Source organism: Coturnix japonica, unplaced genomic scaffold, assembly GCF_054131305.1.
Source record: "Coturnix japonica strain WE unplaced genomic scaffold, WE-NBRP24 Scf045, whole genome shotgun sequence".
NCBI classification, from domain to species: Eukaryota; Metazoa; Chordata; class Aves; order Galliformes; family Phasianidae; genus Coturnix; species Coturnix japonica.
Window position 1 is genome coordinate 1460418 of NW_028188948.1, and position 144179 is coordinate 1604596.

Genomic DNA, 144179 nt, shown 5'->3' on the forward strand with positions numbered 1-144179 from the left:
ACTGAGGATTCTAAGCATTGAGGATTCTAAGCATTGAGGATTCTAATCTAGGCATTGAGGATTCTAAGCATTGAGGATTCTAAGCATTGAAGATTCTAAGCATTGAGGTTTCTAAGCTAAGCATGGAGGATTCTAAGCATTGAGGATGCTAAGCATTGAGGATTCTAAGCATTGAGGATTCTAAGCATTGAGGATTCTAAGTATTGAGGATTCTAAGCTAGGCATTGAGGATTCTAAGCATTGAGGATTCTAAGCATTGAGGTTTCTAAGCAAAGCACTGAGGATGCTAAGCATTTAGGATGCTAAGCATTGAGGATGGTAAGCATTGAGAATGGTAAGCATTGAGGATGCTAATCATTGAGGATGCTAAGCATTGAGGATGCTATGCATTGAGGATGCTAAGCATGGAGGATTCTAAGCATTGAGGATTCTAAGCATTGAGGATGCTAAGCATTGAGGATTCTAAGCATTGAGGATTCTAAGCTATGTAATGAGGATGCTAAGCATTGAGGATTCTAAGTATTGAGGTTTATAAGCTAAGCATTGAGGATGCGAAGCATTGAGTATTCTAACTATTGAGGATTCTAAGCTAGGCATTGAGGATTCTAAACATTGAGGATTCTACGCATTGAGGATGCTAAGCATTGAGGATTCTAGGCATTGAGGATGCTAAGCATTGAGGATGCTAAGCATTGAGGATTCTAAACCAAGCATTGAGTTTTCTAATCTTTGTTGTTTCTAGACATTAAGCCCTCTATGCACTGAGGTTTGTAAGCATTAGGGTTGCTAAGCATTGAGGTTTCAGAGCAGTAAAATTTCTAAGCAATGAGGATTCTGCGCATTGAGGTTTCTAAGCAATGCATGGAGGATGCTAAGCATTGAGGTTCCTAAGCAGTGAGGATTCTGAGCTTTGAGGATTCTAAGCTAAGCAATGAGGATGCTAAGCAATGAGGATACAAAGCATTGAGGATGCTAAGCATTGAGTATTCTAAGCATTCAGGTTTCTAAGCTAAGCATTGATGATGCGAAGCATTGAGGATTCTAAATATTGAGGATACTAAGCAATGCATGGAGGATGCTAAGCATTGAAGATTCTAAGCATTGAGGATTCTAAGCATTGAGGATTCTAAGCCAAGCATTGAGTTTTCTAATCTTTGAGGTTTCTAAGCATTAAGGCCTCTATGCATTGAGGTTTGTAAGCATTTGGGATGCTAAGCATTGAGGATTCTAAGCTAAGCAAAGAGCATACTAAGGATTGAGGATGCTAAGCATTGAGGTTTCTAAGCATTGGGGATTCTACGCGTTGAGGATGCTAAGCACTGAGGATTCTAAGTATTCAGGTTTCTAAGCATTATGGACTCTGTGCATTGAGGTTTCTAAGCATTGAGGATCCTGAGCATTGAGGATTCTAAGATATGCATTGAGGTTGCTAAGGATTGAGGATGCTAAGCATTGAGGATGCTAAGCATTGAGGTTTCTAAGCGTAGCATTGAGGATTCTAAGCATTCAGGTTTCTAAGCAGTGAGGATTCTAAGCTAAGCACTGAGGATGCTAAGTATTGAGGTTTCTAAGCATTAAGGACTCTGTGCATTGAGGTTTCTAAGCATTGGGGATCTGTAGCTTTGAGGATTCTAAGCATTGAGGATTCTAAGCATTGAGGATTCTAAGCATTGAGGATTCTAAGCATTGAGGATTCTAAGCAGTGAGGATTCTAAGCATTGAGGTTTCTAAGGTAAGCATTGAGGATTCTAAGCATTGAGGATTCTAAGCATTGTGGTTTCTAAGCTAAGCATTGAGGATGCAAAGCATTGAGAATTCTAACTATTGAGGATGCGAAGCATTGAGGATTCTAACTATTGAGGATTCTAAGCAATGCATGGAGGATGCTAAGCATTGAAGATTCTAAGCATTGAGGATTCTAAGCATTGAGGATTCTAAGCCAAGCATTGAGTTTTCTAATATTTGAGGTTTCTAAGCATTAAGGCCTCTATGCATTGAGGTTTGTAAGCATTTGGGATGCTAAGCAATGAGGTTTCAAACAATAAAATTTCTACGCATTGAGGTTTGTAAGCATTGAGGATTCTAAGCATTGAGGATTCTAAGCTAAGCATAGAGCATACTAAGGATTGAGGATGCTAAGCATTGAGGATTCTGAGTATTGAGGATTCTAAGCTATGCATTGAGGATTCTAAACATTGAGGATGTTAAGCATTGAGGATTCTAAGCATTGAGTTTTCTAAGCTAAGCATTGAGGATGCTAAGCATTGAGGATTCTAAGCATTGAGGATTCTAAGCTTTGAGGATTCTAAGCATTGAGGATTCTAAGCATTGAGGATTCTAATCCAGGCATTGAGGATTCTAAGCATTGAGGATTCTAAGCATTGAGGATTCTAAGCATTGAGGTTTCTAAGCTAAGCATGGAGGATTCTAAGCATTGAGGATGCTAAGTATTGAGGATGCTGAGCATTGAGGATGCTAAGCATTGAGGATGCTAAGCATTGAGGATTCTAAGCATTGAGGATTCTAAGCATTGAGGATTCTAAGCATTGAGGATTCTAAGCTAGGCATTGAGGATTCTAAGCATTGAGGATTCTAAGCATTGAGGTTTCTAAGCAAAGTATTGAGGTTTCTAAGCTAAGCATTGAGGATTCTAAGCATTGAGGATTCTAAGCATTCAGGTTTCTAAGCAGTGAGGATTCTATGCTAAGCACTTAGGATGCTAAGTATTGAGGTTAATAAGCATTAAGGATTCTGTGCATTGAGGTTTCTAAGCATTGAGCATTCTAAGCACTGAGTTTTCTAAGCTAAGCATTGAGGATGCTAAGCATTGAGGATTCTAAGAATTGAGGATTCTAAGCATTGAGGATTCTAAGTATTGAGGATTCTAAACATTGAGGATTCTAATCTAGGCACTGAGGATTCTAAGCATTGAGGATTCTAAGCATTGAGGATTCTAAGCAGTGAGGATTCTAAGCATTGAGGTTTCTAAGGTAAGCATTGAGGATGTGAAGCATTGAGGATTCTAACTATTGAGGATTCTAATCAATGCATGGAGGATTCTAAGCATTGAGGATTCTAAGCATTGAGGATTCTAAGCATTGAGGATTCTAAGCCAAGCATTGAGTTTTCTAATCTTTGAGGTTTCTAAGCATTAAGACCTCTATGCATTGAGGTTTGTAAGCATTTGGGATGCTCAGCAATGAGGTTTCAAACAATAAAATTTCTCAGCATTGAGGATTCTAAGCATTGAGGATTCTAAGCTAAGCATAGAGCATACTAAGGATTGAGGATGCTAAGCATTGAGGTTTCTAAGAATTGGGCATTCTACGCGTTGAGGATGCTAAGCACTGAGGATTCTAAGTATTGAGGTTTCTAAGCATTAAGGACTCTGTGCATTGAGGTTTCTAAGCATTGAGGATTCTAAGCATTGAGGATTCTATGCTAGGCATTGAGGATTCTAAGCATTGAGGATTCTAAGCATTGAGGTTTCTAAGCTAAGCATTGAGGATTCTAAGCATTGAGGATGCTAAGCATTGAGGATGCTAATCTTTGAGGATTCTAAGCATTGAGGATTCTAAGCATTGAGCATGCTAAGCATTGAGGATTCTATGCATTGAGGATTCTAAGCATTGAGGATGCTAAGCATTGAGGATGCTAAGCATTGAGGATTCTAAGCATTGAGGATTCTAAGCCAAGCATTGAGTTTTCTAATCTTTGTTGTTTCTAAACATTAAGGCCTCTATGCAATGAGGTTTGTAAGCATTAGGGTTGCTAAGCATTGAGGTTTCCGAGCAATAAAATTTCTAAGCAATGAGGATTCTGCGCATTGAGGTTTCTAAGCAATGCATGGAGGATACTAAGCATTGAGGTTCCTAAGCAGTGAGGATTCTGAGCTTTGAGGATTCTAAGCTAAGCAAAGAGGATGCTAAGCAATGAGGATGCTAAGCATTGAGGATTCTAAGCATTGAGGATTCTAAGCATTGAGGATTCTAAGCATTGAGGATTCTAAGCTATGCATGGAGGATTCTAAGCATTGAGGATTCTAAGCATTGAGGATTCTAAGCCAAGCATTGAGTTTTCTAATCTTTGAGGTTTCTAAGCATTAAGGCCTCTATGCATTGAGGTTTGTAAGCATTTGGGATGCTAAGCAATGAGGTTTCAAACAATAAAATTTCTCAGCATTGAGGTTTGTAAGCATTGAGGATTCTAAGCATTGAGGATTCTAAGCTAAGCATAGAGCATACTAAGGATTGAGGATGCTAAGCATTGAGGTTTCTAAGCATTGGGGATTCTACGCGTTGAGGATGCTAAGCACTGAGGATTCTAAGCATTGAGGTTTCTAAGCAGTGAGGATTCTAAGCTAAGCACTGAGGATGCTAAGTATTGAGGTTTCTAAGCATTAAGGACTCTGTGCATTGAGGTTTCTAAGCATTGAGGATTCTAAGCATTGAGTTTTCTAAGCTAAGCATTGAGGATTCTAAGCATTGAGGATTCTAAGCATTGAGGATTCTAAGCATTGAGGATTCTAATCTAGGCATTGAGGATTCTAAGCATTGAGGATTCTAAGCATTGAGGTTTCTAAGCATTGAGGTTTCTAAGCTAAGCATTGAGGATTCTAAGCATTGAGGATGCTAAGCATTGAGGATGCTAAGCATTGAGGATTCTAAGCATTGAGGATTCTAAGCATTGAGGATGCTAAGCATTGAGGATGCTAAGCATTGAGGATGCTAAGCTTTGAGGATGCTAAGCATTGAGGATTCTAAGCATTGAGGATGCTAAGCATTGAGCATGCTAAGCATTGATGATTCTAAGCTATGTAATGTGGATGCTAAGCATTGAGGATTCTAAGTATTGAGGTTTCTAAGCTAAGCATTGAGGACGCGAAGCATTGAGGATTCTAACTATTGAGGATTCTAAGCAATGCATGGAGGATTCTAAGCATTGAGGATTCTAAGCGTTGAGGATTCTAAGCATTGAGGTTTCTAAGCAAAGCCTTGAGGATTCTAAGCATTGAGGATTCTAAGCATTGAGGACGCTAAGCATTGAGGATTCTAAGCATTGAGGATGCTAAGCATTGAGGATTCTAAGCATTGAGGATGCTAAGCATTGAGGATTCTAAGCATTGAGGATTCTAAGCATTGAGGATTCTAAGACAAGCATTGAGTTTTCTAATCTTTGTTGTTTCTAAACATTAAGGCCTCTATGCAATGAGGTTTGTAAGCATTAGGGTTGCTAAGCATTGAGGTTTCAGAGCAATAAAATTTCTAAGCAATGAGGATTCTGCGCATTGAGGTTTCTAAGCAATGCATGGAGGATGCTAAGCATTGAGGTTCCTAAGCAGTGAGGATTCTGAGCTTTGAGGATTCTAAGCTAAGCAATGAGGATGCTAAGCAATGAGGATGCTAAGCATTGAGGATGCTAAGCATTGAGGATGCCAAGCATTGAGGATTCTAAGCATTGAGGTTTCTAAGCTAAGCATTGAGGATGCGAAGCATTGAAGATTCTAACTAGTGAGGATTCTAAGCAATGCATAGAGGATGCTAAGCATTGGGGATTCTAAGCATTGAGGATTCTAAGCCAAGCATTGATTTTTCTAATCTTTGAGGTTTCTAAGCATTAAGACATCTATGCATTTAGGTTTGTAAGCATTTGGGATGCTACGCAATGAGGTTTCAAATAATAAAATTTCTCAGCATTGAGGTTTGTATGCATTGAGGATTCTAAGCATTGAGGATTCTAAGCTAAGCATAGAGCATACAAAGGATTGAGGATGCTAAACATTGAGGTTTCTAAGCATTGGGCATTCTACGCGTTGAGGATGCTAAGCACTGAGGATTCTAAGCATTGAGGTTTCTAAGCAAAGGATTCTAAGCTAAGCAATAAGGATGCTAAGTATTGAGGTTTCTAAGCATTAAGGACTCTGTGCATTGAGGTTTCTAAGCATTGAGGATCCTGAGCTTTGAGGATTCTAAGCTATGCATTGAGGATGCTAAGCATTGAGTATTCTAAGCATTGAGGATTCTAAGCATAGAGGATTCTAAGCATTCAGGATTCTAAGCAGTGAGGATTCGACGCTAAGCACTGAGGATGCTAAGTATTGAGGTTTCTAAGCTAAGCATTGAGGATTGTAAGCATTGAGGATTCTAAGCATTCAAGTTTCTAAGCAGTGAGGATTCTAAGCAAAGCACTGAGTATGCTAAGTATTGAGGTTTCTAAGCATTGAGGATCCTGAGCTTTGAGGATTCTACGATATGCATTGAGGATGCTAAGGATTGAGGTTTCTGAGCTTAGCATTGATGATTCTAATCATTGAGGATTCTAAGCATTGAGGATTCTAAGCAGTGACGATTCTAAGCATTGAGGATGTTAAGCATTGAGGATTCTAAGCATTGAGGTTTCTAAGCTAAGCATTGAGGATTCTAGGCATTGAGGATGCTAAGCATTGAGGATTCTAAGCATTGAGGATTCTATGCTATGCACTGAGGATTCTAAACATTGAGGATGTTAAGCATTGAGAATTCTAAGCATTGAGGTTTCTATGCTAAGCATTGATGATTCTAAGCATTGAGGATTCTAAGCATTCAGGTTTCTAAGCAGTGAGGATTCTAAGCTAAGCATTTAGGATGCTAAGTATTGAGGTTTCTAAGCATTAAGGACTCTGTGCATTGAGGTTTCTAAGCATTGAGGATTCTAAGCATTGAGTTTTCTAAGCTAAGCATTGAGGATTCTAAGCATTGAGGATTCTAAGCATTGAGGATTCTAAGCATTGAGGATTCTAATCTAGGCATTGAGGATTCTAAGCATTGAGGATTCCAAGCATTGAGGTTTCTAAGCTAAGCATTGAGGATTCTAAGCATTGAGGATGCTAAGCATTGAGGATGCTAAGCATTGAGGATTCTAAGCATTGCGGATTCGAAGCATTGAGGTTTCTAAGCAAAGCATTGAGGTTTCTAAGCATTGAGGATGCTAAGCATTGAGGATGCTAAGCATTGAGGATGCTAAGCTTTGAGGATGCTAAGCATTGAGGATTCTAAGCATTGAGGATGCTAAGTATTGAGGATGCTAAGCATTGATGATTCTAAGCTATGTAATGTGGATGCTAAGCATTGAGGATTCTAAGTATTGAGGTTTCTAAGCTAAGCATTGAGGACGCGAAGCATTGAGGATTCTAACTATTGAGGATTCTAAGCAATGCATGGAGGATTCTAAGCATTGAGGATTCTAAGCGTTGAGGATTCTAAGCATTGAGGTTTCTAAGCAAAGCCTTGAGGATTCTAAGCATTGAGGATTCTAAGCATTGAGGATGCTAAGCATTGAGGATGCTAAGCATTGAGGATTCTAAGATTTGAGGACGCTAAGCATTGCGGATTCTAAGCATTGAGGATGCTAAGCATTGAGGATTCTAAGCATTGAGGATGCTAAGCATTGAGGATTCTAAGCATTGAGGATTCTAAGCATTGAGGATTCTAAGACAAGCATTGAGTTTTCTAATCTTTGTTGTTTCTAAACATTATGGCCTCTATGCAATGAGGTTTGTAAGCATTAGGGTTGCTAAGCATTGAGGTTTCAGAGCAATAAAATTTCTAAGCAATGAGGATTCTGCGCATTGAGGTTTCTAAGCAATGCATGGAGGATGCTAAGCATTGAGGTTCCTAAGCAGTGAGGATTCTGAGCTTTGAGGATTCTAAGCTAAGCAATGAGGATGCTAAGCAATGAGGATGCTAAGCATTGAGGATGCTAAGCATTGAGGATGCCAGGCATTGGGGATTCTAAGCATTGAGGTTTCTAAGCTAAGCATTGAGGATGCGAAGCATTGAAGATTCTAACTAGTGAGGATTCTAAGCAATGCATGGAGGATGCTAAGCATTGAGGATTCTAAGCATTGAGGATTCTAAACTATGCATGGAGGATTCTAAGCATTGAGGATTCTAAGCATTGAGGATTCTAAGCCAAGCGTTGAGTTTTCTAATCTTTGAGGTTTCTAAGCATTAAGGTCTCTATGCATTGAGGTTTGTAAGCATTTGGGATGCTAAACAATGAGGTTTCAAACAATAAAATTTCTCAGCAATGAGGTTTGTAAGCATTGAGGATTCTAAGCATTGAGGATTCTAAGCTAAGCAAAGAGCATACTAAGGATTGAGGATGCTAAGCATTGAGGATTCTAAGCATTGAGGAATCTAAGCTATGCATTGAGGATTCTAAACATTGAGGATGTTAAGCATTGAGGATTCTAAGCATTGAGTTTTCTAAGCTATGCATTGAAGATGCTATGCATTGTGGATGCTATGCATTGAGGATGCTAAGCATTGAGGATTCTAAGCATTGAGGATTCTAAGCACTGAGGATTCTAAGCATTGAGGATTCTAAGCATTGAGGATTCTAAGCACTGAGGATTCTAAGCATTGAGGATTCTAAGCATTGAGGATTCTAATCTAGGCATTGAGGATTCTAAGCATTGAGGATTCGAAGCATTGAGGATTCTAAGCATTGAGGTTTCTAAGCTAAGCATGGAGGATTCTAAGCATTGAGGATGCTAAGCATTGAGGATGCTAAGCATTGAGGATGCTAAGAATTGAGGATTCTAAGCATTGAGGATTCTAAGTATTGAGGATTCTAAGCTAGGCATTGAGGATTCTAAGCATTGAAGATTCTAAGCATTGAGGTTTCTAAGCAAAGCATTGAGGATGCTAAGCATTGAGGATGCTAAGCATTGAGGATGCTAAGCATTGAGGATGCTAAGCATTGAGGATGGTAAGCATTGAGGATGGGAAGCATTGAGGATGCTAAGCATTGAGCATTCTAAGCATTGAGGATTCTAAGCATTGAGGATGCTAAGCATTGAGGATTCTAAGCATTGAGGATTCTAAGCTATGTAATGAGGATGCTAAGCATTGAGGATTCTAAGTATTCAGGTTTATAAGCTAAGCATTGAGGATGCGAAGCATTGAGTATTCTAACTATTGAGGATTCTAAGCTAGGCATTGAGGATTCTAAACATTGAGGATTCTACGCATTGAGGATGCTAAGCATTGAGGATTCTAGGCATTGAGGACGCTAAGCATTGAGGATGCTAAGCCAAGCATTGAGTTTTCTAATCTTTGTTGTTTCTAGACATTAAGCCCTCTATGCACTGAGGTTTGTAAGCATTAGGGTTGCTAAGCATTGAGGTTTCAGAGCAGTAAAATTTCTAAGCAATGAGGATTCTGCGCATTGAGGTTTCTAAGCAATGCATGGAGGATGCTAAGCATTGATGTTCCTAAGCAGTGAGGATTCTGAGCTTTGAGGATTCTAAGCTAAGCAATGAGGATGCTAAGCAATGAGGATACAAAGCATTGAGGATGCTAAGCATTGAGGATTCTAAGCATTGAGGTTTCTAAGCTAAGCATTGAGGATGCGAAGCATTGAGGATTCTAACTATTGGGGATTCTAAGCAATGCATGGAGGATGCTAAGCATTGAAGATTCTAAGCATTGAGGATTCTAAGCATTGAGGATTCTAAACCAAGCATTGAGTTTTCTAATCTTTGAGGTTTCTAAGCATTAAGGACTCTATGCATTGAGGTTTTTAAGCATTTGGGATGCTAAGCAATGAGGTTTCAAACAATAAAATTTCTCAGCATTGAGGTTTGTAAGCATTGAGGATTCTAAGCATTGAGGATTCTAAGCTAAGCATAGAGCATACTAAGGATTGAGGATGCTAAGCATTGAGGTTTCTAAGCATTGGGGATTCTACGCGTTGAGGATGGTAAGCACTGAGGATACTAATTTTGAGGTTTCTCAGCATTATGGACTCTGTGCATTGAGGTTTCTTAGCATTGAGGATCCTGAGCTTTGAGGATTCTAAGATATGCATTGAGGTTGCTAAGGATTGAGGATGCTAAGCATTGAGGATGCTAAGCATTGAGGTTTCTAAGCGTAGCATTGAGGATTCTAAGCATTCAGGTTTCTAAGCAGTGAGGATTCTAAGCTAAGCACTGAGGATGCTAAGTATTGAGGTTTCTAAGCATTAAGGACTCTGTGCATTGAGGTTTCTAAGCATTGAGGATCCTGAGCTTTGAGGATTCTAAGATATGCATTGAGGATGCTAAGGATTGAGGATTCTAAGCATTGAGGATGCTAAGCATTGAGGATTCTAAGCATTGAGGATTCTAAGCATTGAAGATTCTAAGCATTGAGGATGCTAAGCATTGAGGATGCTAAGCATTGAGGATGCTAAGCATTGAGGATTCTAAGCATTGAGGATTCTAAGCATTGAAGATTCTAAGCATTGAGGATGCTAAGCATTGAGGATGCTAAGCATTGAGGATGCTAAGCATTGAGGATTCTAAGCATTGAGGATTCTAAGCCAAGCAATGAGTTTTCTAATCTTTGTTTTTTCTAAACATTAAGGCCTCTATGCAATGAGGTTTCTAAGCATTAGGGTTGCTAAGCATTGAGTTTTCAGAGCAATAAAATTTCTAAGCAATGAGGATTCTGCGCATTGAGGTTTCTAAGCAATGCATGGAGGATGCTAAGCATTGATGTTCCTAAGCAGTGAGGATTCTGAGCTTTGAGGATTCTAAGCTAAGCAATGAGGATGCTAAGCAATGAGGATGCTAAGCATTGAGGATTCTAAGCATTGAGGATGCTAAGCGTTGAGGATGCTAAGCGTTGAGGATTCTAAGTATTGAGGATTCTAAGCAGTGAGGATTCTAAGCATTGAGGTTTCTAAGCTAAGCATTTAGGATTCTAAGCATCGAGGAATCTAAGCATTGAGGATTCTAAGCATTGAGGATTATAAGCCAAGAATTGAGTTTTCTAATCTTTGAGGATTCTAAGCATTGAGGATTATAAGCCAAGAATTGAGTTTTCTAATCTTTGAGGATTCTAAGCATTGAGGATTCTAAGCATTGAGGTTTGTAAGCATTTGGGATGCTAAGCAATGATGTTTCAAACAATAAAATTTCTCAGCATTGTGGTTTGTTAGCATTGAGGTTTCTAAGCATTGAGGATTCTAAACTAAGCATAGAGCATACTAAGGATTGAGGATGCTAAGCATTGAGGTTTCTAAGTATTGGGGATTCTACGCGTTGAGGATGCTAAGCACTGAGGATTCTAAGCATTGAGGTTTCTAAGCAGTGAGGATTCTAAGCTAAGCACTGAGGATGCTAAGTATTGAGGTTTCTAAGCATTAAGGACTCTGTGCATTGAGGTTTCTAAGCATTGAGGATTCTAAGCATTGAGGATTCTAAGCATTGAGGATTCTAAGCATTGAGGATGCTAAGCATTGAGGATGCTAAGCATTGAGGATTCTAAGCATTGAGGATTCTAAGCATTGAGGATTCTGAGCCAAGCATTGAGTTTTCTTATCTTTGAGGTTTCTAAACATTAAGGCCTCTATGCACTGAGGTTTGTAAGCATTAGGGATGCTAAGCATTGAGGTTACAGAGCAATAAAATTTCTAAGCAATTAGGATTCTACGCATTGAGGTTTCTAAGCAATGCATTGAGGATGCTAAGCATTGAGGTTCCTAAGCAGTGAGGATTCTGAGCTTTGAGGATTCGAAGCAAAGCAATGAGGATGCTAAGCAATGAGGATGCTAAGCATTGAGGATTCTAAGCTATGTAATGGGGATGCTAAGCATTGAGGATGCTAAGCATTGAGGATTCTAAGCATTGAGGATTCTAAGCTAAGCATAGAGCATACTAAGGATTGAGGATGCTAAGCATTGAGGTTTCTAAGCATTGGGGATTCTACGCATTGAGGATGCTAAGCACAGGGGATTATAAGCATTGAGGTTTCTAAGCAGTGAGGATTCTAAGCATTGAAGTTTCTAAGCAGTGAGGATTCTAAGCTAAGCACTGAGGATGCTAAGTATTGAGGTTTCTAAGCATTAAGGACTCTGTGCATTGAGGTTCCTAAGCATTGAGGATTCTAAGCATTGAGGATGCTAAGCATTGAGGATGCTAAGCATTGAGGATTCTAAGCATTGAGGATTCTAAGCTATGTAATGAGGATGCTAAGCATTGAGGATTCTAAGTATTGAGGTTTCTAAGCTAAGCATTGAGGACACGAAGCATTGAGGATTCTAACTATTGAGGATTCTAAGCAATGCATGGAGGATTCTAAGCATTGAGGATTCTAAGCGTTGAGGATTCTAAGCATTGAGGTTTCTAAGCAAAGCATTGAGGATTCTAAGCATTGAGGATTCTAAGCATTGAGGATGCTAAGCATTGAGGATGCTAAGAATTGAGGATTCTAAGATTTGATGATGCTAAGCATTGAGGATTCTAAGCATTGAGGATGCTAACCATTGAGGATGCTAAGCATTGAGGATGCTAAGCATTGAGGATTCTAAGCATTGAGGATTCTAAGCATTGAGGATTGTAAGCATTGAGGATTCTAAGCATTGAGGTTTCTAAGCTTAGCATTGAGGATTCTAATCATTGAGGATTCTAAGCATTCAGGTTTCTAAGCAGTGAGGATTCTAAGCTAAGCACTGAGGATGCTATGTGTTGAGGTTTCTAAGCATTAAGGACTCCGTGCTTTGAGGATTCTAAGCACTGATGATTCTAAGCATTGAGGATTCTAAGCATTGAGGATTCTAAGCATTGAGGATTCTAAGCTATGCATTGAGGATTCTACACATTGAGGATGTTAAGCATTGAGTATTCTAAGCATTGAGGATTCTAAGCTAAGCATTGAGGATTCTAAGCATTGAGGATTCTAAGAATTCAGGTTTCCAAGCAGTGAGGATTCTAAGCTAAGCACTTAGGATGCTAAGTATCGAGGTTTCTAAGCATTAAGGATTCCGTGCATTGAGGTTTCTAAGCATTGAGGATTCTAAGCATTGAGTTTTCTAAGCTAAGCATTGAGGATGCTAAGCATTGAGGATTCTAAGCATTGAGGATTCTAAGCATTGAGGATTCTAAGCATTGAGGATTCTAAACATTGAGGATTCTAATCTAGGCATTGAGGATTCTAAGCATTGAGGATTCTAAGCATTGAGGATTCTAAGCATTGAGGTTTCTAAGCTAAGCATTGAGGATGCTAAGCTTTGAGGATGCTAAGCATTGAGGATGCTAAGCATTGAGGATTCTAAGCATTGAGGATGCTAAGCATTGAGGATGCTAAGCATTGAGGATGCTAAGCTTTGAAAATGCTAAGCATTGAGGATTCTAAGCATTGAGGATGCTAAGCATTGAGGATGCTAAGCATTGAGGATTCTAAGCATTGAGGATTCTAAGCTATGTAATGGGGATGCTACGCATTGAGGATTCTAAGTTTTGAGGTTTCTAAGCTAAGCATTGAGGATGCGAAGCATTGAGGATTCTAACTATTGAGGATTCTAAGCAATGCATAGAGGATTCTAAGCATTGAGGATTCTAAGCATTGAGGATTCTAAGCATTGAGGTTTCTAAGCTTAGCTTTGAGGATTCTAATCATTGAGGATTCTAAGCATTCAGGTTTCTAAGCAGTGAGGATTCTAAGCTAAGCACTGAGGATGCTAAGTATTGAGGTTTCTAAGCATTGAAAACTCTGTGCATTGAGGATTCTAAGCATTGAGGATTCTAAGCATTGAGGTTTCTAAGGTAAGCATTGACGATTCTAAGCATTGAGGATTCTAAGCAGTGAGGATTCTAAGCATTGAGGTTTCTAAGGTAAGCATTGAGGATTCTAAGCATTGAGGATTCTAAGCATTGAGGTTTCTAAGCAAGGCATTGAGGATGCGAAGCATTGAGGATTCTAACTATTGAGGATTCTAAGCGATGCATGGAGGATGCTAAGCATTGAAGATTCTAAGCATTGAGGATTCTAAGCATTGAGGATTCTAAGCCAAGCATTGAGTTTTCTAATCTTTGTGGTTTCTAAGCATTAAGGCCTCTATGCATTGAGGTTTGTAAGCATTCGGGATGCTAAGCAATGAGGTTTCAAACAATAAAATTTCTCAGCATTGAGGTTTGTAAGCATTGAGGATTCTAAGCATGGAAGATTCTAACCTAAGCATAGAGCATACTAAGGAATGAGGATGCTAAGCATTGAGGTTTCTAAGCATTGGGGATTCTACGCGTTGAGGATGCTAAGCACTGAGGATTCTAAGTATTGAGGTTTCTAAGCATTAAGGACTCTGTGCATTGAGGTTTCTAAGCATTGAGGATCCTGAGCTTTGAGGATTCTAAGATATGCATTGAGGATGGTAAGGATTGAGGATGCTAAGCACTGAGGATGCTAAGCATTGAGGTTTCTAAGCGTAGCATTGAGGATTCTATGCATACAGGTTTCTAAGCAGTGAGGATTCTAAGCTAAGCACTGAGGATGCTAAGTATTGAGGTTTCTAAGCATTAAGGACTCTGTGCATTGAGCTTTCTAAGCATTGAGGATTCTAAGCTAGGCATTGAGGATTCTAAGCATTGAGGATTCTAAAAATTGAGGATTCTAAGCATTGAGGTTTCTAAGCTAAGCATTGAGGATTCTAAGCATTGAGGATGCTAAGCATTGAGGATGCTAAGCATTCAGGATGCTAAGCATTGAGGATGCTAAGCTTTGAGGATTCTAAGCATTGAGGGTTCTAAGCATTGAGGATTCTAAGCATTGAGGATGCTAAGCATTGAGGATTCTAAGCATTGAGGATTCTAAGCATTGAGGATGCTAAGCATTGAGGATGCTAAGCATTGAGGATTCTAAGCACTGAGGATTCTAAGCATTGAGGTTTCTAAGCAATGCATGGAGGATGCTAAGCATTGAGGTTCCTAAGCAGTGAGGATTCTGAGCTTTGAGGATTGTAAGCTAAGCAATGAGGATGCTAAGCAATGAGGATGCTAAGCATTGAGGATGCTAAGCATTGAGGATGCTAAGCATTGAGGATTCTAAGCATTGAGGTTTCTAAGCTAAGCATTGAGGATTCTAAGCATTGAGGATTCTAAGCTATGCATGGAGGATTCTAAGCACTGAGGATTCTAAGCATTGAGAATTCTAAGCCAAGCATTGAGTTTTCTAATCTTTGAGGTTTCTAAGCATTAGGGCCTCTATGCATTGAGGTTTGTAAGCATTTGGGATGCTAAGCACTGAGGTTGCAAACAATAAAATTTCTCAGCATTGAGGTTTGTAAGCATTGAGGATTCTAAGCATTGAGGATTCTAAGCTAAGCATAGAGCATACTAAGGATTGAGGATGCTAAGCATTGAGGTTTCTAAGCATTGGGGATTCTACGCGTTGAGGATGCTAAGCACTGAGGATTCTAAGCATTGAGGTTTCTAAGCAGTGAGGATTCTAATCTAAGCACTGAGGATGCTAAGTATTGAGGTTTCTAAGCATTATGGACTCTGTGCATTGAGGTTTCTAAGCATTGAGGATTCTAAGCATTGAGGATGCTAAGCATTGAGTATTCTAAGCATTGAGGATTCTAAGCACTGAGGATTCTAAGCCAAGCATTGAGTTTTCTTATCTTTGAGGTTCCTAAACATTAAGGCCTCTATGCACTGAGGTTTGTAAGCATTAGGGATGCTAAGCATTGAGGTTACAGAGCAATAAAATTTCTAAGCAATGAGGATTCTACGCATTGAGGTTTCTAAGCAATGCATTGAGGATGCTAAGCATTGAGGTTCCTAAGCAGTGAGGATTCTGAGCTTTGAGGATTCGAAGCTAAGCAATGAGGATGCTAAGCAATGAGGATGCTAAGCATTGAGGATTCTAAGCTATGTAATGGGGATGCTAAACATTGAGGATGCTAAGCATTGAGGATTCTAAGCATTGAGGATTCTAAGCTAAGCATAGAGCATACTGAGGATTGAGGATGCTAAGCATTGAGGTTTCTAAGCATTGGGGATTCTACGCATTGAGGATGCTAAGCACTGAGGATTATAAGCATTGAGGTTTCTAAGCAGTGAGGATTCTAAGCATTGAAGTTTCTAAGCAGTGAGGATTCTAAGCTAAGCACTGAGGATGCTAAGTATTGAGGTTTCTAAGCATTAAGGACTCTGTGCATTGAGGTTTCTAAGCATCGAGGATTCTAAGCATTGAAAATTCTAAGCATTGAGGATTCTAAGCATTGAGGATTCTAAGTTAGGCATTGACGATTCTAAGCATTGAGGATGCTAAGCATTGAAGATGCTAAGCATTGAGGATGCTAAGCATTGAGGATGCTAAGCATTGAGGATTCTAAGCATTGAGGATGCTAAGCATTGAGGATTCTAAGCTTTGAGGATGCTAAGCATTGAAGATGCTAAGCACTGAGGTTTCTATGCACCGAGGATTCTGAGCTTTGAGGAGTCTAAGCTAAGCAATGAGGATGCTAAGCATTGAGGATGCTAAGCATTGAGAATACTAAGCATTGAGGATTCTAAGCTATGTAATGAGGATGCTAACCATTGAGGATTCGAAGTATTGAGGTTTCTAAGGTAAGCATTGAGGATGCGAAGCACTGAGTATTCTAAGCATTGAGGATTCTAAGCCAAGCATTCAGTTTTCTAATCTTTGAGGTTTCTAAGCATTAAGGCCTCTATGCTTTGAGGTTTGTAAGCATTGAGGATCCTGAGCTTTGAGGATTCAAAGCTAAGCATTGAGGATGTTAAGCATTGAGGATTCTAAGCATTGAGGATTCTAAGCATTGAGGATTCTAAGCTATTCATTGAGGATTCTAATCATTGAGGATGTTAAGCATTGAGGATTCTAAGCATTGAGGTTTCTAAGCTAAGCATGGAGGATTCTAAGCATTGAGGATTCTAAGCATTCAGGTTTCTATGCAGTGAGGATTCTAAGCTAAGCACTGAGGATGCTAAGTATTGAGGTTTCTAAGCATTAAGGACTCTGTGCATTGAGGTTTCTAAGCACTGAGGATTCTAAGCATTGAGGATTCTAAGCATTGAGGATTCTTAGCTAGGCATTGAGGATTCTAAGCATTGAGGATTCTAAGCCAAGCATTGACTTTTCTAATCTTTGAGGTTTCTAAACATTAAGGCCTCTATGCACTGAGGTTTGAAAGCATTAGGGATGCTAAGCATTGAGGTTTCAGAGCAATAAAATTTCTAAGCGATGGGGATTCTACGCATTGAGGTTTCTAAGCAATGCATGGAGGATGCTAAGCATTGAGGTTCCTAAGCAGTGAGGATTCTGAGCTTTGAGGATTCTAAGCTAAGCAATGAGGATACTAAGCAATGAGGATGCTAAGCATTGAGGATTCTAAGAGAGGCATGGAGGATGCTAAGCATTGAGGATTCTAAGCATTGAGGATTCTAAGCAAAGCATTCAGGATGCTAAGTATTGAGGATGCTAAGCATTGAGGATGCTAACCATTAAGGATTCTAAGCATTGAGGATGCTAAGCATTGAGGATGCTAGGCATTAAGGATGCTAAGCATTGAGGATGCTTAGCATTGAGGATTATAAGCATTGAGGATTATAAGCTTTGAGGATGCTAAGCACTGAGGATTCTAAGCATTGAGGATGCTAAGCATTGAGGATGCTAAGCATTGAGGATTCTAAGCATTGAGGATGCTAAGCATTGAGGATGCTAAGCATTGAGGTTTCTAAGCACCGAGGATTCTAAGCTAAGCAATGAGGATGCTAAGCATTGAGGATGCTAAGCATTGAGGATGCTAAGCATTGAGGATTCTAAGCATTGAGGATTCTAACTATTGAGGATTCTAAGCAATGCATGGAGGATTCTAAGCATTGAGGATTCTAAGCATTGAGGATGCTAAGCATTGATGATGCTAAGCATTGAGAATTCTAAGCATTGAAGATGCTAAGCATTGAGGATGCTAAGCATTGAGGTTTCTAAGCACCGAGGATTCTAAGCTAAGCATTGAGGATGCTAAGCATTGAGGATGCTAAGCATTGAGGATGCTAAGCATTGAGGATTCTAAGCATTGAGGATTCTAAGCTATGTAATGAGGATGCTAAGCATTGAGGATTCTAAGTATTGAGGTTTCTAAGCTAAGCACTGATAATGCGAAGCGTTGAGGATTCTAAGCTATGTAATGAGGATGCGAAGCATTGAGGATTCTAACTATTGAGGATTCTAAGCAATGCATGGAGGATTCTAAGCATTGAGGATTCTAAGCTATGAGGATTCTAAGCCAAGCATTGAATTTTCTAATCTTTGAGGTTTCTAAGCATTCAGGCCTCTATGCATTGAGGTTTGTATGCATTGAGGATTCTAAGCAATGAGGTTTCAAACAATAAAATTTCTCAGCATTGAGGTTTGTAAGCATTGAGGATTCTAAGCATTGAGGATTCTAAGCTAAGCATAGAGCATACTAAGGATTGAGGATGCTAAGCAGTGAGGTTTCTAAGCATTGGGGATTCTACGCGTTGAGGATGCTAAGCACTGAGGATTCTAAGCACTGAGGTTTCTAAGCAGTGAGGATTCTAAGCTAAGCACTGAGGATGCTAAGTATTGAGGTTTCTAAGCATTAAGGACTCTGTGCATTGAGGTTTCTAAGCATCGAGGATTCTAAGCATTGAAAATTCTAAGCATTGAGGATTCTAAGCATTGAGGATTCTAAGCTAGGCATTGACGATTCTAAGCATTGAGGATGCTAAGCATTGAAGATGCTAAGCATTGAGGATGCTAAGCATTGAGGATGCTAAGCATTGAGGATTCTAAGCATTGAGGATGCTAAGCATTGAGGATTCTAAGCTTTGAGGATGCTAAGCATTGAAGATGCTAAGCACTGAGGTTTCTATGCACCGAGGATTCTGAGCTTTGAGGAGTCTAAGCTAAGCAATGAGGATTCTAAGCATTGAGCATGCTAAGCATTGAGAATACTAAGCATTGAGGATTCTAAGCTATGTAATGAGGATGCTAACCATTGAGGATTCGAAGTATTGAGGTTTCTAAGGTAAGCATTGAGGATGCGAAGCATTGAGGATTCTAAGCATTGAGGATTCTAAGCCAAGCATTCAATTTTCTAATCTTTGAGGTTTCTAAGCATTAAGGCCTCTATGCATTGAGGTTTGTAAGCATTGAGGATCCTGAGCTTTGAGGATTCTAAGCTAAGCATTGAGGATGCTAAGCATTGAGGATTCTAAGCATTGAGGATTCTAAGCATTGAGGATTCTAAGCTATGCATTGAGGATTCTAAACATTGAGGATGTTAAGCATTGAGGATTCTAAGCATTGAGGATTCTATGCATTCAGGTTTCTATGCAGTGAGGATTCTAAGCTAAGCACTGAGGATGCTAAGTATTGAGGTTTCTAAGCATTGAGGATTCTAAGCATTGAGGATTCTAAGCATTGAGGATTCTTAGCTAGGCATTGAGGATTCTAAGCATTGAGGATTCTAAGCCAAGCATTGAGTTTTCTAATCTTTGAGGTTTCTAAATATTAAGGCCTCTATGCACTGAGGTTTGTAAGCATTGAGGATGCTAAGCATTGAGGATGCTAAGCATTCAGGATGCTAAGCATTGAGGATTCTAAGCATTGAGGATTCTAAGATATGTAATGAGGATGCTAAGCATTGAGGATTCTAAGCATTGAGGATGCTAAGCACCGAGGATTCTAATCTAAGCAATGAGGATGCTAAGCATTGAGGATGCTAAGCATTGAGGATTCTAAACATTGAGGACTCTAAGCTATGTAATGAGGATGCGAAGCATTGAGGATTCTAACTATTGAGGATTCTAATCTAGGCATTGAGGATTCTAAGCATTGAGGATTCTAAGCCAAGCATTGAATTTTCTAATCTTTGAGGTTAATAAGCATTAAGGACTCTATGCATTGAGGTTTGTAAGCATTGAGGATTCTAAGCAATGAGGTTTTAAACAATGAAATTTCTCAGCATTGAGGTTTGTAAGCATTGAGGATTCTAAGCATTGAGGATTCTTATCTAAGCATAGAGCATACTAAGGATTGAGTATGCTAAGCATTGAGGTTTATAAGCATTGGGGATTCTACGCGTTGAGGATGCTAAGCATTGAGGATTCTAAGCATTGAGGTTTTTAAGCAGTGAGGATTCTAAGCTAAGCACTGAGGATTCTAAGCATCGATGATGCTAAGCATTGAGGATGCCAAGCATTGAGGATTCTAAGCATTGAGGATTCTAAGCATTGAGGATTCTAAGCATTGAGGATTCTAAGCTATGCATTGAGGATTCTAAACATTGAGGATGTTAAGCATTGAGGATTCTAAGTATTGAGGTTTCTAAGCATTAAGGACTCTGTGCATTGAGGATTCTAAGCATTGAGGATTCTAAGCATTGAGGATTCTAAGCATTGAGGATTCTAAGCGTTGAGGATTCTAAGCATTGAGGATTCTAATCATTGAGGATGCTAAGCATTGAGGTTTCTATGCACCGAGGATTCTGAGCTTTGAGGATTCTAAGCTAAGCAATGAGGATTCTAAGCAATGAGGATGCTAAGCATTGAGGATGGTAAGCATTGAGGATACTAAGCATTGAGGATTCTAAGCAATGTAATGAGGATGCTAACCATTGAGGATGCTAAGTATTGAGGTTTCTAAGCATTAAGGACTCTGTGCATTGACGTTTCTAAGCATTGAGGATTCGAAGCATTGAGGATTCTAAGCTATGAGGATTCTAAGCATTGAGGATTCTAAGCTATGCATTGAGGATTCTAAACATTGAGGATGTTAAGCATTGAGGATTCTAAGCATTGAGGTTTCTAAGCATTCAGGTTTCTAAGCAGTGAGGATTCTAAGCAAAGCACTGAGGATACTAAGTATTGAGGTTTCTAAGCATTAAGGACTCTGTGCATTGAGGATTCTAAGCATTGAGGATTCTAAGCATTGAGGATTCTAATCATTGAGGATGCTAAGCATTGAGGTTTCTATGCACCGAGGATTCTGAGCTTTGAGGATTCTAAGCTAAGCAATGAGGATTCTAAGCAATGAGGATGCTAAGCATTGAGGATGGTAAGCATTGAGGATTCTAAGCATTGAGGATTCTAAGCAATGTAATGAGGATGCTAACTATTGAGGATGCTAAGTATTGAGGTTTCTAAGCATTAAGGACTCTGTGCATTGAGGTTTTTAAGCATTGAGGATTCTAAGCATTGAGGATTCTAAGCTAAGCATAGTGCATACTAAGGATTGAGGATTCTAAGCATTCAGGATTCTAAGCTATGCATTGAAGATTCTAAGCAATGAGGATTCTAAGTATTGACGATTTTAAGCTCTGCTGTGAGGATGCAACACGTTGAGGTTTCTAAGCATTAAGGGCTCTAATCATTGGGGATTCTAATCATTGAGGATTCTAACCATTGAGGATTCTAAGCAGTGAGGATTCTAAGCATCGAGGATTCTAAGCATCGAGGATTCTAAGCATTGAGGATTCTAAGCATTGAGGATTCTAAGCATTGAGGATGCTAAGCATTGAGGATTCTAAGCATTGAGGATTCTAAGCATTGAGGATTCTAAGCTAGGCATAGAGGATTCTAAGCATTGAGGATTCTAAGCATTGAGGATTCTACGCATTGAGGATTCTAAGCATTGAGGATGCCAAGCACTGAGGATGCCAAGCATTGAGGATGCTAAGCATTGAGGATGCTAAGCATTGAGGATTCTAAGCATTGAGGATGCTAAGCATTGAGGATTCTAAGCATTGAGGATTCTAAGCATTGAGGATTCTAAGCCAAGCATTGAGTTTTCTAATCTTTGAAGTTTCTAAACATTAAGGCCTCTATGCTTTGAGGTTTGTAAGCATTAGGGATGCTAAGCATTGAGCTTTCAGAGCAATAAAATTTCTAAGCAATGAGGATTCTGCCCATTGAGGTTTCTAAGCAATGCATGGAGGATGCTAAGCATTGAGGTTCCTAAGCTGTGAGGATTCTGAGCTTTGAGGATTCTGAGCTAATCAATGAGGATGCTAAGCAATGAGGATGCTAAGCATTGAGGATTCTAAGTATTGAGGTTTCTAAGCTAAGCATTGAGGATGCGAAGCATTGAGGATTCTAAATATTGAGGATTCTAAGCAATGCATGGAGGATTCTAAGCATTGAGGATTCTAAGCATTGAGGATGCCAAGCATTGAGGATGCTAAGCATTGAGGATGCTAAGCATTGAGGATTCTAAGCACTGAGGATTCTAAGCATTGAGGATTCTAAGCATTGAGGATGCTAAGCATTGAGGATGCTAAGCATTGAGGATTCTAAGCATTGAGGATTCTAAGCCTAGCATTGAGTTTTCTAATCTTTTTTTCTAAACATTAAGGCCTCTATGCATTGAGGTATGTAAGCATTAGGGTTGCTAAGCATTGAGGTTTCAGAGCAATAAAATTTTTAAGCAATGAGGATTCTGCGCATTGAGGTTTCTAAGCAATGCATGGAGGATGCTAAGCATTGAGGTTCCTAAGCAGTGAGGATTCTGAGCTTTGAGGATTCTAAGCTAAGTTATGAGGATGCTAAGCAATGAGGATGCTAAGCATTGAGGATGCTAAGCATTGAGGATTCTAAGCATTGAGGATTCTAAGCATTGAGGATTCTAAGCTAGGCATTGAGGATTCTAAGCATTGAGGATTCTAAGCATTGAGGATTCTAAGCATTGAGGATTCTAAGCAATGAGGATACTAAGCATTGAGGATGCTAAGCATTGAGGATGCTAAGCATTGAGGATGCTATTCATTGAGGATTATAAGCTTTGAGGATTCTAAGCTTTGAGGATGCTAAGCATTGAGGATTGTAAGCATTGAGGATTCTATGCATTGAGGTTGCTAAGCTTTGAGGATGCTAAGCATTGAGGTTTCTGAGCACCGAGGATTCTGAGCTTTGAGGATTCTAAACTAAGCAATGAGGATGCTAAGCATTGAGGATGCTAAGCATTGAGGATTCTAAGCATTGAGGATGCTAAGCATTGAGGATTCTAAGTACTGTGGTTTCTAAGCTATGCATTGAGGATGCGAAGTATTGAGGATTCTAACTATTGAGGATTCTAAGCAATGCATGGAGGATTCTAAGCATTGAGGATTCTAAGCATTGAGGATTCTAAGCCAAGCATTGAGTTTTCTAATCTTTGAGGTTTCTAAGCATTAAGGCCTCTATGCATTGAGGTTTGTAAGCATTGAGGATTCTAAGCAATGAGGTTTCAAACAATAAAATTTCTCAGCATTGAGGATTCTAAGCATTGAGGATTCTAAGCTAAGCATTGAGGATTCAAAGCATTGAGGATTCTAAGCATTGAGGATTCTAAGCATTGAGGATTCTAAGCAAGGCATTGAGGATTCTTAGCTAGGCATTGAGGATTCTAACCATTGATGATTTTAAGCATTGAGGATTCTAAGCATTGAGGTTTCTAAGGTAAGCATTGAGGATTCTTAGCATTGAGGATTCTAAGCATTGAGGATTCTAAGCATTGAGGAGTCTAAGCATTCAGGATTCTAAGCATTGAGGATTCTAATCATTGAGGATTCTAAGCTAGGCATTGAGGATTCTAAGCATTGAGGATGCTAAGCATTAAGGATTCTAAGCATTGAGGTTTCTGAGCTAAGCATTGAGGATTCTAAGCATTGAGGATTCTAAGCATTGAGGATTCTAAGCATTGAGGATGCTAATCTTTGAGGATGCTAAGCATTGAGGATGCTAAGCATTGAGGATGCTTTAGCATTGAGGATTCTCATCATTGAGGATTCTAAGCATTGAGGAGTCTAAGCATTGAGGATGCTAAGCATTGAGAATGCTAAGCATTGAGGATGCTAAGCATTGACGATTCTAAGCATTGAGGATTCTAAGCATTGAGGATGCTAAGAAATGAGGATGCTAAGCATTGAGGATTCTAAGCATTGAGGATTCTAAGCATTGAGGTTTCTAAGCTAAGCATTGAGGATGCGAAGCATTTAGGATTCTAACTATTGAGGATTCTAAGCAATGCATGGAGGATGCTAAGCATTGAGGATTCTAAGCACTGAGGATTCTAAGCTATGCTGGAGGATTCTAAGCATTGAGGATTCTAAGCTTTGAGGATTCTAAGCCAAGCATTGAGTTTTCTAATCTTTGAGGTTTCTAAGCATTAATGCCTCTATGCATTGAGGTTTTTTAGCATATGGGATGCTAATCAATGACGTTTCAAACAATAAAATTTCTCAGCATTGAGGTTTGTAAGCGTTGAGGATTCTAAGCATTGAGGATTCTAAGCTATGCATAGAGCATACTAAATATTGAGGATGCTAAGCATTGAGGTTTCTAAGCATTGGGGATTCTACGCGTTGAGGATGCTAAGCACTGAGGATTCTAAGCATTGAGGTTTCTAAGCAGTGAGGATTCTAACCATTGAGGATTCTAAGCATTGAGGATTCTAAGCATTGAGGATTCTAAGTATTGAGGATTCTAAGAATTGAGGATTCTAAGCATTGAGGTTTCTAAGCATTGAGGTTTCTAAGCATTGAGGATTCTAAGCATTGAGGATGCTAAGCATTGAGGATGCTAAGCATTGAGGATTCTAAGCATTGAGGATTCTAAGCATTGAGGATTCTAAGCCAAGCATAGAGTTTTTTAATCTTTGAGGTTTCTAAACATTAAGGCCTCTATGCATTGAGGTTTGTAAGCATTAGGGATGGTAAGCACTGAGGTTTTAGAGCAATAAAATTTCTAAGCAATGAGGATTCTACGCATTGAGGTTTCTATGCAATGCATGGAGTATGCTAAGCATTGCGGTTCCTATGCTGTGAGGATTCTGTGCTTTGAGGATTCTAAGCTAAGCAATGAGGATGCTAAGCATTGACGATTCTAAGCATTGAGGATTCTAAGCTATGTAATGAGAATGCTAAGCATTGAGGATGCTAAGCATTGAGGATTCTATGCATTGAGGTTTCTAAGCTAAGCATTGAGGATGCGAAGCATTGAGGATTCTAACTATTGAGGATTCTAAGCAATGCATGGAGGATTCTAAGCATTGAGGGTTCTATGCATTGAGGATTCTAAGCCAAGCATTGAGTTTTCTAATCTTTGAGGTTTCTAAGCATTAAGGCCTCTATGCATTGAGGTTTGTAAGCATTTGGGATGCTAAGCAATGAGGTTTCAAAAAATAAAATTTCTCAGCATTGAGGATTGTAAGCATTGAGGATTCTAAGCTAAGCATAGAGCATACTAAGGATTGAGGATGCTAAGCATTGAGGTTTCTAAACATTGGGGATTTTACGCTTTGAGGATGGTAAGCACTGAGCATTCTAAGCACTGAGGTTTCTAAGCAGTGAGGATTCTATGCTAAGCACTGAGGATGCTAAGTATTGAGGTTTCTAAGCATTAAGGACTCTGTGCATTGAGGTTTCTAAGCATTGAGGATCCTGAGCTTTGAGGATTCTAAGCATTGAGAATGCTAAGCATTGAGGATTCTAAGCATTGAGAATGCTAAGCATTGAGGATTCTAAGCATTGAGGATTCTAAGTATTGAGGATTCTAAGCTAGGCATTGAGGATTCTAAGCATTGAGGATTCTAAGCATTGAGGATTCTAAGCATTAAGGTTTCTAAGCTAAGCATTGAGGATTGTAAACATTGAGGATTGTAAGCATTTATGATTCTTAGCATTGAGGATTCTAAGCATTGAGGATTCTAAGCATTCAGGTTTCTAAGCAGTGAGGATGCTAAGCATTGAGGATGCTAAACATTGAGGATGCTAAGCATTGAGGATGCTAAGCACTGAGGATTCTAAGCATTGATGTTTCCAAGCAGTGAGGATTCTAAGGTAAGCACTGAGGATGCTAAGTATTGAGGTTTCTAAGCATTAAGGACTCTGTGCATTGACGTTTCTAAACATTGAGGATGTTAAGCATTGAGGATTCTAAGCATTGAGGATGCTAAGAATTGAGGATGCTAAGCATTGAGGATGCTAAGCATTTAGGATGCTAATTATTGAGGATTCTAAGCCAAGCATTGAGTTTTCTAATCTTTGAGGTTTCTAAACATTAAGGCCTCTATGCACTGAGGAATCTAAGAATTGGGGATGCTAAGCATTGAGGTTTCAGAGCAATAAAATTTCTAAGCAATGAGGATTCTGCGCATTGAGGTTTCTAAGCAATGCATGGAGGATGCTAAGCATTGAGGATTCTAAGCATCGAGGATTCTAAGCTAAGCATTGAGGATGATAAGCATTCAGGATGCTAAGCATTGAGGATGCTAAGCATTGAGGATTCTAAGCATTGAGGATTCTGAGTATTGAGGATTCTAAGCATTGAGGATTCTATGCATTGAGGATGCTAAGCATTGAGGATGCTAAGCATTGAGGATTCTAAGCATTGAGGATTCTAAGCCAAGCATTGAGTTTTCTAATATTTGAGGTTTCTAAACATTAAGGCCTCTATGCACTGATGTTTGTAAGCATTAGGGATGCTAAGCATTGAGGTTTCAGATCAATAAAATTTCTGATCAATGAGGATTCTGCACATTGAGGTTTCTAAGCAATGCATGGAGGATGCTAAGCATTGAGGATTCTAAGCATCGAGGATTCTAAGCTAAGCATTGAGGATGATAAGCATTCAGGATGCTAAGCATTGAGGATGCTAAGCATTGAGGATTCTAAGCATTGAGGATTCTGAGTATTGAGGATTCTAAGCATTGAGGATTCTATGCATTGAGGATGCTAAGCATTGAGGATGCTAAGCATTGAGGATTCTAAGCATTGAGGATTCTAAGCCAAGCATTGAGTTTTCTAATATTTGAGGTTTCTAAACATTAAGGCCTCTATGCACTGATGTTTGTAAGCATTAGGGATGCTAAGCATTGAGGTTTCAGATCAATAAAATTTCTGATCAATGAGGATTCTGCACATTGAGGTTTCTAAGCAATGCATGGAGGATGCTAAGCATTGATGTTCCTAAGCAGTGAGGATTCTGAGCTTTGAGGATTCTAAGCTAAGCAATGAGGATGCTAAGCAATGAGGATGCTAAGCATTGAGGATTCTAAGCATTGAGGATTCTAAGCTATGTAATGAGGATGCTAAGCATTGAGGATTCTAAGCATTGAGGATTCTAAGCTATGCATGGTGGATTCTAAGCATTGAAGATTCTAAGCATTGAGGATTCTAAGCATTGAGGATTCTAAGCCAAGCATTGAGTTTTCTAATCTTTGAGGTTTCTAAGCATTTAGGCCTCTATGCATTGAGGTTTGTAAGCATTTGGGATGCTAAGCAATGAGGTTTCAAATAATAAAATTTCTCAGCATTGAGGTTTGTAACCATTGAGGATTCTAAGCATTGAGGATTCTAATGTAAGCATAGAGCATACTAAGGATTGAGGATGCTAAGCATTGAGGTTTCTAAGCATTGGGGATTTTACGCGTTGAGGATGCTAAGCACTGAGGATTCTAAGCACTGAGGTTTCTAAGCAGTGAGGATTCTAAGCTAAGCACTGAGGATGCTAAGTATTGAGGTTTCTAAGCATTAAGGACTCTGTGCATTGAGGTTTCTAAGCATTGAGGATCCTGAGCTTTGAGGATTCTAAGCTAAGCATTGAGGATGCTAAGCATTGAGGATTCTAAGCATTGAGGATTCTAAGCACTGAGGATTCTAAGCACTGAGGATTCTAAGCATTGAGGATTCTAAGCATCGAGGATTCTAAGCTAGGCATTGAGGATTCTAAGCATTGAGGATTCTAAGCATTGAGGATTCTAAGCAATGAGGATTCTAAGCATTGAGGATTCTAAGCATCGAGGATTCTAAGCTAGGCATTGAGGATTCTAAGCATTGAGGATTCTAAGCATTGAGGATTCTAAGCATTGAGGATTCTAAGCATTGAGGTTTCTAAGCTAAGCATTGAGGATTCTAAGCATTGAGGATTCTAAGCATTCAGGTTTCTAAGCAGTGAGGATTCTAAGCATTGAGGATTCTAAGCATTGAGGATTCTAAGCATTGAGGATTCTATGCATTGAGGATTCTAAGCCAAGCATTGAGTTTTCTAATCTTTGAGGTTTCTAAGCATTAAGGCCTCTATGCATTGAGGTTTGTAAGCATTTGGGATGCTAAGCAATGAGGTTTCAAACAATAAAATTTCTCAGCATTGATATTTGTAAGCATTGAGGATTCTAAGCATTGAGGATTCTAAGCTGAGCATAGAGCATGCTAAGGATTGAGGATGCTAAGCATTGAGGTTTCTAAGCATTGGGGATTCTACGCGTTGAGGATGCTAAGCACTGAAGATTATAAGCGTTGAGGTTTCTAAGCAGTGAGGATTCTAAGCTAAGCACTGAGGATTCTAAGTATTGAGGTTTCTAAGCATTAAGGACTCTGTGCATTGAGGTTTCTAAGCATTGAGGATCCTGAGCTTTTAGGATTCTAAGCTAAGCATTGAGGATGCTAAGCATTGAGGATGCTAAGCATTGAGGATGCTAAGAATTGAGGATTCTAAGCATTGAGGATTCTAAGCATTGATGATTCTAAGCTGAGCGTTGAGGATTCTAAGCATTTAGGTTTCTAAGCCAAGCACTGAGTTTTCTAATCTTTGAGGTTTCTAAGCATTAAGGCCTCTATGCATTGAGGTTTGTAAGCATTTGGGATGCTAAGCATTGAGGTTTCAAAGCAATGAAATTTCTCAGCGTTGAGGATTCTAAGGAATGAGGATTCTAGGCATTGAGGTTTCTAAGCAGTGCATGGAGGATGCTAAGCATTGAGGATTCTAAGCATTGAGGATTCTAAGCTAAGCATAGAGCATACTAAGGATTGAGGATGCTAAGCATTGAGGTTTCTAAGCATTGGGGATTCTACGCATTGAGGATGCTAAGCACTGAGGATTATAAGCGTTGAGGTTTCTAAGCAGTGAGGATTCTAAGCTAAGCTCTGAGGATGCTTAGTATTGAGGTTTCTAAGCATTAAGGACTCATTGCATTGAGGTTTTTAAGCATTGAGGATCCTGAGCTTTGAGGATTCTAAGCTAAGCATTGAGGATGCTAAGCGTTGAGGATGCTAAGCATTCAGGATTCTAAGCTATGCATTGAGAATTCTAAGCAATGAGGATTCTAAGCATCGAGGATTCCAAGCATTGAGGTTTCTAAGCTTGGCATTGAGTATTCTAAGTATTGAGGTTTCTCAGTGTTGAGGATTCTAAGCAATGAGGATTGTATGCATTGAGGATTTTATGCATTTAGGGTTCTAAACTAAGCACTGAGGATTCTGAGCATTGAGGGTGCAAAGCGTTGAGGTTTCTAAGCATTGAGGTTACTAAAAATTAAGGTCTCTAAGCTATAAGGTTTCTAATCATTGAGGATACTAAGCATTGAGGTTACTAAAAATTAAGGACTCTATGCATTGAGTTTTTTATGCATTGTGGATGCTAAGCATTGAGGATTCTAAGCTTTGAGTATTATAAGCATTGTGGATTCTAAGCATCGAGGAATCTAAGCTAAGCATTGAGGATGCTAAGGATTGAGGTTTCTAAGCATTGAGTGTTCTAAGGTTTGAGGATTTCAAGCTAAGCATTGCGGTTGGTAAGCATTGAGGTTTCTAGGCATTGAGGATTCTTAGCATTGAGGATGCTACGCATTGAGGATTCTAAGCATTGAGGATTCTAAGCATTGAGGATTCTAAGCTAGGCATTGAGGATTCTAAGCATTGAGGATGCTAATCATTGAGGATTCCCAGCATTGAGGATTCTAAGCTAAGCATGTAGGATTCTAAGTATTGAGGTTTCTCAGTGTTGAGGATTCTAAGCAATGAGGATTCTATGCATTGAGGATTTTATGCATTGAGGGTTCTAAACTAAGCACTGAGGATGCTGAGCATTGAGAGTGCAAAGCACTGAGGTTTCTAAGCATTTAGGTTACTAAAAATTAAGGTCTCTAAGCTATGAGGTTTCTAATCATTGAGGATACTAAGCATTGAGGTTTCTACGCATTAAGGACTCTATGCATTGAGTATTTTATGCATTGAGGATGCTAAGGATTGAGGTTTCTAAGCATTGAGTGTTCTAAGCTTTGAGGACTTTAAGCTAAGCATTGCGGTTGGTAAGCATTGAGGTTTCTAGGCATTGAGGATTCTATGCTTTGAGGATTCTTAGCATTGAGGATGCTATGCATTGAGGTTTCTGAGTATTTCAGATTCTGAGCATTGAGGATTCTAAGCTAAGCATTGAGGGTGCTAAGCAATGAGGATTCTCAGCCTTGAGGATGCTAAGCACTGAGGATTCTCATCATTGAGGATTCTCAGCATTGAGGTTTCTAAGCATTAAGAACTTTAAGCATTGAGGATTCTAAGCATTGATCATTCTAAGCATTAAGGACTCTATGCATTGAGGTTTCTAAGCTTTAAGGGTGCTAAGCATTGAGGTTTCAAAGCAATAAGGTTTCTCAGCATTGAGGATTCTAAGCAATGAGGATTCTAAGCATTGAGGATTCTGAGCATTGAGGTTTCTAAGCTAAACATTGAGGATGCTGAGCATTGAGGATGCAAAGCATTGAGGATTCTAAGCATTGAAGTTTCTAAGCACTGAGGACTCTATGCTTTGAGGTTTCTAAGCATCGAGGTTTCTAAGCATTGAGGATTCTAAGCATTAAGGACTCTATGCACTGAGGTTTCTAAGCACTAAGGACTCTATGCTTTGAGGTTTCTAAGCATTTAGGTTTCTAAGCATTGAGGATTCTAATCATTGAGGATGCTAAGCTAAGCATTGAGGATGCTAAGCATTGAGGATTCTAGGCACTGAGGATTCTAAGCATTGGGGATACGAAGCTACGCAGTGAGGGTGATAAGCATTGAGGTTTCTAAGCATTAAGGACTCTATGCATTGAGATTTTTAAGCATTGATGATGCTAAGCATTGAGGATTTTATGCTTTGAGAATGCAAAGCAATGAGCTCTCTAATCATTGAGGATTCTAAGCATTGACGATTCTAAGCACTGAGGATTCTAAGCATTGAAGATTCTAAACTAAGCATTGAGGTTTCTAAGCAATGAGAATTCTAAGCAATGAGAATTCTAAGCTAAGCATTGAGGTTGCTTAACATTGAGTAAGCTAAGCATTGGGGTGTCTAAGCATTAAGGACTCTATGCATAGAGTTTTCTAAGCATTGAGGATTCTAAGCTGTGCATTGAGGATGCTAAGCATTGATGTTTCTAAGCATTGAGGTTTCTAAGCATTGAGGTTTCTAAGCATTGAGGATTCTCTGTTAAGCATTGGAATTCTAAGCATTGAGGATTCTATGCATTGATTGTTCTAAGCCATTGAGGGATCTAAACATTGAGTGTTCTAAGCATTGAGGATTCTAAGTAAAGCATTGAGGCTTCTCATCATTGAGGATTCTTTGCAGACTTGTTTCCCTATCCTTCGCTATAGGTATGCTTTTGTTTCATCAGGTATTAGTTCACTTGGTTGTTTTTTAGTTGCATCATATGGAATATTAGTCAAATGTGTGTAGAATTTCCATCTGCCTTCAGAATTTGGGATTTTGGGATCTGCCCCAAAATGATTTATAGAACCTGACATTCTAATTTCTTGGAGTTAAGGGGCTGGGGGAATAACCCAGAAAAAGAATAACGAGAATATCCATCTTTAGTAGGATGTTAAACTGTACTATGTCTGGATGCTTTGTACATGTATTGGTCTCTGCAGTCATTTCTAATCATTCTGATTCATTGGTGAGTGAATTCATAAAACTCATCCACTAAGGGATGTTTCCAAGCAACTTGGAGCCTGGAATACCTTCACCCAGCTTTGATGGTAGAAAGCAGTTAACCAAGGTGATTTGTAACATTCACTTCTTTGCCATGAGGACCATTGATAACGCATATCGTGTAAGTGTATTTAAGGGAGGGTTATCTCTCTGATAATTCTGGAAAACAGCAGTGGGCCCTGTCAGACTAGGTAAGCTGCCTCTGCATTAAGATGTGTCTCTTTGAGTAGGATTTTGCCAAATGCAGGGTCAGGAAATAAGGAGGAGGTGGGGTAAATGGAGGAGCATAGTATTACATCGTGGAGTAACTGAAAATGTGACAACTTGGGGAAAGATTTTGGGTGGGGAGCGGAGGAAAGTGACCAACACAGGTTCTGCCTCAGAGCAGTCTCAAGTTTTCTGTGATCTCAGTATTTGAAGTTGTTTTTTTTTTTCCTTCTCCTTGAATATATTTGATGTACATCACACCATATCCTGTCTTTGTCAGACTTTGTTTAACTAGGCAGCCTTGGGCAGTTCAGATGTATCCAAGGCAGGATGCAGCCGTGATACACGCAGCAGAACTGCGTTTGATGCTCTTTTTTACACATCATTTGACTCTCAGAATATGCTGTAGAGGTCACACATAATGAAGTTGGGTGGGAATGTTGGCTTTCTTTGTTTATCTCTTATGTCCAGGGGGTAAACTTGAACCTTTGATCTGTGCAGCTCTCATGATAAAGTCATGTTGTATTTAGGAATAAGGGGGAGTGGAGGGAAGGCCTATGTTTTGTGGGCTCTGGCGTGGGGCTGATAGGATGAGAGGTATGCAGAGGCACGGCCAGAATCATTCCAGTCAAGACCTGGATCTAGGTTGAATTTGTCACACGCTCTTTATGATTCCCTTTGACTCCTAATGAAATCCCAGTCTTGTGTCATTTCAAAACCTTGTTCCCTTTCAAACGCTGTGGCCCAAATAGCAGCTTGACAATGCATAGAATTTTAACCCATGTCAGGGCATCTGGAAGTGCACTTCATTTCCCTTCTGTGCCTCTTTTTATGAGGCGAGACATTGATTTGTTAACGGGGTTTCATTCTTTTATTTCAGATTGATCTTTCCCCAACTGATGTCATGATTTCTAACTTCCAAATCAGATAAAATCAAGAGGAAGATCCCTGCAATAGGCAGGAGATTAAGCAACAAGTTAGCAGTACTGTAGGAACAAAGCTCTTATTTTCATGCATATATCCACAGTTAAAATGAATAAAGAGAAGGGAAGGTGGGAGGTGGTTGATACGTTAGATTTATTACTCAAAGGGTTTTTGCTCCATGTTTTGCAAGAGGCATCAGTGCCTTTAATCTCTCATCTCTGGTTTTGTTAGTGGCACGTTATATCCTGGCCATGTCAGAATGTAGCACAGAGTAATGAGACAAGATCTGTTGGATGGGGCTTTATGTAGCACGAAAAGGTTCCTCTGCTCACTCTTTTTATTATTTACATTCCCAGTGAAGGTTACGTGTCATGTGGGCTTTGCAGAGATAAATGGGTAACCTGAGCTTTCTGGCAGCTTCCCCAGGACTTGGGGAGGATTCAGTGTAAGGACTGACTTGGGGATTTTGAAGCATCAAACTCAGTTCTGGGCCCTGAAGGAAACATAGAAGAACATGTGTCTCGGTGTCCTGAGGAGGTGCAGTGTAGCACAAGGTGGTATCAAGGGGCTCTGGACCAAAATTACACTTCAGAACAGTAGGTGTGTCCCAGAGCAGATCAGCAGCACTGGGGTGGCTTCATCAGCACTGCTGTTATGGGGCATAGTGAATCAAGAATGAAGTGTAGCAGCTCAGCTAAGTGCAGAAATCTTGACTATTGCCGGCCAGTTGGTGCCCGGAGATGTGATTTTGGCATTGCAAATATACCTGTCAGGAGGGGAGTGAAGCTTAGAAAGGGAGTTTTAAGTGGAATAGAGATGTTTCCCCACCTGGATCCTATGGATCCACTATTTCCTGGGGTTTAAAATCAGGACTCTCTAGAAGCTTTTGTCACGTTGAATGTTAGACAGAGGTTTATCAGTCTTGAGGAGAGCAGAATTCACATCTCTGCCAGTCTCACAGTATCCTCAATTAGCTGAATTGTGGCAAACCTTCCATTTCTGAGATGTGAAGACCCTTTCTTGTGGTTTCGTTTTCTCATAGAGTAACTGAAGAAAGAATCGCTCAATTAACATGCTGCATGCTTTCCCAATGTATAGAAGAGACAGGAGTTAAAGCCGTTTTCATCAGTTGCAAGGGAGCATGTTTTATTTTGCTTTGTGCTATTTACAGCTGTTGTCCATTAGGAGTCCTCAAGAGCCTCATTCTCAACTACAACAACACAGTCCCATAAGTTTAGCTCAGCAATGAGCCTGCAAAACAGCACTAAATCATGATGATGGGAGAAAGAAGAAAATGTTTGGAAATAGCAAAATGCAACTGATGCCTTTGTGAAAAGTAGTTTTTGCTTGTTGCTGTTTTAAAGCATTACTAAGGTAGACTGTAATGCACAGCATCTAGCTGGAGCTGAATAGAGGTTGTTTTCTAATATATATATGTTTTTGTAATAAAAAGTAAGCAGAACTCCTAGTATGTCTCTATTGGCTGAAGGGATCTTTTACAGTCCATTAGCGCCTTGGGCACTAATGTATACACAGCAGTGAAAATATACTAATCTCAGGGTAAGGTGCAAGAATGATAAAGGAAAAATAAAGATTAGTACACGGCTATTGAATAGCAGAGTTCTGGTTGCTTTACTGGACCACAGTATGATTGCTCTGTATGAATTCGAGTGGAGACTCTGGTCATGCCCATCAAATGCCTATGAATGGGAAGGGGTGAATGTGGGATTGTTTCCAGACCTGTCTACATCCTTGCAGAGGAGTTGGACCAAGTGACCTTTAAGGATCCTTTCCAACTCAAAAGGTTCTGTGATTCCACCTCTGTGTTTCACATTAATTGAGTAATGATTTGTAAAGCTGTTAGAAAACTGAAGGACTTTAGTACAGCTTTGGGAGCTGAGGACATAGAAGCATAACTTGCTAAATCAGCGTTTGCTTACAAGGATGCTCAGATGATACCTTTGATTGTTTTCTGTCCCTTTACTAGAGAGCCTGTGCTCTGACAGAGCTGCAAAAAACATCATGGCATCGTTGTGATTCCCTGTCAGATAGTGGCTTCCACTAAAGCAAATGTGTCAGGTTGATTTGTGACAGCAGCCTGAGATTGTGAACATTCACAGAAGGATAATTTTAAGACACATCATTGCTTTGTCCTTTTCTTTTATTCTCTATGCTTGGCAGGTGTCTACCTCTGTCTTCTTCCCTTGGCCCATCTGTGGATTTTGCTCAACACAGATGGGATTTTCAAACAATCTGCTGTCAAATTTGGTCTCTTCTGAGCATGTGTATACAGAGAGCTTTTGGAGACGTGTAACTAGGCCAAATGAGGGTGCTTTTTCATGGGAATGGCAAATAACGTATCTGATAGCAAGACAATTTTCTCTGCCAAATTGCTAGTCTGCTTTGCAACAGGGGTTCATTAGGCTCTGTCCATGAACTGTTTAGTAAGATTCTCTCTTAAAAAAAAAAGTTGGCATCGTATCTCTGCAGCTTCTGTGCATAACATCTCCATGCCTTTGCTTTGTTTTACAGACAGTCGTCCTTATGTCTTTCTGATGGCCCGTGTTCATCCTGGTGAAAGCAACGCCAGCTGGGTGATGAAGGGGACCCTGGAGTTCCTTGTGAGCAGTGATCCCATTGCTGATCTCCTGAGGAAATGTTTCATTTTCAAGATTGTCCCCATGCTCAACCCTGATGGAGTCATCAATGGCAAGTGCGTTGTAGTAACATACTTATTGTGAATTTTCACTGGGTTTACCTGCAGGCTTTACTGCTGTATACTTAGCAGGCCTAGTCTTCAGTGTTTTGGGCCAGAATTCCTGTTGCCTTTTGCCTTGTGTTTTATTCATCCTGTGATCAGTCCTGTAAGGAGAATGTAAGTCCTGGATACAGCCCAGTGTGCTGTCTCGTGTGCATCAGATATTCATGGTTCTGTACTGTGTGGGGCCGTAAGGTGTCCCAACTGACTGGGTGAAGTATTAGCGATAGCAGACAAACTGAATCTTACTTGCTGAATGGAAATTTATCTATTCTGCCAAATCAGCAGGGCAAACTTTATCTGCAAGCTGATATATCTGGGAATAACTGGCTTTAATTAATGCTTTATATAACCTGAATGGGGGAAAGATGTAAGGATCTATTAAATGCTCGTATCTTTATGGAAATGTTTCCGTATAATGAAACTCCCTCCTTCTCCTATCTCCTTTACTCTGTTTCCTCCCACATGCTTCTGAAGAGATTCCAAGTCTTTCTGAGCTTATGAATATACCAGTTTCTTTTTGCATTCTTCAGAGCTGCCTTTACATTGCTCCTACCCACATCATCACTACAACCATTCATCTGGTTTCAGGTCAGGTTGTGCTGATCCGGTGCTGAAGAAACAGGGTAAAGACCTTAAGCAAATCTTGAGCTTATTTGGTCCTAATCTAATTCCTTTCTGTTGTGGTCTGGGCTTCAGCAGAGGGCAGCTTGGAGTGTTCTTAGCCTCTGGTCTGCGACTATGAGCATAGTTTTTTGTGTTCCTGTTCTCCCCAGGACATGAGTGTGTTGTAGTTTAGGCTGTTCAGGGGAGCTGGATGCTGCCCCCGAGTATTGGAAGCTTCTGCTGGCACCAAATGTTTCCTTGATTCTTCCAGACAGCAGAAGCAAAAATGAAAGATTGTGGCTTTCTGTTTTTCCTTTCACTCTGCTTAATTAAAGTTTCCAGCAGATGGAGGGCTGGAGGGAATGTCTGACCTTTTTTCTCCAGCTGTCAGGAGTGAGCATAGCAGAGGAAGGGTCCTCAGGAGGGACAGTGTGGCTTTTGGTGACACCTGGAATGAAGGGTACTGTCTGAGCTCATATCACACAGGAACGTGTGGAGCTTCCACTGTAGTTCAACCTGGTGATGAGTAGGAAAGTTTGGTGTGGGATAGGAGCAGAGGTCCAAGGACTTGGCTATGGCTCTGTAGCTAAGCATGAAGCCTGGGGAAGGGAGAGAACCATTCCATCATGCTCCAATTTAAATGCTGTGCTGTGGGGCCTCCCATGGCTCTGTTGCTCTTGCTTCTTCCCATGTGCTTTTTCAGTGGACTGAGGTGTTCCTGCACAGAAAGAAAAGCTTCTTTTCTTGGCCTAGAGTTTATTGGCAGCTTTTTGGAGATGACTTTTAGTCCCTTGCTGCATGTGGAAGCACATGCAGGTTTCTTTGTCCATTAATGTTCTACTTCATCTAGGTTTAAGTGCTGTATTAAACTCTGTTGTCATTCAAATCACTGCCACAAAGGGAAGCTCTTTTTCCAGGAAAAGGGTCTGTAGGCCATTATTGACTGAGTAGCTGTAAACAGGTCCATACTACTTACTTTTAGGTCTCTGTAGCACATTTCAGGAAGCCACTTATTTGCCTTGAGATTTACAATCACGACTGAATGTGTCAAATCCACTGTTTATTTTGAATCATCACTCATTTCGAATCTTCATGCTTTGAAAGTGCATCTTCTGTACTACCCATCCATCCTTCTGTTATCTGGTATTAATTCTGCTCTAGTCTCGTTACCTCGGTATCTTTATATTTAAAAAAGGGTTGAATTCTTTTCTGTTGGCAGTTCTTTTGAAGCTCCTCACTCTCTCCCTCCTCCCCAGTCCTGTGTGCTGGGGTGTGCATAATGCTTCCCTGCCCGTCACAAAGATGAATGCCATCGCACGGTTACAAAGGATTTCTTCCAGCAGCCCAGCTGTGCCCCTTCCCCAGCTGACTCCCTGCTGCAGGCACAGCTCAGTGGAAGAGTGCTCATCCCAGCAGGATACCGTGCAATCACACTTCGAGAGCCTTGTGCAGCAACAAGACGATCAGGGCCTTGGTATTTGCTTTGGTTAATGTGATCTGAAAGTTGCATGCAGAGAATGTTCCTCTGTCACAGATATGATGGCAGTAATGTGATTATGCTCTGACTGTGTGTGGCTGAGCTAGGAAACAGCCTTCCCTTTCACTCCCTTTCACATCAGTCAGTACTATGAGGATTTATTCCTGTCTGTCAGTGATGGAGAGAGTTGAGTCCTGTTGCTGATGCTAAATGAAGGTAGTGGTGATGCAAGCATGTCTGTATGAGTAAGGCTGTCATCACATAAAAATAAAAATCACTACCCAATATCACATATAATTTGAGTTTGTTCAATCCAGAGAGTACTGATGAGCAGTTGTGTTCTGTGCGACTGTTCTCATGGAATCATTAAGGTTGGAAAAGAAGTCTGTCATCTGGTCCAACCGTCCGCCTACAACCAGTATTGCCCAGTAAACCGTGTCCTGAAGTACCACATCTCCATGTTTCTTTAAGGTCTCCAATGGATGGTGACTCCACCTCCCTGGGCAGCCTTTGCTCTGTCCTGAATAGCAGTCAGATGTAGGGTTTGTCAAATAAATTTCAGCTGATCTGGTAGTGGCTATATATTTTAATGTTAGACACTACTTTTTATTAAGTGCATCCTGTGTGTTGTCACACAGTAGTGTTTGACCACTGCTGGAAATGGGATGCTGCCTCTGATAGATGTATGGTCTGACCTGATATAGTTATTTGTGTGTTTTTTTTCTTCTTTACAAGTAAAAGTAGTCTTAATCTCCAAGAACGGTGCTATAAGATGGTCCAAAGTGACAGGCATTAAATTACTAAAGGGAAAGTGTCCTTGTAGGCTGATTATCTTGCGAAGGCTGTTCTGTGAAAACCCAAGGTATTGGTTGGTGTTCAGCTGACTGTTTTCTCTCATCCCTTTATCGTCTTTTTAAATTAAATCACGGATTAACAGGAAAGCTAGAGAAGGAATTCCATTCTACACAGCGGTGGAGAATCCATGAAGGAGCACAGCACTTTGATTAGGAAACTGCTGAGTTATACTGGGTGAGTGAGAGACCCGTGCTTTGTTCCTGGCTCTGCTGTTGATGAAGTATGTGACCTTGAGCATTTCCCCCTCCTTTTTTTTTCTTTCCCCTGAGTTTTCTTCCTGGGAGGATGAAATAATGACACACCACAACCTTCACACAGCTTGAAATGAGTGAAATATGTGTACCAGGAGCATTTTCTCTTCAATCTAGTTCTTCTGATTCATCCACTAAAACCAGGGTCAGGAAAGGAACTTGTAAAAGCTTATGACAGCACAAACAGTTCTGTTACAAAGAAATACCCAGCACTGTTGGCTGTTCACACTGTTCCACATAAGCTCATTACCACACAGTGGAGCAACAAGTTGCCTGTGCACCAACACTTCTCCATGCAGCTGTGTACCATCTTGTGACCTGCTTTTAGGCTGTCTTCTCTGTGCACATGCTACATACCCTTCTGTCAACAGCTTGTGTATGCAGCCATTCCTCAGTGTCTGCTCACACCTGCATATCTTCTGCACCCACGTACCTGGTGCTCCCATGTGTATGTTAGCAGTCACAACGTGGTAGTCAGCATTTTGTGGGGATTTTTTTGGCTGGACTTCTTCAGAGTCTGCAGTTTCATATAAATATTGCTATTTATTACCCCTGAATTTAGGGTTATTAATTATATCAGTATAACCTAATTTATATCACCATAAACAGCAATAATAAATAGTGCCAAATGCTAACGCGCAGTGCTTGCCAACCGTGCCCGTGTTTAATGAGTGCTTCCCCCCCACTTCCCAGAAGTATTAAATTAAAAATGATTCGGCCTTGCGATATGATTGATCAAACAAGAGGTGGAACTCCTAGATAAGTGCTTTTGTTTTAAAGAATATTTCATCTTCAGACTGCCCATGCACTGTCTATTATGAGCATCCACAGGTCTTGAACTGCCCAATCTCTCTCTTCCAAGTTCATGTCTCTCTCCTCCATTGCCACCTTCTTCCTTTTTCTTTACTCCCTTTCATGTTTCCTCTTTCTTCCCTTCTGTCTGCCCTTTTCTCGCTTTCCTTTCCCTACTGTTGAATCAAAGAAGCTTTTCAATGAGAGGAACTTGATGTGTTTTTGTAAATGAATTGAACCAATCAGTGGAGATGGGAGCCGGTGAGTCTATTTTGGTAAAGGAAGATTAATTTTTTTGGAAGCAGTGTGACTTCTTCGAAGGCATGGGGTAACCATAGTAGCTGTTAGGAAGAGGAAATCCTGATTTGCATTTTGGATTATAGCCATGGACTATTCTTTATCTGGTTTAAAAACACCCTGTTCCCTTCTGCACCTGCCTTCCCACAACACAGGCTGAGTAAGCTTTGCTGCTGCTTATAGGTAAGGCAGGTGAGCTGGGCTTTTTGTTTGTTTCTCTTTATTGATATTCACTCTCACTTTAGTCAGGCTGTTTGTTCCATCCTGTTTTACTTACAGGGCTTTGTTTATTGCGCCCTGGAATCCAGCAGAGAAAAGCTTTAACTCTGACAATTACAGAAATGGAGAGATAGAAACGTCCTCTGAAAGCCCTTTCAGAACACATTTCTATTGCATGCTCTCAGAAGGGAAACTATTAACTATTAATGTTTCCCACTTACTTTTTGAAACAAGGGCCTTTTTTTTTTTCTTTTCTTTTTTTTTTGAAGGATACTTGTAGGAAGAACAGAAGCAAGCTAGTTCTTCTACCCAAAAGCATTATCTGTGTATATAACTTCTATTTCCTCCTATATTATTGTGCACTCTCCTGCACTGAGACATTTTGTTCTCCACGTAGTCAGAGGCAGAGCTGGACATAGACAGCAAACAAGCTAAGGGCCGCACTTGAGGACTCACTTGATGACCCAGAACTGCATCCTTGAGGATTAAATCTTGAAGTAGAGGCACACAAAGCCATGTGGCTGTAGACATCCCTCCTACTCTCCCTTCCCTTCTCTTGTTTGCTTCTCTCTGATCAGAGGGTTAAAGAGGAGTTGAATTCTCAGAATCTAGTCTTGCATATCTAAATGGATGCCATGCACTTTGCAAGCACAATTTAAGGGGTCTCTCCAGACTAGCTGATGTGTGATGCGTGCATTTCTTTAAGGATAGTGCCAACGGTAGTTGGGTAGATGCGTGTGGAAGAACATTTTTGCATAAGATTCAGTCCTTACTCATTTAGAATGGCTGTGCTCTGAGCTCTGTGTTATAAGGTGGTCTATTTGCAAGCGCTGACTCGGGACCTCAGAACAGATGAAAATGCCATGTCTGAGGAATGCTTGTACTGCATCTGGAATGTGGCTCAGGGAAGTGCTATGAACTGTGGGTGAACTTTCTTTGAGTGCAGTAGATGGTTCTTATCTAAGTGCTGCTCTCTTGCCTCTGGTGTTGCCTCAGCTGTCCCCATAAAGAGGACAGTGATCTTGCACTGGTGGTGAGGCATAACTGGTGAAAATGTGCTTCTTGTTGGCCATCACGGTCTTCTCAGCAGGCCGTCCTGAGAATTTTGGGTGCTTGTTCTTTAGTTCTAGTGAAGAGGGTCTAAGACCACTTATACTTCTTCAAGGCAAGCAGCCTTATTGTTCCTGATAGTCTCAGCAGATTCCCTATAGCAGAAGCCCATGATTTGGAAGGTTAGATCTATAGGATGTGAGGTAATGGCCTCAATTTGCACCAGGGTAGGTTCAGGTTGGATATTAGGCAAAATTTCTTTTTAGAAGGAATGGTGGTGTGTTGGAACAGCTGCCCAGGGAGGTGGTGGAGTCACTGTCCCTTGAGGTGTGCAGGAACCGTGGAGATGTGGCGCTGAGGGATGTCACTGGGCATGGTGGGGATGGGCTGATAGCTTGGCTAAATGGTCTTTCCAACCTTAATGAGTCTATGATGCTATGAAATCTGGCTAGTACATGAACAACATAAGATAAAATATGGGTATGTGATTCTTTAAGTCTTTGCAGCTTCTCCCTTGGTGGACCCAGAACCAGAGTCTGATCCTCCACCAAACTCTTCTCAGTACATCAGTATGCTGTGGGAGATGACCCTATTTCAGACAAAGCCTTTGCCCTGTGCTAACATGGCAGTCCATCCTTGGCTCTCCTATGGTAAACCTCTGTTGGCACGCAGCTACACCCCAGGACTCCTGACAGCACTTCTAATGCAGTATTGTTTATTCCTTCCTTTATCAGCTGGAGCTGTTGGGCTCCCCTGAGTTATTAGATCTATTCGCTCATTGTCAGTGTTTCCTCCTTTGTAAATATGTCCCCATATGTCTCTGCTCCTGAGGAATATGCTTTCTTTTCTATTTACTGCTTTTCCCAGGCACCCACCTCCTCATTGCTCTATCCACCCAGTGGCCCAATAACAGCCACAGAGATAAATAAGCAACATAACTCTTCCTAGCTATTGTTGTTATTGTTGTTGTTGCCGCCCTGCATAGTAATACATATAATAACAAGGAAACAAATCTTATTACTAAAGTAATTACAATAAATAAAAAGCTGAGAAGGGAGATGAAGGAAGGGTCTGTCAGGGGAGTGATTGCAGTAGGGGTTTTTAAAATTTAATTTACTCGAGATGTTCTTTGCTGCTTTATTGATACCCTGCTGAGGGGGCTGCGACTAATTAGCAACCAGCTGTTGTTCTAACACACCCTCACCTAATTTATTGTTTCGTCAAGTCTCTAAAATAGGAGTCTGTCTGCTATCGTTGTCTGTGGGACTCGGCACCAGTCTCATGTCAGCAGTTGGTTTTATTGCTTGGTGCTTCTGTTTTCTGAAAGCTGAGTAGCTGAGACTTTGGGTGCTTTGCTGCCTTTCCTTTTATTTTCCAGCACTTTCCATGCGCTTTCAGGAGGTCGGGCAGGAGAATACGCTCAGTCTCTTGAATTATAAGAGCTTGTCCCAGAGTCCAGAGGCCTGTTATTATAACAGGCCAACACAATGCTAGATTCTGGTAAATTGCCCAGAGGGCTGTGCCACTGTTTGTATGCCTTGGTAGAGACCAAAAAAGACCTCACAGAGGAGGTCTGGCATAGATAGGGCCAAGGGTTTCTTAATATGTAATGTCTATGATCTTGTTCTCTTGCTTGTCAATATCCTATGGAAGTGCTGTACTATTGTTTGCCTTTGGAGAAAACAGTATCATGTCTAAACATCCACAAAAACGAATTAGTTAATGGTCATTTTAAGAACAGGGGGGACCAAATGCATTGTCTCTTGTTTCTTTGGTCTTCCAGTCCCAAAAGCACGCACAGTGTTTGCTCTGAAACAGTAAAGGTTCCCCCCATGAGGTGCCTGCAGCTCCCTCGATGCTTTCATACCCAATCTGTTCAGATTAGTCAAGGTCACTTGGGAATTTCACTGCACTTGAAGATTACTTGATATGAGCTCAGTGATATTAATGTCTTGGACTACTAAACAATTCAGCTTTAAGCCTCAGAAATTATTCCATTTTATATGGCTACTACCTTGTATTTTCAAGGTAGCATGAATATTAGATATGAACACGATGTTCCGTGGGCTCAGAAAGGAATTATTTTTGTTCAGCATTCATGTCTAGTCTCCTGACTGACAACGGGAGTTCATAATCAGATGTCTGCGCTCCTTTGACAGTTCTAAGAGCCAGGAGGCTGATGTACAAAGCTAGCTTTTAGTAAAGTTAATGAGTTGATTGAATTATATTCTTATTTGCATTAGTTTGAGTGTGTATGATTATCTTTTGTTTGTTATTATGCTCATTTAAGTCCATTTGGTAATATATTATTCCCATAGCAATTGTGCCTGTGCTAGGCTCTGTGCAGACAGGCAAGGACCAGCTTGTCTCTTGTTAGGAGCTGATCCAATACTGGCACAGCGTGCTTTAGAAATGGCAAGAACAAAGAGGATACTGGGGTGCTGGCTAATGGATCTGTTGTGAAGGCTAATCCATTTTCTCATGATGTACTTTATGGAGGTGGAAGCTTTTGTAGTTACTGCTTTCCTTCACTGTTTCTTCTTAGGATGGGGGGGAGAATCTCACTGCCGTGACTTCTTCAGCCACCCAAGGGAAGATTTGTGAGGTTCAGTATCATCAGTGAAGGGACTGGAGAACGCTGTAAGATGAGGGATTTCTTTATGCTTTCTTGAAATTGTCAGGATGCACCTGCAAACCCTGAACCCAGTTCACCCCATAGTTAAACACTACAATGAGATGTCACACAGATACTAATGAACTTGGATTTTGCATCTGATTCCTGGTTGTGGTAGGCATGGAGTACCGACATAAATGCTGAATGTACTGGGTAGAAGCTCATGTCATGAGTGCAAGGGCTAGTTTTGATCACTTATCTCAAGACCAACTCATCTTACCCAAGTTAATGCCTTTTGGAAGCTACAGATTCAGACTTGGAGTTGTTATTCATGGGATGGGAAAAAAGTCCACAAAATGAAATTGTAAAAACTTCACTTTTATAGATGCAATGAAGAATGTCCAATACTTTACTGCAATATCCACACTACCTGGAAAGCTGAAATTGCCTGGGAATGAAGATTATTGTCTCTCATAATATACCTTCATATATTACTGTGTAATAAATCGAGCAGTATTTCTTTCACCCTGCAAACTGGACATCCCTGGAGTTCCAAGTGACATTTCAAATTTTATACGACCATTCAGTCCCTTTTAAGTATTAAAACACATCATTTTTTGTGATATATGCACAGAAGTTCTTTCTAAAAGCATATGAATAAAAAAACTTGGAGCTTAGTTATGCAAAGGTAGAGCTGCCTTACTGCGTGTTGGCTTTTAAATGTCTCTGTTTAGTTAGCTCGGTATTTTAGCTACTACTGTTCTTTAACATCTCTGTTTCTGTGTTTCTTTTCCGCTCTTCCCTGCCCTCTGTTTCATTTGAATAACAGATTCAATTGAATAACAGCTGGCAAAGTACAGTGGTAGGAGAGCAGATATGTGACTGCCTTGGGTTGGAGAAATGGGCTGGCAATTGGAAAATGGTGTTTTAAAAAATGGGACAAAGAGGCATAACAACAAAAATAAGCTTCATCTGGAAGCCTGTATTTTCAAAATTGCTTGTTCAAAAATGCACCCACAGAGGACCAGCTGAGGTTGAATAGTTCACCTGTGTACATGGTTCATATGATTGCACATGCAATTAGGGTAATTACACGGGCAAATTTTACCCCAGTAGTTTGAGCAAATTGTCACCTTAATTTCTGAAACCAGCTGCATGTCCCAGGGAAGCAGCAAGAGAATGAAAAACAGAAAATTAAGTTGATGCTGGAATGACAAAGAGTGGGAAATCAAAACCTCTCCTGTGACCTGAAAGACAGCACTGCTGGGAGTCAGGGAAAAAAAAGTCAGCCACACTTCTAATGCTGTAAAGCGTTGGAGTCTTAAAGGGATAGAAAAATGAAGAGCTTTTTGAAGTCATCTGGCCCAGAATTTGAGCTGGAGGAAACAATATGAAACAAAAAGAAGAGGGTGAGATGGGCAGCAAAGGGGGCTTCAGTAATGATGACCTTGTGTCTGTATGCACTGTAGAACTACGAAGTTGGTATTTGAACACACCCCAGCTCGGTGATGTTGTGATCCTGTTAGGAACCTTCAGATTAGCACGGTGATACTTCATTGCATGGGAATAGTGATTATTTTGGCATTAAGTTGCTGTAGAGATCTTGCTGTGTTCAGAGCTCAGCCACTCTTCCTTGTACTGTTAGAACTGGCTTGTAAATTCCACAGGTGGATGTGTCCCTGTACGAGGTGCTTAAATATTCCATTACATTCGATAGAGCCTCTTCTGCGTTGTTTGCTTGAGGAAGTAGAGCACAGTGAGGAAGTGGTAGTGGACAATACAGTCTAGATCCTAAACCACCTTTTGGGTCGCTTTGATTTGTCTCCAAAAATGATAAGTACTTAAGGTATAGTTATTATAGTTGAAGAAGTCCTATTACTCCTACTCCTGTAAAGTTATTATGCAGTGACAACGTTCTGGGTGAGTACAGGGGTTCTTTCTATGTATATCACATGGCATCTCAGATGGTAATGTTTCTTTATCTCCCATATCTCTAATTTTTCTCCCCTACATGTTCAGAAGCTCAGCTTTTGATTAAAAAAAATCTATCCTCCATTTAAGGGGCACCTGGTCCCACTGAGCACCATCTAAAGCAAAACTTGCTTCCCAGGTCTATCTCTGGTCTGTGACGTTTCTACCAGTAGATAACAATGATAACAGTAATGTAAACTTTGAGGAACATTTTGCATATTCATTGTCTGGTAGTTTAAAGGCTTTTGTATTTTTTTTTAATGTAATTTAAAATATACATTAAAATTTTTAATTATATTAAAAAAAAAAAAAAAGATTTAAAAAAAAGTGTCTATTTTTCTGTCATCCCCCAAATGGTTATGACACATAAGAGGATGTAAAGTGCAGAGCAGCTGAACAATCATAAACTATTTTAATACCACTTAAAAATGAGAAGAAGCAGGAAAAGAGGTTTGGGTATTAATGAAGTTTATTGCACTCGTCTGTCACTTCTACAGAGCATGATTGGGGTTTTAAATCCTTGCTCCAGTGACGTGGAAAAAAACGTGGTGGTCTTTCATCCAAGTCCCTTATAGATGTTATTCTGTCACAGAAATCTCTAGTACCACATTTGAGCTCACGGTGAATTCTATGCTCCAGTGGATGTAATGTTAAGCAAAGCAGTTCTGGATTATATTTGTGGTAGCAGAGCTGTAAAGCAGAGCCTGAAAGTGAAGTCAAGAGTTATAGGAGATTATGGCTGTTACATTTTATTTGAACTTTTTTAGGTGATTCAAGGTAAGCTCCTTGGATTTAGGCTGAGATATCTGGGGAGTCAAGGCTGGAAAGACAGGCCATACTCTGTGGGTTAAACCATTTGCAAGGAATACCCAAACCTCTTTCTAGTTGACCTGTTTAGTGTCTCACTATAAACATATATTAACATTCAGTGTAGAAAGCTCACTGCTGAAGGCAGCAGAGGGGTGACTGTTCCCCACCCCCTCCAAAACATGTCAGGGAAGAAAGCTTGCTTTGGAAGACCTCCATGCCTGGGTGATGCATTGCATGTTTTTGTGTGTGTGCTAGTTTTCAAGTGAAGAGCACCAAAGAACTGCACTAACTGAATTAGCTGTAATTTGTCTCTTTCTGTGATGTGCAGGTGAGGGCACCCTTGAACTGTTCTAGTTCTCTGTCTATCTTTAGACTGATTCGAGCAGCACAGGATCTCATCAAGCATGTAGTCTGTTCAGAGGCAGTGGCTTTGAGCCTCCCAACTCATAATACTAATACAACTGGGAATCTAAATAAAAAGGAGAATGTTAAGAAAAAGTCTCTGTTGCTGTAAGCAGAAATAATCAGAATCAAGTCTATCTTTCCATTATGTGGTTTCTTACAGAAACAAAAGCACAGCTCGGGGCTGTTACTTATAATGAACTGGTTTGGCCAGTGTTCGTGCCTTTCCCTTTTTTTTGTTGCCATGTGTCAATTCTGACTGTGTGTACTGCTATGACAGCAATTTATTTCTTATATCTTTTGTCCCAAAGGGTGTCAAAGAGCCATAACAAAACTGTATGTACTTTAATGTCAGGCATTGCTTAGTGTGCTACCTTTGGGCTGCTACAGAGTAGTTCTTTATAACCTCTGAACCTGTTGCCTATGAATACAGGACGTTGCTGGATTTAAGCCATCGGGCAAAAGTCACAGCAACTGGGTGTGCAGCAGTTATTGTGAGCTACAGAGTGACTGAAAGAAATCCCTTAGATGCAATCAGACAGTGTCCGTATTCTGTTTTTGTTTTCCCCCAGCATTTTATCCATCTTTGAGAAACACCTGGCAGCTCTGAAACCACAATTGTACTTGCATGATCTCAAGTGGAATGGCTGGTCCCTAAACAGCATGTGTCTACCAAGCACTATGTCTCCACAAACTACCTGCAGGGCATGGTTTCTTGCTTAAGCCTGATGTGAGCTTAAATAAGGAGTTTGCTTTGAGGTTTGCCAAGAAGCGTTCTTTGTGTGTAAATGTGTATGCAGCCATAGAGTAATGGAGACCATTTTGACACAGGCTATCAGGATTGAAAGGCTGCAGTTTTGCTTGGAGGTTACGTATACGTTTTTATATGCAATTAGTTAAGTTGGGGTTTAGGCATTTAAATGGCCATTTGTGCTCTCACTTTTGAATATTATGCTCATCCTTTGGGAATGAGCTTGTGCAAATTAGGCATGAAAATAAGCATACGTTTTGTGTGCTGTACTGTCAGCATTTTGCTGTATTTGGTAATAAACTCGTATTGATTTATCAGGTTTTTTTTTCCCTCTCTTGATATTTCTGCTGTAATCTGAAGAATGTGAGCTGGTGGCTACAAAGCAGCAGTACAGCAGTGTTTTCCTTTTCCTAGTGACTGACTCCTTTAATTGTTCCTGTAGCATAAGCTCATATTTCCATCTAACTCTTATTTAGGATACTCTCATGGTGAGTTGGAATTCATCCCTGCTTTGCCTTGTGGTTGAGTAGTGACCAAGACTTGCCCCTAGCTGATTTATCCTTCTTTTATCTTCTTTCCCTTCATACCCACACAAAAAAAGTCTGTCTGTGTACCGAACTGTGAAATACATGGGAATACAGAATTGATATTGTTGGTTCAGAGCTCCATCCTGGAAGCTTCAGAGAAAAAACTGCTTACAGGGGGATGAAGGCCTTTGAAGGGCTTATTAGTGACTTGGCCTATGGGCTTCCTGGGGGCTTGCTAGACTCTGCTGTATCACAACTTTAATGTCTCCACATAAAGTTATCTACTGTGAATACTTAATAAGGGGGATGAAAAGATCAGATCAGTTGATGAAAAGAACAGTTCGAGCTGATGCTAAGTTGCTGCCCCAAAACCTTGAGGATACTGAAATTTGCAATGAAATTTGGAACCTTTGAGTCAGCTGACTTATGATCCATTGTAGCATAATAATATACACTGTTGTTTAATATACCTTCCATGATTCTACTGTTAGAGTAGGCATCAAGACATGAGAGCAGCATTGTGAGTGCCACAAAGGGTAAGAATTTTGTCAGTTAATGTTCATTGAGGAAGAAATTAATCTTTGGTTCTTTCACATTAATAATCCTATTAAGGGTTGGCTTAATGAAGTTTTACTGACTAATTTTCGAGCTGTAATTTGCCTGTGATTCTTTTGAAAATTTTTTAATGAAATGGAAATTTACATAGACTGCACAACAATAACCTAATGAAGTGGCAAATCATATTTTAAAATCACTTGTGATTCCAAATGGCATCTTAATTCTTGGAATTGAAGACCATTCACACTGAGAGGTTCTGAATCATTGAAAGTAAGATGGAGCTTTTTCTAACCCAGGAAATGCTAACGAGTACAAAATGAGTCTGTGAAATGGTTCATGCAAGCTTGGACCAGTTCTGTGTGTTGCTGAAAGAAAATGAAATAGAGAAGATCTGAAAGGAAGCCCTCATCTTCTTGAATGAATGCTATGGAGAGTCTGTGCTTGGGTAGCACAAACATGATACTGTCAGTGAATGCAGCCAGTACCGAGATGGGGCTGCATTCCTACAGACTAATGGTAAAAGAGCCTGGATGGATCATGGTCTGATTGTCATCTCTTAACACTTGAGAGGGAGCGCAAAGAGTGATGAATGTATGTGAGTGTTACAGAGAGCAGAGCTGAGGCCCCAGCAGTGGCTCCAGTCTCCTCTTATGTTTTCACAAATCACCTGGGAACTGACTCAGTGAAATTTTTCATTATAGAGTGATTTCTGATTACTGTAGGTAGCCCAAAACAGGGCCTACTGGGTAATCTCTAGAGGCTTTCCTGGGTGTTTTAACTCCATTCCTTGCCCTTGAAGAGCTGAGATATGCCTCCATTAAGCAGCCGAGTTCAGGAGCTTATCTGCATTGCTTTAAGCTTTCTAGTTTCGCATCAGCCCATTAGAGAACCTCTTTCCTGGGTTGGAAAGGAGAAGGAATTCTTTAGATCTGCCAGTATTTTTCTAATACCTGATGCTCCTAGGCCGCTCTTTTTACACTTTAAAATGTCACATTGGATTCCTGATGGAACTGGAGATTTTTATCTTCCTCTTTTCTGCCAGACCTGACATTTTTCTGGTTTTCTTCTACACTGAAGGCTTAATTTCTCACATGTGTGAGACAGAGTGAAAATTAAACAAACAAGCTGGCAGATAGATAGAATGGTTCTTCATGTCTGGAAAGCTGCAATGAGCTGTGACTTAGGAATTACAATGCTTCATATTCAAACTTTTCTTTTTGATGCATTGGGGTGGCACAAGAGCTGACAGTGACATATGGAGAAGGCCCTGTTAGGAGGATTGAGGCTGTTTATGTGATAAATGACACAGTATGTCAAAGGACTTCTATTATCCATCATGCTGGCTTCCTCTGAACACGGTCTCATTGAAAAGAGAAGTAGCTGCACGTACAACTGGGGGATGCTGTAATAGGTCAGTGGTGTGCTCCAGAGAAAATAAGAAAGCTGGCAAGTACATGTTTGCGTGGGAATTGATGACTCTGGAGCTTTGAGTTCAGAATTTTCAAGTCAAATTTAATTCAAATATCTGAGGTATCCCCACTGTACATTTGTGTCAAGGATGAGCCCTACCTTCAAAAGAAGCTTTCTCAAAGCTCGCTCACGTATTCAGAAGGCTTCAAAAACCCACCAAGTTTTCAGTGTTGAGAAGCTAAGCTTTCTTAGGAAAAAAAAAGAAAGCTATTTATTATCAAGTTCTGGACTGATGGCATGATTCTGGCTGCTAATAAATCCCCAGAGTTCTCTTATTGCGTTTTTTTAACCTCTGTTGACTGCTTTGACTCTGAAATGCAGTGGAGTAAAAGTTGTGATCTGCGCTTTCCTATATGCAGGAGACATGTAAGTACTGTTGCCCTTATAAATACAAGGGATAAAAAGTACTGCTGACGGAACAAGACTTTGTCTCTCGTGACCTGATACAGAAATATCCTCTGTAAGGCGCCTTCCACCCTTCTTGACCATACAAGTTAAGAATCAGAGCAGGCTTTCACAGCTCTGTGCCTCACACTGGTGGAGAGTCTGTCAACATTTTCCTCTCTCTCATCACCCTTAACCCAACAGTGCCTCCTTGTTTGTATAATCTATGTCAGAATGACGCACGAACTGGGGGCTGTTCAAGAGAAGCGAGGAATGTATGGCACGGCACAGGCACTCATCCTTTTCAACCTCCTTTAGACCATCTCTTTTTGCAGTACCCATAATAGCTGTTTTTTTCCCTGCTTGATTAATGGACCCTCAATAGCTATGTAGTCTATAAACCCAGACAAGACAAGTAGCCTGTCTCTTTTGATCCCTGCACCCTAATAGCCTGATTTTGACTCCGCTTAAGTGGTGTTTATGTGCCCACATGAGCGGTAGTAATTGGTGCAGAATATCAAATGTCACTATTTGACATTTCATTCGTAACAGTAGTATTTAAAGTAAAGGCTTTAACTTGATGATTCATCAGTAGCCAGTGTCAAATGATCTGGGACGGTCGGTATTTTAAAAGTGTCAATCAACAGATGGATCACTCTGGAGATAATTTAATCAGAGCCCATCAGTGAACTGGCCTTAAAAAACAATCCTTCAGGATTATTGTCACAGCCGTATTGTTTAGAAGATGAGAGCGGTGCTTCCTTGGGAGCAGGCTTGGTAGCAGAGTGGCTCCTTCCATAGCTCCTCTAACAAGCCTGTTTCCTGAGAGGATGGAGTTGCAACTTCCTCAGTTGACTCTGCCCTGTAGTTAAATACAGGACTTCAGGCTCTGTTGCTGTTGAGCTGAAAGCTCTGCTTCTTCAGAACAAAATCTGCAAAACACAAACCAGCCTAAATATATAGATAACTTCACCCCCTCCAACTCCTAGCACTGCTGTGCTCTGTTTTATTTGACAGTACAGCTTTTTCTTCACCAACTCTTCATGTGATGAGACGCTTATTTCAGCTGTTGACCCCTATCAGTGACCCCTCACTGGGAGATCAGGTGTAGAGAACCGGGCTATTATCTACCTTCCACTCCTGTGTTTCTAATCAAAGCAGCCGATTTTGCTAATGCATACAGCTGAAGTCACAGTGAGGAAGACCTGGCTGAGTACAGAGAAAAGAAGTGCTTGGAACGGTAGAGCAAGGGGTAAGAAATCCTAAGAGTAAGAAAAATCAAGCTGGGAGAAAAGATGAACAAGCAAAGCAGGGAGAAATGTTAAATTCAGTTTCATATAGAATGTACAGCCATGGCAATCAGTTCGTGGAGTGAGGCAGAGCATCACCCTCCATGCACCTGTCCATCCATGTTCCTTTAGCTTTCATACTCACTGAGGTGTCAGCAGCACGCAAGCGTTGTATTAGATTTTCAGTTTATATATTTAAGATAAAGCAGGTTAAAAAAATGAAATCCAGAGCAGATCTGAGAGGGTTTAGTCCAGGTGAAACACATACTGTGCTCTTCTGACCCAGGCATTGAATTCTTTAACATCTCAGATGCACAGAGTTCTGAGCCCCAATGCATTGGGTTCACAGAAGAGGAGATGGCAGGACTGTCACTTAGCATCTTCTGTTTCAGAACTTACGGTCCGTGCTACTACTGGCAATCACTGTTTACGGTTATTACCTGTAACCAGGTAAACCTTGTTAGAAAGGGCAGTGATGCTTGATAATGTATCAGGCATTGCTGCTGTTCCCTTCCTTGCAGTATTAGCATTGGTTCAATCATTTGAAACTCAGTTCCTTTTCACCATGATGTAGAGCTGTTACTGTTGTCACGTTTGAATGTTTTAACTGCACTTCAGTAATAGGTGAGTGATCCCAGTATCTTATAACCTGGCAGAGCAGGTTGTCAAAGGTTTACAATCAGAAATGATTGGCTGGCAGCCCAGGCTGGAAACTGACACTGCCTTTATCTGCCATGGTCTTTGATTTTCATTTTTTTTTTTCTGGTTTAAAGGTCCTGTAGTCTGTAATTGCTTTTTTTGGGCTGATAAGGTTGTATTGTTAGCCATGAATTTGAGACCAGCTGTTGTCTTCAGTAGTTGGATGTTTCACTGCCTGAGTTATAATTATAGTCCATAAATTGTGTTAGAATACTTGGTAGCAAGGAGCATACTGAAAATGAGATTCTTTTCAATATTTGTGTCACTTTGCAGAAGACAGAGAAAGAAGTATTGTCAAAGGACAAGTGTGTGCTGTTTTTCTTATCTTTCTGGGGCTTTGAGGTGAACGAGAGTTTGTCTGGCATTTTCTCTTGGATTGTACTCGGATAAGCATGTGGCACTACTTGGATTTACAGCATGAACTTTAAGCCAGAACCACCATGCTGCAGAAACTTCACAGCCATAGGAGTGCAGTGTGAATATCTTTTCCACTGAAAGACCCGATTCCTTGTTTGTAACCCTGCAGTGAAGCTGATGGAAGAAGCTCTAAGCAAAGTGCTGGCTCTCTATGTGTAAACAAAACAGCACTGAGAAATCCCCCAAGGTCCAAGCTGTTGGTTTTTCTTATGATTTATACCTTCTCAGTTATGTGAATAGAAACGTAAATATTTACCCTATCTTTGATTGTTTTCTTCACTATCTCAGCATACATTTTCTTTCCTTGAGGTGCCCCCAAAGGGAGTGAAATCCCAATTTCTTTGCAGTTCAGAGTCTCTTTTATTTTTGTCTTTTATTTCTTAGCAGAAGTCTTTCTTTCTGTTTGCACTTCAGCTTCTGCCCTTTGTGTGCTGCTTTCCTGCTCTTCCTTTTTTACTCATTTTTTGTTTTGCTAATCCACTGAGATTATTGAAGCATCACATGTTGTTACTGGTAGGTACTGTCCAGAACTCTTTCCAACCCTTTACTTTGTTCTTTGCCAAATATAGCTCGATATTGGCCTATGGTCACAGTTTTATCTCTATGGAATCCATCCATGCTGTCAACTATAGAATCTCTGTCCTAGTAGTTCTTTAATATTTGGAAAATAATTCATCTTCATTCCTATTCAATGCAATGGACTGTATCGTATTTCTTGAGTAGCTTTGTTCCCCATTGGCCTATTCTGTTACAATATTTTCCCTATTACTTATGTAGGACTGTTTTATATTAAATAATAGAGAGCGTTAAGTGGTTTTGTTATTAGTGTTCAGAAATCGTTAGTGTAGCTTATGCTCTCCTCAGACCCGAGTTTAGAAGATATAATCTGTAGTTTTCATTGCTGTGGCAGTTTCCCTTCATCAGCAAGGAAAAAACAAGTGGTGCTTGTAAATTCTCTGTCTAATAATTCAGTGATTACGATATTAGTAACATGTTGTGCAAAACAGGTGGTGGTGGGAGGAAGAACTAGAAGAGAAGAGAAACTGTCAGTCTTGAAAACGGCAGTAGATTTCTTTGTTTCTCCTCCTTGAAACTCATTTGGTTAAGTGAAGTGGGATTGGGTTTGATCGCTTGTTTGAAAAATCACGTTAAATAATCCATTTATCTGCGGGATGTGTGGAAAGGCCTCTGGATTCCATGACTTACTGTAAAGAGCTGTGGGGTTTCACTCTTGGCAACTGCATTTGATGCCACTCATCCCAAATAGGTAAAACGTACCTCAGTGGGGTAGGAAAAGATCTTGATATCATTTAAAAGCCACACTGTGGGGTTTATTTAGATAAAATTAACCAGTATATGCCTTTTTTTTTCCCCCTCTTTCTTTCTATTTTTTCTTCCAGTCGTGCGATATGAATAAAACATTTGCCTGTGTGGAGCTGATTGTAACGCAGTGTTCCTATTGCTTCCAGTAGGGATTTGAGAAGGAAGTTGCTTTTCATATACAGTCCTATCTGGTGGTTAAAAAGATAAACGTCTGGTAGGGAAGATGAATTGTTTCCATATATTTTTCGGTTATATTTCTTAATGGGGCACATTTAAGAAAGAGATGATTGTGTTTATGTAGAATGATGTGTGTCCTATCTGTGGTACATCCAGGTGTTTGAAGGTCATTGATGGATCAACCCCCTAAATGTGAGGCTTCTCTTTGAGCAATACTTTTCACAGTCCATAAGCGTTTCTTCACTGTGGCTTTGAAGTGTACTGAAGATGGTTATTGTTGTTGGAAAGAAGGCATCTTTTCTTTAAAAACGTACAATGTAATGGAAGTTGAAAGGAAGGTAGAAAAGCACAGTGAGGAATTGACAGGCAGCTCTATCTATCACATGACAGTTGTACTCTAACAGGACAAAAGTTGACATTTGCTACAGTCATATTCAATAGGCGACACTGAGTGTCAATATGGAGCTCTGGGCAGTCGTTATAATGGCTATGAGTGGTAAGGGAGAATGACATTTTTGATCTGTTTACTGAGATCATCTTATATCCAGAAACTGAAGGAATAAGAATCTCTACGACTTGGCTCTAAGTAATTTATTTTCATTTGCTCCTCTTATTAATAGAAATCACTTCTTTTAACATGCACCATAATGCATTGAATGACAACAGTGATATCTTTGGCAGATTCTGAGCCTACAAATGCACTGGAAATGCGTGTTCTGCTGGAAAATCAGACAAAAAAGGAAGATACTGAGTTGGTGAACTTTCTTGTTTGCGTTGTTACAGGAAATGATTAAGGAAAACCAACTGATGGCCTTTTGAGTCGCATTCTGTGAAGCATCTCTAGTGCCATCAGCATGATGGGGAAATTGGTCAATAAAGGGGCAGTGGCTTATGGTTGCATTCTGCTTCCCCTGCATTCTGCTGTAGATCTACCATTGCTCTGCTGTAGTAAGTGAAATTAGTTTGCAGGCTGGTAGCGTTACTGGTAGTGTAACCCAATTGTGGTGTGTAAATTCCCCCATTTCCTTTTTTATCTTCCTTAAGAAACTGTAAACTTTATTTGTCAACCAGTCAGAATCTCTCAGTGAAACATCTGGCTGAAACAACTGCTAGCAGATAAAACAAAAACTTCATCACTGCTAAAAACAAGTAGCAAATGTTGTGTATGTGAGGATAGTGATGATAAGGGACCATTTCCTTTGGGAACAACAGAAATGAGGGATGTACCGATGCTTTCTTGCCATTCCAACTTTTGCTAGGACCTGATGTGTACACAAGTGTGCTCTGTTAGAGGATATTAGAGGATATATATTTGCTGTTCAGGAAACCTTCTCTGATAATCTGGCTTAGCCCAAGCCTGGGGTGAGTTTCCCTGCTCCATTTTTTGTTTGTGCTGATGCTTTTTTGACTCAGGGTAAATGGCAGATGAACTGACCCTTCCACTCTATGGCACTATGGTTTTGGTTGTGCATGAGTCATCTACTGGTATTCAGTACTTGGTGGGATGTGACCAGAGTCCTTCCTTACAGTGCTAGCTGATTTTTAGCCCAGGTTAAGTATCCATTAAAATGTAGCCCATGATCTCATGCATAAATGCAAGGCACATCTTCTCCAAATGTAGTGTGGATATTTTCTGTGTGGACATTCTGAGTGTAGTTTGAAACATAGATAAGTGATCAGGTTAATGGAGCAGCAAAGGGATATTTGCAGTTGCAAGCAGAGAGCTAGATAATAATAATAAATCAGTAAGAAACTAAAATTCAAACATCTCTCTTCTTTGATTGCCATTAAGGGATTGTGGCCATTCAATCAGTGGATATACTTTGCATTTGATGAAATCCTGGGATGTGCGTGTAAATAATACTTTGAAAACGTAGTTGACTAAACTACAACTTAAAAGACACATGATTTGACTGTACTGATTTCTATTATTCCTTTGTTCAAATGGCATCTCCCATATTACTGCTGCAGCAAAGCTCTCTCTTCAGAGAGCTTGTCAGTGGTATCATTGCTTCGAGTGCCTCAAGGGTTCTTCTCCTTGCTCTTCCCTTTGCCAACTTTCAGTCACATCTATGACCTCAGCAGGAATGTTATTTGAAGCAATGGCAGTGCTTCAGTTCTTCTAACAACCCTCTGCTAAATCATTTCCCTGAACTCAAAATGGCAATGCATCTGAACCACCGATGGACTTAGTGAAGGGAAAGTATGGGAGAGTTGGGAAGGGCTCAGCCAGATGCCACAGTGAAGCAAAGCTATTGAATATGTGATCATGCAAAAGTATCTTAGCTTCTTCCACCTTTGCCAGCATCTTCAGATGGAATTATCTTAGACGTAAGCTAGATGAAGGAGGTGCATGCACCCTAAAGGGTATATTCAGAAGTATTTCTCATCAAGTATGACATAATATTGAGGAAGAAGACATAAGTCTGTACTTTTGCATGTAACTGTCAGGCTGTTAATTTGTCCCTAGTATCTGTGAACCATCCAACACAGCTACTCTTTTAGACAGCAATCAGTACTCAATGCCACATAGACAGGAAAACCCTAACAGATAAACAAGAGAAAAAGGCACCTGCTTGTTCTGTAATCATTGGAAACTTGCTCAAAGTTGGAGTCATGAGGATTTCCTCTGAGATGTGTCTACTCTGAAATTCAGCTATTATCTTTCTGTTTGAAACCATTATGCTTAGGAGGTCACCTCATCACCTCTTCCAGTGGCGTAAAACCACGTTCTTGTGATATCTTCCAAGCAAGTCCTATTCACCTGACTGAGCTGGGAAGCGCTAGAATGAAATAATGCTCAGCAATTTTGAACCATTCCAACACCCACAAAATTTGTGTTTTCCTAACGTTTGCACACAATTGCAGTTACTGCCTTTTTTGCGAGGCAGCAGCTGGGGGCTGAGAGCAGGCAGCTGCAGCCTGCCACAGCCACCGCTGGAGTGCCTGCACATATAAAAATGATGGAACATCCAGCCCCGCAGTTCCTTAATTGCAGCTGGGATTTTGCAGCTCTGGAGTCATACCATGAGAAATACATTCAGTGCTGCCATTCAATGAGCAAAATTTTGGGGCCAACAGATTTGCTGTGTGAGAAACGAGCTCTATAAGGCCTAGTTCTTCCTCTTTCTTTTTACCTTGTTGCTATCTCTGTTAGCTTTCTGTTCCTGGTATTTTGCAGCACTCAGGGCTAGAGATAAGCGTCTATCACGCTATCCACCACTAAGGAACTGCTGCTCAGACTGTGAGGAGGTTAAAAAAGTGTTACACCTTAAGAAGAATTAAAGATATTTAGCATTTCACAGCACTATATAGCACTATTAATTATATATATTTGGAATTAAGTTGTTCAAGAAAGGTGGAAGGCTGAAGTTTTTTTCTAGGTCTTCTGCTTCAGGCAATCAATGACTTTGCTTACAAATACACTATAAAGATAAGAAGCTGAGAAAGCACTAATTTACCTAAATTCAAACAGTAACAGCTGAACTACGTTGTTTATATATATAGGAGAAAGATAACTTAGATCTTAAGGTCTTTCCTTTGTTGGTGTTTATTCCTCAGTGTTTTTACAGCCACGGTCAAAATAATTTGCAACATTTATTCCAGTTGATCATAATGGCCTACTTGAATTTGCACATTGATTTTTGTAGAGGATATTTCTATGAGCTTATCGGTATTGATTAAATGTTATGCAGCTGAGTCTTTAATCTCTCCTGGGTCTGAGAGGGGCGGGATAGCTCAAAGTACAAGGAGTCCTGGAGAAATTCAGAAAAGAAAAACACTATCAGATAACATCAGAAATATTCCAGAGCCTCGTTAGCCTTCCTGCCTCTATTTATGATTCTAAGCACATGGCGTGTTTCTGTTTCAAATCCATCTTCAAACAGAGAATTTTATTCCCCTGTACTTCCCTTCCATGTCATTCTGTGGATAGAAATGCTATGGATGCCCTCCACTGAAAAATATGGTTGGAAGTTGCGTCTAAGGTTGTTTCTTTGCAGTGATGAAATATTGGTCTTTAGAAGGCAGTTTTGAAGCTCTTTTGGTTTAAAGTTGGTGCTTAGCACAATTTCTCCTTCGTGGCATAAGTAGTATTGCCCTGTATGATGCACTTAGCAATAAATCAGTACTGTTATTCACCTGTTAGGTCTGGAAGGTCCATCAAGAATTAAAACATAGAATCATGGGCAAACCTTGCTTTACCCATGAGGTGATGAAAACTGTTTCTCGTATTAGAGAGAAGAAAACTGTAGTGCTCGGTCGTTAACTTAAGTAAAGGTAGACAGTATGGTCCTACTCCTTGTTTAGTGACTGAGCATGTAGAGCAGCCAGCAGACACATGTTGTTTAGTGGCACTGTATCAGCTTTTAAACATGGACCTTTGAAGTAGAAGAGCTATAATGATCCAGTGGTCCTATTAGTGTTCTTATCTTGTACCCTTTTCTCCATGTCTAAATGAGAGAGCTTACTGTGCTGCCCTTTGCTATGTCGTGAGTTATTTCAGCTTTTGATCAGAACCTGAGGTTTTGACTCACTGACGCAGGACAGTGCTTCTAATCTGAAAGTTTTTTAAGTGCTTTATTACCAGAATTGGATGCCGATCATTGATTTTCTTCATAAGTGTCTTCAAACCCATTGATGCCCAAATATCCTTAATTCATTACCCTTCAAGAGATTTTTCCTCTACTTCAATACATTAAAAACAAGGGAAGGGAAGGAAGAGCTATGCAGAAACTCACCAAAATACTTGGAAAAGTTCTGTGTCCTCCATTCTAGAATATTGCTGATATATTCTGATACGTAAAGCTTCCTGATTCAATTGAAGAACAGAGATAAAAACGAATAGTAAGGACCATAAATTAGTTGCCCTGATCCAATATGTTTTAGGAAGCTAGTTAAGAATTTCCTGACTTTGGAAGATGCTGAGTGCTTGCAATTCTATTGAACTTCAATAGGCAGTGATGAGTAGCTCCATATTTTGAAAAATCAGGTCATTTATTTCAGAATTCAAGTAACTTCACTTTACAAATCTGTTTCAAGAGGGATTTTTTTTTGATCGTACGAGCCCCCAATTAAAATTTGCCAATTGCTATGGAAAAAAAAAAAACAGCTTAGATTTCTGCTCACATAAGTATATAAGAACCGCTTACATTTGTTCCTATCTACTGTCCTAGTTTTTCTTTGACTTTTGTTTTTTTCCACTAGAATCTTCCAGCAAAACTGCTGCACTTAATGTGTTTGCCCTGGTTTCTAAGGCAGATCTCCCCTCAAATTCAAATCCTTTTTCTTAGGAGTCTTCATTTTTCTCTATGCGCCCTCACTTTTCTGTGCCAGCTTTACTTACCACTTGCGTGGCATCTCTTAAACACTTGGCCCAATCTCACCATTATGTGAGTTTCCCTGGAGAATTGGGTCTGTTTTGTTTTGTTTTATAGCGATTTTATCAGTTACTGCATTTTATATGGATATTTTAATTTTTTTTTTTTTTCCTGAATGTTTTGCAGACATTTACAAGCCCATCAGGTTTCTCCAGTGAATACTTTATTTTAATAAGTGGGTATTGAATGCTTCGTTTAACTTTACTATTGTGCAGTGCCCAGAGACACTGTGCTTGGATGAGCAGTTACGTAAGTGCAATTTGTTTTAGTGCATCTTTTCGTATCAGAATTAGCATTCAGTTGAGCTTTGAAGTCATGTAGTGCATAAGCATAGGGGGAAAGTAAATAAAACAACTTAGTGCATCTGCAGATATAACCCCAAACTGATTTACTTATCTGTGCCTGCTCACTCTGCTCAGTGACAGATCAGTCCCTCAGATGCTTTTCTAGTGATGGTAGAGCAGCGGTTGCCTGATCTCTGAGGATGCATGGAATGCGTGTCTAGTTCAATAGAAGACATGCATTTCCCTTCTGAGTCAGGTGGAATGCATAACTTGAAAATAAGTCTTTTGTTGTTTTTTCAGTGTTTTGCTCTGGCTTTTTTTCCTATTTTGACATGGAAACTGTATTGCAAACAGACCTGATCTGTAACTATTGCTTATCTCTACAGAAAGGAACACTCATTGCAAAGAAATCAAATTGTTTCATAGGAATTCGTGACTGTTCAGTGGACTAGGCAGGCAGAGCTGGAAATTCTGTGTTCAGAAAGGGGAAAAGCTTGCATTCATGTATATGATTGCTGAGTAACCTGTGAGGAATTATTACTTCATTGCGGGGAGATTGTATTTGTCATGCAAGTAGCCTGTGAAGTTAGTAGGCATCGTCACACAACAGTGTATATATCCTGTTATAGCGGGCATTTCCAGTGGAGCTGTAGGCATCAGTAGCAATATGATCACAATCATATTGGTTTTAAGGCGTGACTGTAAAAAGAAAGGGAGAAAAGTAGGAAGAAAGAAGGGAAAGCTCCTCCAATGTGAGTGATTAGCAAAGTCTAGTGTTACTTTCTTTAACTGTGCCTGCCATGGAGAGGGTGGTTGACAAACTGTGTTCTTGGGTTTGTGTTATTTCATAAGCTACCGCTCAGCATATTTCTGGTAATGGTGCTTTGTCAGTACTCTAATTTACTGACGGAGGAAGTATAGTATGTCTTCATATATGTCAACCTGCAGTCAGTTCCAGCATAAATCACATCACAGTCTCATGTACTGAGATCTCTGCTCGTGCTGCTGTCAGTTTGCTGAAACAAGTCTGATACACAGATCTTTGCAGGCCCCAAACTGAAAAGGGACTCTAGTTTCCAAAATTGGTTTGTCTTCTGAGGTAGGCGCACAATGTCCTGATCAATGACTAGCAGGAAGCGGGATGTTACAAGCTGGACAAAACCTTTTAGATGATGCTGAACATGATTAGACCAGGATGATGTTAGTGATGGTCCAGAAGGGAACTGTATCATAATATCTTGGACCACAGTCCTTGTGCAGTGTTTGTTTCATTACTCTCATTACTAAAACAAAAGTGCAACGGTTCTTCAGCACTCACTGACAATATTTTTGGATTACTCCAATTATTCTATAACTTATTAGCAGAATATTTCTGATTCGTAGCATCTGTTCTGAGGTCTTTTCCTCCCATTCTAATTAACATCTTCAGTTCGCTCTTGCCTGTAGGAATGAGTGCTACCTACTGGACTATGGGGCTGCATAAGGATCCTAGGAAAATTGAACAGATCTGAAGGTATCTCTGCACATTCTATTTATTTTTTATTCTTGGCCTCTACGCAAGGCTCTGCTTGTAGTTCTTATTATTGATCTATGATGCCACACTTTGCTCTTATGTGTCACTTAGTTGGGTTTAAATTTTAGAACAGTCATCTGGAAAATGTATTTCTTAGTGTTCATTTGTATATGGAGATTGCTCTGATATAACTACCCGATATTTAAATCAACTCAATTAATGCAATCCATATGTGAGCAATTAGCTTAAGTCAGTTAAGAACCTTTCTTCAGGTATATGAATGTAAACCATATTTAAATTAAGAAAGTGAACAATGCAAGACTTAGAAGCAGGCTGAAGGACATTACTTCAAAAGTAAAATGTTAGTTATTCAGTCCTTTGTCTTGAAACCTCTGGTTCTGGTCTTAATTTTTCACTGATTTGCTACCTTGTTGCATGAGTGTCTTCACTTTTCAATATTTGTGCCTGCAAAATTAGGATCTGCTGAAAGAGTTTGTAGGAGGATGAGGCTGTCTTAAAGAACTGTTTTCTCCCCATGGTAAACTTAAGCTTTTCAATGAGTAATAGTCAAAATTGGAGCCAAATCTTCCCATTTAAAAACATCATTTCCATTTGGAAATGTCATTGCAGTGCCATTTGGGAGTTGCTTGGCTGTCCCGTTGTCCTGGCTTCACCTGCCTCCCCTGCTGCATCTTAATTTGTGCATCTTACTGAATTAGTGTTGTCAGCGCTTTAAGTTGTGTTGTAGGACACGTGGCCCAGACAAAGAGGCGCTTTGGCAGAGAAGAATGAGTACCTTAGAATCCTTAAGTGCACATATTCTGCCATATGCTGAGGGCATCTCTTAAACAGTTTAACATTCTGAACTGGCCAATTTGAAGTTTTGATGGAAAACTCCAAGTTTTGAAGAGAATGAGCTGAGGAAAAGCTATGATTTCCAGCAGGAAGCAGGTACTTGTTAAAAGAAAAATCTTGAGTTGAAAATTACTTTTTCCAGTCAGAACTAGTGACTAAAAATTCTGTTTTGGGCTTTCTTACCAGTGAGAAAGTATTTGAAGTTGTTGCAAAAAGGGTCTAAAGATGACTCAATCTCATGGTAGGTGTCAAGAAACTTTCAGTTTTTAGGTGCTTCCTGAATCCTTATTTACTCCTCCACAAAACAGTACAGATCATCATAACTTGCATTTTCCTCATAAATGACAGTGCAAAGTGTCACCAACTGCAGGTGAATTTGTTCTCATATTTGATAGTTACTGTTGTTGCAGCTAAAATAGTAGAAATCTGATGAGCGTCCTTTCATGTGGAACTGAGGAGGTAGTTTAGCTGTGATAAGGCTGTTAACTCACCTTTTCAGTAGGTCATGTGAACTTCTTGTCTCATTTGATTATGACATTGACAGTGTTAGCTGGGAATGATGCAGATCTCATTCTGTGTCTAACTGGTTTGTGACAAAGTGCGGCTTAATGAAATGTGTCTGCTGAGAGAAAAGGAACTCTCCTATCAGAACAAGGACAGAGACACAGTTACACGGACCAAAAGGAGAAAGCACAGACTAAATCATTTATCTTGGGAAGGAAGAATTGTCCACTGTAAAAAAAATCAGTCAGATGTAGAAGGTGAAACTCTGAAGGCTCGTTATGCTAATTAGCATCAATGCTCTGATGTGGGTAGGCAAGAAGAAGCTGATGGAGTGGTGCTTTAGAACACCATTTGCTCAAGAGGAAGTACAACGCATCATGGATTCATTAATCTGTGCTGAAATGGAAAAGTCTTTGAGCAGCAGTGGTCTAAAGTGGTCAGGATCTTTCCAGTGGCCTTGTTCAGTTGGTTGGCAGCCAGATAGTACGAGTGTCATCTAAGAGATAAGCTATGATCAGTAGTGAATTGTTAGCTGCAGTAATGTGGATGGAAACTGCTTTGGTCATTGGTGCCTGTATATATGCCTTGCAGATATTCACCTATATTTCACTGTGAACAAATGAAAATCTGGTAACTTCAATCCCTGAACAAAGAAAGAACATTGCCCCCTTTGTTTCTTGAAGTAAATGGGGAAGGGATCACATTTCTTCAGTGAAACCCCGTGGCTTGCCAAGATGCCCAAGTGAGGTATCCCAGAGGGAACTTTAAGCAGCTCACTTAAATGATGGGAAAGAAGTTTCACTATGAAATTAATGATGCAGCCCAGAGCACAGTAGGAAAACACCTTGCCCTCTTTTTCCCCATCTTTGATTCCAGCTGTAGAGTCCTGTAGTGCTTATCTGTATATTTATCTGCTATAAAATGAAATGGATTATATGAAGAGCTCTACGAAGCAGTACTCAGTACTTCAACATTTCTCTAATGCAATTAAGGCAGATATTTCAGAAAATGGAAGACTGTTAGTTGCCATAAGCTGGTGTTTCATTGGATTGCACACAGTTTAAAGCCTCCAATATTGCTGTTGTTGTGGGGGCTTCCTGTTTCTAGAATGACCATAGACATCGCAGGGCAATGCTGTAATGCAACGACTAGATGGCATTGGATGAGCATCTCCATGGAATAAATGTATGGTGAATGTAGTCAGTTCCAGCGCATGGACTTCAGGCTGTAAAAAAATAATTCTATTTCTGTCACATCTTCCTTTTAATTATGAGGGAGGGCTTTACTGGTTCTGCTGCTTTCCAACATCACTGCCTTGTTCTCTGAAAAGGTTAACAATCAAGAAAATTCACGATTCCACCTGCCCTCTCCACATGTACTCACATCTCAGGTTGATCTGAGCTTTCTTAATTGCAAGACCAAAACACCTTAATGCAAATATTCCTCTTGCTTCCATCCTGGGTAACCAGTAGTTATTTATAAGTCCAGCATGCTGTGTCTGTCTGAGGCTGCCACATGCTGTTCAACGGCATCCTGATGTTTACTTGTGCCTACTTTCCTTTATAGATATTCTTATCCTGTGCTGGTACTGCTGTCTGCTTTTAAGATGCACAGTGAATGGTGATGTTGCTCTCTACATATCAAACACAATGCATCCCTTTAGATTTCATAGTTCACTGTGCCCCAGGTGCTGTTATTATCAGTCCTGACATCATTCATTTGATATGATGGGCCCTGTCTTTCCATTTATCTGTAATGGACAGGAGATTTTGAATCATTTTATCTTCCAAGCACAGCAACATCTTTTCTTTAAAAAGTGACTTTCCTCTCTTTCCACTTCTCGCTTTCTTCCTGGTCTAATATCTTGTGCATTACATTTATCCCCCCCATGTCTTTATTTCATATTTCCTTTTCCCTTTTGTTTTAGTGGGTTTTTTTTGTTTTGGTTTGTTTTGTTTTTTGGTGTTTGTTTTCTTTTTTCCCCTCTCCTCCCCATGTGTTCCCTTCTCTCTTTTTCCCCTCTCATTTTTCTTTCCATGCAGGGCATCGAACCAGTCTTACAGCAGCCAACTGAAGGGTTCTGTTGACAATATCAGCCTTGAGTTAGGACTAGTTCATGTCTCCCAGTCCAAAGACATTTCAGAATTCAGTACAGTTGGAAGCTGAGGCGCTCAGGGATCTTTTGCTTTGCTCTTAAACCAAGCAGACCTAAGGGTGAGAGAAAAAAAGAGGATGAATCTTCATTAAAACTTGATGTCAGACTTCGAGGTACAAGATTAAAAGCAAGGTCTTAAAATTGCAAACAGACTTAAAATATCATTCTGTTTTTAACTGAATAGGTCCGTGCTTTAGCAACTTAACCTCTTTCTCATTAACTCTCTGTGAGGTGTCCCTGCCTTCAGAGCAAGGTCTAATGCTTCTCTTAGAAGTGCATTTACTGCCTGTGTATTCAGAAGAGAAAACTCAACCTCATCTTTATGACTGTGGTGTATCAATTTGAGATTTTAAGGATCTGGCTTTTTTAGAGTAGTTCTCCCATTTGCAGTTCAGAATGACTACCTGCCTTTATATATCTTTAGAGGTGCGGCTTGCAGAGGTGCAGGAGTATTACTGATGATGTGTACTGATATTTGAAACCAACAGTCATCAACAAATTCACCTGTGGTTGAGTTTTCTTTGCTCACAGCCAGTCACAGGAGAGCTGAGCGTGTTCCATCAAATCTTTGCTTCAGGGTGTGGGCTTGACTACTTTCTGTTCATTTTCCAGGGCTGCATGGCACTAGTATATCTGAAAGGCAGACAACCCAAGCGTTTCTTTCCTCAGACAGTTGTGAGTGCTGGGTGCTTTGCTGTGGATCACTGTGGCAGTGTTTTCTGGCTACGTACGTTTTTAGAACACCTTAGTTATGCTTTGAGGGTCCCATCTTCTACCAGCTCTGTGGCTTTTCCTGAGTTATTCTAGAACTACTTACAGAAACGTTACAGCCCCAGAGTCTGCTTGGAGGAGAAGGTCAAAAGTGTTTGGTCTTGATTGGTGGGAGAGATGTGTGATATTTACACAAACTACTTCAAATTGTGGAACTGATCCTTTCTACAGTAGCACTAATGGATCGTGTATCTCAAAGGTTGTGGCCGAACGTTTAATGGAGCCACTTCAGTTCTTATGTAGAACAAAGGAGCAAATAGTTTCCTTTTTTCTGTGCTCTGGTAGTCAAGCAGTACCCCAGGAGGCAGCTAACAGCTGTCCCACATGCTGACCCCCGTCAAAGAACTGTTTAAAGGTAGAAAAGGAGGTAGAGCTATAACAGAAGTTCAATCCAAAGCATCAGACTTGTGAGCAAGAGAAATACAATTTAATTACGGGTAATCTGTTTAGAGGTAGAGGTGGGGTTTCCTTTACTCTATTGGAATTCCTTGTGGCAAACATTTTCATCACTTGGTTTGAGCTGCTGGGAGTCCCATCCAGGCTGTCACGTAGTCTCACTAATGCTGCAAAGGAGAGAAGACATAAAGCACTTAAAGCAAATACAGTAGCTTGGAACTACGTTGTGAGAAATGCCTTTGGTTTGAGAAGTGAATTTCATTAAATCTTGCCAAATGTAGAAAGCCAGTCTCAGCTTTCCAGTCTCTTTATTTGCTATCAGCACTTGAGATCAGCTTAATATTTTACCTTCACCCTTGGATGCAGAGCATAACGGACAAAACCATTATCTGCGAATGTCATCGCTATTAGGAGAGGAAGAGAAGGAGGAAAGGAGCAAGGGAACAGAGCTGGTGGGGATCTCCAAAAATAAACAGCCTATAACAGTATGGTCAGAGGGAGTGAGCGAGGTTGGAAAAATCAGTGTCTCATAATTTAATTAAAGTTCTGCATCTCCTTCAGAGCTATGGCTACAGGCTGCCAGGCAGAGGGCTAATATCTAAAGGTCATTCGAATGAGCGAAGATACTAATCACTGGAGGACAAAACTGAACTCTGCCTCCCAGTTCTTGCCTTCTTGGTGAGATTTTACCTTCCTTCCATTATAAATTAGCCTGTGAATGTCATGGGGCAATTGAACTGTCATAGAGTCTCCTCTAGGAAGAACCTCCTTTTGTATCAGAATGATGGAATTGGTAAATTGCAACATGGGCAGAGTAAAGACTGAAGAGTGAGGGTACTGTGACCTATGAACATGTCAGCATGCTGTGTACAAGATGTGCTTGTGAACCAGCCCTACATTCCAGACCACAGTCCATAGCAGAATCTAATGCTGCAATGAGAAACACTGCAATGCAACAGGATCGATTAGTTTTTCTTGCCTCCTTTTCTAAGAGAACATCTAATTTCTTCTTGTGTTCAGAAAGAAAAATAATTTATATATATATTTACAAACTGGCTTTTTGTTTAGTGACTTTTAGAATGGAGTTACGCCTGCTGGAAGGAAACTGTGTATGCACACAAGTTCTTGGCAGAAATACACTTGTAAATCTCAGCTGAGCATCTGTTCTCTTGCAGGTCAGGAAAGGTGAGCCTGCAGGTAACTTTGCCTGAAGGGCTATTAAGAAACATAACAGAAACGGTCATGTTTTTACATAGAATATTTGGTAGAAGCATTCAGTGACTTCTCATGCTTTTGTTACTGGCAATATTTTTCAGCTTTCAGAATGAGCAATGTAGCAGCTGTGGGTTATGAGGAAAAAAGGGAATTCAGGTAACACTGAAACTAGAGTAAAGTCAGAATGAGTCTTGTGATGTTGCCAGAAACCCCAAGATGGCATCAGAGACCTTGTTTTTCTCCATTAGAAACGTATGACATTTTTAGTGGATTTTATTGTTTCTTTGTTTTCCTTTCTTAACCAGTTCTCCATTGTATCTAGTATTTTTTGAAGTATTCCAGCCTTAAGACCTTTTTTCTGCAAGCATTATTTGCAAGGCTCACTGATAACGCTGGATGCAATGCACCCCAGTTGCAATGCGAGATTCTATCTTCAGACCGCCAGATTGTGTCCCCAGGAATACATCTGTACTTATTCTGTGACTAGGAGGCTGGAACAGCAAAGCTGGATGTAACTCTGTAGCTAGAAATTTGTCCAGTACTTACAATAATTAGGCTCTGCAGTGCACACAATCACTAATGAGGGAAATTAGTCAGATTCTGCAAAATTGTACAATGATGTGCTGCTCCTTACAATCAAATATCCTGCAGATTTTTTCACTGATCACTGAGTCAGGAGCAGAATATTTTCAATCCAACTAATGAAAACACTTTCTCAGTGCAAATCTAGGATCCTTATTTAGCTTTTTATCCAGTCTTTGCAGTGAATCTAGGTAATTGTTCCACATAATGATGTAGCATGCATCAAGATCTTCTTGATGTGCTTCAGATAGCTACATTTCTCATGAGCGGAGGAGCTTAAATGAGATATCCAGCTCATCTCATTTAAGTGCATACATATTTCAGGCTGGTCGAAGAGATTCAAGCACCTGTCTTCAATTAGAATGAGTAGGAGTTGGATGTACTTATTTGCTGTGGAGGTTTTGAGAAGCCTTTGCTGTGCACGTAAGCTGGGTGAGTTTTGTAGATAGCGCAGAATTTAGAGCGTTTCCGAAGGTAATTTTGTTTGTAAGTGGTCCTGATTGTGTATGTACTTAAGTAAAGGAAAATCTGCATTTATTTTCAGGGCTGTAACTGTCTGAATTCTGGAAGGAAAGGGGATGATAAAATCTGCATGGTGGTACGCACCTCTGAAATGTACCGACTGTTGATTCATTCCAACCCAGTGTTAAAAGTCTTTGATCTGTGTTTTAATTGGCATTCCCCATCTTTGTGCCAGGTCTTGCCAGAATCAGGAACTCTTTGGAATCAACTTTTGTTTGTGATGTGTTGCTTTGTGATTTCAGCCACCGTTGTTCCTTGAGTGGAGATGATCTGAACAGGCAGTGGCTGACTCCCAGTTCTCAGCTCCATCCAACAATTTACCACACCAAAGGTCTTCTGTATTATCTGCGCAGCATCAACCGGGCCCCTGTGGTGAGTAACTCCCTGTATCTTCTATGGGTTATTGCACGCAGATGGATTATTGCAGTTGTGTCAACAGCCCTGTTTTATGGTTAGAGATATGGAAAGCATACTATACCGCTATACTTTCATCATTGTGGGGTGTTTTTGAAAGTCTTGGGTTATCTACTGAATCTTCTAACCAACTCCAAACTTCAGAGTCTTCGTGCACCTGCAGAGTGAATACAAATTCCTTACAGCTCCTTAGTATCCTCAAAGTACTTCAGCTAAACTAGATATTGTTAGTAAGTTATTGTTATCTTTCTGGCAATGACAGGAGAAATTCTGTGAAGACATAGTCTGAATGGATCATGCAAAAGCCCAAACTGGAGCAATCTGTGCAATCAGAGAAACACAAGTTAGCTTTCAAAATGGTTGAACTTTTCTGCTGCTTCAGTGAGAAGAAAATGACTTTTTGGGGGAACTACCGGAAGTTCATGAGGGGTGATACTACTGGCATATGTCTGGGATCTGTCCCCATCTGTTCGGTCTTGATGCCCAACAGAATGAATAGTTCTGAGACCTCAGGATAAAAAAAAAACACTGATGGTTTCAAATGTTGATGAACAGAATGGAAGTGGATGGAACAGCAAGTTGGCTTCTTATAGCCCCAGTTAGGCAGGAAATGTCCTAAGATGCACTGTTCACTCTGGTCTTGATGAGAAAATCCTCAGACAAGGTGAAAATGTCTGTGAGTTTCTTTAAGTGAATATTTGTGGAAATATGCTATTTTTGGCCTAAATGACAGCCCTGACATCGAGCTCTGCACTCCAAGGAATCTACTGGAAGTTCAGCTTGTATCTGAGAGTTTATTCCACCTACATTTTCTTTGGGTTTTGAGCTACATCTGATCAGTTTTGTTTTATTGTGCTAATCGTATTGGGCCTTTTTAATTTAAATTTATCATAACCATCCCTGTCACATCCAGATGCATGAAGTTGAACATGCGCCCAGTGGAAGTTTTCATCTTGCTGAGTGAAGTAAGACTATTGATCGTATCATGTCTCTCACTCACAGGCAGTATGTCAGACGTGGTAAACTGATTTTTTCTTTGCCTTTGAAGAGTACATTGATTTTGGTTTATACATGCTCGCAAATGTCTTTTCCCAACTCCAGAAGAAGCTGGATTTCTTCTGCCCTGCACTCACTGCCAAGATGCCATGAAGGCAATTTCACTGATAGCCAAATGATTTCTGTGGAGTGAATTAGTTTAATTTATCTTGGGGATGTGCAAGCAGTTTCTTCAAAGGAAAGGAAAGCTTCTTGAAAGTGAAAAGGAAATAACTTTAAAGTTAGCGGCCTTTCAAACCAAACCCATTTTAATTGGTAACTTCAGCCATAGAAAACAGCCATCTAAGTGCTTTATTTGTTTATTTATTTTTGCTTCTCTTGTTGGTTTTGGAAACCCTAGTAAAAGAAGGGGCTGGATACGCTGTAGTATTGCAACTCTCCACTGAGGGTGGTTTCTTTTCAACTGAGAGCAGCGGGAGTATCAGAGAGCTAAGCTTGGGAGCAGCTAGGACTGAAGGGGAAAGAGATGTTGCTTTTTCCCCTTGAGCATTCGTGGTGAGGAAATGTGCAGTTTGTGAATTACAGTTGACAGTGCACTTGCAGGATGCAACAGGAAAAGTGTAGCTCTTACAGAGGGATCAAGCTGCAGCAAAGAGCAAGTTACTTTTGGAGGGGACAGGAAGATGCTGTTAGGGACCAGGAGACACAAAGCGGTGTTTGCTTTTTGAGATATTCTATCAAGGTTGGAAACAGAATCTGACTGCAAGTACATAGCTTTTTGTGAGCAAAGCATCCTAAACGTGTCTACCTCAGCAGTCTGAGATTGGGTCCTCTCACGAAGCTACTAAGGAAAAAAAAGAGTATTTGCATCCATTTTCTGTCTTGCTTTTCCTTTGTTTTAAAAGCTTCCTGATTCTGTGAGTCATGAGGGGGATTGTTTTTGAGTTTGAAAGCAGTCCTTACCTTTGTGGTGCTCAGTGCTGGCACATTACTTTAAATAGATAAAAATTTGCATGTGTGTCTTGAGTCATACCCCAGTGAACACCAGACTTGGAATTTGACTGTGTGTTGGTGTCACAGCTGTACAAGAAGGATAGAGAGAAAAAAGGGGTGGGTAGGTCTCAAGTTTACCTTGTGGTTGCCCAGGCTTAACCCAAGGAAAGTTCTTCATTGGGTGCTGCAACTATAAAATACAGTTTTGTCTTGGCTGAGTGGTGAGGCTTGAGCTACTCTGTAGAATAAAAATAGAGCAGAAGAATGCATTGTAAAAACAAAAACAAAACGATTTGTCATAAACATTGAGAATAACTGCAGTGCTCAGTAAAATTAATTAAAATGTAGGTATATATGATACACAAATGGAATGGAAACATTTCCAGTAGTGTTGACTTCTCTGCTGTGGAGGTGGGTGGCAGTCATGGATTCATCCCATGGCATGAAATAGTGGTGTTACAGAGCCTGGCTTTTACAATGCTTTACTAATATGGAAGGCTTGTTCCAGACTTGTCACTTAAGGATTCACTCTTGAGATGCAGAATTATGGACCTCCTGCTTATCAGGCAGCACAGCTATCTGAGCAGCTGATCATCCCTGTGTGGTTTCTGATAAGTAATCTTTTAGGTAATAATATATGCATCTTGCATGTTAGTAATTCTGTAAATTGGCAGGTAATTGATACCTGGTTGAGCTGGGATCTCTGCCTCAAAATAGAACCACAGCTATAAAACCTTCTTTGATATTCATAGGAGTAAATTCTAGTTGGTACCTGTGGTTAAACTAATCTATGACTGTATTGCTGGAAGCATAGATGGAACGCTAACTGGAAAAATGCCTGTCATTAAAAGAACCAATAAATGCAGCTGTTTAGAAGGGGGCTTTATGGGATAATTCCCTGTTTTTCAGGCAGTTGCTTGAAGTGTAGGACTGCATAAGCCCCATGTGTTGGACTGGGTGATCCTTTTACAGGTCCTGTCCAACTCAGGATGTTCTGTGGCTATAGCAGTCCTGTTAACTAGGACTTGTGGGATGAATCTGCGTGTGAGCGTCTTAGCATCTCCAATCAACGTGCAGCTTGTCAGAGCAGCTGGAGGAATTTAAATGCTCAGTTCCTTAGGTAATTAAACTTCCTGACTGGCTGCAGCTAAACTGAGTTACTGTATAACTACTAAACAAGCATACTAGGGTAAAACTTGCCTTAACAGTTGGTGGAAGAAGTTGATCTATTCCATCTGTTTCTCTCCTCCTGTCTATGTTTATATAAGAATATGTATCTTTCTTCCTCATCTTTTTAATTGATCCACAGTGCTTCCCTACCTTATGACACCTGTCCCTTTGTCTCTGATAGATGCCTCAGAAAACTATTTAAATGATATCACGATGTTCCTTTCTAATCGGCAATGAATATTGCCTTAAAACAAACCAATTTCTTCTCTTTAGAAATCCTTGTCTTTTCACTGCTGGATTTCTGAATGTTTCTGATAAAGACATGGAGAATATATGTAACAGCAGTGTCTATATTGACTTCATATTCCGGAGGGCAATGAGATTGATTATTATTTAACACTTGGGTCAATATTTTCCTCTTGGGTCATTAAATCGTGATTTTCATTTTTATCAAAGTTGATATGTGCCTATGAAGGCAATCAAAACTTCCATTAAAACCTGGAATGTACCTTGTACCTAGTTTATATGATAGCTGACATGAGAGATGGATTAAATAGATACATTACGTTGTGTGGAATCAGATTATTTGTCTGACAAAGATAATGTCCCGTGCTTTATGTCCAGGAATTCATGTAAGTATCTGACCACATACAATACATTTTTACACAACTGCACAATTACATTTTCCTAAACATTGTGTAGCACAGTTTTTGTGTTTAAAGAAGCCAAGGTGATTAATTGCTGGCAAAAGGTGCAGTTTTAAAATCTCCTGAGGCTAATGCTAGAGTTGAGAAGTCAGAGGAGCCCAACAAATTGCTCCGTTGTATCATAAGTTACCATGAACTCTCAGGTTCCTCGGTTGGCATGGAATCTTGCACAGATGTCATGTTTATTTCTGCTGTGGACAGAAATGCACCGGTGTTGACACTGGATTCATGAGATCATGTCAGTTCCAATAGGTAAAACGAGGTACGGCTGACTAACAAAGTTTGACACTGATTATAGGCTTGGCCCAGAGCTCTGCTCTGAGTTTGTCTGAAGAGCACTGACAAAGGTGTAATTCCTCACATACAATCCTCTAGTATTTATAGTGTCTGTTGTGAAGAACCACAAAGCTTACTTCAGTATTACAGATTTTGCCTTTCTTTCCTCCCTAGGTGTTCTGTGACTACCATGGACACTCCCAGAAAAAGAATGTGTTCCTCTATGGTTGCAGTATCAAAGAGACCTTGTGGCAAGCAGGTTGCGTGGTCGACACAGCAGTTATCACAGAAGATGTTGGCTACAGGGTAGGTCTGCTTTGTTCCTTTCTACAGTTGTTGGCATATATGTGCACCTACATCCCTCTTTAAGATGAGGTCAGATCACAAGTTCTGTTGGTAGGTGCAAACTTGTCTTGCAGCAGAGGAGTAGAGATCCAGAAAAGTTTAAATGATTCCTACTATCTTCATGCACCAGATATCTGCGAGAATATTGTCAATAGGTGGATCTCTAATTCATTTCATTAAGATGCTGTTTTGTTGTCACTGCCGCTGACTAATAGAAATGTTGTATTTTTGTGTTTTATAAGTTCCAAGTATACATGTGCTTCTCTCACCCTCAACTCACGAGAAGTCCCCGTGGAAACACTTGTTTCACAAGGAAAAGCAGGAAGGGTGCTTACAGTCAGAACATCGCTTGTTGTATTTGAAATCAGTGGGCTTGAAAAGGCTGAGGATAGTTCACTGTTACACAAACAGAATTCAAATGCTGCTTTCAGCATCTGGTGCCTGTCTTGAATCTGCAATGAAGAAACCAAGAGCAAGCCTCCAAGGGTGTCCAAGAATCTGCAGTGGCCTAGATGAAAGGCTTTGTGATTGCAAAATATGGGAAGTTTCTCTCCTTCCTCCCATGAGTAATCGGGGACGATCCTGCTCTCCATGTATTTACTTCCCAAAAACATGAGCAAAATACCTCAAGAAAATTGTGATTTTTGAACAGCCTTTGCTGTAGCCCTTGATTCGTGGGAGAAAGAGGCATTGTTACTTCCTAATACTTGGCCTCAGATGACATGCGTAGCATTGACATTGGAAAACCCAACTTCAGGATTTCTCCTTTTAATCACCATTCCAGGCCCCTTTGACAGTAATCTCTGAAGGGACCTCAGTAAAGAATCCTAATTCCATTCTGACCAAATGGGAACGGAGGTTTATGGACATGGGCAGCACCCCCGTTTTTGTGCATGCTAAATCCAGCTGTATGAGAGACAGGGAGCATGGTTAAAGTAATGTGTTGTCATAAAAGAATCCTTTGAAAAGATGCGTTTTCACCCTCCCAGAAATACAATTGAAAGGTAATTAATGAGAAAAGCAGAGGGGAAAGAACTATTAGTGTGAAATCCAGTGAAAGCTGGTAAAATGAAAGGAATATTAAATTCAGATTTGATAATGCTTCTAAATGAGTCCTGACTACAGAGACATTACTGTTACCTGCCAGCGTTTTTATTTAATCAAATATAGAAGACTGATTATGCATATAATTTCAATTGTTTTAAAAACTAAACTGGATTAGAGATCTGATTATGGTACTTCATAGCATATATTTACAAAAATCTGTGTGCTGTTTCAGATAAGGACAGAATGAAAACTATCTGAACCTTCACACGCAGTTTAGCTGGATCTCATGACTGTGTTCAGGATTATAATTGTTTGGGTGACTGTGCTTTATTTTTAACCCAGCTCCAGGAAAACCTGGATGTGTTGCTCGGAATCATAATATTTTGCAGCAAATTGTACTTTGAGGGCAATTCAGAAGCAGTGGATGTTTAGTTCAGAGCAAGTAATCAATTTTAAAGATTCCTCTGTTCGGTATTCTCCCAGGAAAAGGAATGCTGTAGTTCTTAATAGCACACTGTAGATCTTGACTTAAGAGTTAGGCTCATGCTGGTCTCAGGTTTGAAATGTAATCTCTCACTTTGTTCCAGTTATCTGTTCACAAGGTTTTTTTCTGCTGATGAATGGACCTTATAGATCTTTATGTCTGTACCTTACAGAACTGGTAGGGTCCATTCATAGCTATAGATTGGATATGCTGAAAATAACATTTACTTTCTTATTACAGAGGTATGTATGATTATGATGTTTGCAGTGGATATTGCAGAACAGTTTAGGCCAAAGATTTTATCTTCTGCGTCAGTCATCCTTTAAGAGAAGACCAGCTATTAAATGTTATTTTCTCAATTTTGATGAAACCAAGCAGTCCTGTACAGAACTGTGATGTAAAGCTCAACAGAGTGGAACTAGAATTGCTTAGAATCAATCAGTTTCACTGATTGTTATTGGAAAGTGAAATTAGCTGGTTGGCTTTCGCTGCCCAAACTGAATGAAATTTGAGGGTCAATGCCATTAGCAATGAGCAGAAACTCCTTCTGTATGATTCCATTCCATTCAGAAGTTTAAGAAAGCTGTCATCAAAGAAATAATGAACGTTCTTATTTTACAAGCTCTTCACTGGATGGTCTTTGGGCATGTACTGGGATGCAAGCACAAAGGTTTATATGCACATATGTGCTTTTGTATGTAAATGCCCAATTTCTACACCGAGTACACCTAGTGTTAAGGTATCTAGTATATACTTTTACAGTTAGCATGAAGAAGTGTTGCATCCACACTGATAGAAATATTTGATAGCGCTGTGTATTAGCAGTGTTTATAGGCTGCTGTTGAGAAACATGATTTCTAGAATAAGAAAATCACTCAGAGCTAAGAGGTAATTTTACTGAATTTTCATATTTACTCTTTATTGCCGCTTTCTATACAGAGTGCATTCAATGTACCATTTGATCCCAGATGAGAATAGTTTGGTTTATTTCACAATGCAAGATAGTTAAATGCTAAGCTCTATTTTCCTATAATTATCTGTGACCTTCAGTGGGATTATGCATTCCCCTTCTTTGCTGTGTGCTGTGTTCAAACAAAATTCCTCCTATAGCTGAATCCCTTGTCAAATTGTGAGGAGGAGCTGGAAAGGAAAGAATGGAAACATTGTGTGCTGAGCTATGACTGCAGCCCTCTAGGCAGAACAGGAAAATGTAGTTAATGTTGAAGCAGCTTAAAAAATAAAGCTTCATAAGTGACTTCAGCAGTCCAAAACTATAGGATGTGCAAAGACATCATTTTGGATGGGATGTACCAAATGTACTTACAGCATTTTTGTCTGTGACTGGGGACAAAAAAACAAACAAACACAACAAAACATTAGAATATGAAGATTTCACTTGGGATGAAGATGAGTCCAGTTTGGCACTAACTGGAACTATCACAGTGACAGTTTCTACAGGTAGCTTTGGTGATACGCGCTTTAAACAGCATAGGCCTCTTGTAGATGTATTTGTGATATAAATGCATGTACATCTGTTTGATTCATTTTCTCATTGCTGATACTTTCTTATAGACTCTTCCTAAAATCCTGGACAAAGTGGCCCCTGCATTTGTCATGAACAGCTGCAGCTTCCTTGTAGAAAAGTCCCGCGAGTCAACAGCCCGGGTGGTGGTATGGCAAGAAATGGGTGTGCTGAGGAGCTACACCATGGAGAGCACGTACTGCGGCTGCAGCCATGGTCTCTACAAAGTAAGTACCTCTTCCAAAGAACTACATGGCACACTCCTTCTAATGTGTGTCTAATGAGCTTGGGAGAATAGAGAGTGCTGTTTTTATGCTGTTTGGTATTGCCAGCTTCCTTCTATAATATAAGTGTAGCCATTCTACTGAGTTTCTTCTCAGTTAAATCCTTCCACGATCCTTCACTTTTAATCTTCCATGCCAGGGAAGTAGGTTCCTTGCTACGAGGTTTCATTTGACAGTGAAATAAAAAGAAATTCCAGTCTAATGCCAAAAATATTGAGCTGAATGAAGGAGTGTTTTTGAGATGATACAGACTGTGTCTTTATAATGGTATTCACAGTAGATCTGAGGTAATTAACATGAATATTAGGAGTCGTACACTTCCTGTTGCAGTCTATCTGGGCATTTGCTTGGCTAAACTTAAGAGCCTGCACTGAGAATTCTGCACTTGGAGTTTGTTACTGACAGCCAAAGGTAGCTCATCTATGAGCTGAAGCCACAGCTTTAACTGTGAACTAAATGGAGCTAAATTTCTTACCAAATTATGTTCCAGATACTGTGGGAAGGGCTGTACTTGTGCTGAGTGCATCAGAGACAGGAGCCTCTTGGCACTTTTTAAGTACATGGTTTGAGCTCTGGTAATTGTATTTAGCTGTACATAATTCTCCACTTGCTCAGTTGGTGAATTCTTTTTGTTCCTTTCCCAAACCTGTTGCTTTCCATGGAAGGGATTCTGTGCTCCACCTTATTTCTCCCACTAGGGAGCAATCCTTATCTATACAGCATTAATATGTGGTTAAGGATCCGAAAAGACCCTTAAGGAAAAAGCCATTGTTACAAATAACAATTAATAAGACGTTCAAATTATTCTTTGCAAGTTCTATGTTAATCCTTTTACATTCCATAGAATGTGGCCAGCAAGTACTCAGCTACTGTTTTAACAGTGCTCTACTATACTCACATCATTTCTTAGATAGAAAAGGCAGAAGAAATATCTGAAGATGGTTTAAAGAAAGAGAATATAACTGCCCTGAGCATTACACCTAGTGCTCCCTACTCTGAGAAGTGCTGATGGGGTGCAATAGGTACCACAGGTTGTGGTGGGGTTTTAAATTTCCTTCAGACAGTGGGGAGAAATTCTACCTTGACTAATGTCAGTGGCAAAACTCCTAGTGATCTCCATGGAGAATTTAACTCATTTCCTAGATAATCTGAGTAACATCTAAAAGCAGTTGGACATCAGGTTATATCAGTGTCTAATGATTTGTTCTCTACTTCCTTCAGTATTTTCAACCCAAGTTTGCATAAGTTGTGCCAGCAGATCTAAAATGTTTTATGCAATGTTCTCCCAAGTGCACCACCACTCAGTAAGCTGGTGGTCAGGCTTCTAATGGTGTTGGTAGCAGTTCTGGATCCTGATCTTTGACTTTCTTCCTTCTTGAAAATGGTGAAAATAATGGTGAATGTAGCTGCTTTGCTGACTGTAAACTGAGATACAAACTTCTTGTGCTTGAAGTTGCACATATCTGATAGGGAGTTTGCAAAGGATTTAGGAAAAAACAGAGGAAGGCTTTGTAGAGACTGTAAGAAGCTTAAATATTAAATACACAGGGCTGTCAGGTAAGCCCCCTCTCACCACAGAGCAATGTTGTAGGAGGGCTGAGGTAACCTGTCTGATAGAGAGGCCCAGAAAAGAAGTTCCTAAAGTTTTTCGATTGCACGGTGTGTGGCATATCATGTATAGAAATGTGACTTTCATTTCTAAAGCAGTTTAGTGAGTGAAAAATAAGGCATGAATTTGTTACTAGTGATATGTAAATGAGAAACAGTTGTGACCCCAGCCTCGATTAAAAGTCATTTGATTTCAAATGGGTATGGGGGGAGGGCAGAAATGAGAGCAAAAGAAAAGATGACTTGTCTCTGTTGAATCTCCCTGTCTGTGTGATCAATGGAAATGCAATAAGCCATCTACCCTTAAGGAAGAGAAACATAAAACTAAAGAAACTATTGATCTTATCTAAGGTTTTATTCAACATAAAGAAGAAGAAAAGAAGGGGAAAAAAAATCCAGACTCTCTTTGATTTTGTCTGGATTGTCCAATTGAGTCTTAGAACAGCAGTGTCTCCATTTGAAAGCTGCCTAAAACAAAGCAGTCCATTTCAACAAGGAATTCTCCTTCCTACTTCTACCAGTTTACAATCTCACAATCAAAAAGTAATCAGAAACTGCCTATCATTTCTCTCCCAGTGTGAATGCAGTCTGTATTAACTCCCTCACTGGACCTATTGCCCTCCAGGTTTGTATTACTGTCCTCCTTTTGCAGGATTTTGTTGAGCCATCTTGTCTTATTTGGTTTGCAGAATACTGAATATAAGGCTGTGCCATAGAAAGCTCTATTCAGTACAATCGGGAGCAAATATTGGCCCAAAAGAATCAAATCTGCACTGATGCATATGGATATTCTCCTAAGTTCCTTCAGTGTGATTCATTTTTAAACTGGCATAGCTCTTTGTTTTACCATATCCTATTGTACTACACTTTATTCTTCTTGATTCTTGGCTGACTAGTTAAGACGCCTGTAGTAACGTACTGCACTGGGATGTTCAGATTACTAACTGTATTCACCATCCTACGAGTTTGATGTATTTTGAGCCATGTATACATTTGCGTTCCAAAACAGATATAGTAGAAACATGGCAAATCTCAAAACTCAGCTCCGTGCTCTCTCAGTACATGTGGTGTTGGAAAGGCATTTTCCTTGACATGTTGTGCCTGGTAGAGGAGATGAAGTACTGATGTAAATAGACTTCAGCTTCTTGCTTCAAAGGGATACACGCAACAAGGAGTAACAAATGAGTTTTTAAATTATTCCAGATATTTTGACAGTACCCTTTGAAGGAGATTTTACTGGTGACGTGGATCCCTTTTTGAAGAAAGTCTTTGGGAGAGTCAAGAGAAAAAATTAATTCTGTCCAGTCTAATGCTTCTGAATGAGGGGAATTGAATGCCCCAACTTTTATTATCCGACTTGATGAGAGGGAAAAGCCATCCATTTGCAAAGATGATGGAATCAGGGAGAGCAGCACCGAGCAGAGTGGCCATACGTTCATAAGAAATTGTTGATAGTTGTTCAAAACACCTTTGAAAGGAGGATTTGGGGAATTTCAGGAACGCTCTTCCATAGAACCCATCTTCATGTTGGAAAAGTTTTTCTTCTTTTGAGTCCAACTACTCAATTCACTGAACTGGTAAAGCAAGCTAGAGGTGAGGAAAAACTGATGTTGTTTTGTTGGTTGGTTGGTTGGTTTGATTTGATTTTGCTTGCATTCTCTCCAGTCATTTACAGTAGGAGAAATTAGAGGTAAAATTGTGCCTGATGTAACGGCAGCAATTGGCAGGTGGAGCCTGGCCAGAGTAACTGTCAAAAGTCATGGCCTGTCTAACAATTAGAAGCCCCCATCTCTACAAAACTCACCCCAGATAAATTGTGAGAGTGAATGTCCCTGAAGGTTCTGTGAGCCATCTTCGTGTGAGCGAGGATGTGACATTAGTCATGTAACGTGTGTTCCACAAATCATGTGCCATCTTGCTGAAGTCTGTCTCGTTCTGTTTAGAAGGTTAATAAATTGCATCTTTTTGTTTTTCCTATGCTATACTGGCATAAAACCAAGATAACTTTCTTGTTAGATAAGAGCCAATAGTTTGTATTTCGGAGATGGAAGTACTTAAATGCTGAGGGATAAAAGGACAGAGCTGCTGATAAACGGGTAGCAGAACTGGATGAAAAGCTCTGCATCCTGGCCCCTTATACAGTAACTGCAGAGATGAGAGTCTAATAAATGGGAAGAGCTGCCATTATCCATCCCCTGTAACCTGGCTAGCATTTACTGAATTATTTTATACAAGTAATGAACCAGTGAATTGCCGTGAAAGTGTGGCAGAAATAAAGCAGTATGCCAAGATGAAAGCCTTTCCTCTTGCTACTCTTTCAGAGGTGGACTGCTCTGGTTTGACCCATTTCTGTCCAAAATAACCAAATTGTTACTAATACATCATTTGTCCCTGAAATTGCAGTTCTGTTTCTTTATAGTTATCTATAGGCAATGAAAGATTTTCTTTATCTTCCTTATTATTGCGTATCACATATTATATTTCTGTGGAATTTTTATGTATGCCTTATTCATAAGCAGTTTATTACAGTCGATAGTCAGAAATTGGGTTGTTTTGAGGGAGTTTGCAGTCGCATAACGTTGTCTTACTGGCATACAGAAGCAATGATATTCTTGTATATCATTCTTGTAATTGGATGCCTAGTGCACAAACTTGCAAATAATTTTAATTTGGACTCATGCCAGTATTCAGGCACCAACAGAAATGGTTGCAGCAATGTTCTTGCCACAGAGCGTATTTGATAAGTACTTGCAGAAGGGAAATGAAAAGAGATGGAGTTTATTCTGGGCTTTCTGATGAGCATTCCAGTAAATTGTTTACATCATCTTTGAAATCTGAGGCTTTTCCTATTTCTGGTTTCCATTGTCTCCCACGTTTTACACTTTTCCTAAGTATGAGTAAGTTTCACAAGCATCCAGAAGTTTCTATCCAAAAAATCATCTCTAAAACGTGCATCTAGTGAACCCTCTGAGGCCTGGGCACGTCATTCAAAAGCAGATGCTAAGAAATATAGAAGAATGTTTTTTTGTTTTTTTTTTTCTAAATAGTTCTGCTTCCAGTTCTGGTCCAAAGTGATTCAAATTGGAAGCAGCTGTAATTGTAAGAGAAGTATAAGAGAAAAACAAATAGTTATCTTGTAGTAATCTAAGGAGTGAAGGATTAAATTAAGGTTTTCTACTCATTGTGTTTTCTTTAGTTGTTTCCCATTGCAAACGTTTGCATCCTGTTTTCCGTATTTTCATGCTCCTTTTGTGCCCACCAATCCTTTTCAGTAAATTGTGATTCAGTTTTCAAGATATTCTAATGGTACCTTTTAGTCTTGATGATTTCACTTAATGCAACGATATAAAGGTTAATGGCATTTAGGAAATGAGCAAAGGCACATGGGAAAGAGCAAACCAACCAGGAGACGGTGAGCATTCATCTTCCTTGGATGGCCAGAGCAACATAATGATTAGTCTGCAAGCACAGCACCAGGGCTTGTGGCTTGCAGCCACAAACCTGTATTTTCTGGTCCTCTTAGGCTGGATTGAGTCAGATGAGCAAAGTCTTGGATGAGAACTCTCCACGGACTTGGCAGAAAAAATGAGTGTTATATCCTAACTCGGATTTTGTTGATATAAACAAAAGGAGAAATGTATATGGCCTTGAACTACAGAGAAATGAAAAATCAGCTGACTTCTCAGCCTTTTGGAACCAATTTCAAAGCTGATCAAATAGGATCTCGACTTCTCCAACTCCTAAATAAACAGAGTAGCACAATCTGAGCCCTTTGGAAGTAATAGCATCTTAAATCAGTTCCTTTGTCTCTGTTGTTGATAGATTATCGAGGGCTGTCTGTCAGTGTAACTGGAGAACAGGTTCCCTCCCTTGTTGTGGTTTGTAATTGCTTTGTGTTTTGTTGTTAGTGGTGTTTTTTAGGTTTTGGTTTTTTTTTTTTCTTCAGCACAACAGAAAGTAATGATGGGATGAGGTCATTGTAGATCTGACTTTGCAGAGTTGGAAGCATCTAGTTCTGTGGAGGTACACTAGACATGGATGTATTTGGAACAGCAAAGCAGAGCCATCATGTGCTCCCCTCTTTCTCTCAACTCTTTTCCACTACTGTATATAATCGATCAGTTGCTGTAGCTCTGATGTTTACCACTTCTGTTTGGGGCTTAGTCTTAAGGGGCTTGTTCCAACAAATCCCTGCGTTTCTTTCCTTTTACTTGCAAATGATGTGAGCATCTCCTAGTTAGCAGCTGGTTTATTTGTTAAACCAAGGAACACAGCAGATTCTGTGGGACCCAGGAAAGGAAAACAGATGTTACCTTGATTCTGTACATTTCTGAATGCTGATATTTCTCTTTTTTCCCCTTCCAATATACCATAAACAGCTGATACCTGTTTTGTTTGTTTGTTTTCTCCCTCAACTACTTCTAAACCTTTCTAGATGCTTGGTTGCAGCCCAGTCTTCCCATACTCTTGGGAAGAAAGGTGGTAGTAGGTACAGATTGGAAAGAGTTATCGAGCTGCTTCCCTAGAAGCTTTTTTTTTTATTTCCCTAGGAAATAAAAAGCCAGACTACATGGAATCAGAAATGCAAGTATTCAGTCATACCCATTTTCTGGGAGTTGTGGATGGGATTAGATCGAAGATTCCCAGGTGCTGACATTGCAAACCCAGACAACTTAGATGTTAGAATCAAAAAATTCATTTGCAATTAATTAATTTATGGTTGCATGGAAAAGATGCTGCACTTTGGATGAAATATTACTCTTTCTGAAGCCCACTGAACAGTTCTGAACGGTGCAGCCTTGAATATAAGTGGGATTTAAGTCTGCTAATGAAAAGAACTCTTGGGAAGGATGTGAGACAGAAAAGCAAAATTCCTAATGAAAACTAGCTGTAGTATTCTGGCAGTGTCTCTTTAAAAGTCTAAATATCATTGCACATCATCCTTTCAAGTTTTCAGTGGAATTACAGCGGCTAGGTTTTTGATTTCTGATGTCTCTCTTGCTTGTTAATCTGGTCCCATGTGGATTTATTGTACAAATCTATTTGGCAGCTGAAAATTGCCCTTTGATGAAGCTCATAGTCTAATCATGAACTCCTCAGGCATGGCAAATAAGAATGGGAGGTTGCAAAAGCACAGGCTAGAGGAGCCACGTTTGTCTTTTACTCTGCATGGATTTTAGAAGCATCTAAATTTCAAAGTCTTTTATACACAGGATTTTCTGCGAAGATTGATTTTTACCCCTCTTAGCATCATAACATTTGCCATGCTGGATCAGACCATTGGTCCATATGATCAGGTATCCTGTCTCATACAGTGTTTGGTTCCTCGTGGCTCCTAAGAGAACAAAACCAGGCTGTAGTGCAACTGATTCAATTACACTAAGACATGGAAAAGAAGAAATAATCCTACCGGCCCACCTGACCTGCCTCCTTTCTGCTTCATATGCTGCAGCATGAGGCCTGATTATTTCGAGGGTGTGGTAATGATAATGAGCAACTTTCTCTGTTGATAATTATGGCACTTTTCTGTCCCCTTTCGTAATATTTTCCCACATGGGATTTCCTGCAGCAGTGAACTCCACTAGTTCATACTAGTGATATTGGATATGCTGTCCAATATTGAATGTAAACTATATATTGAAATTTAATCTCACTTCCTCCTCCATTCTGTCCCTCCACTGATTTCTGCACTGTACTTCTCACAGCTGCTGTAGCTCCCAGGTTCTTTAATCTGCTGTTCTCTGCCACATCCACTGTTGTCTTTATTCATGGATGATCCAATCGTAGGTCCCTTGGTCTTGTCAAAAAGAAATCAAACTAACTCTATTCATTCTTGCCAACTTTGAAATCTGTAGGTGCATCCTTTCTTCTTCTTTTTTTTTCTCATCCAGTTCTTGTCTCTTTGGTCTTTCCTTTTTTATGTTCCCAATTGAGATTTATATTTTTTTTTCATATGTGCTAAGCTCCTGTACTGATAGCATTGTCATTCCTCTTTCCCTTCTTCCACAACACTTATTTCAGCTTATGGTCCCAGAAAGAACCATCAGCTCTTCTGGTTTTGACCTCCTATACTACATAGGCAGCTTTGTACCAAACCCTCGTGTTTGTGTAAGATTTTTCATAGAAGAAAGAATTCAGACTGGATTTGAGAGCATCACATGATTGGAAATCCATCTGGTCCCCTGATATTTTGTTCCAGGGATCAGAAAGTGCTAAATATTATTTCCTTGTACGAATTTGAATTCGTCTGCCTGCTATTTTCAGATGTACTCTAGTTTTTTCTCTGTTGGTTTAAAGAGAGATTTAGTAACTTGCAGGTTCTTCTCTTAAAAATACTTACAATGCAACCAAGTTACCTTTCTGTTTTGATAATTAATTAAAACAGGCTGAATTCTATAATAGTTTGTATGAGAATGTGCAGGTAAGTACCTCTGAATTAGCTAAAGGAGCAAGTGGAAAGTCCTGTGCTAAACCACATTAAGCCACATGTCAACACTCTGAAGCAGAATTAAGGTGGCCTTAATTAAATTTGGCTTAACTCATTTCCAAAGTAAATTAAACCAAACTGAATTGCAAACACTTTAATTCTGAATAACGGAGGAGAAATATGTGTTTCTGAATGTGATAAACTTACAGATGAAAGAGGTTGCTTGTGCTGGGTAATCTATGAGGCAGAGAAGGCAATATGTTTAGACATGATATTTCTGGAGCTTCATGGCTTATCTTTAGGTAAGAGGCTCTGTTGTATACCACATATGGATGACAAAGAGAAACCTGCTATATTCTAATTTTTGTCCAAGGAAGAAATTTTTGATGCATGTGATGCCAGATGGTGGCTATCTGCAAGTGAAGATGCATGGTCAGAAAAGAGAAATTACAGCACACAGCCTATGGAAATGCAGACATTAGGGACAATTAAAAAGTGATTCACATACATACTATAAGTGGGGACAGATGAGAGGTGAACGAGCTGAAGACAGTAGAGATCAAAGAAGTTGTTGGCTACTCATAGTTGTGAGAGAAGGAGAATTTGGAGACATCCAAGTGCTGATGTTTTGCAGTATTTCTTTTACTCTCAGACACTCAAGACAGGCAGCTTCTGGAGTATAGAATATTAATCTTTGATGAATAGCTGCTGAAGTGAGACAAGGAATCGTTAAAATATTTTCAACCAAGTAATTATCATAAGCGAGTTCCACTTAGAAAAATGGACAAAGGAATAAACAAGTGTAAGTGTGATTTGGCGTCACACTTTCTTCTTAAAGCAAACAAATATGATACCAAGAGGAGCTTAGATGATGCATGTGGAAATGAGTGCAGTTGTGTGTCATGGGATACGTACGGTTCTTGGTGAAAAGGAAAGATATATTATTGTTATTATCTAACAACTTTTTAGAGCTGAAATTGAGAGAAGGAAGAAAAGATGGAAAGGTAATGGTTGTGTAAATGATGGATAAACCGAACTGCTTTCCAGTGGTCATAGAGGAGAGTGGTCATAGAGACTTCTGTCTAGGTGTTATGTACCTGAGATTTTGTGTAGGCAGCAGTAAATTCTATTACAGATTCCGAACATTACAGATGATTATTTTCTAGTACAAAAGATGTTGTATCCAATATAGCTCTATTCTGGACCACACTATGATAGGAAAGGGTGAAATAATCTTCGGTGTGAGAGTTGGTGGTTACCTAGACACCAGTGATCATGACCCAATTACGTTTAATAAGGGCAGAGCGCATCATTTCTATTAACATGTGTTCATGTATGTTTTTCCCTTAATATGGGATAATAGTCCAGGACTGAGGATGTATTATAAATAAAGCAGACCACAAGAGGAAGAAAAAAAAGATTACGGAGGTATTATAAATTTTAAAACCAATGTTTTTAAAATAGATTCTGTTACATATCCCAAAAAAAGCTTAATCAAGAATTGAGAACACATTTAGTTAAAACCCATCTTGGTATAATAGTAAAGAGAAGGTGATAATTAGAGCATAGAGGACAGTGAATCATAACACTGATGAAGAATCTATGTAATAGATGGATTGTCAAGAGGTGGATTTCACTTCTTTTAGTCTGTTTCCTTTTTGCCAGTACTAATTGTTTACTAGAGATTCTGACAGATACGAGTAAACAGTGGTAGAGGCCATTTACCTAATCATGATCAAGATATTCTGAGGTGAAAAATGCATAGGTTAATTCTCTGTGAACAAAAGAAAAAGGGGAAAAAGGGTATCAGCCAAAGTAATGTAGGAATTAGATGTGGGAAGCTAAGAAAGTAACTGAAAATTCATGGCAATTGCTACTAAAGACAGTAAAAAAGAATTCAATGCAATGACTGGAAAAGAAAAAGCTATTCTTCTTATGACGTCTGATCAGAAATGTAACCTAAAACCCAAGGAGTTCTTTCTGAGAAGAGCCGCCTGAAGCCTGGTGTACTTCACAATTAAGTTCTGCCTTGGATTAAATAAGTTTTTCCCAAAGTATTCCTAACCAAATCTCTTACTGCGTGCCACCTCTTCTTGGCTATTGCGAAAAGTTTCCTTTGGTGGTGCTGGAAGTAGCAGGTGAACTTACACAAGAATATTGAATCAGAGATTCACTCAGAAACAAAATGAGAAAGGCGATTTTCAATGAGTTTGAAAACGATATTGCAAATGAGTCTGTGAGAGGAGTACAGCTACATACAATGGGAATAAAAAGCCCTGAAACACTGTCCATTTTGCAGTAGCTTATTCCTGGTAGAGATGACTTCTTTTACTAAGTAGGGTTTTAAGTATGTGTATGTTTTTGCCACATGATCAGAAGGACGGTTAGCATCTCAGTGGGAAGTATTCCTTTAAAAGCTGATGGCCAGCAGGCTACAAGTGGAAAGACTTGTTCTGACTTGGAGATAAATATAAAATGCTGTTAGCTTGTGAGGGAGCTGAGAATTGAATTAAGTAGTTTATTTGATTTGAAATGCTAATTCTGTGTGAAAACAATGGAGGACCAGCACTTGTTAAGATATTTCCGCTGCCGCTTTCTTTTTCTGTTATATTATGCCTTCAATTCCATTGTATTATTGTCTGTCTTGTGTTCTTTTTCCCAGCATTGAGAAGTAATAGAGTTGGATCTGACTTGTCATCTGGGTTGGAGAGAATGGGCTGTACAGCCATGTTGTGATGGCCCAGGGCATGCATGCATGCATCGCCAATTGGCAGTGATGGGAAAAAGGGAGACAGCTCTGTAACGCAGCATAAACACGCTTGAGCAACACAATACCTTGCTCACAACCTTCAGATGTCCTGCACCTGGGTGAACAGGCACCTAAAGTCAACACCGTGGCCAATACTACTGCTTTCCACCAAAGATGAAAGCACTGGATGAGCTATGTGATGGGCTTTATGTTCCCTGCAGTCTGATGGCGCATAGGAAGTTTGCAGCAGGCAGCTGGACACCATTTTCCCAGTGACCTTTTGCGAGCAGCCCTCTTGTCTTTTCTAGTGAGGGAGAATGAAGTAAATGGAGTCTGAAAACAGCTCAGACTGGCTCTGAAATAGTGACCGAAAGGTCGCTTTTCTGATCAAGCCATTGTCTTTGGTGATTGGAAGGGCTTCCAGAGGTCAAAGTGCTGAAGTTTTTCTAAATCAGGAATGCTTTCATGAGCCCCCGTGTGCACTGAAATGGCTGGAATTTCTGCTGGTTCATCAGTTGTAGGTAAATGTATTACATAGGCTGAATATCTGCAGCAAGCTACAGCACTGGTTCTGTGGTTTCATGTATTTGATCATCCCTCGCTCACATCAAATCCTTTAATTTGTGAAGCCTGATGTATGATTATGCTGGGGAGTGATATTAAATGTCAGCTTTGAAAATGGGCCTTGTCACGACTAATACGAAATTCACTCCTGTTGTTAATTTAATGAGATAGAGTGACATGCATCATACATTTATTAAATGACCATAATTATATTTATATTAATGCCAATCTCTGCCCAGGAGAGATTCAGGCCTGGCGTAATGGGACGTGTTCATAATGCAGAAGATCTCTGAATATAGATACAGTGAGAAACTCAGGACTGTAAAACCAAGGCCATGTTGTAGGCTGAGACCGAGTAGCTCTGAGATGCTTGGACAGCATTTTGGGTGGGTGAGGCTGTGAGCTTTGATGGAGGTACATGATTAGAGCTCGTGTCAGACCAACAGCTTTTTGGTTATTCCACATGCTGCAGGATTGGTTGAAATTCATTGAGGTATTGACTTGCTCTTAAATGTAATGCATTTGTATGTTCATTCCCTTTAAAAGGTCAACGAAGCAACTTGACAATTTTTAAAGGTAGCCTGCTGTGTCTGAAGTATATTTAGTTTCATGCTGTCTTCTCTGCAGGATATGATATCGAGTTGTTCTGGTGTTATACCGAGCATGTTGTGCATCGTTATGTAGACAAGATCATTGCTCAGACCTAGGAAACAAATAAGAATTGAATTTTTTTTCCGAATCTTTTTTTTTGTACAATTATGTTGTTTTAGGAAAATGGCCCTCGGTTATTGCTCTGGTTTCTTCTATCTGGTTGCATCAATTTCCTGGGAATAAACCAGATTTCTGGGACAGCGGCAGCTCTGCTTGTTGCAGGAGGCAAGAGCAGCCACTACTGAATTCAGTAGCTCCTGTCTGTTGCTTATGCTGATAGTGTCCACTTCTCCTACGCTGCATACTGATGTGTCCCCTGTCTTCACTCTTCTTGTCTGTCACTATAAACAGAGGGGAACAAAGTTGACAGTGTTGGATTGAAGGGCTGTAAGTGGTTATTGATTCCCAGCCTTCTCGCATGCATAGAGGTAGGGTATGTGTTAGAATACAGACACGAGCACACAAGTGGCAATGGCATGTTACTGCCACTGAGTTATGGGATGTGCATAATTGTTCTTTTCAATGCAGTAGCTAGGGGAACATCTGTATGCACACTAGAGGATGTGTTTGTGTGCTGCACTTGGAAGAAGTTGTGCCCAAAGATGTTTGTATGCATGCATTTATTTCTGGTTTTAGGCAGAACACAAAAGGTGTGCAACTGACATGCATATTTATTGCTTTAAATACATGTCTGTATTTTGTGCATCTATGCATAGCACATGTGGCTACCTTAAGGTCTATATTTTCTACGTACAGCTAGAATTATGTTGTGCTGTGTGTCATTCCTCTGTCATATGACACTGTTTCATGGCTGTCAGTGGAAAGAGAAAAAGGAAGGGATGCATAACTCACCCTTTTGGCCAAACCATTCTTGCAAAGCACTTGTGGGAGCCTGGATTATCTCGTGAAGGGGAAAGGAAGTTCATTTCTAAATGAAAACTGAAAAGAAAAGGTACACAGCAATGATGAAGTTCAGGTTTCATTAGCTTTTGATGTCTGTTCACAGGAAAAAAATCATGTTTCCTTGGTGACCTTTTAATAAATGCAAAGCTAGGTGGGAAATCTGTCCTTCAGTTCCTTTGCATTTGTAACTAATTAAAGGTGTGGAGTGTGGTGTATAGGATTGCAATGAAGCCTGATGTCAGGCAGCACACTCGCAGTGCTGGGGTCTATGGATGTGTGCGTTGCTGTCCTGTGGGCTTCCACGTGCAGAGGAGATGGATGTCTTCTAAGGCTGTTTCGCATCTCCTCTTCTAGCTGAGATTGGAGCAGAAGGGTAAGGTGGGCTCCTCACACTGCGCAGCTCAGTTCTTATATGTATTGACACAAAGGGTGCTAAGGTGGTGGAAAGCAAAACAAAGCAGGCAATTGCTGTCAGTACAGGCTGTCTAAGCTGGTGTGACCTACTGCATTGTAAAGTGAGGGGAAGTGCCTTATTCCTTGTAAAGTATTTTCACTTCTGTTCATCCAGTGTTCATCAAGGTGTTGGAAGGAACGCAGCACATGTTCCTTGACTCTTCTACAGCTTTTTAGTAATATCTTTCTCAGCGTAGGTGTTGCAGAAATTAAACCAATCTGGTTACGTTTTGTGGCATAGGAAGACAGGATAAGCAAGGTTTGCCACAGCAGTGGGTGTTAGAGAAGCTGCTGACAGAAAGCAGAAAAGATAACAGACAGAAGTCAAGTCAGCTTCCATTTAAATACCTTCAACCTCTTGATTCAGAGATACAGTGTGTAAATGGTGAATTGTTTGTCATGTTTTTGATACTCACTGCTTCTGGACAGACATTTGATCTCAGGGTATTCAGGTAACGTTTTAGTGTCTGCCCTTAGTTGGTGTAGCATGAATGATGTCTTCTGTGAATTCATTGGTAGAGAGGAGGAGGAATATTAGCAGAATTTTCTGTGTCTTTTTGGAATAATCTTTAGTGATGCTCTCTGGAAGAGAAAACCTTAGATTTCTGAGTCTGTGTGAAAACATTCAGAGATGAGGGACAGCCCAAAGAGGTGTTGGTTTCATACTGATAAGATCTGGTGTGTTACATGCTGACATGCATCATAAGAATGAGTAGCACCTGACACTTCTGGGCTCACTCCAGATATATAAATGCAGTCCACTTAAGGCCAGGTTGCCTTTGCTTGAGATTCTGACTGGTTGGAATAAATGGGAGTGAAATTTTGTTTATTTCATGTACATTTAATAACACACATTTCAATCCCCAAGGTGCTTCATCAAGTACCCTACTCTTCTCAGTCAGTTCCCCTGATTTCACATGAGGATGTACAGCTGTGATAAGCTGAACTGAATGTGAGGTCTCATAACTCTACAATTTAAACAGTAAGAAGCTTCCAGAAAGGCCAAATCAGTCACTGAAGACCTTCTTTTTAAGACAACCAGAGCAGTCCCAATACAAATCATGTTTTACCCATATTATTTCTGTGTCCGTGTTACAGAGACTTGGCACAAGCCCCAAATACATCTCATTTATATATACACGCTTGACATTAACTGGAAGGGGGAGACTGTGGAAGTGGAGAAAAGACTCATAAAACCTTTAATTCTTGCAATGGCACGTTGGCACTTTTGTGTGCCACAGCTCAGCTACTTGTTGTATAGAGAGAACTCAGCCTATAGGACTGTGTAGGATTTGCATCCTGTTTAGAGGGGAAAGCCAGCAGCAGAGTGCATGGAGAGTACATGCCTATGGTTTTTGAATTACACATTAAATGAGTGTTTGTTCCGCTGGGCTGGGTTTGTGCAGTTAGTATTCGTGGGTGCAAACTACAGACTGTGGAAGACTACAATATAAACATGAATGTGGATACACGTGGGTGTGGAAGACAGTCCAATGCATGTTCAAGTGTGCACCAGTGTGTCTGATGAACGTGTAACTTTAATTGTGTCTTTATGGATGGTTGTTGTTTGTTGTAATGCTAGAGTCTTAGAAATGTGTCCCTGTACATCTGTGATCATGTAAATGTGTGTGTATGCACAGATCTATATAAATGCCTGATGAGAAGTGCTCAGGGTTTCCAAGTAGGAGATAACACAGTGTACCAAAATCAGCGGGAAACTCCAGTGCATTCACATTCAGCCATCATTTTGTTCTAAGAAAATGGGGATTTTCCTTCATGAAAGAAGAGGCACAAGTGCAAAAGGGCTTTTGTGGCACTGACTGTGCAGCTGATTGTCAGTCTGAGACGGAGGACTTTCCATACGTGCCTTTTTCTTTCACTTACCCTCACAGATGTGACCTCTGGAAAGAAAAGCTAATAAAGCCTTTTTCCCCCCACAGAGAAACACACATAAGAGCTTGGCAGAAACTGCCATTTCTTCAAAGTCATGTCTAACAATTTTTCCACCAGCACCAGCTCTTCCTTTTAGTCTCTGAAAAGAAGGCTTGCCAGTAAAAGTCCAGAAATAACTTCTCTCACTAGAACCCGTGTTTGCCAACAATAGCTAAGGAAAGGGAATCTATTTTTGTATCTGGATTGTAGTGTGAGATAGTTCTGGTGGCCTAATCTAATTGTGGTTTAGGATGTTGTAATCTCTGTATTGAGGTATATGGGAGAAAAATAGTATGTGTGCCTCTTCTGAGAAAAGAATTAGGGTCAGTGCTAGCAGTAGGAGAAATTGAGATAATACCAGATAGTCTCTGTTTGGCAGCCAAGGCCAAGTCTCACTGTCTCCAAGCAAGGTAAGCAGACCAGGCTTCTGAAGAGTACTTGGATTCAGCCACGAGTCCACATTATTAGGCAAGTCCATGGTAGTGTAGCAGATCCAAAGTGAAAACACACGTTAGTAATTCAGGGTGATGTTTGTGGGATCAAACAGCTCAGAAACCACTTGGCAGGTCCACAGTGACAAGGTGATGCTGGGAAGTCAGTTCTGTGAGTCAGAGTCTCACCATAGGGTACACCATATACACACCATAGGGTGTGCTCAGGTAAAAGCATGTAAGCGTTGCTACAGGAGCTACAGACCTGCAGTTTTACAGCAGAGCCCTAAGCTGAAGTGGGGCTCTTAGAATAGGTAGAGGGTATGGGTAAAGGCCCCAGGCGGGTCTGGCTGAGGACCTTTATGGCCTGTTAGTGCTTTCAGAGCTCTGAAAGAATGATTCATTTCACCATCAGAGTATCATGTCTGGGTTGTCTCTGTTCTGTATCAGAACTGTGGAACAGCTGCTAAAAATAAACCTTAGAAAATCTATTCCAGACTTTATACGAGACCCTGTCTGTGTTGAGCAGGAGATCTGGGGTTCATTCAGACAAGTATCTGAAAACCTCACAACCAGCTGGGTGTACTCAACATGTGTGTTAGCTGTTCTGAGTTTTGTAACTTAAGCTATTAATTTAAGGCTTCTGTTCACTCTGACTAGCTAAGATCCTGACAGGGACTTTAATTCACAGGCATAAAGCTCTGACAGTCTCTGCTTCTAACTGCCATAATGGACAAACTTGATGGGCAAATGCGTTTGTTATTTTTCTTAGGAGACAAAAACTGATTCAGGTATTCAGTTGCTGTGATAATAGCTATTCTAATAGAAGCAGACGTCTCCTAGTGTTGTTTCTATCTCTTGCCAATCTTGAGCTTCACCACTCTCCTGAATGTGTAGCTTTTTAGTCCTTCTATTTACTGAAGGTCTGTAGTTGTACACTGCCTTTCTGAGAGAGCTCAGATTCCACTTGTCTGTCCCTAGTGGGCAGGATAGAAGGTACTCCCCTCCCATATGTTCAGGGGCACAACTGCATCTGCAGAGCTTTGAGGTTCTTTGTCAGAGAGTAGTGCTTGCTAGTTACTCTAGAAGCTGCAGGTGACCCAAAACACTGAGCAAGGGACTCCACACTCTCTACGAGTGTGGGATTGGCAGCACATCTGCCTGATAGAAGGTCTTTATCTCACAAGAAAAGAGAGAAGAGGGAAGCAACTGCTGCCGTGATCTCTGCAGCTGCCTGTCATCCTGCCTGAGTGAGTTTGATGTGGTGCTGTTGCTTCTTTACAGAAAAAGACGCAAGTTATTTTAAGACACTCTTATTATTTTTCTTATTTTTTGGAAATCTTAATCTTTTAAAATATGGCAGGATCTCGAATTAGATGCCTCAAACAATTTTGCTTCCAGCAGTGAGGGGTGAAGTGTAGGAGGTAAAGAGAACTGTGGGTTACCTCCCCATCTCTGCTGATGTCCTTCACTAGGTGCCCTTCACTAGGTCACTCCTCCTCTGATTCAGCATCCCTGTTGGCAGCTTGCAGTACTGCTCTCCTATCTCCCAGAGGATATCCTGCGATTAATTGAGGGATGTATCTAAATCGCTTTAGCATGCAAGCCAAAAGTCATCGGGGACAAAGCTGTTACTAGGGCAGGAATAAAGGTCAGACCCTTGCTGACATGGTTGTCTTGATTAATTACTACACTAATCTCTATAACTCCTCTTCAGCAATATAATTTGGCCTCATCCCTTGCTTGTTTGTTGGTTGTTGTGGTTTTTTTTCCTTCCATTTTCTGCAACTTAGTGGTGAGAGAATTACTGAATAAACCCACATGGAAAATGCTACTTCTCTCTTTCCCACCTCTTGGCCAAACCTATGCCTCATTCCCCCTTAGTGTCCTGGGGGAATGTGTCTTAGTGTCCTGGGCAGCCTTAGCTGGTGGGGGCAACCAGCCCATGGCAGACAGTTGGAACTCTGTGATCTTTAAGGACCCTTCCAACCTAAGCTAAGAATCTATAATTCCACGATTCTTAGGGATTTGAGGAGTGATAGACAATTACTTGAATTACTAGGAACATGATGCATGGAACTGGCAAAATCAGTTCATTTGATACTATTTTCCTGCAGCTTTTTTTATGTAGGAAAGTACGAGGTCGGTGCAAGAAATCCTTAGCGTCCCTGTTCTCTGGGTGAAGTGTATTGAAGGGCTGAGCAGCCAACCATGGCTGAGGGCAGGAGGTGCTGGTAGTTTGGATTCTGCGACTAATACAGCTCTGGGGCTCATTGTTTTGGGACAAACACTTTTGAACACAGAGACTGTGCAGAGTCCATTAAGGATCACCAGCAGCATCAGAAGAAGATACAGAGGGGCTTGGAGAGGAGCAGAAGGCAGACTGAGTGAACGTGTGTAGTGAAGGGTAGTGAACCGAACCTGCTTTGGATGAACAAGAGGGAAGATTCCCTCCAGGTTACTGCCCAGTGGGAAATCAAAGAAATGAAGAAAATCACTCCGTGTTTCCTATTCAGCTCCTCATTCGGATCTGTTGTATTTTCCACTCCTCTGTGATTACGTCCGTGTCTCAGTCAGGTATTGTTTTCTGCTTGAGTTGGGAATGTTCCCTAAAGCTGTTCCGAGTGCGCAATACTCTCTCATTCTCTTTCCCAGGCCAATTTTGGAGTGAATTTTGGCAGATTACACAAGTGCAGAGTGTTTACTGTCCTGTCTTACATCATCATTTTCCCGTATCGTTTATTTTTCCTTTGACAGATTTTTAACACTGCCAGTCTAATATGCATCAGAGATTGTCGAGTATTACCATAATGCAGTGTATTGTGGGTAATCCCATGCAAATTGTTCTGTGGAAAGTCATGCTAAATTATCTTCTTGGGGGGAGAAAGAAAAAGGCTTTTGCTTTCATTTATTTTAACCGTTTGTTCTTTGGATTTCAGAGCAGCTGCCAGTGGCAATGATTTAGAACAGTTGTTTGACACTCGGCACCATGTGAGGCGATGCTCCTCCTCAAAAGACATGGTGCTAAATGCATGGCGTTGTGTACTGTGCTAGGTTTATTGTATACGTGTCTCCAGTGTTCACATTTAAAACGTTGGTAGGTTGTCTAAGGAAAAATCTGAGTGTATGTTGGGTTGGCACAGTGAAGGTAGGCATTGCCAATTTTTCCAGCTCCATTGTATGAACATATTGAGGAAATACCAGTTCTTGTGAGCCTGAAGTGCATCAGATGTCTCTTGGAAGAGGCAGATCTGATCATACACGCTCTTGTTTTCTTTTTTTCTTTATTATCAAGGTCATTTGCTTGTAAACTGGCTGCTTTGTTCTTTCTGAGGTCCATATTACTTCCCCAAACCGAGACAGTAATCCTCCTTCTGGATGGAACACTTGATTGTAGTAGAAATGATTGCAGTGTCACAAACAGAGGATTATCGTTTTAAGTGGAAATCATAAAAACAGGTTGAAAAAGACTTCTAAGAAAGAGGCAGCTTGTTCTTATGCAAATTTTCTCAGGTAGTACAGCTGCAAGATAAGAAGTCTTGAAAGCCTATAATCTGGAGTCAGCATCTTCTCTGTTAATACAGGTTTGCCTGCGTCACACTGTGAACGGTCAGTAGGTCTCCAAAGACTCAGAGAAACTTAGTTTATTCTTCTGAGGCCTACATGTCTTTCTCTTTTTGCATGATGCTCTGGAGGTTGAGGCATTACTCAGCTGCTGTGCATTTGCTTCTGGCTGGTCTCCTCTGAAAAAGACAAAGTGGAAATATTCATTGCAGAACAAGAGGAAATATAAGCTGCTTTTGTGTGAGTCACATCAGTTATCCCACTTGATAGAGATAGTTGCCTCCCCCTCACCCTACTTCTGTCTCTCTGATCTTGTTTCCCTTTCTTCAGTCTGTTCCTTACAGCCTTCAAACACCTGATTTCTTTTTCTCTTTCTTTCCAAAAGCACAGTAAGTGGAGAAGTTAAAGTAAGCCTTTGCTGGTGGGATTATAAGAGCAGTAAAGGCTTATAGGTGGTTTGAAGAAGTTTGTGTCTAATTGACACTCATCCTTGGTAAACAAGTCCAAACGTCTGAGCTCATGCTGCTGGTAGGTTCCTTGTGGGCAAGCAACAGGGGCTCATATCTGCTGTAATAATGTAGAATATTCAGTTTTGATCTCTGTTGTTTTTGTTTGCTGGTTCCTTTCTTTTGATACTAATCGTATTCTCAGCCAAAAGAGTGGTTTAAAAAAACCCCATCAGCCATCAGACTACTTGTACCAGCGGACATCTGGGTTGGCAATAAAGTGAGCCTTTGGACTCCGCAGACCTATAAATCCTGGTTAGCAGCTGGTGGCAACTGTTTCACCTGGAGGAACTTATCTTGATGTCTGGCATCTGGTTGTGTGGTCTGTATTCCCAAGACCCTTCACAGGATGTCCCTCCTAACCCAACCTTCTTGTAAAAAGATCATTCTTTCTCCCTGGGCCTTTTGGTAAAATACGTCTGTTAAGGTAACTTTCTGACATATTCAAGCTGCAAGAAGCATCCTGTATCAGAATAATTATGCTAACACCCATTAGAACACAGCCAACAAGCCCCTTCTTTGTACTCCCATCCTTCACCTTCAAAGGGAGCAGTTACCAGGCTGGATTCCTCACCAAACAGTGTGTCTCTTTCCTCTCTGATCTGAACTGGGCACGTATGCCTTTTGTGCTTTCCTGTGTATCCTTGGCTTGGGAAATCAATGGTTCCTTTGTTGCTTTAGAAGTGCTAATACAATGAATTCTGGAATTGTAGTTGCTTACTGTCACTGATCACTTGGAAGTGTGTTAGGTGGGGAAACCAGCTTTGGCAGCTGGCTGAAGATAACCAAAGAGAACTTGTGAAATGAAAAAAGATAGAAAATTGACATGAGGAATCCTTCATAATATAGGGGAAAAGGCGCAGTGTAAGGGGACAGCCATACAATATATGTGAAATTTGAGAAACGAGAAAGGAAGGCTCAGAGCTGCAGATGGCTCTGTGCCCTTACCTCTCACTCATGAGTCTCTTTATGAAGACGTGTTTAAAGTAAATGTTTAAGGAGACCAACAAAGAGAAGGTCTTGGGCTGATCTGTGAATATGTGCATGGCAATTTAACTGCAGGAGCTGGCGTGTGGCGTGGCCCAGGCAAGGGGACTGCCATCGGGTAGAAGTTTTGCTCTGGTGCCAATGGAAGCAGGAGTCAGAGGAAATGAGGGATTTAGTATAGAACAGACTTAGATCTGGAAAAAAGAAGCATGCTCCAAGGCATAATCAAAAGGCTCTGGAAGGAAACAGTGGACCCTCAGGACTGGAATAATAAGGAATTGTGAAGGCTGAGATTTGGATGCATGCTGGAGCTATTTATGCTGTCCTGGGGCCACAGGCATGTTGGCAGAGCTGGTAGGCAGCCAGGACAGGCACAGAGCAGAATGCTGTGGGACCACTCTGGCTGTTTTATGCAGGAAGACAATGTCTGCACGTTATCTGTCGGTGTTATTTTATATTCAACCAAGGCTACAACACACAGAATCAGGTAAACCTCAGGTTTTATTGCTGTAAGAGTTATAAGGGAACAAAGGAACTGAAGATTCAAACTGGTAAAATCATTAATAATGGCCAGTGGGGTAGATAGCAGACATCTCAAACATGCTAAACAATGTGCTCATTCTGATTCCTTATGTTTTAAAATTTACTCCAGAGGTTGAGAACCACCAAAAAAAGAAAAAACCTACGAGAAACACAAGGGCAGGGAAGCACAGTGACTGAGTTAATTGCCTTGATGGCATGAGTGAAGGGAGATGCAGTATACAAAGTTTGTCATTTGTTAAGACTCATATTTAAGTGAGCAGCATTGGTGGACATCCTAGTTAAGTCAGAACTAAGGAGAAGAGAGTTTCCCTCACCCAAAAGAAATCCCAAAGGGATTGGAGTTTTGGGGTGAGGCACAAAAGGGTCATTTGTATAGTGAAAATCTACTTAAAAGTCTGGAAAAATAGGTGGGATGTATTAATCATCACTGGGGTGGGAAGAAATGGATAGTAAGGTGACTCCAGCTACCACTCTGTTTTGGTCTGTATTTCTTTAATGACTGAGAAATGAGGAGAACAGTAAAATGCTAAGATTTACTGTTTGCAGCTGATATGAATTATACAGTAGGAAGGAGGACAGCAAGACTGTGGTTACGGGAATGGAAGATAAAATACAGACGGTGGCGGGGTAAAGCATGTTTGAAGGAATAGTTTAAAGCATTCAAACACATGGTTGGGTTCTGAATTAGCTCTGACTGTTCAGGAAAACATAAGTAGCGATTAGAAAGACAGCTCAATAAAGATATCTGTGCCATGTGCAGCAGCAACAATAAAGAAGAAAGTGAGTAAGATGCTTGTGTATGTGAGAAAATGTAGGCTTGGAAGATGCTATAATATCCCTATAGACGTGAATGGTAGTACCTCCTTTGGACTGCTTTGTCTGTTATGAGTTATTTTCTTTGTAAGGCAAAAGAGATAATGAAAGGGGGGGCTAGAGGAAGCACACAGTGGCCTGGAAGGCAGATTCGATATGGGAGAGTATTAGAGATACTTGAGCTATTGAGAGAGAAAGGGAAAGAGTGCAGAGAGCTCAGCAGTAACACTCAGCACTGTGCTGGGGAGAGGCTTCACAGTGATGTGGATATTTGGTGGCAGCATAGCAGGAAGCAAACTCGCCACCCCATTAAATTCCACTCCATGTAACGTTGCTATCAGGCCAACATGCAGCTTTGCCGGTCTGCTTGTGTCTGTAATGTGCTAGCATGGGAACAGAGCACCAGAGATCCTGTGGGGCAGACAGCTATCAGGCTGGAGCATGCTGTGATGTCTGGGTCATGCTGTGCTGGCTTCTTTCTAAATGCACTCTAGTGCCTAAATCATTATGTTGGTGCAAAAGTGATACCATGATCCATCATGGGGTCTTATTTTGTATGGGGAAGAAAAGCGTACTAGTGTTGCTGTGTCATTTTGGTCAATACATATTTTCATCACCTCTGGGATGGGCAGAATGGCATATGTTTTATCAGAGTAAGAGGGAAAGGCTTCAAAGCTTTCTATATTGCAGATTATAGTATAGTGAATTTCAAAATAAAATCTACTTTGTAATTTCCCAGTAACTATAAATACTTGCTCTGCTTTAAAGCCACACAGAAAAATAACAAGGTGTTGTGTAACATAGAACAATATGGAGGGCATTTCATGAAAAGATACAATTGGTTCTTTATATAACACACAATTAACCAGGAGAACCTGATAGTGAATGACATTATGGAGACAAATACTGTACTAAGAATGTTCAAAACAGGTTAGACGCTTTCTGAATAGCATCTGTATTTACGTTAGCCAGAATAAACATCATAAATCCTTTTGTTGCCAAGCATGTGGTGATCACCAGCCAGGATTAGGAAGTTATTTAACTCCCACGGTGAAATATGGCCAAATGAGTTAAACTCATAGCTGAAAATGCTTGGGTGGGCCTGGAGTCTGCTCACTTTTCTGTATGCTGAAGTTATTCATACAAGCAGAGAAGTGGAAGTAGAGAGGGAGGAAAAGTGATCCAGGGATTAAACTGCCAATTTAGGACTTGCAAAAATTCAACTTCTTGCTTTCCCAGACTGCTTTTATGAGCTAATTCATTTGACACAGACTCTCAGATGTACTTAGAGCTCCACCTCACATTTAATCTTCAGGCACCTCAGGCTATAACCTGGCTGTGACTTGTTCCAGGTTCCATAGAGTTCACACAGCAGAAGGTGTACGAGTGAGAGAAAGCCGTGGGTAGACTACAGATGAATGTTGAAGGCACAGTCAGATGGGGTAACAGCAGTTAACCTGTTGCCAGTACTGGAACCTGCATTAAAGACAGAAATGTTCTTGAACAAAGCACTTGGTTGTCACCAGTGTAAAGTAGTTTTCTTTTCTTACACTGCCCCAGAATCACTGTATGACCTTGAACAGTTTCCCCATTTCTTCTTCTTGTCTGCCAAGTAGGAGAGTTAATTATCTGGAGCACTATTTGTTTTCTTTCAAGAATTAGCACTTATTTTTTCTATTTATTTTCTGTTTTGTTGTTGTTGTTGTTTTTCCTGACAAACAAACAATGACAACAACAAAAACATACTGACAATTCCCACTACTTTTGTTCTTTGCCCTCTGGACCTTCTTTATGGCTCATCTACGTTGGTTTTGCTTTCTATTTTTGTCCATCTTTTATTCCTGATTCAGCCACTTTTCACAGTTATGCCCCACATAAATGTATGCATTGGTCCCAGTGATACCCAAGAAGTGATCTGGCAAAACTGGACCTTCTGGTACCATGTACTACCTTCCATCTCAGGAAGCAATGCGAAAGAGGTGCACCAGCATCCAGCAAGTATGGAAGCATTCCATACCCAACCACTACTGCTCTGTGTGAGTGTGCAGTCTCTGGGGGAGGGTGATGAGAATATATCCCCATCTTTATGCTTACTTTGGTTGGCTATCTATGCTATCTGAATAAGTAGAACTTGACAACCAGTTTTACCATTTGCTAAATCCTCAGTTCTCTTACAAACAGGCCTTTCAGGCCTCTTTCTGCTCTCTGATCTGCTTTCCTCCATCCCTTGAACAATCTAGCCTGTAGCATCTTTAGCCAGGGAAAGAGTCCGTTTGAATGACAAATCAATAACCCATCTTGTGACGAAACAAAGAAGTTTGCTCAGTCCCAGCTGAATCAGAGCATCAGCTAAATTCAGCAGATTTTCAGGGAGGGTTGACAGCAAGCTGGGCCTTGTTTCCTCACCTAGTAGCCAAAGTACTGAGGAAAGCGAGGATGGGCATTCATAACGAAGCACACCTCTCCAACAGTGAGATGGGGATTGAGGTTTCCATTAGTTTTCCTCTTGTTATCATTCCTCCACATCAGCATCCACTGACCTCAACCACCCCTCCCTCTTTCTCATCCTTTTATCTCTCCAGTCCTTTTATCTTCTGTCTTTAACTCAACCCCTCTCATCTTTCTAGAAATTCAAGCTACCCAATTTTTTTTCTCCATCTTCAGCCTTTTCTGCTTGCTTAATCCCTTTGAAATCTTTTGGCCCAAATTTCTATCCCCTAAACTTTGTCTGTTTAGAATGTCATACCTACTGCTTAGGGATCTCTGGGCCATGAGAAAAACTGGCTTGTTCCCTACTGTCCTCATCTCAATAGCTGGTTCCCCATTGTGCATCAGCATGTTTTCTTTCACAGGGGTTTAAAGGACACTATCTTTTGGGGCTGGCCCAGGCTAAAATTTCATCTGCAGGCACCAAATGTTTCATTCAGCTGTGTGGTTTGTCCTGTGCAGCCTCGAAGTAGTTTCTATTAGTATTCCAATGGAGAGCTCACTGATGGAATTAGTGGGAAACCAGACTGCCAATTTATTTATACCCAGCCTTAGGGCATAACCATTGTGCATGTGTAAAGCTGTTGAGATGCAGAGTATACTCTGCATGTGTGTGTGTATGTGTTGACTGGAAGTAAGTTTGCAGGGAAAAATATTGCCTCAAGGATTGAACAGTGCCCAAAAGTGACCGTACTGTGTGCCAAAGATCCCTTTTCTCTGAACGCAAGAGAAAAATGATGGCTCTGAAATCTGTTGTCTACTTGTGTTTATTAATATCTTTCAACTCCAGTTTAACTGCAGCTCTTGTTACCCTGGTGGAGAGAGAAAATTCTAATTTAACTTCTGGAGTCCTTCCACCTTCAACAATATCTGTGTTATGAAACTATCGCTGCCTTTGGCTTGTGGGGTTGTTTAAAGCATATGAGTAATGAATAACGAAGTTTTCCCATTACATTGTCTCTTAGCCTGTGATGTGTTTTTAGGTAAATTGAGAGACGTTGGAAGCATTTAGTTGTGAATATATAGTTGATGCATCAGTGCTGAATGCGAATGAACTCTTTTTCCGGTATAATTTCATCAACTTTCATTAGGAGAATTTTTATTGCCATTATCTTGGCCAAATGATAAATCACGGAATAGCTTTCTTATTTTTCCCCCTCCTTCCGTGTTTCCTATTACTGTGACACAGTGTCATTTAGGAGATGCAGATGAACACCTCACTGCCCTGTTATGATAAAAACAGTTTGGGCAGAGAACAAATGTACTGGTTTAACTAGACCAAGAGCTAATAGGTTGTGTTCATTTAATTCATCTGATTAGCCATGTTGAGTTCCTCTGGAATGTTTCTTCCCACCAAATCATATATACAGATACATCCAGATATTAGAGCATGGTGATGTCTCTTACCATACTGTCTGCTGTGGTATGAAAAAATGAGAAGAGATTAGCAAATAATGTCTAGTTCCATTATTCTTTATAACAGCCAGGAAACTATAAACCTGTTATCCTTTAACATTATGTCTTCAAAAGACATGCATGAGGGGGCCCAGGGGACCAGTGGGCATATTTGTATTGCGCAGCAATGTGTGTATTGAGCCAATGCTGATCCAGACTGGCACTTTCATGTTATGAAGAGCAGAAACTATGCAAAGATATGAGCTGATCATCAAAGAAGAATACCTTTGTTAGCATATCCATGAGGCTAAACTAATTAAGACTGATGATCTTGTCTGCAGCTTTCTGGTACAGTTTTCTGATTCAGACTTTGCTTAGATTTTGCTGGCTTGGAAGACTGCACTGCACTCCGCTTCTCATACAGATGCCTCCAGAGGAGGATGGAGCCATGTAGGATTGTGATGGGGAAAGATAGGGTCTCTGAGAGTTCAGGACATTGCAGAGGACCTGATGGCAGGTAGAACAGCTTCCTCCTGCATGGTAGTGGCAAACGGGTTATATATTGTCACTGTGAGTAGAAACAATCCAGCTTGACTGCTGTGGAGCTTCTTAACCAAAATCAAAAGTTCACCACTTCTCTTTCTTTATCTCTTGTAGAATTTCAAGAATTTCAAGCAAGGCAGGAGGGGCTGGTTTCTACCCAGAGCACCAGCTCTTGGCACTGCTGGCAGATATCATTAATGCTGTTAGTTTGATGCATCAGTTCTGTCAGCATCTTCACTTTAATGGTAGTCACCAATGCAGCTCCAGCTCCTGCCTCTGCTGAGAGCTGAGGAAGAAGAGGGAGAGCATTGTCTGAGTTGGAAAATAAAAGACTGCCTGTGTTTGAAGTGAATTAAATGTGTTAACTTGTAATGTTCTAGCTGAGGTTTCCAGCTGTTATTCCCGAGCTGTCTGTTCTCGAAGCAATATGGGTCCATCATAAAGCAGCTAACTTCAGAGCATGAGCACTTACTGTCTGAGGCTTCTCAGGTGTATTATACTTTTATTATTATTATTTCTCTGTTCATAGTTTCCTAAGGCCTCTTCATATCCTGAATAAAACCCTGGGGAATTGTAAGCCCACAGGCTGAGTTTTAGCACTGTCACTATTCGCATCTCCTGGATTGATAGGTATTTAGTGTGCTGCCTGGATCCTGGAAACAGGACCCTAAGATACACCCCAGGGAAAGCCCCAAGATGTTCCTTGTATTTTTTACCCCTGAGAGAATAATTCCTTTGCTGTGGAAGTGACTTATTTTTGCTCAGAAATGTCACCATTTCCACCTGCCAATTGTAACTGCCACACTAAAATGTCTTCTGAAGTAAAATAATGGAAGTGAGGAATCTATGTAGAGCTGCTAGGCCCTCGTTGTTTTGTATTAATGACCATTGGTTCCTCTAAGCCTCTTCATCTATTTTCTTCCCATTATTAATAATTACTATAGTTCATTGCACCTGGCTCTTACTTAGCAAAGCTTGCAGTGATTAGGATGGGAGAAGAAATGGTGTTAGAGATTTGCTGACTGCTTTAAAGATATTTAAGAGACTTTCTGAGAGCAGAAGTCAGATCTCCAGAGTCCTTTGTCTACGCCTGGCAGGGAGGCTCTGTTTTCTCATATTGTTTGTGTGCTCTTCTAGGCACGTCCTCTGCTTATCTAGCTGTCCAACCACTCAGTATATGTACAAGCTCAAAATAATGCATTATTTGTTCATTATTCATTATTATAATTACCTATTCATATTTATTCATATAGTTTGAGAAAACAAGCAGAATTTCAATGTGGTTACTATAGGAAAATGTGTTTGTTATCAGATAGGGCTGCTTTAATGTTAGATTTTATTTGTACATGCTGGACTTGCTGGAGTTGAAGTGAAGGCATTCGCCTTGTAAGACATTTTGTGGCCTCTAACAAACATGAACCAAAAAAAAGCATTACAAGGGAGCTGTAGATGGTCACTTGGGAAGCCTCTTTTTTCCATCCACCTCCATGCTGTTGGCTCCCAATTTCTCTCAGCTGTGCAGAAGATCCTAGAGAAATTATAAGTGCAACCTTACATAGGAAACATAAACAAATTAAAGAAGGCAAAACAAAACTAACTACTAAGAAACAGGAGACTGGAGCTCAGCCCCCTGTTATCAGTTACTGGTATATTATATATATATAATATATAATATATATAATATATGGGCTCTGTTACCTGTAAGATGTGCAGTAACAAACACCGAGTGAAGGGTCAAGAGCAGGCCATGCTGGTGTGGAGCACACACTGTGCTTGTGGCTGGTGCCAGGGCTGTGAGCACGGACTTATGGCAGTTGCTAAGGAAACAGTCTTGGAAATGGGATTGGAGTTCTTGTCAGAAGGTTGGCTGCAGAAATGGTTTGTGCTTCAAAAGCACACGGGGCTGATACTGACAAAGGCTGCAATTGTTCAGCAATTGATTCAACCCCTGGTGTGATAGCATTAAGGAGTAACACATGATGTGATCACTAAATGCCAAAGATGAGGGATTTTGCAGTTTCTTTGGGTTATTTTCGGTGACTCTTTTGTGGTTTTGGAGGTTTTTTTTGGTCTCTTGCCATCTCACTGCTTGTGAGAACCTACCAGTAATTACACCGGATTACTCCTATGTAGGCCCTTGATGTGTTACTTTTTTGTTGGGTCTTTATTTTTTTAAGTAGTGAAAAAGCATGCACAGACAATTCAAAGTCAGGGCTCTTCCATGTGAGGATCCACAGCTTGAAGGAGTCCTCTTGGAAAGGTGATGTTGATAATCCCAGTCCTGTTTTTGCATTTCTTTGCCTGCACGTCCCTACTAGAGACATAGGCTTTTAATACACTGAGAAATTCCTCAGAGTTATTTGTTATTTTGCAATTACTTTGTAATTGATTTTCTTAAAAAGCAATTCATAACTTGTTAAAGATGTTCCCTCCTTCCCCTCTTCACTGTTTTTTCTCTAATCTCTGCCACTGTCCAGTATTTACAGTCATAAAACCTATTTGTTTCCCATTGCTTAGGGAGATGACGCTTCTAGAGAGAGAAAAAAGATGAGACCTAATGATTTGTAAGAGTGTATTTAGTCAGATCCTCTTGGGGTATGAGTCTAATTTGTACAGTGACAACTTCAGTGTAAGTAACCAGAGCAGTTACACTACTTGCCTCTGTTGCCTCTGTAAAATAGAAGCTATTTTAGAATAGATCCTGTAGAACAAATGCTATCATTGAATTCATGATTGACTGTATGGGAACCTGAATGAGGTGATACTGTAATACTAAGAGCTGTCCTTCTGAAAAACAGTCTCCCAACACCTGCGCTTTGTACACTCAGCAATGAAACTTCCTCCTTTTTTCCACCAGGGCCTGCAGCTGGGAACTCAAGAGCTGGAGGAGATGGGAAGCAAGTTTTGCCTTGCTCTGCTCATTCTGCACCTCAAATCCTTGCCCTGCAGCAAGAAGGTGATGGCTCAGGCAGCGCTACTCCTAGATCTGGAGGAAGAGATAACAATAACAGACCGGGCACAAAGGTCAGTGACAGTTTCCTTACAAATTTCATTTTCCTCTCAAAATATTACTTGAGCATATGGATGGCACTGTCTCAGTGAATTCATCAACAGGAAACTGAAGTTTCAGGTGATACTCTGTCCACCTCAGATCTCCTCTGTGGAGTCAATCTCCTACAGGGAAGATGTTCTCTAGGTGAAGGACTTTGATGGTATGATTTAGAAACAGTATGCCTGATTCTGCAAGGATTCGCACAGTCATTCCTCTTTTCCTCACAGCATTGTATCCTACAGACATATGAAGCATAGGTTTGTGATTTTTGGTGCGTGTGATGAAGTCATTATCCAAACAACCATATGGGAGGTGTTTTTTCCTAATTGCAAAATTCATTTCTTAGCTTCCTGTGTTCAATGGGATGTATGCAAGTGAGGTTGCCTCATATGTGGGGAATTTGGCCTGGGTAAAGGTCAGAATATGGGATGCTTCAGCTGTGATGAAGCAGAAATGTATGTGCTCTTTCTAAACCATGCTATTCCTAGTTCTACATGCAAGCACTTACTCTTGCAATATTGTTTTTCCAAGACAAATGGAGGAAAAAATAACTGAGTGATGTGATATGATTTGAAGTTCCCAGTGGGTTTGTTATCAAAGAGTGCTTCCAGCTTCATCAATGAAAAGCCAATTTTTTCTGTTGCAGAAATGCCCCCATAATTTACAGCAAACTTCCAGTCTTCCCCCTGCAGGAATACTTAACTGACATTCGCACCACCTGTTCCTCATGCCTGAAACCATTCTTACAAGCTTGTTCGTGGTTTTTAATGTTTATGGGGAACAATGAAAAAAAGAGAACTAAAATATAGAGACATTCCTTTTGTATAGCTGTGCTCACTTGTACATATGAACACATAAATGAAGCAATTAACATGTATCCTAAATGGTTTCAGTACTGGGGACAGCCATCCGAGAAATCGTTGGTGTCTCATTAGAGAGAGCTACTGAAGCCTGGCCAGGTGGATGAATTTGAGATATAAATCAGATTTTCCAATTCTGAATTAGAGCTGGAGGAGTTTTTGCATGAAAGTAACTTCAGGGAAGGAAAATATTGAACTCTGACTTGTCCCAGACACTGAAAATAAGTTGGTCATACCAACTCCATGAGCACTTTCTCTCATTTGTGTGGTTTTCCATTACCTTTTTCTTTGGTTGGTTTCATGTTAGTGAGCATTCATTTCATTTTTCCTGATGTTGTGTGGGCGATGAACCTTTACCAATATAGCAGCTCTCTAATGACAAATACTTTTAAAGAAGTTAAGAATTAAAGAAAAATCCCTTACCTTGTACAGCTCCCATGCCATTCCACATCTGTTTGTGGTGGTCAAAAGCAAAGCGCTCTGTCCCTTCAAGGTTCTGTGTCATCTGGGGATGGGATGTCACTGCTGAAGGCAGTGTGATGGTTACTTGTTCATTTTCACTCCAGTGGGTGGAATTGCAGATTTATGGAGTTCTGATGGGTTAGGTGCAATTAGTTGGCATTTGTAGTACAAGTAAACATTACATTGTTTGCTCCTGTCTAAAGATTTGCCATATTACAGGAGCTTTTTGCAAAAGATCAGGAAAAGGGAGATGTGGGGACCAAGGGGCTTGGCTTGTAAGTGTATTCTATTTTATGATAAATAATTCATTGAAAAGGATTGTGCAGCTTATTGATTCTGATTCAGAAAATTAATATTTTGCTTCTGGGTTTCTTTGAGTCTCGCCAAGAGAACTGCATAATTTGATTTTAGAGGGAATAAGAGGCCTAAAGCAACCAAAGGAAGAATGCAGAATAAAGAGAGCACACTGCTATGGGCAGGAGAGCAGCTGTATCCAGGCCTCTCCCCCAGCTCAGACTTTGAAATAAAATAATGCATAGACTATGAAATAAAAAACTGATTATCCATCAGAACTGGAGGTTGCAGTGTGGGGTTCCACTTGGTCTAATCTTACTCTGTAAAGATGAAATCCAGTCTTTCTCCATTTAGGTAGCACAGGGAGCTCAGCAGAGTCTTTCTGCTTACTGGTGGTGTGTCACTACATCAATGGTAATTATAGTCTACTTTTGCCAAGACTAGAGCTGTCTTTCATGGTTTAAGGAGCAGGAAGTGTTTATAGCTTAGAACCAGTGCTGTTGTCTTCTGTAGTTACCACAAAAAACACTTGAACACTTTCTATGCTTTCCTCTTGTGAGGATGGAAATAACCCAAATTATTTTTGTACCTTTGCCAAAGCAGAGTTGAACTCGGGGCCTGCAGGTGCTACACAGGAGCGACCTAAATGGTTACACTGTGGGATGTCTTTCTTGTGTGCTTTACACTGTGAGCAGAGGTGGTTTAAACACCTTGCAGGCAATCCCTTTTCCAGACCTCTGTACTGTGTAATGAATAGTGGGTGTTTAAGTGGGAGCCAATGGGTCTGACTGCAGCTTAAGTTTGTTTTTGGTAGAGCGTGTTGCAGAAGACTGTCTTGACTGACTTTCTCACCTAGAGAAAGATACACATATGGATGTTTCCTATCAGAGCAGGATTAACAGTGTCAGAAGAAAACGATGACTGTCACTCGACCTTGATGAAAATACGATCTTTATTTAGTTGATAAGGTTCTATTTTGCAGAAAACATGCTGAAATTGCTCTGACCACTCCAGCTGTGATCAGTGAGATTAATTGCACAGTGCTTATGTTCAATACATCTATCTAATTTTCTAAATGTGCATTTCTGAGTGCCCGTCTCTATAGTACTCCGGGTGACAGGTCAAGCCATGGAAAGAGAAGTTCAATGCTTAGCTTAGAAACCTCAATGCTTAGAATCCTCAATGCTTAACATCCTCAATGCATAGAATGCTCAATGCTTAGAATCCTCAGTGCTTAGAATCCTCAATGCTTAGAATCCTCAATGCTTAGCATCCTCAATGCTTAGCTTAGAAAACTCAATGCTTAGAATCCTCAATGCTTAACATCCTCAATGTTTAGAATCCTCAATGCATAGCTTAGAATCCTCAATGCTTAGAATCCTCAATGCTTAGCATCCTCAATCCTTAGTATGCTCTATGCTTAGCTTAGAATCCTCAATGCTTAGAATCCTCAATGCTTACAAACCTCAATGCTGAGAAATTTTATTGTTTGAAACCTCATTGCTTAGCATCCCAAATGCTTACAAACCTCAATTCATAGAGGCCTTAATGCTTAGAAACATCAAAGATTAGAAAACTCAATGCTTGGCTTAGAATCCTCTATGCTTAGAATCCTCAATGCTTACAATCCTCAATGCTTAGAATCCTCAGTGCTTAGGAACCTCAATGCACAGAGTCCTTAATGCTTAGAAACCTCAATACTTAGCATCCTCAGTGCTTAGCTTAGAATCTTCACTGCTTAGAAACTTCAATGCTTAGAATCCTCACTGCTTAGAAACCTCAATGCTTATAATCCTCAGTGCTTAGCATTCTCAATGCGTAGAATCCCCAATGCTTAGAAACCTCAATGCTTAGCATCCTCAATCCTTAGTATGCTCTATGCTTAGCTTAGAATCCTCAATGCTTTGAATCCTCAAAGCTCAGAATCCTCACTGCTTAGGAACCGCAATGCTTAGCATCCTCAATGCATTGCTTAGAAACCTCAATGCGTAGAATCCTCATTGCTTAGAAATTTTATTGCTCTGTAACCTCAATGCTTAGCATCTCTAATGCTTACAAACCTCAGTGCATAGAGGCCTTAATGTTTAGAAACCTCAAAGATAAGAAAACTCAATGCTTGGCTTAGAATCCTCAATGCTTAGAATCTTCAATGCTTAGCATCCTCAATGCTTAGAATCCTCAATGCTTAGAATCCTCAATGCTTAGAAACCTCAATGCACAGAGTCCTTAATGCTTAGAAACCTCAATACTTAGCATCCTCAGTGCTTAGCTTAGAATCCTCACTGCTTAGAAACCTCAATGCTTTGAATCCTCAGTGCTTAGCATCCTCAATGCGTAGAATCCCCAATACTTAGAAACCTCAATGCTTAGCATCCTCAATCCTTAGAATGCTCTATGCTTAGCTTAGAATCCTCAATGCTTAGAATCCTCAATGCTTACAAACCTCAATGCTGAGAAATTTTATTGTTTGCAACCTCATTGCTTAGCATCCTAAATGCTTACAAACCTCAATGCATAGAGGCCTTAATGCTTAGAAACCTCAAAGATTAGAAAACTCAATGCTTGGCTTAGAATTCTCAATGCTTAGAATCCTCAGTGCTTAGAATCCTCCATGCATAGCTTAGAATCCTCAATGCTTAGAATCCTCAATGCTTAGAATCCTCAATGCTTAGCATCCTCATTGCTTAGCTTAGAAACCTCAATGCTTAGCATCCTCAATGCTTAGCATCCTCAATGCTTAGCATCGTCATTGCTTAGCATCCTCATTGCTTAGCATCCTCATTGCTTAGCTTAGAATCCTCAAAGCTCAGAATCCTCACATCTTAGGAACCTCAATGCTTAGCATCCTCCATGCATTGCTTAGAAACCTCAATGCGCAGAATCCTCATTGCTTAGAAATTTTATTGCTCTGAAACCTCAATGCTTAGCATCCCTAATGCTTACAAACCTCATTGCATAGAGGCCTTAATGTTTAGAAACAACAAAGATTAGAAAAATAAATGCTTGGCTTAGAATCCTCAATGCTTAGAATCCTCAATGCTTAGAATCCTCAATGCTTAGCATCCTCAATGCTTAGAATCCTCAATGCTTAGAATCCTCAATGCTTAGCATCCTCAATGCTTAGAATCCTCAATGCTTAGAATCCTCAATGCTTAGAATCCTCAATGCTTAGCATCCTCAATGCTTAGCATCCGCAATGCTTAGAAACCTCAATGCTTAGAATCCACAATGCTTAGAATCCTCAATGCTTAGAATCCTCAATGCCTAGCTTAGAATCGTCAATGCTTAGAATGCTCAATGCACAGAATCCTTAATGCTTAGAAACCTCAATACTTAGCATCCTCAGTGCTTAGCTTAGAATCCTCACTGCTTAGAAACCTGAATGCTTAGAATCCTCAATGCTAAGCTTAGAAACCTCAATGCTTAGCATCCTCAATGCTTAGAAACCTCAATGCTTAGCATCCTCAATGCTTAGAAACCTCAATGCTTAGAATCCTCAATGATTAGAATCCTCAATGCTTAGAATCCTCAATGCCTAGCTTAGAATCCTCAATGCTTAGAATCCTCAATGCTTAGAAAGCTCAATGCACAGAGTCCTTAATGCTTAGAAACCTCAATACTTAGCATCCTCAGTGCTTAGCTTAGAATCCTCACTGCTTAGAAACCTGAATGCTTAGAATCCTCAATGCTACGCTTAGAAACCTCAATGCTTAGCATCCTCAATGCTTAGCATCCTCAATCCTTAGCATCCTCAATGCATATCTTAGAATCCTCAAAGCTCAGGATCCTCAATGCTTAGAAACCTCAATACTTAGAATCCTCAGTGCTTAGCATCTTCAACGCGTAGAATCCCCTATGCTTAGAAACCTCAATGCTTAGAATCCTCAATCCTTAGTATGCTCTATGCTTAGTTTAGAATCCTCAATGCTTAGAATCCTCAATGCTTACAAACCTCAATGCTGAGAAATTTTATTGTTTAAAACCTCATAGCTTAGCATCCCAAATGCTTACAAACCTCAATGCATAGAGGCTTTAATCCTTAGAAACCACAAAGATTAGAAAACTCAATGCTTGGCTTAGAAACCTCAATTCTTAGAATCCTCAATGCTTAGAATCCTCAATGCTTACCTTAGAAACCTCAATGCTTAGAATCCTCAATGCTTAGAATCCTCAATGCTTACAATCCTCAATGCTTAGAATCCTCAATGCACAGAGTCCTCAATGCTTAGAAACCTCAATACATAGCATCCTCAGTGCTTAGCTTAGAATCCTCACTGCTTAGAAACCTGAATGCTTAGAATCCTCAATGATTAGAATCCTCAATGCTAAGCTTAGAAACCTCAATGCTTAGAATCCTCAATGCTTAGAATCCTCAATGCTTAGAATCCTCCAGGCATTGCTTAGAATCCTCAATAGTTAGAATCCTCAATGCTTCGCGTCCTCAATGCTTAGCTTAGAAACCTCAATACTTAGAATCCTCAATGCGTAGCATCCCCATTACATAGCTTAGAATCCTCAATGCTTAGAATCCTCAATGCTTAGAATCCTCAATGCTTAGCATCCTCAAAGCTTAGCATCCTCAATGCTTAGCATCCTCAATGCTTAGAATCCTCAATGCTTAGAATCCTCAATGATTAGCATCCACAATGCTTAGCATCCTCAATGCTTAGCATCCTCAAAGCTTAGCATCCTCAATGCTTAGAAACCTCAATGCTTTGCTTTAGAAACCTCAATGCTTAGAATCCTCAATGCTTAGAATCCTCAATGCCTAGATTAGAATCCTCAATGCTTAGAATCCTCAATGCTAAGAATCCTCAATGCTTAGAATCCTCAATGCTTAGCATCCTCAATGCTTAGCATCCTCAATGCTTAGCTTAGAAACCTCAATGCTTAGAATCCTCAATGCTTAGAATCCTCAATGCTTAGAATCCTCAATGCCTAGATTAGAATCCTGAATGCTTAGAATCCTCAATGCTTAGAATCCTCAATGCTTAGAATCCTCAATGCTTAGCATCCTCAATGCTCAGCTTAGAAAACTCAATGCTTAGAAACCTCAAAGCACAGAATCCTTAATGCTTAGAAACCTCGATACTTAGCATCCTAAGTGCTTAGCTTAGAATCCTCACTGCTTAGAAACCTGAATTCTTAGAATCCTCAATGCCTAGAATCCTCAATGCTTAGAGTAGAAACCTCAATGCTTAGAATTCTCAATGCTTAACATCCTCAATGTTTAGAATCCTCAATGCATAGCTTAGAATCCTCAATGCTTAGAATCCTCAATGCTTAGAATCCTCAATGCACAGAGTCCTTAATGCTTAGAAACCTCAATACTTAGCATCCTCAGTGCTTAGCTTAGGATCCTCACTGCTTAGAAACCTGAATGCTTAGAATCCTCAATGATTAGAATCCTCAATGCTAAGCTTAGAAACCTCAATGCTTAGAATCCTCAATGCTTAGCATCCTCAATGCTTAGCATCCTCAATGCTTAGCATCCTCAATGCTTAGCATCCTCAATGCTTAGCATCCTCAAATCTTAGAATCCTCAATGCTTAGCATCCTCAATGCTTAGCATCCTCAATGCTTAGAATCCTCAATGCTTAGAATCCTCAATGCATTGCTTAGAAACCTCAATGCTTAGAATCCTCAACGCTTAGAATCCTCAATGCTTAGAATCCTCCATGCATTGCTTAGAATCCTCAATAGTTAGAATACTCAATGCTTCGCGTCCTCAATGCTTAGCTTAGAAACCTCAATACTTAGAATACTCAATGCATAGCATCCTCATTACATAGCTTAGAATCCTCAGTGCTTAGAATCCTCAATGCTTAGCATCCACAATGCTTAGCATCCTCAATGCTTAGAATCCTCAAAGCTTAGCATCCTCAATGCTTAGAATCCTCAATGCTTAGCATCCTCAAAGCTTAGCATCCTCAATGCTTAGCATCCTCAATGCTTAGCATCCTCAATGCTTAGCATCCTCAATGCTTTGCTTAGAAACCTCAATGCTTAGAATCCTCAATGCTTAGCATCCTCAATGCTTAGCATACTCATTGCTTAGCATCCTCATAACTTAGCTTAGAATCCTCAAAGCTCAGAATCCTCACTGCTTAGGAACTTCAATGCTTAGCATCCTCCATGCATTGCTTAGAAACCTCAATGCTTAGAATCCTCATTGCTTAGAAATTTTATTGCTCTGAAACCTCAATGCTTAGCAACCCTAATGCTTACAAACCTCATTGCATAGAGGCCTTAATGTTTAGAAAAAACAAAGATTAGAAAACTCAATGCTTGGCTTAGAATCCTCAACGCTTAGAATCCTCAATGCTTAGAATCCTCATTGCCTACCTTAGAATCCTCAATGCTTAGAATCCTCACTGCTTAGAAACCTGAATGCTTAGAATCCTCAATGCTTAGAATCCTCAATGCTAAGCTTAGAAACCTCAATGCTTAGCATCCTCAATGCTTAGCATCCTCAATCCTTAGCATCCTCAATGCATATCTTAGAATCCTCAAAGCTCAGGATCCTCAATGCTTAGAAACCTCAATGCACAGAGTCCTTAATGCTTAGAAACCTCAATACATAGAATCCTCAGTGCTTAGCATCCTCCACGCGTAGAATGCCCAATGCTTAGAAACCTCAATGCTTAGCATCCTCAATCCTTAGTATGCTCTATGCTTAGCTTAGAATCATCAATGCTTAGAATCCTCAATGCTGAGAAATTTTATTGTTTGAAACCTCATTGCTTAGCATCCCAAATGCTTACAAACCTCAATGCATAGAGGCCTTAATGCTTAGAAACCTCAAAGATTAGAAAACTCAATGCTTGGCTTAGAATCCTCAATGCTTAGAATCCTCAATGCTTAGAATCTTCAATGCTTAGCATCCTCCATGCATTGCTTAGAATCCTCAATAGTTAGAATCCTCAATGCTTCGCATCCTCAATGCTTAGCTTAGAAACCTCAATGCTTAGAATCCTCAATGCTTAGAATCCTCAATGCTTAGAATCCTCAATGCTTAGAATCCTCAATGCCTAGATTAGAATCCTCAATGTTTAGAAACCTCAATGCTTAGAATCCTCAATGCTTAGCATCCTCAATGCTTAGCATCCTCAGTGCTTTGCATCCTCATTGCTTAGCATCCTCTTTGATTAGCTTAGAATCCTCAAAGCTTAGAATCCTCACTGCTTAGGAACCTCAATGCTTAGCATCCTCCATGCATTGCTTAGAAACCTCAATGCGCAGAATCCTCATTGCTTAGAAATTTTATTGCTCGGAAACCTCAATGCTTAGCAACCCTAATGCTTACAAACCTCATTGCATAGAGGCCTTAATGCTTAGAAACCTCAAAGATTAGAAAACTCAATGCTTGGCTTAGAATCCTCAATGCTTAGAATCCTCAATGCTTAGAATCCTCAATGCTTAGCATCCTCAATGCTTAGCATCCTCAATGCTTAGAATCCTCAATGCTTAGAATCCTCAAGTTTAGCATCCTCAATGCTTAGCATCCTCAATGCTTAGCATCCTCAATGCTTAGAATCCTCAATGCTTAGCTTACAAACCTCAATGCTTAGAATCCTCAATGCTTAGAATCCTCATTGCCTAGCTTAGAATCCTCAATGCTTAGAATCCTCACTGCTTAGAAACCTGAATGCTTAGAATCCTCAATGCTTAGAATCCTCAATGCTAAGCTTAGAAACCTCAATGCTTAGCATCCTCAATGCTTAGCATCCTCAATCCTTAGCATCCTCAATGCATATCTTAGAATCCTCAAAGCTCAGGATCCTCAATGCTTAGAAACCTCAATGCACAGAGTCCTTAATGCTTAGAAACCTCAATACATAGAATCCTCAGTGCTTAGCATCCTCCACGCGTAGAATGCCCAATGCTTAGAAACCTCAATGCTTAGCATCCTCAATCCTTAGTATGCTCTATGCTTAGCTTAGAATCATCAATGCTTAGAATCCTCAATGCTGAGAAATTTTATTGTTTGAAACCTCATTGCTTAGCATCCCAAATGCTTACAAACCTCAATGCATAGAGGCCTTAATGCTTAGAAACCTCAAAGATTAGAAAACTCAATGCTTGGCTTAGAATCCTCAATGCTTAGAATCCTCAATGCTTAGAATCTTCAATGCTTAGCATCCTCCATGCATTGCTTAGAATCCTCAATAGTTAGAATCCTCAATGCTTCGCATCCTCAATGCTTAGCTTAGAAACCTCAATGCTTAGAATCCTCAATGCTTAGAATCCTCAATGCTTACCTTAGAAACCTCAATGCTTAGAATCCTCACTGCTTAGAATCCTCAATGCTTAAAATCCTCAATGCTTAGAATCCTCAATGCCTAGATTAGAATCCTCAATGTTTAGAATCCTCAATGCTTAGAATCCTCAATGCTTAGAATCCTCAATGCCTAGATTAGAATCCTCAATGTTTAGAATCCTCAATGCTTAGAATCCTCAGTGCTTAGAATCCTCAATGCTTAGCATCCACAATGCTTAGCATCCTCAATGCTTAGAATCCTCAATGCTTAGCATCCTCAATGCTTAGAATCCTCAATACTTAGCATCCTCAAAGCTTAGCATCCTCAATGCTTAGCATCCTCAATGCTTAGCATCCTCAATGCTTTGCTTAGAAACCTCAATGCTTAGAATCCTCAATGCTTAGAATCCTCAATGCTTAGCATCCTCAATGCTTAGCATACTCATTGCTTAGCATCCTCATTACTTAGCTTAGAATCCTCAAAGCTCAGAATCCTCACTGCTTAGGAACTTCAATGCTTAGCATCCTCCATGCATTGCTTAGAAACCTCAATGCTTAGAATCCTCATTGGTTAGAAATTTTATTGCTCTGAAACCTCAATGCTTAGCAACCCTAATGCTTACAAAGCTCATTGCATAGAGGCCTTAATGTTTAGAAAAAACAAAGATTAGAAAACTCAATGCTTGGCTTAGAATCCTCAATGCTTAGAATCCTCAATGCTTAGAATCCTCAATCCTTAGAATCCTCAATGCTTAGAATCCTCAATGCTTAGAATGCTCAATGCACAGAGTCCTTAATGCTTAGAAACCTCAATACTTAGCATTTTCAGTGCTTAGCTTAGAATCCTCACTGCTTAGAAACCTGAATGCTTAGCATCCTCAATGCTTAGAATCCTCAATCCTTAGCATCCTCAATGCATATCTTAGAATCCTCAAAGCTCAGGATCCTCAATGCTTTGAAACCTCAATGCACAGAGTCCTTAATGCTTAGAAACCTCAGTACTTAGAATCCTCATTGCTTAGCATCCTCAACGCGTAGAATCCCCAATACTTAGAAACCTCAATGCTTAGCATCCTCAATCCTTAGTATGCTCTATGCTTAGCTTAGAATCCTCAATGCTTAGAATCCTCAATGCTTACAAACCTCAATGCTGAGAAATGTTATTGTTTGCAACCTCATTGCTTAGCATCCCAAATGCATACAAACCTCAATGCATAGAGGCCTTAATGCTTAGAAACCTCAAAGATTAGACAACTCAATGCTTGGCTTAGAATCCTCAACGCTTAGAATCCTCAATGCTTAGAATCCTCAATGCTGAGAATCCTCAATGCTTAGAATCCTCATTGCTTAGAAACCTCAATGCACAGAGTCCTTAATGCTTAGAAACCTCAATACTTAGCATCCTCAGTGCTTAGCGTAGAGTCCTCACTGCTTAGAAACCTTAATGCTTAGAATCCTCAATGCTTAGATTCCTCGATGCTTAGAATCCTCAATGCTTAGCTTAGAAACCTCAATGCTTAGAATCCTCAATGCTTAACATCCTCAATGCATAGAATGCTCAATGCTTAGAATCCTCAATGCTTAGAATCCTCAATGCACAGAGTCCTTAATGCTTAGAAACCTCAATACTTAGCATCCTCAGTGCTTAGCTTAGAATCTTCACTGCTTAGAAACCTGAATGCTTAGAATCCTCAATGCTTAGAATCCTCAATGCAAAGAGTCCTTAATGCTTAGCATCCTCAATGCTTCGCTTAGAATCCTCAAAGCTCAGGATCCTCAGTGCTTAGAAACCTCAATGCACAGAGTCCTTAATGCTTAGAAAACTCAATACTTAGCATCCTCAGTGCTTAGCTTAGAATCCTCACTGCTTAGAAACTTCAATGCTTAGAATCCTCAATGCTTAGAATCCTCAATGCTTAGAATCCTCAATGCTTAGAATCCTCAATGCTTAGAATCCTCCTTGCATTGCTTAGAATCCTCAATAGTTAGAATCCTCAATGCTTAGCATCCTCAATGCTTAGAATCCTCAATGCTTAGCATCCTCAAATCTTAGAATCCTCAATGCTTAGCATCCCCAATGCTTAGCGTCCTCAATGCTTAGTATGCTCTATGCTTAGAATCCTCAATGCTTAGCATCCTCATTACATAGCTTAGAATCCTCAATGCTTAGAATCCTCAATGCTTAGCATCCTCAATGCTTAGCATCCTCAAAGCTTAGAATCCTCAATGCTTACCATCCTCAATGCTTAGCATCCTCAATGCTTAGCATCCCCAATGCTTAGAATACTATATGCTTAGCATCCTCAATGCTTATCATCCTCAATGCTTAGAAACCTCAATGCTTTGCTTAGAAACCTCAATGCTTAGAATCCTCAATGCATAGAATCCTCAATGCCTAGCTTAGAATCCTCAATGCTTAGCATCCTCAATGCTTAGAATCCTCCATGCTTAGAAACCTCAATGCTTAGAATCCTCAATGCTTAGAATCCTCTATGCTTAGAATCCTCAATGCTTAGAATCCTCAATGCCTAGATTAGAATCCTCAATGCTTAGAATCCTCAGTGCTTAGAATCCTCAATGCTTAGAATCCTCAATGCATAGCGTAGAATACTCAATGCTTAGAATCCTCAATGCTTACCATCCTCCATGCATTGCTTAGAATCCTCAATAGTTAGAAACCTCAATGCTTCGCATCCTCAATGCTTAGCTTAGAAACCTCAATGCTTAGAATCCTCAATGCTTAGAATCCTCAATGCTTACCTTAGAAACCTCAATGCTTAGAATCCTCACTGCTTAGAATCCTCAATGCTTAGAATCCTCAATGCTTAGAATCCTCAATGCCTAGATTAGAATCCTCAATGTTTAGAATCCTCAATGCTTAGAATCCTCAATGCTTAGCATCCTCAATGCTTAGCATCCTCATTGCTTAGCATCCTCATTACTTAGCTTAGAATCCTCAAAGCTCAGAATCTTCACTGCTTAGGAACCTCAATGCTTAGCACCCTCCATGCATTGCTTAGAAACCTCAATGCGCAGAATCCTCATTGCTTAGAAATTTTATTGCTCTGAAACCTCAATGCTTAGCAACCCTAATGCTTACAAACCTCATTGCATAGAGGCCTTAATGTTTAGAAACAACAAAGGTTAGAAAACTCAATGCTTGGCTTAGAATCCTCAATGCTTAGAATCCTCAATGCTTAGCAGCCTCAATGCTTAGCATCCTCAATGCCTAGAATCCTCAATGCTTAGAATCCTCAATGCTTTGCATCCTCAATGCTTAGCATCCTCAATGCTTAGCATCCTCAATGCTTTGCTTAGAAACCTCAGTGCTTAGAATCCTCAATGCTTAGAATCCTCAATGCTTAGAATCCTCAGTGCTTAGAATCCTCAATGCTTAGCATCCTCAATGCTTAGCTTAGAAAACTCAATGCTTAGAATCCTCAATGCTTAACATCCTCAATGTTTAGAATCCTCAATTCATAGCTTAGAATCCTCAATGCTTAGAATCCTCAATGCTTAGCATCCTCAATCCTTAGTATGCTCTATGCTTAGCTTAGAATCCTCAATGCTTAGAATCCTCAATGCTTACAAACCTCAATGCTGAGAAATTTTATTGTTTGAAACCTCATTGCTTAGCATCCCAAATGCGTACAAACCTCAATTCATAGAGGCCTTAATGCTTAGAAACATCAAAGATTAGAAAACTCAATGCTTGGCTTAGAATCCTCTATGCTTAGAATCCTCAATGCTTACAATCCTCAATGCTTAGAATCCTCAGTGCTTAGGAACCTCAATGCACAGAGTCCTTAATGCTTAGAAACCTCAATACTTAGCATCCTCAGTGCTTAGCTTAGAATCCTCACTGCTTAGAAACTTCAATGCTTAGAATCCTCAATGCTTAGAATCCTCAATGCTTAGAATCCTCCTTGCATTGCTTAGAATCCTCAATAGTTAGAATCCTCAATGCTTCGCATCCTCAATGCTTAGCATAGAAACCTCAATACTTAGAATCCTCAATGCTTAGCATCCTCAATGCTTAGAATCCTCAATGCTTAGAATCCTCAAATCTTAGAATCCTCAATGCTTAGCATCCTCAATGCTTAGCATCCTCAATGCTTAGCGTCCTCAATACTTAGTATGCTCTATGCTTAGAATCCTCAATGCTTAGCATCCTCATTACATAGCTTAGAATCCTCAATGCTTAGAATCCTCAATGCTTAGGATCCTCAATGCTTAGCATCCTCAAAGCTTAGCATCCCCAATGCTTAGAATACTATATGCTTAGCATCCTCAATGCTTAGCATCCTCAATGCTTAGAAACCTCAGTGCTTTGCTTAGAAACCTCAATGCTTAGAATCCTCAATGCATAGAATCCTCAATGCCTAGCTTAGAATCCTCAATGCTTAGAATCCTCAATGCTTAGAATCCTCAATGCTTAGCATCCTCAATGCTTAGCATCCTCAATACTTAGCATTCTCAATGCTTAGAATCCTCCATGCTTAGAAACCTCAATGCTTAGAATCCTCAATGCTTAGAATCCTCAATGCTTAGAATCCTCAATGCTTAGAATCCTCAATGCCTAGATTAGTATCCTCAATGCTTAGAATCCTCAGTGCTTAGAATCCTCAATGCTTAGAATCCTCAATGCATAGCTTAGAATACTCAGAGCTTAGAATCCTCAATGCTTAGCATCCTCCATGCATTGCTTAGAATCCTCAATAGTTAGAATCCTCAATGCTTCGCATCCTCAATGCTTAGCTTAGAAACCTCAATGCTTAGAATCCTCAATGCTTAGAATCCTCAATGCTTACCTTAGAAACTTCAATGCTTAGAATCCTCACTGCTTAGAATCCTCAATGCTTAGAATCCTCAATGCTCAGAATCCTCAATGCCTAGATTAGAATCCTCAATGTTTAGAATCCTCAATGCTTAGAATCCTCAATGCTTAGCATCCGCAATGCTTAGCATCCTCACTGCTTAGCATCCTCCTTGCTTAGCATCCTCATTGCTTAGCTTAGAATCCTCAAAGCTCAGAATCTTCACTGCTTAGGAACCTCAATGCTTAGCATCCTCCATGCATTGCTTAGAAACCTCAATGCGCAGAATCCTCATTGCTTAGAAATTTTATTGCTCTGAAACCTCAATGCTTAGCAACCCTAATGCTTACAAACCTCATTGCATAGAGGCCTTAATGTTTAGAAACAACAAAGGTTAGAAAACTCAATGCTTGGCTCAGAATCCTCAATGCTTAGAATCCTCAATGCTTAGCATCCTCAATGCTTAGCATCCTCAATGCTTAGCATCCTCAATGCCTAGAATCCTCAATGCTTAGAATCCTCAATGCTTTGCATCCTCAATGCTTAGCATCCTCAATGCTTAGCATCCTCAATGCTTAGAAACCTCAATGCTTTGCTTAGAAACCTCAATGCTTAGAATCCTCAATGCTTAGAATCCTCAATGCCTAGCTTAGAATCCTCAGTGCTTAGAATCCTCAATGCTTAGAATCCTCAATGCTTAGCATCCTCAATACTTAGCATCCTCAATGCTTAGAATCCTCCATGCTTAGCATCCTCAATGCTTAGCTTAGAAAACTCAATGCTTAGAATCCTCAATGCTTAGAATCCTCAATGCTTAGAATCCTCAAGGCCTAGATTAGAATCCTCAATGCTTAGAATCCTCAATGCTTAGAATCCTCAATGCTTAGAATCCTCAGTGCTTAGAATCCTCAATGCTTAGAATCCTCAATGCTTAGCATCCTCAATGCTTAGCTTAGAAAACTCAATGCTTAGAATCCTCAATGCTTAACATCCTCAATGTTTAGAATCCTCAATTCATAGCTTAGAATCCTCAATGCTTAGAATCCTCAATGCTTAGAATCCTCCTTGCATTGCTTAGAATCCTCAATAGTTAGAATCCTCAATGCTTCGCATCCTCAATGCTTAGAATAGAAACCTCAATACTTAGAATCCTCAATGCTTAGCATCCTCAATGCTTAGAATCCTCAATGCTTAGAATCCTCAAATCTTAGAATCCTCAATGCTTAGCATCATCAATGCTTAGCATCCTCAATGCTTAGCGTCCTCAATACTTAGTATGCTCTATGCTTAGAATCCTCAATGCTTAGCATCCTCATTACATAGCTTAGAATCCTCAAAGCTTAGAATCCTCAATGCTTAGGATCCTCAATGCTTAGCATCCTCAAAGCTTAGAATCCTCAATGCTTAGCATCCTCATTACATAGCTTAGAATCCTCAATGCTTAGAATCCTCAATGCTTAGGATCCTCAATGCTTAGCATCCTCAAAGCTTAGAATCCTCAATGCTTAGGATCCTCAATGCTTAGCATCCTCAAAGCTTAGAATCCTCAATGCTTACCATCCTCAATGCTTAGCATCCTCAATGCTTAGCATCCCCAATGCTTAGAATACTATATGCTTAGCATCCTCAATGCTTAGCATCCTCAATGCTTAGAAACCTCAATGCTTTGCTTAGAAACCTCAATACTTAGAATCCTCAATGCTTAGCATCCTCAATGCTTAGAATCCTCAATGCTTAGCATCCTCAAATCTTAGAATCCTCAATGCTTCGCATCCTCAATGCTTAGCTTAGAAACCTCAATGCTTAGAATCCTCAATGCTTAGAATCCTCAATGCTTACCTTAGAAACCTCAATGCTTAGAATCCTCACTGCTTAGAATCCTCAATGCTTAGAATCCTCAATGCTTAGAATCCTCAATGCCTAGATTAGAATCCTCAATGTTTAGAATCCTCAATGCTTAGAATCCTCAATGCTTAGCATCCTCAATGCTTAGCATCCTCATTGCTTAGCATCCTCATTGCTTAGCTTAGAATCCTCAAAGCTCAGAATCTTCACTGCTTAGGAACCTCAATGCTTAGCATCCTCCATGCATTGCTTAGAAACCTCAATGCGCAGAATCCTCATTGCTTAGAAATTTTATTGCTCTGAAACCTCAATGCTTAGCAACCCTAATGCTTACAAACCTCATTGCATAGAGGCCTTAATGTTTAGAAACAACAAAGGTTAGAAAACTCAATGCTTGGCTTAGAATCCTCAATGCTTAGAATCCTCAATGCTTAGCATCCTCAATGCTTAGCATCCTCAATGCTTAGCATCCTCAATGCCTAGAATCCTCAATGCTTAGAATCCTCAATGCTTTGCATCCTCAATGCTTAGCATCCTCAATGCTTAGCATCCTCAATGCTTTGCTTAGAAACCTCAGTGCTTAGAATCCTCAATGCTTAGAATCCTCAATGCTTAGAATCCTCAGTGCTTAGAATCCTCAATGCTTAGAATCCTCAATGCTTAGCATCCTCAATGCTTAGCTTAGAAAACTCAATGCTTAGAATCCTCAATGCTTAACATCCTCAATGTTTAGAATCCTCAATTCATAGCTTAGAGTCCTCAATGCTTAGAATCCTCAATGCTTAGCATCCTCAATCCTTAGTATGCTCTATGCTTAGCTTAGAATCCTCAATGCTTAGAATCCTCAATGCTTACAAACCTCAATGCTGAGAAATTTTATTGTTTGAAACCTCATTGCTTAGCATCCCAAATGCTTACAAACCTCAATTCATAGAGGCCTTAATGCTTAGAAACATCAAAGATTAGAAAACTCAATGCTTGGCTTAGAATCCTCTATGCTTAGAATCCTCAATGCTTACAATCCTCAATGCTTAGAATCCTCAGTGCTTAGGAACCTCAATGCACAGAGTCCTTAATGCTTAGAAACCTCAATACTTAGCATCCTCAGTGCTTAGCTTAGAATCCTCACTGCTTAGAAACTTCAATGCTTAGAATCCTCAATGCTTAGAATCCTCAATGCTTAGAATCCTCCTTGCATTGCTTAGAATCCTCAATAGTTAGAATCCTCAATGCTTCGCATCCTCAATGCTTAGCATAGAAACCTCAATACTTAGAATCCTCAATGCTTAGCATCCTCAATGCTTAGAATCCTTAATGCTTAGAATCCTCAAATCTTAGAATCCTCAATGCTTAGCATCCTCAATGCTTAGCATCCTCAATGCTTAGCGTCCTCAATACTTAGTATGCTCTATGCTTAGAATCCTCAATGCTTAGCATCCTCATTACATAGCTTAGAATCCTCAATGCTTAGAATCCTCAATGCTTAGGATCCTCAATGCTTAGCATCCTCAAAGCTTAGAATCCTCAATGCTTACCATCCTCAATGCTTAACATCCTCAATGCTTAGCATCCCCAATGCTTAGAATACTATATGCTTAGCATCCTCAATGCTTAGCATCCTCAATGCTTAGAAACCTCAATGCTTTGCTTAGAAACCTCAATGCTTAGAATCCTCAATGCATAGAATCCTCAATGCCTAGCTTAGAATCCTCAATGCTTAGAATCCTCAATGCTTAGCATCCTCAATGCTTAGCATCCTCAATACTAAGCATCCTCAATGCTTAGCATCCTCCATGCTTAGAAACCTCAATGCTTAGAATCCTCAATGCTTAGAATCCTCAATGCTTAGAATCCTCAATGCTTAGAATCCTCAATGCCTAGATTAGTATCCTCAATGCTTAGAATCCTCAGTGCTTAGAATCCTCAATGCTTAGAATCCTCAATGCATAGCTTAGAATACTCAATGCTTAGAATCCTCAATGCTTAGCATCCTCCATGCATTGCTTAGAATCCTCAATAGTTAGAATCCTCAATGCTTAGAATCCTCAATGCTTAGCATCCTCAATGCTTAGCATCCTCACTGCTTAGCATCCTCCTTGCTTAGCATCCTCATTGCTTAGCTTAGAATCCTCAAAGCTCAGAATCTTCACTGCTTAGGAACCTCAATGCTTAGCATCCTCCATGCATTGCTTAGAAACCTCAATGCGCAGAATCCTCATTGCTTAGAAATTTTATTGCTCTGAAACCTCAATGCTTAGCAACCCTAATGCTTACAAACCTCATTGCATAGAGGCCTTAATGTTTAGAAACAACAAAGGTTAGAAAACTCAATGCTTGGCTCAGAATCCTCAATGCTTAGAATCCTCAATGCTTAGCATCCTCAATGCTTAGCATCCTCAATGCCTAGAATCGTCAATGCTTAGAATCCTCAATGCTTTGCATCCTCAATGCTTAGCATCCTCAATGCTTAGCATCCTCAATGCTTAGAAACCTCAATGCTTTGTTTAGAAACCTCAATGCTTAGAATCCTCAATGCTTAGAATCCTCAATGCCTAGCTTAGAATCCTCAGTGCTTAGAATCCTCAATGCTTAGAATCGTCAATGCTTAGCATCCTCAATACTTAGCATCCTCAATGCTTAGAATCCTCCATGCTTAGCTTAGAAACCTCAATGCTTAGAATCCTCAATGCTTAGAATCCTCAATGCTTAGAATCCTCAAGGCCTAGATTAGAATCCTCAGTGCTTAGAATCCTCAATGCTTAGAATCCTCAATGCTTAGAATCCTCAGTGCTTAGAATCCTCAATGCTTAGAATCCTCAATGCTTAGCATCCTCAATGCTTAGCTTAGAAAACTCAATGCTTAGAATCCTCAATGCTTAACATCCTCAATGTTTAGAATCCTCAATTCATAGCTTAGAATCCTCAATGCTTAGAATCCTCAATGCTTAGAATCCTCCTTGCATTGCTTAGAATCCTCAATAGTTAGAATCCTCAATGCTTCGCATCCTCAATGCTTAGCATAGAAACCTCAATACTTAGAATCCTCAATGCTTAGCATCCTCAATGCTTAGAATCCTCAATGCTTAGAATCCTCAAATCTTAGAATCCTCAATGCTTAGCATCCTCAATGCTTAGCATCCTCAATGCTTAGCGTCCTCAATACTTAGTATGCTCTATGCTTAGAATCCTCAATGCTTAGCATCCTCATTACATAGCTTAGAATCCTCAATGCTTAGAATCCTCAATGCTTAGGATCCTCAATGCTTAGCATCCTCAAAGCTTAGAATCCTCAGTGCTTACCATCCTCAATGCTTAGCATCCTCAATGCTTAGCATCCCCAATGCTTAGAATACTATATGCTTAGCATCCTCAATGCTTAGCATCCTCAATGCTTAGAAACCTCAATGCTTTGCTTAGAAACCTCAATACTTAGAATCCTCAGTGCTTAGAATCCTCAATGCTTAGAATCCTCAATGCTTAGCATCCTCAAATCTTAGAATCCTCAATGCTTCGCATCCTCAATGCTTAGCTTAGAAACCTCAATGCTTAGAATCCTCAATGCTTAGAATCCTCAATGCTTACCTTAGAAACCTCAATGCTTAGAATCCTCACTGCTTAGAATCCTCAATGCTTAGAATCCTCAATGCTTAGAATCCTCAATGCCTAGATTAGAATCCTCAATGTTTAGAATCCTCAATGCTTAGAATCCTCAATGCTTAGCATCCTCAATGCTTAGCATCCTCATTGCTTAGCATCCTCATTGCTTAGCTTAGAATCCTCAAAGCTCAGAATCTTCACTGCTTAGGAACCTCAATGCTTAGCATCCTCCATGCATTGCTTAGAAACCTCAATGCGCAGAATCCTCATTGCTTAGAAATTTTATTGCTCTGAAACCTCAATGCTTAGCAACCCTAATGCTTACAAACCTCATTGCATAGAGGCCTTAATGTTTAGAAACAACAAAGGTTAGAAAACTCAATGCTTGGCTTAGAATCCTCAATGCTTAGAATCCTCAATGCTTAGCATCCTCAATGCTTAGCATCCTCAATGCTTAGCATCCTCAATGCCTAGAATCCTCAATGCTTAGAATCCTCAATGCTTTGCATCCTCAATGCTTAGCATCCTCAATGCTTAGCATCCTCAATGCTTTGCTTAGAAACCTCAGTGCTTAGAATCCTCAATGCTTAGAATCCTCAATGCTTAGAATCCTCAGTGCTTAGAATCCTCAATGCTTAGAATCCTCAATGCTTAGCATCCTCAATGCTTAGCTTAGAAAACTCAATGCTTAGAATCCTCAATGCTTAACATCCTCAATGTTTAGAATCCTCAATTCATAGCTTAGAGTCCTCAATGCTTAGAATCCTCAATGCTTAGCATCCTCAATCCTTAGTATGCTCTATGCTTAGCTTAGAATCCTCAATGCTTAGAATCCTCAATGCTTACAAACCTCAATGCTGAGAAATTTTATTGTTTGAAACCTCATTGCTTAGCATCCCAAATGCTTACAAACCTCAATTCATAGAGGCCTTAATGCTTAGAAACATCAAAGATTAGAAAACTCAATGCTTGGCTTAGAATCCTCTATGCTTAGAATCCTCAATGCTTACAATCCTCAATGCTTAGAATCCTCAGTGCTTAGGAACCTCAATGCACAGAGTCCTTAATGCTTAGAAACCTCAATACTTAGCATCCTCAGTGCTTAGCTTAGAATCCTCACTGCTTAGAAACTTCAATGCTTAGAATCCTCAATGCTTAGAATCCTCAATGCTTAGAATCCTCCTTGCATTGCTTAGAATCCTCAATAGTTAGAATCCTCAATGCTTAGCATCCTCAATGCTTAGAATCCTTAATGCTTAGAATCCTCAAATCTTAGAATCCTCAATGCTTAGCATCCTCAATGCTTAGCATCCTCAATGCTTAGCGTCCTCAATACTTAGTATGCTCTATGCTTAGAATCCTCAATGCTTAGCATCCTCATTACATAGCTTAGAATCCTCAATGCTTAGAATCCTCAATGCTTAGGATCCTCAATGCTTAGCATCCTCAAAGCTTAGAATCCTCAATGCTTACCATCCTCAATGCTTAACATCCTCAATGCTTAGCATCCCCAATGCTTAGAATACTATATGCTTAGCATCCTCAATGCTTAGCATCCTCAATGCTTAGAAACCTCAATGCTTTGCTTAGAAACCTCAATGCTTAGAATCCTCAATGCATAGAATCCTCAATGCCTAGCTTAGAATCCTCAATGCTTAGAATCCTCAATGCTTAGCATCCTCAATGCTTAGCATCCTCAATACTAAGCATCCTCAATGCTTAGCATCCTCCATGCTTAGAAACCTCAATGCTTAGAATCCTCAATGCTTAGAATCCTCAATGCTTAGAATCCTCAATGCTTAGAATCCTCAATGCCTAGATTAGTATCCTCAATGCTTAGAATCCTCAGTGCTTAGAATCCTCAATGCTTAGAATCCTCAATGCATAGCTTAGAATACTCAATGCTTAGAATCCTCAATGCTTAGCATCCTCCATGCATTGCTTAGAATCCTCAATAGTTAGAATCCTCAATGCTTAGAATCCTCAATGCTTAGCATCCTCAATGCTTAGCATCCTCACTGCTTAGCATCCTCCTTGCTTAGCATCCTCATTGCTTAGCTTAGAATCCTCAAAGCTCAGAATCTTCACTGCTTAGGAACCTCAATGCTTAGCATCCTCCATGCATTGCTTAGAAACCTCAATGCGCAGAATCCTCATTGCTTAGAAATTTTATTGCTCTGAAACCTCAATGCTTAGCAACCCTAATGCTTACAAACCTCATTGCATAGAGGCCTTAATGTTTAGAAACAACAAAGGTTAGAAAACTCAATGCTTGGCTCAGAATCCTCAATGCTTAGAATCCTCAATGCTTAGCATCCTCAATGCCTAGAATCGTCAATGCTTAGAATCCTCAATGCTTTGCATCCTCAATGCTTAGCATCCTCAATGCTTAGCATCCTCAATGCTTAGAAACCTCAATGCTTTGTTTAGAAACCTCAATGCTTAGAATCCTCAATGCTTAGAATCCTCAATGCCTAGCTTAGAATCCTCAGTGCTTAGAATCCTCAATGCTTAGAATCGTCAATGCTTAGCATCCTCAATACTTAGCATCCTCAATGCTTAGAATCCTCCATGCTTAGCTTAGAAACCTCAATGCTTAGAATCCTCAATGCTTAGAATCCTCAATGCTTAGAATCCTCAAGGCCTAGATTAGAATCCTCAGTGCTTAGAATCCTCAATGCTTAGAATCCTCAATGCTTAGAATCCTCAGTGCTTAGAATCCTCAATGCTTAGAATCCTCAATGCTTAGCATCCTCAATGCTTAGCTTAGAAAACTCAATGCTTAGAATCCTCAATGCTTAACATCCTCAATGTTTAGAATCCTCAATTCATAGCTTAGAATCCTCAATGCTTAGAATCCTCAATGCTTAGAATCCTCCTTGCATTGCTTAGAATCCTCAATAGTTAGAATCCTCAATGCTTCGCATCCTCAATGCTTAGCATAGAAACCTCAATACTTAGAATCCTCAATGCTTAGCATCCTCAATGCTTAGAATCCTCAATGCTTAGAATCCTCAAATCTTAGAATCCTCAATGCTTAGCATCCTCAATGCTTAGCATCCTCAATGCTTAGCGTCCTCAATACTTAGTATGCTCTATGCTTAGAATCCTCAATGCTTAGCATCCTCATTACATAGCTTAGAATCCTCAATGCTTAGAATCCTCAATGCTTAGGATCCTCAATGCTTAGCATCCTCAAAGCTTAGAATCCTCAGTGCTTACCATCCTCAATGCTTAGCATCCTCAATGCTTAGCATCCCCAATGCTTAGAATACTATATGCTTAGCATCCTCAATGCTTAGCATCCTCAATGCTTAGAAACCTCAATGCTTTGCTTAGAAACCTCAATACTTAGAATCCTCAGTGCTTAGAATCCTCAATGCTTAGAATCCTCAATGCTTAGCATCCTCAAATCTTAGAATCCTCAATGCTTCGCATCCTCAATGCTTAGCTTAGAAACCTCAATGCTTAGAATCCTCAATGCTTAGAATCCTCAATGCTTACCTTAGAAACCTCAATGCTTAGAATCCTCACTGCTTAGAATCCTCAATGCTTAGAATCCTCAATGCTTAGAATCCTCAATGCCTAGATTAGAATCCTCAATGTTTAGAATCCTCAATGCTTAGAATCCTCAATGCTTAGCATCCTCAATGCTTAGCATCCTCATTGCTTAGCATCCTCATTGCTTAGCTTAGAATCCTCAAAGCTCAGAATCTTCACTGCTTAGGAACCTCAATGCTTAGCATCCTCCATGCATTGCTTAGAAACCTCAATGCGCAGAATCCTCATTGCTTAGAAATTTTATTGCTCTGAAACCTCAATGCTTAGCAACCCTAATGCTTACAAACCTCATTGCATAGAGGCCTTAATGTTTAGAAACAACAAAGGTTAGAAAACTCAATGCTTGGCTTAGAATCCTCAATGCTTAGAATCCTCAATGCTTAGCATCCTCAATGCTTAGCATCCTCAATGCTTAGCATCCTCAATGCCTAGAATCCTCAATGCTTAGAATCCTCAATGCTTTGCATCCTCAATGCTTAGCATCCTCAATGCTTAGCATCCTCAATGCTTTGCTTAGAAACCTCAGTGCTTAGAATCCTCAATGCTTAGAATCCTCAATGCTTAGAATCCTCAGTGCTTAGAATCCTCAATGCTTAGAATCCTCAATGCTTAGCATCCTCAATGCTTAGCTTAGAAAACTCAATGCTTAGAATCCTCAATGCTTAACATCCTCAATGTTTAGAATCCTCAATTCATAGCTTAGAATCCTCAATGCTTAGAATCCTCAATGCTTAGCATCCTCAATCCTTAGTATGCTCTATGCTTAGCTTAGAATCCTCAATGCTTAGAATCCTCAATGCTTACAAACCTCAATGCTGAGAAATTTTATTGTTTGAAACCTCATTGCTTAGCATCCCAAATGCTTACAAACCTCAATTCATAGAGGCCTTAATGCTTAGAAACATCAAAGATTAGAAAACTCAATGCTTGGCTTAGAATCCTCTATGCTTAGAATCCTCAATGCTTACAATCCTCAATGCTTAGAATCCTCAGTGCTTAGGAACCTCAATGCACAGAGTCCTTAATGCTTAGAAACCTCAATACTTAGCATCCTCAGTGCTTAGCTTAGAATCCTCACTGCTTAGAAACTTCAATGCTTAGAATCCTCAATGCTTAGAATCCTCAATGCTTAGAATCCTCCTTGCATTGCTTAGAATCCTCAATAGTTAGAATCCTCAATGCTTCGCATCCTCAATGCTTAGCATAGAAACCTCAATACTTAGAATCCTCAATGCTTAGGATCCTCAATGCTTAGCATCCTCAAAGCTTAGAATCCTCAATGCTTACCATCCTCAATGCTTAACATCCTCAATGCTTAGCATCCCCAATGCTTAGAATACTATATGCTTAGCATCCTCAATGCTTAGCATCCTCAATGCTTAGAAACCTCAATGCTTTGCTTAGAAACCTCAATGCTTAGAATCCTCAATGCATAGAATCCTCAATGCCTAGCTTAGAATCCTCAATGCTTAGAATCCTCAATGCTTAGCATCCTCAATGCTTAGCATCCTCAATACTAAGCATCCTCAATGCTTAGCATCCTCCATGCTTAGAAACCTCAATGCTTAGAATCCTCAATGCTTAGAATCCTCAATGCTTAGAATCCTCAATGCTTAGAATCCTCAATGCCTAGATTAGTATCCTCAATGCTTAGAATCCTCAGTGCTTAGAATCCTCAATGCTTAGAATCCTCAATGCATAGCTTAGAATACTCAATGCTTAGAATCCTCAATGCTTAGCATCCTCCATGCATTGCTTAGAATCCTCAATAGTTAGAATCCTCAATGCTTAGAATCCTCAATGCTTAGCATCCTCAATGCTTAGCATCCTCACTGCTTAGCATCCTCCTTGCTTAGCATCCTCATTGCTTAGCTTAGAATCCTCAAAGCTCAGAATCTTCACTGCTTAGGAACCTCAATGCTTAGCATCCTCCATGCATTGCTTAGAAACCTCAATGCGCAGAATCCTCATTGCTTAGAAATTTTATTGCTCTGAAACCTCAATGCTTAGCAACCCTAATGCTTACAAACCTCATTGCATAGAGGCCTTAATGTTTAGAAACAACAAAGGTTAGAAAACTCAATGCTTGGCTCAGAATCCTCAATGCTTAGAATCCTCAATGCTTAGCATCCTCAATGCTTAGCATCCTCAATGCCTAGAATCCTCAATGCTTAGAATCCTCAATGCTTTGCATCCTCAATGCTTAGCATCCTCAATGCTTAGCATCCTCAATGCTTAGAAACCTCAATGCTTTGTTTAGAAACCTCAATGCTTAGAATCCTCAATGCTTAGAATCCTCAATGCCTAGCTTAGAATCCTCAGTGCTTAGAATCCTCAATGCTTAGAATCCTCAATGCTTAGCATCCTCAATACTTAGCATCCTCAATGCTTAGAATCCTCCATGCTTAGCTTAGAAACCTCAATGCTTAGAATCCTCAATGCTTAGAATCCTCAATGCTTAGAATCCTCAAGGCCTAGATTAGAATCCTCAGTGCTTAGAATCCTCAATGCTTAGAATCCTCAATGCTTAGAATCCTCAGTGCTTAGAATCCTCAATGCTTAGAATCCTCAATGCTTAGCATCCTCAATGCTTAGCTTAGAAAACTCAATGCTTAGAATCCTCAATGCTTAACATCCTCAATGTTTAGAATCCTCAATTCATAGCTTAGAATCCTCAATGCTTAGAATCCTCAATGCTTAGAATCCTCCTTGCATTGCTTAGAATCCTCAATAGTTAGAATCCTCAATGCTTCGCATCCTCAATGCTTAGCATAGAAACCTCAATACTTAGAATCCTCAATGCTTAGCATCCTCAATGCTTAGAATCCTCAATGCTTAGAATCCTCAAATCTTAGAATCCTCAATGCTTAGCATCCTCAATGCTTAGCGTCCTCAATACTTAGTATGCTCTATGCTTAGAATCCTCAATGCTTAGCATCCTCATTACATAGCTTAGAATCCTCAATGCTTAGAATCCTCAATGCTTAGGATCCTCAATGCTTAGCATCCTCAAAGCTTAGAATCCTCAGTGCTTACCATCCTCAATGCTTAGCATCCTCAATGCTTAGCATCCCCAATGCTTAGAATACTATATGCTTAGCATCCTCAATGCTTAGCATCCTCAATGCTTAGAAACCTCAATGCTTTGCTTAGAAACCTCAATACTTAGAATCCTCAATGCTTAGCATCCTCAATGCTTAGAATCCTCAATGCTTAGCATCCTCAAATCTTAGAATCCTCAATGCTTCGCATCCTCAATGCTTAGCTTAGAAACCTCAATGCTTAGAATCCTCAATGCTTAGAATCCTCAATGCTTACCTTAGAAACCTCAATGCTTAGAATCCTCACTGCTTAGAATCCTCAATGCTTAGAATCCTCAATGCTTAGAATCCTCAATGCCTAGATTAGAATCCTCAATGTTTAGAATCCTCAATGCTTAGAATCCTCAATGCTTAGCATCCTCAATGCTTAGCATCCTCATTGCTTAGCATCCTCATTGCTTAGCTTAGAATCCTCAAAGCTCAGAATCTTCACTGCTTAGGAACCTCAATGCTTAGCATCCTCCATGCATTGCTTAGAAACCTCAATGCGCAGAATCCTCATTGCTTAGAAATTTTATTGCTCTGAAACCTCAATGCTTAGCAACCCTAATGCTTACAAACCTCATTGCATAGAGGCCTTAATGTTTAGAAACAACAAAGGTTAGAAAACTCAATGCTTGGCTTAGAATCCTCAATGCTTAGAATCCTCAATGCTTAGCATCCTCAATGCTTAGCATCCTCAATGCTTAGCATCCTCAATGCCTAGAATCCTCAATGCTTAGAATCCTCAATGCTTTGCATCCTCAATGCTTAGCATCCTCAATGCTTAGCATCCTCAATGCTTAGAAACCTCAATGCTTTGCTTAGAAACCTCAATGCTTAGAATCCTCAATGCTTAGAATCCTCAATGCTTAGAATCCTCAATGCTTAGCATCCTCAATGCTTAGCATCCTCAATACTTAGCATCCTCAATGCTTAGAATCCTCTATGCTTAGAAACCTCAATGCTTAGAATCCTCAATGCTTAGAATCCTCAATGCTTAGAATCCTCAATGCTTAGAATCCTCAATGCCTAGATTAGTATCCTCAATGCTTAGAATCCTCAGTGCTTAGAATCCTCAATGCTTAGAATCCACAATGCATAGCTTAGAATACTCAATGCTTAGAATCCTCAATGCTTAGCATCCTCCATGCATTGCTTAGAATCCTCAATAGTTAGAATCCTCAATGCTTCGCATCCTCAATGCTTAGCTTAGAAACCTCAATGCTTAGAATCCTCAATGCTTAGAATCCTCAATGCTTACCTTAGAAACTTCAATGCTTAGAATCCTCACTGCTTAGAATCCTCAATGCTTAGAATCCTCAATGCTTAGAATCCTCAATGCCTAGATTAGAATCCTCAATGCCTAGATTAGAATCCTCAATGTTTAGAATCCTCAATGCTTAGAATCCTCAATGCTTAGCATCCTCAATGCTTAGCATCCTCATTGCTTAGCATCCTCATTGCTTAGCTTAGAATCCTCAAAGCTCAGAATCTTCACTGCTTAGGAACCTCAATGCTTAGCATCCTCCATGCATTGCTTAGAAACCTCAATGCGCAGAATCCTCATTGCTTAGAAATTTTATTGCTCTGAAACCTCAATGCTTAGCAACCCTAATGCTTACAAACCTCATTGCATAGAGGCCTTAATGTTTAGAAACAACAAAGGTTAGAAAACTCAATGCTTGGCTCAGAATCCTCAATGCTTAGAATCCTCAATGCTTAGCATCCTCAATGCTTAGCATCCTCAATGCTTAGCATCCTCAATGCCTAGAATCCTCAATGCTTAGAATCCTCAATGCTTTGCATCCTCAATGCTTAGCATCCTCAATGCTTAGCATCATCAATGCTTAGAAACCTCAATGCTTTGCTTAGAAACCTCAATGCTTAGAATCCTCAATGCTTAGAATCCTCAATGCCTAGCTTAGAATCCTCAGTGCTTAGAATCCTCAATGCTTAGAATCCTCAATGCTTAGCATCCTCAATACTTAGCATCCTCAATGCTTAGAATCCTCCATGCTTAGCTTAGAAACCTCAATGCTTAGAATCCTCAATGCTTAGAATCCTCAATGCTTAGAATCCTCAAGGCCTAGATTAGAATCCTCAATGCTTAGAATCCTCAATGCTTAGAATCCTCAATGCTTAGAATCCTCAGTGCTTAGAATCCTCAATGCTTAGCATCCTCAATGCTTAGCTTAGAAAACTCAATGCTTAGAATCCTCAATGCTTAACATCCTCAATGTTTAGAATCCTCAATTCATAGCTTAGAATCCTCAATGCTTAGAATCCTCAATGCTTAGCATCCTCAATCCTTAGTATGCTCTATGCTTAGCTTAGAATCCTCAATGCTTAGAATCCTCAATGCTTACAAACCTCAATGCTGAGAAATTTTATTGTTTGAAACCTCATTGCTTAGCATCCCAAATGCTTACAAACCTCAATGCATAGAGGCCTTAATGCTTAGAAACATCAAAGATTAGAAAACTCAATGCTTGGCTTAGAATCCTCTATGCTTAGAATCCTCAATGCTTACAAACCTCAATGCTGAGAAATTTTATTGTTTGAAACCTCATTGCTTAGCATCCCAAATGCTTACAAACCTCAATTCATAGAGGCCTTAATGCTTAGAAACATCAAAGATTAGAAAACTCAATGCTTGGCTTAGAATCCTCTATGCTTAGAATCCTCAATGCTTACAATCCTCAATGCTTAGAATCCTCAGTGCTTAGGAACCTCAATGCACAGAGTCCTTAATGCTTAGAAACCTCAATACTTAGCATCCTCAGTGCTTAGCTTAGAATCCTCACTGCTTAGAAACTTCAATGCTTAGAATCCTCAATGCTTAGAATCCTCAATGCTTAGAATCTTCAATGCTTAGCATCCTCCATGCATTGCTTAGAATCCTCAATAGTTAGAATCCTCAATGCTTCGCATCCTCAATGCTTAGCTTAGAAACCTCAATGCTTAGAATCCTCAATGCTTAGAATCCCCATTGCTTACCTTAGAAACCTCAATGCTTAGAATCCTCACTGCTTAGAAACCTGAATGCTTAGAATCCTCAATGATTAGAATCCTCAATGCTAAGCTTAGAAACCTCAATGCTTAGAATCCTCAATGCTTAGAATCCTCAATGCTTAGAATCCTCAATGGTTAGCATCCTCAATGCTTAGCATCCACAATGCTTAGAATCCTCAATGCTTAGAATCCTCAATGCTTAGAATCCTCAATGCTTAGCTTAGAATCCTCAAAGCTACAGATCCCCAATGCTTAGAAACCTCAATGCACAGAGTCCTTAATGCTTAGAAACCTCAATACTTAGCATCCTCGGTGCTTAGCTTAGAATCCTCACTGCTTAGAAACCTCAATGCTTAGAATCCTCAATGCTTAGCATCCTCAATGCTTAGCTTAGAAAACTCAATGCTTAGAATCCTCAATGCTTAGCATCCTCAATGCACAGAATCCTTAATGCTTAGAAACCTCAATACTTAGCATCCTAAGTGCTTAGCTTAGAATCCTCACTGCTTAGAAACCTGAATGCTTAGAATCCTCAATGCTTAGAATCCTCAATGCTTAGCTTAGAAACCTCAATGCTTAGAATTCTCAATGCTTAACATCCTCAGTGTTTAGAATCCTCAATGCTTACCATCCTCAATGCTTAGCATAGAAACCTCAATACTTAGAATCCTCAATGCTTAGCATCCTCATTACATAGCTTAGAATCCTCAATGCTTAGAATCCTCAATGCTTAGCATCCTCAATGCTTAGCATCCTCAAAGCTTAGAATACTCAATGCTTACCATCCTCAATGCTTAGCATAGAAACCTCAATACTTAGAATCCTCAATGCTTAGCATCCTCATTACATAGCTTAGAATCCTCAATGCTTAGAATCCTCAATGCTTAGCATCCTCAATGCTTAGCATCCTCAATGCTTAGCATCCTCAAAGCTTAGAATACTCAATGCTTACCATCCTCAATGCTTAGCATCCTCAATGCTTAGCATCCTCAATGCTTAGAATCCTCAATGCTTAGCATCCTCAATGCTTAGAAACATCAATGCTTTGCTTAGAAACCTCAGTGCTTAGAATACTCAATGCTTAGAATCCTCAATGCCTAGCTTAGAATCATCAATGCTTAGAATCCTCAATGCTTAGAATCCTCAATGCTTAGAATCCTCAATGCTTAGCATCCTCAATGCTTAGCATCCTCAATGCTTAGCATCCTCAATACTTAGCATCCTCAATGCTTAGAATCCTCCATGCTTAGCTTAGAAACCTCAATGCTTAGAATCCTCAATGCTTAGAATCCTCAATGCTTAGAATCCTCAGTGCTTAGAATCCTCAATGCCTAGATTAGAATCCTCAATGCTTAGAATCCTCAATGCTTAGAATCCTCAATGCTTAGAATCCTCAATGCATAGCTTAGAATCCTCAATGCTTAGAATCCGCAATGCTTAGCATCCTCAGTCCTTAGTATGCTCTATGCTTAGCTTAGAATCCTCAATGCTTAGAATCCTCAATGCTTACAAACCTCAATGCTGAGAAATTTTATTGTTTGAAACCTCATTGCTTAGCATCCCAAATGCTTGCAAACCTCAATGCATAGAGGCGTTAATGCTTAGAAACCTCAAAGATTAGAAAACACAATGCTTGGCTTAGAATCCTCAATGCTTAGAATCCTCAATGCTTAGCATCCTCAGTGCTTAGCATCCTCAATGCTTAGCATCCTCAATGCTTAGCATCCTCAATGCCTAGAATCCTCAATGCTTAGAATCCTCAATGCTTAGCATCCTCAATGCTTAGCATCCCCAATGCTTAGCATAGAAACCTCAATACTTAGAATCCTCAATGCTTCGCATCCTCAATGCTTCGCTTAGAAACCTCAATGCTTAGAATCCTCAATGCTTAGCATCCTCAATGCTTAACATCCTCATTGCTTAGCATCCTCATTCCTTAGCATCCTCATTGCTTAGCTTAGAATCCTCAAAGCTCAGAATCCTCACTGCTTAGGAACCTCAATGCTTAGCATCCTCCATGCATTGCTTAGAAACCTCAATGCGCAGAATCCTCATTGCTTAGAAATTTTATTGCTCTGAAACCTCAATGCTTAGCAACCCTAATGCTTACAAGCCTCATTGCATAGAGGCCTTAATGTTTAGAAACAACAAATATTAGAAAACTCAATGCTTGGCTTAGAATCCTCAATGCTTAGCATCCTCAAAACTTAGCATCCTCAATGCTTAGCATCCTCAATGCCTAGAATCCTCAATGCTTAGAATCCTCAATGCTTAGCATCCTCAATGCTTAGCATCCTCAATGCTTAGCATCCTCAATGCTTAGAAACCTCAATGCTTTGCTTAGAAACCTCAATGCTTAGAATCCTCAATGCTTAGAATCCTCAATGCCTAGCTTAGAATCCTCAGTGCTTAGAATCCTCAATGCTTAGAATCCTCAATGCTTAGAATCCTCAATGCTTAGCATCCTCAATGCTTAGCATCCTCAATGCTTAGCATCCTCAATGCTTTGCATCCTCAATACTTAGCATCCTCAATGCTTAGACTCCTCCATGCTTAGCTTAGAAACCTCAATGCTTAGAGTCCTCAATGCTTAGAATCCTCAATGCTTAGAATCCCCAATGCCTAGCTTAGAATCCTCAATGCTTAGAATCCTCAATGCTTAGAATCCTCAATGCTTAGCATCCTCAATGCTTAGCATCCTCAATGCCTAGAATCCTCAATGCTTAGAATCCTCAATGCTTAGCATCCTCAATGCTTAGCATCCTCAATGCTTAGAATCCTCAATGCTTTGCTTAGAAACCTCAATGCTTAGAATCCTCAATGCTTAGAATCCTCAATGCCTAGATTAGAATCCTCAATGCTTAGAATCCTCAATGCTTAGCATCCACAATGCTTAGAATCCTCAATGCTTAGAATCCTCAATGCTTAGCATCCTCAATGCTTAGCATCCTCAATGCTTAGAATCCTCAATGCTTAGAATCCTCAAAGCTTTGCTTAGAAACCTCAATGCTTAGAATCCTCAATGCTTAGAATCCTCAATGCCTAGCTTACAATCCTCAATGCTTAGAATCCTCAATGCCTAGATTAGAATCCTCAATGCTTAGAATCCTCAATGCTTAGAATCCTCCATGCTTAGAATCCTCAATGCTTAGAATCCTCAATGCTTAGCATCCTCAATGCTTAGCTTACAAAACTCAATGCTTAGCATCCTCAATGCTTAGCAGCCTCAATGCTTAGCATCCTCAATGCATATCTTAGAATCCTCAAAGCTCAGGATCCTCAATGCTTAGAAACCTCAATGCACAGAGTCCTTAATGCTTAGAAACATCAATACTTAGCATCCTCAGTGCTTAGCTTAGAATCCTAACTGCTTAGAAACCTCAATGCTTATAATCCTCAGTGCTTAGCATCCTCAATGCGTAGAATCGCCAATCCTTAGAAACCTCAATGCTTAGCATCCTCAATCCTTAGTATGCTCTATGCTTAGCTAAGAATCCTCAATGCTTAGAATCCTCAATGCTTACAAACCTCAATGCTGAAAAATTTTATTGTTTGAAACCTCATTGCTTAGCATCCCAAATGCTTGCAAACCTCAATGCATAGGGGCCTTAATGCTTAGAAACCTCAAAGATTAGAAAACTCAATGCTTGGCTTAGAATCCTCTATGCTTAGAATCCTCAATGCTTAGAATCTTCCATGCATAGCTTAGAATCCTCAATGCTTAGAATCCTCAATGCTTAGCATCCTCAATGCTTAGCATCCTCAATGCTTAGCATCCTCAAAGCTTAGAATACTCAATGCTTACCATCCTCAATGCTTAGCATCCTCAATGCTTAGCATCCTCAATGCTTAGAATCCTCAATGCTTAGCATCCTCAATGCTTAGAAACATCAATGCTTTGCTTAGAAACCTCAGTGCTTAGAATACTCAATGCTTAGAATCCTCAATGCCTAGCTTAGAATCATCAATGCTTAGAATCCTCAATGCTTAGAATCCTCAATGCTTAGAATCCTCAATGCTTAGCATCCTCAATGCTTAGCATCCTCAATGCTTAGCATCCTCAATACTTAGCATCCTCAATGCTTAGAATCCTCCATGCTTAGCTTAGAAACCTCAATGCTTAGAATCCTCAATGCTTAGAATCCTCAATGCTTAGAATCCTCAGTGCTTAGAATCCTCAATGCCTAGATTAGAATCCTCAATGCTTAGAATCCTCAATGCTTAGAATCCTCAATGCTTAGAATCCTCAATGCATAGCTTAGAATCCTCAATGCTTAGAATCCGCAATGCTTAGCATCCTCAGTCCTTAGTATGCTCTATGCTTAGCTTAGAATCCTCAATGCTTAGAATCCTCAATGCTTACAAACCTCAATGCTGAGAAATTTTATTGTTTGAAACCTCATTGCTTAGCATCCCAAATGCTTGCAAACCTCAATGCATAGAGGCGTTAATGCTTAGAAACCTCAAAGATTAGAAAACACAATGCTTGGCTTAGAATCCTCAATGCTTAGAATCCTCAATGCTTAGCATCCTCAGTGCTTAGCATCCTCAATGCTTAGCATCCTCAATGCTTAGCATCCTCAATGCCTAGAATCCTCAATGCTTAGAATCCTCAATGCTTAGCATCCTCAATGCTTAGCATCCCCAATGCTTAGCATAGAAACCTCAATACTTAGAATCCTCAATGCTTCGCATCCTCAATGCTTCGCTTAGAAACCTCAATGCTTAGAATCCTCAATGCTTAGCATCCTCAATGCTTAACATCCTCATTGCTTAGCATCCTCATTCCTTAGCATCCTCATTGCTTAGCTTAGAATCCTCAAAGCTCAGAATCCTCACTGCTTAGGAACCTCAATGCTTAGCATCCTCCATGCATTGCTTAGAAACCTCAATGCGCAGAATCCTCATTGCTTAGAAATTTTATTGCTCTGAAACCTCAATGCTTAGCAACCCTAATGCTTACAAGCCTCATTGCATAGAGGCCTTAATGTTTAGAAACAACAAATATTAGAAAACTCAATGCTTGGCTTAGAATCCTCAATGCTTAGCATCCTCAAAACTTAGCATCCTCAATGCTTAGCATCCTCAATGCCTAGAATCCTCAATGCTTAGAATCCTCAATGCTTAGCATCCTCAATGCTTAGCATCCTCAATGCTTAGCATCCTCAATGCTTAGAAACCTCAATGCTTTGCTTAGAAACCTCAATGCTTAGAATCCTCAATGCTTAGAATCCTCAATGCCTAGCTTAGAATCCTCAGTGCTTAGAATCCTCAATGCTTAGAATCCTCAATGCTTAGAATCCTCAATGCTTAGCATCCTCAATGCTTAGCATCCTCAATGCTTAGCATCCTCAATGCTTTGCATCCTCAATACTTAGCATCCTCAATGCTTAGACTCCTCCATGCTTAGCTTAGAAACCTCAATGCTTAGAGTCCTCAATGCTTAGAATCCTCAATGCTTAGAATCCCCAATGCCTAGCTTAGAATCCTCAATGCTTAGAATCCTCAATGCTTAGAATCCTCAATGCTTAGCATCCTCAATGCTTAGCATCCTCAATGCCTAGAATCCTCAATGCTTAGAATCCTCAATGCTTAGCATCCTCAATGCTTAGCATCCTCAATGCTTAGAATCCTCAATGCTTTGCTTAGAAACCTCAATGCTTAGAATCCTCAATGCTTAGAATCCTCAATGCCTAGATTAGAATCCTCAATGCTTAGAATCCTCAATGCTTAGCATCCACAATGCTTAGAATCCTCAATGCTTAGAATCCTCAATGCTTAGCATCCTCAATGCTTAGCATCCTCAATGCTTAGAATCCTCAATGCTTAGAATCCTCAAAGCTTTGCTTAGAAACCTCAATGCTTAGAATCCTCAATGCTTAGAATCCTCAATGCCTAGCTTACAATCCTCAATGCTTAGAATCCTCAATGCCTAGATTAGAATCCTCAATGCTTAGAATCCTCAATGCTTAGAATCCTCCATGCTTAGAATCCTCAATGCTTAGAATCCTCAATGCTTAGCATCCTCAATGCTTAGCTTACAAAACTCAATGCTTAGCATCCTCAATGCTTAGCAGCCTCAATGCTTAGCATCCTCAATGCATATCTTAGAATCCTCAAAGCTCAGGATCCTCAATGCTTAGAAACCTCAATGCACAGAGTCCTTAATGCTTAGAAACATCAATACTTAGCATCCTCAGTGCTTAGCTTAGAATCCTAACTGCTTAGAAACCTCAATGCTTATAATCCTCAGTGCTTAGCATCCTCAATGCGTAGAATCGCCAATCCTTAGAAACCTCAATGCTTAGCATCCTCAATCCTTAGTATGCTCTATGCTTAGCTAAGAATCCTCAATGCTTAGAATCCTCAATGCTTACAAACCTCAATGCTGAAAAATTTTATTGTTTGAAACCTCATTGCTTAGCATCCCAAATGCTTGCAAACCTCAATGCATAGGGGCCTTAATGCTTAGAAACCTCAAAGATTAGAAAACTCAATGCTTGGCTTAGAATCCTCTATGCTTAGAATCCTCAATGCTTAGAATCTTCCATGCATAGCTTAGAATCCTCAATGCTTAGAATCCTCAATGCTTAGCATCCTCCATGCATTGCTTAGAATCCTCAATAGTTAGAATCCTCAATGCTTCGCATCCTCAATGCTTAGCATCCTCATTGCTTAGCATCTTCAATGCTTAGCATCCTCAATGCTTAGCATCCTCAATGCTTAGAAACCTGAATGCTTTGCTTAGAAACCTCAATCCTTAGAATCCTCAGTGCCTAGCTTAGAATCCTCAATACTTAGAATCCTCAATGCTTAGCATCCTCAATGCTTAGCATCCTCAATGCTTAGCATCCTCAATACTTAGAATCCTCCATGCTCAGCTTAGAAACCTCAATGCTTAGAATCCTCAAGGCTTAGAATCCTCAATGCTTAGAATCCTCAATGCTTAGATTAGAATCCTAAATGCTTAGAATCCTCAATGCTTAGAATCCTCAATGCTTAGAATCCTCAATGCTTAGCTTAGAAAACTCAATGCTTAGAATCCTCAATGCTTAACATCCTCAATGTTTAGAATCCTCAATGCATAGCTTAGAATCCTCAATGCATAGCTTAGAATCCTCAATGCTTAGCATCCTAAATCCTTAGTATGCTCTATGCTTAGCTTAGAATCCTCAATGCTTAGCATCCTAAATCCTTAGTATGCTCTATGCTTAGCTTAGAATCCTCAATGCTTAGAATCCTCAATGCTTACAAACCTCAATGCTGAGAAATTTTATTGTTTGAAACCTCATTGCTTAGCATCCCAAATGCTTACAAAACTCAATGCATAGAGGCCTTAATGCTTAGAAACCTCAAAGATTAGAAAACTCAATGCTTGGCTTAGAATCCTCAATGCTTAGAATCCTCGATGCTTAGAATCCTCCATGCATAGCTTAGAATCCTCAATAGTTAGAATCCTCAATGCTTCGCATCCTCAATGCTTAGCTTAGAAACCTCAATGCTTAGAATCCTCAATGCTTAGCATCCTCAATGCTTAGCATCCTCATTGCTTAGCATCCTCATTGCTTAGCATCCTCATTGCTTAGCTTAGAATCCTCAGAGCTCAGAATCCTCACTGCATAGGAACTTCAATGCTTAGCATCCTCCATGCATTGCTTAGAAACCTCAATGCGCAGAATCCTCATTGCTTAGAAATTTTATTGCTCTGAAACATCTATGCTTAGCAACCCTAATGCTTACAAACCTCATTGCATAGAGGCCTTAATGTTTAGAAACCTCAAAGATTAGAAAACTCAATGCTTGGCTTAGAATCCTCAATGCTTAGCATCCTCAATGCTTAGCATCCTCAATGCTTAGAATCCTCAATGCTTAGAATCCTCAATGCTTAGAATCCTCAATGCTTAGCATCCTCAATGCTTAGCATCCTCAATGCTTAGCATCCTCAATGCTTAGAATCCTCAATGCTTTGCTTAGAAACCTCAATGCTTAGAATCCTCAATGCTTAGAATCCTCAATGCCT

General features: G+C 40.1%; 1 protein-coding gene and 1 long non-coding RNA gene across 2 annotated transcripts; one reads left to right on the forward strand and one right to left on the reverse strand.

The window, feature by feature from the left end:
- The first annotated feature begins 34461 nt into the window (after window positions 1-34461).
- On the forward strand, window positions 34462-108237 carry LOC146752443 (cytosolic carboxypeptidase 4-like). Its single transcript, XM_085531862.1, has 5 exons — window positions 34462-35363; window positions 68765-68894; window positions 73253-73384; window positions 76527-76703; window positions 106174-108237. Exons 1-5 carry the CDS (start codon window positions 35083-35085, stop codon window positions 106390-106392), a joined length of 939 nt encoding a protein of 312 aa, XP_085387988.1. The 5' UTR covers window positions 34462-35082; the 3' UTR covers window positions 106393-108237.
- On the reverse strand, window positions 100175-105518 carry LOC146752444 (uncharacterized). Its single transcript, XR_014940627.1, has 3 exons — window positions 105015-105518; window positions 104753-104844; window positions 100175-103602 (listed from the first exon to the last, which is right to left on the reverse strand). It is a non-coding gene; the product is annotated as an uncharacterized LOC146752444 (long non-coding RNA).
- Window positions 108238-144179: the final 35942 nt, after the last annotated feature.

Excerpts from the sequence above, each read along its gene's own strand:
- LOC146752443 (XM_085531862.1), top strand. The coding sequence starts at position 35,083 with ATGAACTGTTTAGTAAGATTCTCTCTTAAAAAAAAAAGTTGGCATCGT. Across the intron at positions 35,364-68,764 it reads GATGGAGTCATCAATGGCAA|CCACCGTTGTTCCTTGAGTG; the intron begins GTGCGTTGTAGT and ends TTGTGATTTCAG. Across the intron at positions 76,704-106,173 it reads GCAGCCATGGTCTCTACAAA|GGCCTGCAGCTGGGAACTCA; the intron begins GTAAGTACCTCT and ends TTTTTCCACCAG.